General features: G+C 42.7%; 1 protein-coding gene across 1 annotated transcript; it reads left to right on the forward strand.

Moving 5' to 3' along the window:
• Positions 1 to 21,582: 21,582 nt before the first annotated feature.
• Positions 21,583 to 100,998, forward strand: NOL10 (nucleolar protein 10). Its single transcript, XM_019749090.3, has 21 exons — positions 21,583 to 21,737; positions 25,580 to 25,625; positions 27,576 to 27,674; positions 30,657 to 30,734; positions 31,907 to 31,944; positions 33,100 to 33,236; positions 33,978 to 34,043; positions 34,546 to 34,606; positions 37,320 to 37,405; positions 39,700 to 39,778; positions 40,956 to 41,105; positions 45,711 to 45,777; positions 52,868 to 52,920; positions 79,791 to 79,917; positions 82,006 to 82,085; positions 82,245 to 82,343; positions 83,481 to 83,570; positions 91,854 to 92,027; positions 92,289 to 92,536; positions 97,269 to 97,371; positions 100,189 to 100,998. Exons 1-21 carry the CDS (start codon positions 21,672 to 21,674, stop codon positions 100,306 to 100,308), a joined length of 2,067 nt encoding a protein of 688 aa, XP_019604649.1. The 5' UTR covers positions 21,583 to 21,671; the 3' UTR covers positions 100,309 to 100,998.
• The last annotated feature ends 43,181 nt before the right edge of the window (positions 100,999 to 144,179 follow it).

Consider the following 144,179-nt stretch of genomic DNA (forward strand, 5'->3'; position numbering starts at 1 on the left):
AAAACACAGAAAAGTATAAAGAAGAAAGTAAAAATATTGCTTGTGTTTCCATGATCCGAAAATAACCACTGTTAACATTCAAATTCTCTTTGTTACTTTTTAATGAATATTCATATAAACAGATATGGCCTTTTTGGCGTGATTGAGATTACGGATGTATTATACATAAAGTTTGGCATCCTGCTGTTGATTGCTTTTTAAAGATCAAAAAATTTATCAAATATATCTTATCAGTAGAGTTTAACCCAATGTCATCAGCAATTTACCACAGCTCAGAACAGAGTCAGAGACATTTGATTTCAAAGGCAAATAAGAGATCTTGCTGTACAACTTACATCTTGAAGAAAGAGAGAGAGAGATGAAAACTGCACTAACTTGCCCAAGGGTTATTTGATTTGCAATTTTCAAAGTCAGCCACATAGGTACTTAACAGTTTTGAGGTGACGTGTTAGTCTCTCAAGTTTCCCTATAAAGTGAGATCAGCCTCCAACATAGAGAAATAGGGAGAAATCAGCAAAAGTTTGTGAAGCCTCATCCTTTGGTGTAAGGAGAATATCAAATAGTATTCCCACTCATGTATCAGCCTGAAGCAGCATTTTATCAACCCGTTTTCAACCCCTCCCAACTCCTTTTACACTCCCAAAGTCTCTAAACTCTGCAACTAAATGACTGCAAGGTTATGTGTCTTGACCACTGCTTTTAAAATACCCCCAGGTAATGAAAAGTGCTTCATATACACAGCCCAAAAGTATCCATGTCATAAAGAATACTACATGTTCCTGAAAATAAAGGCTGAGGAGGAAATGCCAGCATCCTTGAGTCATCACTAGCTTATTATGAATTTCGTTTTGGCTGGATAGGCTTGAAATGTCTCCACAGTTGGCACTGGTTACACATTGAGCCAGCTGACATCTGTGCAAGATCCAACAGTCCTGTCAGGTTTGGGAACCAGAAGAACAAGGCTGGCCTCGTTGGTCGGCTGTTTTGTGGCCTCTCCCAGGTGGCGCCCTTTTGGAGCTCTGTAACCATTTTTCATGGAGACAGCCCTCAGAGGACGCTCTGTCCAAATTAGTACAGACACGTAATTCCTCCTACAATTGGCTCAGGTGAATTTTTCTAGGCTTTGCTGAGAAAAACCCAGGGAAATTTTTAGGGACAGCTCTCTAGAGGAGAAAAGTGTAAGCGGAATTGTCCCCCGAGAGTCACTATGGTGCTAGAAACAGATGAGGCTTTGGAATCAGATCCTCAGTAGGAGCTGCAGATTCCCCATCCAAAAATAAGGAGGGCAATTGTACCCACCTTTCAGGCTTGTTCTGAGGATGAGAGCGAATAGCATTAGAGGCAACTAAGACAGGGCTGGGGCTGGGTTACACAGCATAAATGTTTCCTTCACTTCTCTCTCCCTCTCCTTTCTTAGATGGGCTTTAAGGTTTTTACCCAGTAAGTGTGGCACATTATAACAATGCCTTGAAAGCATCAGGATTTTTCTTCAAGGGCCCAAAGTACTTTGATTTGTGTTTTCTCATTCAGCCAATGCCATGTGACTTAAGGCTAGCCATGGTGATGGTTTTCACTTTTTTCTTGGAGAAACTAAGGCCGGAGAAGTCTCATGATTTATTTGCCTGGGTGAATACTGGTAAGGAGAAGGCTCCTCTGTTTACATTTGCTCATTTAACAAGTTTTTGTTGGTAGGGTTGTTTTTTGTGTTTGTTTTTTTTTCAGTATCTGCAAGGTAGTGTGGGGTATGCAAAAATCAATCAGGGTTCAGACTAGTGGTAGAGCAAAGCCATTATGGTAAACAGAAATTGGAGCAATCTCAACTCACTAAGGTAGGACTACAAAATACCGAGCAAGGTGTGATGCAGGCATAAAAGGAGGCCTGGGCATTCAAGAAATACCATGATCCTCATTTCACAGGTGAGGAAACAGGCCCAGGGAGATTACGTGATCTGATCAAGAGCACAGTTAATGGTAGACCTGGGACTTGAACTTCATCCTTCTACGTCTGAGTGCATATTGCACAATAAGATCTAAACTCCTCCTCTGCAGCCCTGTCTAAAGGACTAGTTACTAGTACTCTGTGTTAGTTAAATTCCTGACTCATTCACTCATCAGCTGAGGGAACTTGCACAAGTTACACGATACAGCACAGCGACCAGGCCATGCTAAGTAGTCAGTCAAGGTGTGCTATGAGTATTAGCTACCTCAAAATCTCCACTTTCCCTCCTTGTTTCTTGTTTCCAAGTTCCTTTTCCCTCTCAAAGGGTTCTTTTGGAAGACACTGGTTCTATCCTGTTGTGAACATATGACCCATTTGTCATGCATGCATTCACTCATTTCAAACATGTCTTTGATGTAGTTGACCTGCTAGGAAGTAGAATGGAGCGAGGGCTTCAGGAAAAGTCTTTGGGGTACAGCAAATAGTTCTGGCTTTGGAGTTGAGAGGAGCTGACCTCAAGTTGCAGTTCTGTCATTTATTAACTGTGCCCTTCAAAGTACCCAATCTCTCTGTTCCCCAGTTTCCTCACCTATAAAATAAGGATGTCAAGATCTAGTTAGAGGGTTATGCTGAAAATGGAATGAGGTTACATATGCTAAATGTCTAAACGTGCCTGATCCTGGTATGCTCGTCCTTTCACTCTAGATTACAGGCATCAGGAAGGCAGAGACCACATCTGCTTCATTCACTGTCAAATTCTTAATGCTGAGTAGATGCTCAGTGAATATTTTTTGGATCACCTAAAGCAAGGGCCTTAAATGCTGGAGAATCAGGGGAAGCTGAGTGAGAATTATTTTTGCTCCTCCTAAATCTATTCTGTTTTAAAAGATTTAAATGATTTGAAAAGGTCATGAAGACATAACACTGTATATATAAGTGTTGGGTATCTATGTTAAACATGAGTGACATCCATTGTCATTCAGTTATGTTTATAAGACTGAAAATTGGAGACAACATATATGCCCAGCAAAAGGGGATTGGACAAATTAATAATGATGTAATCATGGTCTGGGCATTTCTTTGGGTCTTCACTCTCTTGTGAAAGCTCCCATGTAATGTAAAAATTTGATACAATCTTTATGCTTTTTTTAAATTAATCTGTCTCATATCAGTTTAATTCTTAGGCCCAGCCAGAGACCCAAATAGGGTGGAGGAGAATTTTTCCTCCCCTACAGTTCCATTTTGAATTTATAACCAAGAACTTAAGTTGAGCCCTTGATATGGTCCAGTAACTTACTATATTTCTCTGATCCGTTCTCTCCCCCACTCACTGAGATCACTATTTCGAACTCTTCTCTCTTCATAGATCCAATTTCCCTTCTCCCCTCTCTGCTCTCAGCAAAGGATTTTGCTAATTCTCTGAGAAAACTAAAACAACCAAAAGAGAACTTCCACAAGCCCATATCACCATGTACAAAAATTGACTAGAAATAGATCATAAGCCTAAATGAAAGACCTGAAATTGAAATTCTTAGAAGAAAACATAGGAATAAATCTTTGTGATCTTGGGTTAGGGAAAATGTTCTTGGATATGACACCAAAATCACAGACAACAAAATGGAAATAGATAAATAGAACTTCATTGAAATGAAAAACTTTTGTGTTTCAAAGGACATCATTAAGAAAGTGTAGAGACAACCCACATAATGGGAGAAAATATTTGCAAATCATATATCTGTTAAAGGACTTGTATCCAGAATTTATAAAGAACTCTTACAACTCAATAATAAAAAGACAACTAACCAATTAAAAATTGAGTAATGGATCTAAATAGACAATCTCCAAAGGAGACATGCATATGGCCAATCGGCAGGTGTTCAATATCATTAGTCAGTAGAGAAATACACATAAAAATAATTAGCACTTCATATTCACTAAAATGACTATAATTTAAATAAAAAAGGAAAACAAGGTTGACAAAGATGTAGGCAAACCGAAACCCTCATACATTGCCTGTGGGAGTGTAAAATGATGCAGCCACTTTGGAAAGCAGTGTGGCAAATCTTTATATGTTAAACAGCGTTACCAGTTGACCCAGCGATTCCATTCCTATGTACACATCATAAGAAATGAACCACAAAAACTTGGACACAAATGTTAACAACGAAACGATTCATAATAGCCAAATGTTCCCAAATGTTCATCAGCTGATGAATAGGTAAATAAAATGTGGCACAGCCATACAATGGAATATTATTTGGCAACAAAAAGGAATGGGGTACTGATACGTGCTTCAATATAAGTGAATCTTGAAAACATTCTGCTAAGTGAAGAAAGCCAGTCACTAAACACCATTCATTGTATGATTCTCTTTATATGAAATAGCCAGAATAGGCCAATTAATCCATCGAAGCAGAAAGCAGATTAGTAATTGCCTAAAGTTGGGGGGAGAGCAGAGAATGGGGTGGGAAGAGCTAGAAAAAAATGGAAAGTGACAACTAATGGACGTAGAGTTTCTTTTTGGGGTGATGAAAATGTGAAATTGATTGTGGTGATGATTGTACAACTCTACGAATATACTAAAGAAAACAATGAATGGTACAGTTTAATTGGTGAATTGTATGGTATGTGAATTATATCTCAATAAAGCTATTAAAAAAAAAAGAAAGCTACGACCAATACCACCTACTAAAAAAAGAAACATAATAATAATAATAATAATAATAATAATAATAATAATGTCAGCTCAAGCATGACCTGCCTGGGAAACCTTTCCAGATCTTTGAATTTCTGTGCCACCCGGCGTCTCCCATCCCTCCATTACAGCCCTCAGTGCACGACGCTGGAACTCTGGGTTACTGGTCTGAGCCCATCACTAGACTGTGGGCGTTACTTAGAGAACAGGAATCACACCTCAGTCTTCTCTGAGTCACCAATACCCAGCACAGTGCCTGGCACAGGGTAGGTTGCCAGTAAATATTTGTGTAACAAGTGAATTCTCTAACTTTATCGTGATAACTGTTATGATATTGAATACATATATCAATCAGACATTTATTTGATAACTATATATTGCTCACTGCCATGAATAATATATCCTTGCTATATACATAGCTGATAAACTGCTGAAACTAAGATTCTGAGACCCATGCTGTGCTCCATGACATCAGAGGTCAAGAATGTCAGATTCTCTGACTACTTGACCTCTATTTTGATCGCAACACTGCGCAGAGCAAGCCACTGTGCAGGTGGCTGGAGGGGCTGGGCCTTGCCCTCAACCTCCACTAATGATCCAGGTCATGCTGCCTGTTTCTGAATCATAGCCGTGCCCCTGGTGTGGGCACAGTGTCCCCCATACCGTGGGTCCTTAGGAAAGGCTTGGGCTAGGGGCTGTTCCACCTGGCCTGAGAGAGGAGACGTGAGCTTAGCCAGCAGGCCAGAGCGGGGAGGTTTGCAGGCAGAGGCAGGAGGCACAAGGGACAATGGTGGAGGAAGTGCCTGGTCCTGTCATCCTCTTCCTCTCACTTCACTGAGAGCTGAGGGGAGAGTCCACACTCCTTTGCCCCAGCACCTTGAGAGGATAGTGTAGGTGGGTCCCTAGGGTGCAAATGAGGCTCCTGTTCGTTGAAGAGGTTTGACAGATGCCTTTAAGAATGGCTGGCGGCACCTATGAACATTTATACTGATCTGTATGACCTCCTTCTCCCTCCCTGTGGGTTTATTTGGCAGGAGTGACACACTGAGAGATGAAATGAAACAGAATGGACTAACACGGCATCTTTTTCTAGCACACCATTATTTTTAAGGTGTGTCCATTTGGAAAATGAGCACTTCGCTCCTAGGGAGTTTTGAATAGGAACACTATAAAGGAACAATGTTTCCCAACACACACAAAAGCCGTGAAGAGCAGCATGAATTTTCTGCGAGTCTCTGCTTATGAAAGCCTGTGGAACCGTCAGCAGAGAGAAGCAGTTCTTACACAACAACATACCAAGTGGGGCTTGCGAGGTGTTAGGGAATCTCAGAGCTCAAATCTCTTGGGGAGTGCTTGCAGGTCCGGCTTGGGTATGACCCTGAGCCATGGTCCAGGAGTTTGGAGAGGCCGTTGGGGTGTTTCATTTCTTCCACAGCCCATCCCACCCTGGGCACTTCCTGGTCATCCCTGCTTTTCCCCATCCTGCTGTCCTCACTCTGGTTCTTCCCAGAGTGGTCTGTGTCCTCTCCCTGATCCCAGAGCCTCAGGGCTCACTTCTAGGGCAAGCAGACGTGCCGCAGGTCAGCTTTCTCTTGCTTCTTGCTGCGGCCCTCCCCCAAGGACACCCGTGGGAAACAGCTGGTACAAGACCAGATGCCTCCATTTCTGAGGAGAAGCCCTGCCCCGGAGGCTTCTGCCACCTAGCCGACTGGTCACCCTCTGCCCCTCCTGGGAAGGGACAGAAAAGCAGAGAAGTGTGTCCTCGATGACAGGTCCTCAAAAATGACAAGACCCATCAGGGAAAGATCCGTGTCTGCCTGGTTCACCGTGGAGTCACGCTAATCAACAATAAGTATTTCCTGAATGAATGATGAATGAGTGGAATGGCGTCAACCGGTCACTTCCCCTTCCTCAGTGAAGACTCGGCCATCTGACGTTGGTGCAGCATTTCTCTCCAGCCCCACAAGGGGTGGCTTGAAAGTCCCCGCGGACAACAACCACCCCTGCTTCTAGGCTCCTGGACCTCCTCCACTCCAAGGACCTTCCCTTTCTTGTCCTTTCAGCTGCCCACTGCTGTGGCCACACCCTGGACCTTGTCATCACCTGAAACTGCCCCACCTCTGAAAGCTGAAATACCAATATCCCACTCTCTTACCACAGGCTGCCAGCCTTCCCACTCTCGTGCTTAACTCCCACTGCACTTCCCTCAGCGGGTATGTGTGCAAACACACACACTCACTCCTTTGCTTTCTCGCCCTCTTCTGCCTCCTCCTGATCTGGCTTCCTTTCCTGCCAGGCCTGACTGTCTGACCTTCCCTCTCATCAGCACCTTGGCTGTCTCATGCCCGACTCTTTCCACAAACCACACCCACCATGTTTCAGCAAATCCCCAACCTAGATTAACTTAATCATGTCTTCTCCGTCAACTTCTTGGCAGCTAAGCAGTGCCAGAAAGGGCCCCACAAGTGCTAACCGGCACCGGCCTTGGCGTTCAACTTCCTTTCTCTAGCTAGAGGTTCCTTTCCCTCACTTGCCAGTCGATACATTCAACAAATATGCATTGAGCACCCACCATGGGCCAGGACTGTGAAGGAGCTAGGGACTGAGTCATCAACAAGAAAAGGCAGGCCCCTGCTCTCAGGGAACCTACCTGCTGGTGGGAAACGGTACACAGATCAACACTGTCAAGGAGATGTGTCGGCGTAGCCTTGCTCTTTTGCTGGAGTTCCTTCCTTGGTCTTTGCAGTCTTCATTCTGCAGATGAGCTTGCCTCCTATTTCAGGAAAAGTGATGTCCTCATGTTCCTTCTAACTCCGCCAATCTATGAACTCACCACCCTTCACACCCCTTATCCCCACTGCCGCCTTTTTCTTCTTGCCTCAGGGCATGTGACGGCTCCTCCCCTCTGAGGCCAGCATCACCTCCTGTGTTCCCACTGGATTCTCCCATCTTCCCCATCAGTGATCCCTCACTTTCCTTTAGCTTCACGCTGTCATGCAAACAAGCTCAGTCTTCTGTCCTAAAACCACCCTCCTTGGGCCCTAACGCCTACTCCAGTCTCCACCCAACCTCTCTCCTTCCCTCTAAACTTTTCAAAAGGAGGCCTCCGGCACAGTCTTCGCGTCCTTACTGCCTTGCACACTGTGCTCTCCTGAGAGTGGAGGACCTACTGTGTGCTTGTGTCTACACTCATTGCTGCGGTAGCGATGGGGGGCGGGGGCACAGCAGGCAAGGTCACCAACCTCAGGAAGCTTACTTTCTGATGTGGAAGGCAGGTCATATGCAAACATGGGGTTCAAATGGGTCACCCCAAGATGTGCCTCAGTGGTATGCGGATTATTTTGAGCTTAAGGCAAGTAAGACCCTATGGGCTCAAGAGAAACTTTTATCCCTGCCCCCTTAACTATTAAATTGGTGCAAAAGTAATTGGGGTTTTTGCAATTATTTTTAATCTTTTAAACTGCAGTTACTTTTGTTCCAACCTACTATCTAGAAAAATTTGAATAAGGAGCCTATTATAAGACATTATCAGAGATGACTTTTTTTGACCTATCCATAGCACAGGGCAAACTGCTAATTACTAACCATCTGCTTTTTATCATCTTGCAATGATCCTTTGAAGCCCCCAAGGCACCTTACCTCATTCCTAGCTCAGAATGTCACACATACCCCATTTTCCTTTCTTTCTTGGATGTGGTTATCCCTACTCTCTGATGTCTGTGGGGTTCCCATGTGCACAAAATTAAGTTTGATTTTCTCTTGTCAATCTCTCTCTTGTCGATTTGATTATTCAGACAGCCAAAAGAACCAGAAGAGAAAAAGGGGAACTTTCCCCCTTCCCCACACAAGTAAACAGGTAAATAAACATGAGAAATTCACATATTTTTTATAGTTCTATGAAGAAAGGGGAAATGAGACTGAGAGCAACTGGGGAAATCCACTTTAAATAGGGTTCTCTCTGAAGAACTGACAGGCCTCATAGTTTAGAATGACCCAGATACCTGCCAAGCAGAGAGAGGAACATGTGGGACATGGGAACAGGAAGTGCCAAGCCTGGTGGCAGGAAACTACATGGCTTAGGCGGAGAGGTGTGTGCAGGTGGGACGTCCCCTTCTCAGTCCACCGTGACCTGGCTCTGCCCTCACCTCCTCCTAGGAATCCATCCTCTCTCACTTTTAAGCCCCATGAACAGGTACAGTCAGTATATATCAGTGCTCCCTGCTCCCTGTGACCTCGTTTATCATTCTCTTCCGGAACCAGCCCTTCTTGGGGCGTTCAGCCTCCAGATTCTCCTGTAATCATTCATTTCCTGCCTCCTTCCTACATGCCCTTTCTCTGACCTCCCTCTATTTTTGCTGTCCCCAAGACCATTCTTTGCCCACATCTCTCTCACTTTATACCAAAGGTTCATGACTTTTGGGGGGGGGGGGAACAGTCACAGATCCCTTCGATTCTCTGCTGGTCTCTCTTCCCAGAGAAAAAAACTGCGCACATTATACATACATATGATTTTTTTTTGCATGTACTATAATCAAGGGCTTTGTGGGTCCCCCCTAGTGCCATGAACTCCAGATTAAGAAGCCTTGTCTATACACTTTCCCAGAGTTTTCATCCACTCTCACAGTACTATGTGTTCTTTGTAACTTTAAAAAATTGAAGTATAGTGAGGATGGAGGGGTGAATAAGCAGAGCACAGAGGATTTTTAGGGCAATAAAACTACTCTGTATGATACTATGATGGTAGATACATGGCATTACACGTTTGTCCAACACCACAGAATGTACACCACCAAGAGTGACTCTAATGTCAGTTGGTGGTAACGCGTGGCAATGTAGAGCCATCAATTACAACAAACGCACCGCGGTGCTGGGGATGCTAATAGAGAAAGAGGCTGTGTGGGAACAGGGGGTGTATGACAATCCTGTCCTTTCTGCTCAATTATGCTGTGGACCTCAAACTTAACTCTAAAAGTTAACATCTTAACTCTAAATAATTAACATTAGTTTTAAAAATGAACTGTAACATGTATACAAGAAAGAGAACAAGGTACAGGTATCCGGCTCGATGAATCACAGCTGGGAACGACCACGGGCTCTTCACCCAGATCAAGAAATAGAGCATGAATAATGCATCGGAATCTCCCTTTGCCCTCTCACAGCAGTATCCCCTCCTCACTCCCGATAATGAAATGACCATCCTGAGCTCAAATACCACTGGTTAGTTTTGCCAATTATAAATAGAAACAGACGTACACTATCTGCTCTTTGGTGTCTGGCTTCTTGAGTCCTACATCATGCTCGGGAGACTCTGTGTCCTTTGCTGCAGCAATGGTTCATTTACTTAAATTGGCAAACAGTATTGTCGGGTGTCATACAGTGTATTTTGATGGACACCTGTTTCAAGTTTGGGATTATTATGAATAACGCTGCTGTGGACTTCCTTGTACATGTCTTTTGTGAACACATTGCTGTTGAATATGTATCTACGTAGGAGAAAAATTGCTGGGTCCTAGGGTTTTTGCATGTTCAACTTTTGTAGATAATTGTAAATGGTTTTCCAAAGTGGTCGCACTGATTCACACCCCACCAGCAATGTGTGAAAGTTCCTGTCACTGCACACCCTCACTAACCCTTGGCATTTTTAATTTTAGCCATTCAGATATGTGCATAATGACAGCTCATTTTAGTGTTAATTTGCATTTCCCTGATGACTAATTATGTAGAGGACACTTTGATGTGCTTATTGGTCATTAACGTACTAATATAGTTTTAGTGGTTTGTCTTTTCATGATTGAGATGTAAGAGTTCTTTATATATCCTGGATACCAGTCCTTTGTCCTATGTTTTGTGAATATTTTCTCCCAGTTTGCATCTTGTTTCTTCATTTTCTTAGCTGTGTCTTTTGATGATCAGAGGTTTCTAATTTTGATGAAATCTAATTTACCAATTTTTTTTTATAATTATGGCTTTTTGTGACCTAAGAAAAATTTGCCTGTCTCCGAAGTCACAAGACAGTCTCCTGTTTCTTTTTAAAAGCTTTACAGTTTTAACTTTGATGTTTAGGTCTCTGATCCATTTTGAATGCATAATTTTTGTGCGGTGTAAAGTAGGACTCAAGGTCCATTTTTTTTCTCCATATGGATATCCGCTAATTCCAGCATCATTTGTTGGAAAGAATTTCCTTTCCTCATTGGATTGCTTTGGTGCCTTTGTTGAAAATCGGATGATTACATTAATTGAAGTCTATTTTGGGCTTTTTATTCTCTTCCTTGATCTGTGTATTGATTCTTACTCCAGAATCACACTGTCCTAATTACTGTAGCTTTATAGTATATCTTGAAATCAGGTAGTATAAGTCTTCTATGTTTTTTGTTTTCAAAAACACTTTGCAGTTTTACACACTTTAGAATCAGCTTGTCAATGTCTACCAACAAATAAAAATTAAAAAGCCTGCTGGGATTTTTATTGACATTACGTTCAATCTATTGATTATGTAGTAAAAATGGACATCTTAACAATAAATCTCATTTTGAATTATCCAGTTATTTCCTCCATTCCTCCTGCTCTGACACTACTCTCTTGCCTGCCTCTGAAACTGGGAGGAATCCTTAACTTTGCTCTCTCCCTTAGCCCTAATAGCAATGATCGAGGCCTGCCGAGGTTTCTCCCTAAATATTTCCTGGATCCAGTCTCACCTCTTTGTTCCTACTAGTACTGTGCTAAAGCCGGCCTTCCTCTTCACTTACCTAGATAATCGCAGTCACTGCTTAACTAGCTGGACCCCGCAAATCCAGCTGCCCATCAGCCTCCAAGAGACTCGTTGTGCAGATCTGACCCCCACCGTGGCCGGAAGCCCATTGGCTCCAGGATGAAGTCTAACTGCCTTAACTTGAACTGCACCATGTTCACCATCTGGCCCTTTCTTACCTTTTCAGCTGCATTTCCTGATATCCCTTGTACCTTCTTCTTTCTGAAAGCCGTCCCATCCCCCCAGATGAGTTAGGGGGCCACTCGTTGGTGAGCCTTTTATGCTCTGTACACAGGACTGGCTACACAGTGCATGGCCCCCTTGCTCAAAAATGAAGAACTTTCAGGTGGTGACAGAAGAGTGTGGAACCAGGTGTGAGGCCTGCTGACAGGAGGCCCTGTGCGACTGCGCGGGTCCTTTGCACATCCCACACTCGGCATTGTCTCTGTTTCTATGGAGCAGGCAGCCCTAGAGCTCTGAAGGGCCCAGGCAAGTCACACACAAAGTGAGTTGCTTTCTTCCAAAGTCAATGTCTTTGTTTTTTGTTATAATGCGGTTGTTTTAAATGTTCTCAGAAGGTAGAGCATTCACAAGTATTATAGTGTAGTTACTCAGTTCTGAAAACAGTCAACAAATGAGTATGGGTAGACCCTCCGTGATCAGGGCAGGGGGAGCTCTGAGGCTTCTGGTGGAACTGTCAGCCGGGAATTCCATCACAATGGAAGAGGCTGTGACAAGCTTTCAAGCACAGAAGTCACCTTGCAGCCCATTTGTGTTCTGTATAGTATAATGAACCTGAGCTCACTCTTAGTAAACATCTGCTCTTATTCAAAGCATTCTATGCATCAAACACTCCAAAACATCTTTTTCCAAACAGACTGGAAATGCATGCATATTTGTATTTGGTATTATGTATACAGAGCGTAAGTGTATGATTACAGGAGGAAATGTGCAGGAGGCAGCACACCGCTGTCAGGGGTGTTTCAGGCCCTCTGGTTTGGGCTCAGGCCCTAGGCATGGTCTACAAGGTCAAGTCTATGAGTCTTTCAGTCTGTTTTCCTTCCAGCTGCCCTGGCTTGATTTCTCCCCCTCCAGAACTCCTTGGCAGTGTGGACTACGTCCTAAGCAGCCTCTTATTCCTAACATGCACTAGGCCTGGCAACAGATCCAATACATATTTGGCTGATTAATGAAAGAGAAAGGGGGGAAAAGAGGGAAGGAGACAGAGGGGAGATTACAGTTGGGTTTTATCTTGTGGAAATAAGGTAACTAACATTACTTCCTTTCATCACCACCTAAAGCAGACAAGCAAACAATGAACAACTTTACTTCATCTAAATTTAGTCCAGCTTAACTTTGTCCATAATGTAGATAACAACTCATTCTGGTTCATTTAAGACAGTTAAATTCCCATATGAATAATACTGACGAAAATAATAATAAACTTATAGCAATAACATTTATGAAATGTTATTTTCTTATAACATGCATATAACTTCAACCATTTTTAAATTTAGTTATTCATTCATTGATTCATTCAACAGACATTCAGTGCCTACTATGTGTCATAACTAGGGAATAAATTTCTATGATCAAACATTTTATAGTTTATTTCACTATTGACCATTTGTGGATTTAAACACAATTTTTAAAAAATCAGTCTTTTTAACGGTAAAAGTATTAACTGTATGTTCCTTTCTCTTTTCTGCTCAAGACACACAAAATGGACAGAAGGCATAATATAAGGTCATGTAAAAGTAAAGAGTAGCACCTATGTGCAAATTGTATATGCATCCCTGAAAATTTTAACATTACCTAATATACGCTCTGGAAACTGTGTGCTATACCAGCACACAGAGAAAGACTTATACAGCAATGTCTTACTTTTATATAACAATGTCATCTACAAGGCATTTCCACATGTGTAATTTCACTTGAATCCTACCTTCTAGAAGCCTACAACCTAAAGCAGACATACTGACCATGTTTGACATACAGTAGTAACTCAATAAATATTTGTTGAATGAATGTATAGATAAGTATGGTTATAGTACATGGGATCAAGAGTAAAGAAGTATTAAAATAACACAAACAATTAAAAAAATGTACAGGAAGTCCTACAGATATTTCAATTCAATGTAAACATGGTGTTTACACGTAGTAGCAGCTGCATATATGAGTGTTTGCCTGAATATAATTTCTCAAATCCTTGCTGTATGCCAGGAGTCTATTGCATAAAGGGAGGGGAGTGATTTTCTTTTTCCCTCAGTGGGAAAGATAACTTATGAGTATGCTGCACCATGATGGTAATAATGACTATATAAATTGTTGGAGTAAGCAGAATTCTATGATGACCCAATGACCTGCCCTTGTATACTTCCCTCTTCTGTGACTACGACAGGATATTATATTACATTTCATGGCAAAAGAGATTTTGCTGATGTAATTAAGGCTACTAATCAGTTGATCTTGAGATAGGTCCTCACCTACTCACAGGAGCCCTTTCGAAGAGTTTTTCCTGCTAGATGCCAAAGAGGAAATCAGAGAGACCCACTCTGGCTGGCCGGAAAGGAAGTGAGCATCCATATTGTGAAAATCTACGGGGAACATGTGGCAAGGACCTGAGAAGGGCCCCTGAGAGCTGAGAGTGGCCCCAGCTGACAGCCAGCGAGGAAAACAAGGGATCTCAGTCTTACAACTGCAGAAGGCTGAATTCTGTTGACAACGAGAATGAACTTAGAAGTTGATTTTCCCCAGAGCCTCCAGACCAGAACTCAGCCTAGCTGACAACTTTTTCTACTTGTTGTACCCTGAGCCAGAGAGCTATGGCAGGCCAGACTTCCAAGCTATAGCACTGTGAGCCAACATTTATCTTGTTCTTAGCCTCCAAGTTTGTGGTGATCTGTTATACAGCAATAGAAAATTAATCTAGCTGTTAATGGTGTTTTGAAGAGATGAAAAATTCCTCCACAGGTTATAGGCAATGATTATAGGTGATGATTGAGAAAAGCAGGGAGATGGGTGGCTGGGTAAACTGGGCTGGGAAGGGCTTGGCTAGCTATCAGGCATTTCAGCCCTTCAGGAAAACTCTGATACAACAGACAAACATATAAGAGTCTGGCAGGCAAGAAGACCACGGGATTAGCAAGAGTCTGAAGGACAGAAGCATAATATCTGGTGATCACTTAGACTAGCAGCTTCCTCTTTCATTCATTCAACAAATATGTATATTTGTTTTCTCCTGTGTTGCATATAATTTCATATACAGCAGTCAGATGAATAAGGTCCCTGTTTTTGTGGGGCTTACATTCTAGAGAGCATGGAAGAATCAGAGTCATAAAAAAGCCAATGTGCCGAAGAGCAAAATCATTTCAAATAATAAACACAATAAAGACAATATACGTAGCACATGGATGTGATGGAGGTTGCTCGAGTGGGAGAGGGTCCACTGTGGCTCAGAGAAGGCATCTTGGTGGGGGTGACATTCAACTGAGATGTAGATGGTGCAATGTAGCCAGTCATGAAAAATCTGAGGTCAGAGCATTTCAGGCAGAGAGAACAGCTAGTGCGAAGACACAGGCCAGAAAAGCAAGAAAAATAGTATGGATCGAGTCACTGAAAAGCATTCTCAGATAAGGTCAGAGATAGACTGAAGACAGGTTGTATAGGCTCTTGTTGGCATCAGGAAAGAGTCTGGATTTAAATGTGAGTGCCTAGATACTAAGCAGGGGAGTGATATCATCTAAGGCACTATTTTTAAGATTGCTCTGAGGGCTGAAAAGAGGTGGCAGTGATTTGGACCAGAGGGTGGTGGTGGCAATGCAGAAATCCAGAAAACCTTCTTTGAGATAAAGCAGATAACGTTTGCAGGTGGATTTGATTTCGAGGGTGAACAACCTGGTGGATGGTGACCCCATTTATTGAGATGGGGAAGGCCAGGGTCGAGGAAAATCAAAGGTTCCGGTTTTCTAGGTGAAGTTGGGAAATCTAGCCACAGCCTATCATAATGCTTCATGGAGAGAAAATGAGGAAGCAAATTCTAGAAGAAACAGAGAAGCTCCAAGGGTTTGGCAGTAGGGACATAGGGAACCTAACTGCTTCAGAGTGGATAGCGTTGCCTGGTCGGTGCGTAGCTCTGGAAAAGTTGGGTGGGGCTTATTCCCAAGGCCCAATCCAGGCAGCTGTTCCTAAACTTATTCAGGCCTCAATCCCTTTAGGAACCTGATGGCAACTCCTTCTGTCCCGTAGGGAAATGCACATGTATAGATATTTTGCATCAGTTTGGGGGGTTTTAGAACTCCCTGAAGCCCACCTATGGAATCCTAGCCTATGGCCCCCAGATCAGTATGCTGAACTAGGAGGGTCTACAACAGAATCACCATGGAGAAAGGCATCAAGAGAATTCACATTGACCAGAGACTGTGATGCATGTGGAATGGAGGTTGGCCAGCTTTGCCTGCCCAGCATTTGAACCCTCCTCCAAGGTTTCGAGAACGAGTCTTGGTGCAGAAGCTGAGAACACCAGCTATCTCCTCTCAGTCTCCCATGGAACCTGGGCATGGGCCAGTTGCCTAGGTTTGGCCCTTCTAATCTAGGATGTGTTCGGAGATGCGTTAAGTCACGTGAAGAAGAAAGAGTGGGAGCACCGCCCCCTGGAGGAGGTGGCTGCAATGGCAGCAGGAATGTTCAGTTTTCAGGGGCAGCAGGCTGCGGAGTCTGTGTTCAGTGGGTCCTCACTGGGTAGATTTAGGCACGGTCCAGCCTCTGTTGTTCCTGCTTGGTTTCTGAGCTGATTTCTTTGCTTTCCTGAAGATTCGTAAGCCTCTCAAAAGCCTTTCTATAAATTCCTTTTCCTTTTAGTTTGGCCAGAATCTGTGACTGTTGTTTGCAACTAAAAACGCTGACAGATATGGGATATAACCACAGAACCGGGAAAAGGGCAAAGAGGATGAGGGGCGGGGCGGAAGGGAGGGGCAGAGGAAGGAGGAGTAGGAAGATGTGATCTGCATTCACACAGGTGGGATTTGCCTCCTGCCTCTCTCCTGCAACCTGGGGCAAATTTGTTTGTTTGTTTTTTAAACCCTCAAACCTACAGAAAAGTTGAGAAAACAGTATTGTCAACAACTCATATATCCCTTACACAGATTGAACAATTAACATCTTAGGGCAAGTGTCATGCAGGATGGCATGCAGAGTCTCTGGCCCCGCTCCCCACGTAAGAACACAGGATATGGTGAGGCCAAAAAGGAACACCCACGTAGCCATAGATAGGGGAGTCATACCACTATAGTCTCACTGGAGGCTGGGTTGGAGACACAGGAAGCAGGAGCCACACTATCTGCAACCTGCCATCCACTTGTCTATGCCAAACAATCTCACTTGCTAGCAACCCGCTTCTCTGTAATCTGCAATCCACACTCCGCCGCTTGCTAGCTCGGCCACCATCTTCTTGCTAGCCCCCATTTTTCTGCTAGCGTAGCCACAGCAGTTATATTAGTGACCCATGGCTCACTGGTTACAGCTGATGGCCAACTAGCCACAGCTGATGGCCATCCAATCACAGTTAATGGCCATTTACTACCTGAGCCATCACCTTTCCATGTGAGGCTGAGAGCCTGGAAACTGCTCTCTGGGGCTCTGTTCCCCACAGCAAGGGTTTTTTGTTTGTTTGTTTGTTTGTTTTTGTAAACCTGTGCATAAGTCTCCTTTTCCTCACTAATACTGCCTTCCTCATAAAGCTTTGGTGAAGATTAAAAGAGGTAACTTGTGTAAAACATTTAACTCAGAATACCTACTGTGCATACAATAGTGATACTATAGTGATTTTATTATTATTAATTCTCTCAACATAACTTACAGAGCATCTGTATGGGGTGAGACTTTGGAGGCATCAGAGATCTGATGATAAATTTTGCAGTTTAAAAATCCAGGGGCGGCCAGATGGCTCAGTTGGTTAGAGCACGAGCTCTCAACAACAAGGTTGCCAGTTCAATTCCCACACAGGGCTGTGCCCCCTGCAACTAAGATTGAAAACGGAGACTGGACTTGAAGGTGAGCTGTGCCCTCCACAACTAGATTGAAGGACAACAACTTGGAACTAATGGGCCCTGGAAAAACACACTGTTCCCCAATATTCCCCCCCCCCAAAAAAAAATCCATGAGGACATGGATAAGTAAATAAAAACTTATGATATAAGACAGTATTCTTTGAAAGTAGATAAACACAATGCCTGCTTCCTTCTGTGAACACATAAAAATTACTACTAAACTATAGAACAATCAACCTGAAAAACCATCTGAAGTCTGGCTGAACAGAAGTTTTATAACTAAGGATATAGAGAGAAGCCACGTTGAGACTGGTAAGAGGGGTGGAGACGGGAAATGGGCTGGCCCCAAACCTTTGTGTGGCGGTTGAGAATCAGGAGGGATATCTAGGGCACACAGGTTCCCCCATGGAGGATTGAGGGACCCCATCCCCATACCAGGCTCCCCAGCCTGGGGCACTGGTGACAGGAAGAGGAGCCACCACAACATCTGGCTGTGAAAAACAGTGGGGATTCTGACAGTCCGGGAGGGATGGAAGGCTGCGAGAAAACCAGACGTCGTCTTAAGGGGCCCCCACACAAATTCTCTCACTCACAGGCACTCCCCCTGGACTCCAGCAGAGGGACAGTGATTCAGGGGGGTGTCAGAGGCATACGAGGGCAGACTAAGATGTGTGGCTCTGTGGCAAGGGCTGGAAGGTAGTTGCAGTGTTCCCTGTGTGGGGTCCTTCTCCCGTGCAGCCAGCAGGTGGGTGCTATTTTTTCTGTGTTGAGCCCTCTCCCACAGGCCAAATCTGAATCTGATTGGCCTAGTGAGCCCCAATGGAACCATGTCCCACCCAACTCTCCCAATGCCAGTGGCACTTTCTCAGTGAGCAGTCCGCATTGCACTCTTTCTTGGAAAACTATCAGTCTGTAGGCCCCAGGTGGGCGGCAACAGGACATGGTGTGCTCTGAGACCTTGCTGAGTAGCTCCAGGCTCAGCACTGGCACCAAACCAGAGTCTACATTAACCTGGCAACTGCAATTCTTCCCACTCTAGTGACTCCCTGCGACCCTGCCTCACCCAACTTGCATACTGCATGAGGCCTTATCAGTGGCTGAAACAAGTGAGCTGGCAAGTGGCAGCAGGCCTCGGTGTGTCCTGGCTTTATGCAGAGCTACCCCAGGTCCCGTATTGGTGTTCGCAGTGTGTCTCTCCCATATGCCTTCAGGGTTAGCACAGGCAGCAAACAACTGTGGATCACTTTGTAGCTCCAATCAGGTAGTCCCCAGGTGGTCACAGGCAGTGGATAACCTGGGCTTGCACTGGAGCCCCTAGAGGTTCCAGAACGAACATACTTGGAGGTTGGCTTCAGACCACAGCAGACCACCACCCACTTAGCCCCACAAGTGGCACACACAAAAGGTGGTCTCAACAGGCAGCAGAGTCCACTGGGGTGAATCCCACTCAGTGGGGTAAGTGCCCCACACAGGGATGTTATGAATAGATGTCCTGGACTCAGTGATTTATGGCATATACTTATTTATCTTTACAACGGCCCTTTGAGGTAGGTACTAATATTATCTTCATTTTATAAATGAGGAAACAGAGGCAGAGAGAGATTAACTTGCTCTATCCGGGTGCTATCGGGTAGCCTGAATTTGAACCCAGGCGGTATGGCTCTGGACCCTATGCTCTTAGCTCCAAGCATAATCATCTAATACAGCACTATCTTCAAGTTCATCACAGCCTACGGACTGAATATGTCACAGGTGATCCTAGTAACACCAGAGAAACTGCACCAAACTCAGTTGAAAGGAAACCTGGTGTTCAGTAGGTTAAGCCCTCAGGCCAGTGACTGCAGGAGGGAGCTGTCCTGGCACTGAGGACCAAGAACACGTTGTCTTATCTCACAAAATACACTGTGTTCCCTTGTGTGTGGGTCCTGACTCTAAGCTATGACATTTCTTATTGGAGAGACAAGATGTATAAATGGACATGTTTGAAACAATAATCACCCAGCACAGAGCTATGCTGTTTTCAATATTACCAAAGGCCAAAATATGTGGAACAATGAATTAGGACTTTGGGTCAGGATGAGGAGTGATCAACAAATTTGTTCATTTTTACCGAGAAATATTTACTGAAAGTGTGCTATATACCAGGCACTGAGTCAGGCCCAGGGAACGCAGGAATGAAGTAAGGTCCAGTCTTATCATCAAGTCTAGATGGAGCGAATGGTCAGAAAAGTCCATTACAACCCACAAAGACCATTGCCATAGATTTGCTTCTAAATAACCCAAGGATGAGGGAGTAGTGAGGGTATACGTGAAATACGATCGGCCGTGTGTGAATGGATGAAGCTAGGTGATATGTACATGAGTTCAATACACTATTAAACTTTTAAATGTTAAACTATTTTTTCCTATAGTAATGAAAATGAGGGAGAAAGAAAGTAATGAGTGAAAAACATTGTTCAAAAGGAGCCCATCCGAAGCTTAATAAAGGACAAAGCTTTATGGGCTCTTTAAAAAATGACATTTTAATTAATCTTGAGAGGTTGTGGTGACTTAAGGAAACCAGACTGCCTGAAGGAAACTTCCAAGCGTAGGTATTTGGTATAGCATTATAGCCAAGTTCATTATTTTGTGTTTGTAGGATGTTACTATGTATTTTGATAATAAAAAAATCTACCAATAAAGATTTAAATGCTGTACATATACAGTACAGTGAAAGCACAGGAAAATGTGAAAAATATTCAAAAGGTGAGTTTTGAGGAGCTGGTGGTATTTGGCTATAAGGAAGACGGAGCATTCCAGAATCCAGATTAGCATAGGCAAAGATTCAAAACCAGAATAATGAAACTGATGCTAATGAAACAGAAGGGAAATCTAAGGGTTGGTGGGAAATAGGGTTGAACAAACTGAAATGGTCTAGGGCCCTTAATTATCCAAGTTAGAAGTAGGATATATCCTGTATCTAATACATAGCACTTAATAAGTGACAGATACTAGTGTTTGTTACAATCAATGGACTTTTACATTACATTCTTGAAAATTATAAAAGGAATATTTTTGCGTAAAATTCAAGATTTCTTGAAAGGCATCCTGCATCTTTTGGAAAATAAGCGTTTTCTATTTTTATGACTTGCTTAAAAGGCCTATTTTATTATCACTATGAAGCCACGATCTTTCCAGGGAGCTACACTGCCTCCCCAAGGAGGATGGCAAACCTGCACATTTCCTCAAAGAACGTGCCAGGCAGACGGTAGCAGAATTTGGACTGGGACTTTCAGGACAGGTATAATAGAAACGAATTGCTAACCCCAGAAGTCCTTACCCTGCTGTGAACTAATATAATACAACGTGTGCTCAAAATAACCCACCTCAGTTACACTTTAAGGGAAGTGAGGACGTACTACGTTCCAATTTCAAAAGGACCCGACCCGTTTGACTGCAGTTAACCTACACTTTCCCCTCAGGTCTTCATTCAAGCCGAGAATTGTCAAGTCCTCAGATCTAAGTCACAGTAAAGCGGTTCCCTATGAAATGGGAAGATCAACAGAGAAAGTTAGTGAACTTCCTGAAAAGATGCGAACCCGAGGGGGCTGTGTCTGTCGTTACTGCCACGTACCCGTCTCAAAAAGCATCAGATTCAAACCCATTTCTTCCCTGATTTCCACCCTTTCTTTTACTTTTTTTCTTTTTTAGTATGCTTTTTCTTTTATATCGTTCCTTAGTGGATGAATGTTAGACCAAAATAACATTTTTAGTACACCAACTGTTAAAGAGTATTTATTTGTAATGTAGTATTACCCAACAGCGGAGAAAAAAAACATAGACTTCTACTCTGAATTCGTCCGCTGGGTCCCCTCCCCCGAACGCACAAAGCTTCGGCTCAGCGCAGCCAACACCGCCAGCCCCCCACCCCACCCCACCCCCCCGGGACTGCGACACTTCGGCCTCAGTGCGACCCTAAGGGCTTCCTGACACCGGGACAGCAAGAGGAGGGAGCGCGGTTCCTGGCCCGCCCCGAATCGCGGTCTTCGCCAGCCCCGCCGCCTCGCCAGACACCCACACCTGCCCCACCTGGCCGCTCCCTCCCCTCAGTCTGCCACTTTCCCTCTTCCGGGAACCGGCGCGGTCCCGGCCCGGAAGTGCGTCATCAGCCCGCGCCCGCGCCGCGGAGGCCTGGGAAGCTGAGGCTCGCGTGCGCCGCGGGGAGAGGGACTGGGACGCAGGTCGCCCTGCCTCCGCGCCGCCATGCAGGTCTCCAGCCTCAACGAGGTGAAGATTTACAGCCTCAGCTGCGGCAAGTCCCTTCCTGAGGTGAGTCATCCCGGAGCCCTCCTTGCGGGGCAGCCGCCCCTCTGCTCGGCGCTGTCCCTGGTCTGTGTTCGCGGGGCCCAGATCGGCTCCGGTCTCGGGCAGGTGCAGAGGGGAGTAATGGTGCCCGGGGTGCTGGTCGCGGCTGGCAGACGAGGACGCTGCTGTCACCGCTCCAGAAGATGGACAGAGGGTGGGTCGGGGTCGAGGAGTTCTGCTTGGACTTTTGTGAAGTTCTCTAGGACAGAGGACGTGTCCCTTTGGGCTTCTGTGGGTGTTCACAGCCGCTGCCACACCGAGGAAAACGTGGGCAGATTGGTTGACAGACGTTTCTCCCTCATTTTAATGACCGTTCATCACCTGTTTGTTGAGTACCTACTATATGCCAAGTTCTTAGCAATACAGCGGTAGCAAGAGAAATGCACACTTTGCCTCTGCAGAATGTATGATGTAGAGGGCAGGAGTTTTGAAACTTGCTGAATTTGATTTTGTTCAGTCTTAGGACATGAGAGTTAAAAGGGGCCGGGAAAACCAATGATTCTCTGCCAGTCTTCTCATGTTTAAAATATGCAACAGATGCATGAGGGGAAGGCTGACTTAGCCAGGGTCACACACCCAGGCTCTGAAATTTGGTTTTTTATTTCTTATAAGTGATGGTCAAGCCTCTGTCCGAGCACTTCCAGTGAGAGGAAACTTTTGGCAGATGACTTGTTAGGTAGTGGTTTATTTTATTTTATTTTTTATTAAAAAAAATTTTTTTTTTTCATTAGGGAACAAACAGTGTGTTTCTCCAGGGCCCATCAGGTCCAAATCGTTGTCCTTCAATCTAGTTGTGGAGGCCGCAGCTCAGCTCCAAGTCCAGTTGCCGTTTTCAATCTTAGTTTCAGGGGGCGCAGCCCACCATCCCATGCGGGGAATTGAACCGGCAGCCTGGTTGTTGAGAACTCACACTCTAACCAGCTGAGCCTCCCGCTGCCCCAGTAGTGGTTTTGAAACATGCCACTTTATCGCATGCCGCTGTTGGTCTGTGTTCCGCCTTTGGAAATCAGGATAAATAGAGCTCTTCTTCCATGTATCCACCCCTGAAAGATTTGGAGTCAATGGGTAAATTCTTCCTTTCTTCTCAGAATTCTGGTTTAATAATTCCTCATCTTCCAGCTCGTCTTCACATAATATGATCCTTCTCCTTTTGTTCATTCTACACATTTGTTGAGAAGTGACGACATGCCGGCAGCCCTGTTTTGAGATGGGGATACATGGTGAACGTGACAGATAAGGTTCCCTGTTGGGAAAAAGGTTAATAAGTGAGCATACAAGAAGAAAACTTCAGATAATGATAAGTGCTTTGAGTGATGAATAAACTAGAAGAGAGCTGTTATGGGTGAAGTGTTTTACAAGAGGTGACATTTGAGCAGAAACTTGGATGAAAAAAGGAGCCAATCGTGAAGATATGGGGAAAAGAGTTTTCAGTACTGAGAGAACTGAAAGTGTGAATGTCCCATAGTGAGAATGCACTTGGCACGTTGGAGAAACAGGAGGCGCAGGTGTGAGGGGTATGCTCCGTGAGGGAGAGTGGGGGCAGCTGAGTCTGGAGAGGTGAGCCTCGTAGGGCAAGGGAAGACGTTAGGGTTCTCTTCTTAGTGCTGTTGGAAGTCACTTTGGGTTTTAGACTGGGCGGCTGTGTGGCAAATCACCGTAGCTGGGGAGGGTACGAGTGGGGACGACTTAGGTAGTCCAGCTGAGAGACTGGAGGCTTGGGCTAGCGTGGCAGCCACGGAGGTGCTCAGACGTGGTGGACTCGGGAGCTATTTTGGAGGTAGGTAATGGGACTTGCTAAGGGATGGGATGGTGGTGAGACGTTAAGCCGAAGCAAGGGAAGGAATCAAGAGACAACTCTTGGGTTTTGGATCTGAACAACTGGGTACGTGGTGGGGAGGGGGAAGTTAGCAAAAAGAATCAAAAGGTTTCTTTTTCATCCTTAAGGTTTGAAGTTCTAATAAGCACCAGGTGAAAATGTTGAGTAAACAATTGTGTGTATACTAGTGCGGTGATCTCTCTGAGTCTCTTTTAAAGTAATTCTAACTTATGAACAAATTGCCTATTTTACTTTACCTACTTCAAATGTGAGATCAAGTAGCGTCTTTTTTTTTCTGTTCAACAACAGTGAGGCACCTGTTTAGTGCAAGAATAAGGTCATCAGCATCTCCAGGGCTCTTTTGCTAGGTTTCTCATTAAATTATCTGGCAATGGTAAAGTGCCGTTCTTTATTAGCTATGATTTTATAGACTACGGAGAGGATGGCAGAAATCAGTGACAACTTTCAGTTCTTTGGTGAACATTTTTTAAACTTTAGACTTACTTGTTTCTGCCCTATGCTGGATCTTTGTCTTGTGTGCTCTCCTGGAATGCTGTCAGTTCATACAGAGACTCTTGAATGAACTTTTCTTTCTTCCCATCATCACTGTATTAGAGATTTCTAGCCCTTTAGGTTCCCAGGCTCCAATTTAGAAGGAAATCTCAGTCCCCTCCCCTTTGCCCAAAGCTCGTTTGCTGAGGTTATATGAAACCAGTTATTGTATGAACTGCCCCCTTCTTGAGCAAAACTTGCTGAGAAGAGGAAATTGAACCCCCTATTAGAGGAGGAGCCTTGGTAATAAGCTTTTATTCTGCTTGTATTAGATTAATGTAAAAAAATGTATTGAGTGCCCAGAAATACACTTCAGTATCACTGTTAATTGAAACAACACTACTCAAAACAAAATCAGAGCAATATAATCAGACCAGCATAAACCTATAAATCAATGCACTAAATACGAAGAAAGGCAGAAAGCCCTGGGACAGACTCAGGCCCCTCAAAGTATTGGACCTCCGCAAATGTACACACTGCCTCAGGCGTTATACTCAAGGTCTTGAGTGTGAGTCTGCATGGCCAGAGTCCTAAGATAATAATGGCTTGTGTCAAACACGGGCTCTACATTGGGTTTGTGCCTTTAGAAGTGACATCTGTTGTCACTTCTTTTTCTCTTGCTTTTCTTTCATTTCTTTAGGGTAGGGTTTCTTAACCTCATCATTACTGATACTTTGGGCTGGACAGTTCTTTGATGTGGGGGCTGTCTTGTGCATTGTAGGGTGTTTGGCAGCCTCCCTGGCTTCTACCCACTGGATGCCAAGAGCACACCTCCCAGTTGTGACAAACAAATGTGTCTTTAGGAATTGCCATATGCCCTTTGAGGGGGCACCATATTGCTCCTGGTTGAGAACCACTGCTTTAGGGTAATCATAATCGATTAGTACTTCCTCCTGTTCATGCAGTGGAATTGTGCACCCTGCTAAACTGGGGTATGTTAATTACAGAACAAAATCTGGTAATTTAGTAAATATGACTTTTAAAAGTATCATTTTTTAATTAGCAAGTGTCAGCTTTTTGGTCAGTTACTTACAGTTTTATTTTTCATAAAAATCCATATTTTAAAGAAACTTTCTCCTTTTAATGGTTTGCTTTTTAAAATTTCACTTAAATGGGTAAAGTTGCTCCATATGGTAGTTACAACCCATAATTTTGAGGTTTGTATTTTCCCTTAGATTGATTAGATGAATTAGTTTTCTCTTGTGTAAAACATGGTAGTTTTAAAAATGTATTCTCTAATATATGTAAATATATACAAGAAAAAAAATCCAGAGGGTATGTTAACAGTGGGGTTAGGATTACAGGATATTTTCACTTTCTGTGTTATATATCCCTATAAGGTTTTAACGTTTTTTAATGTAAGCGTGTGTTATTTTTGCCAACAGAAAAACAATTCAAGTAAATATGTTTTAAAATAAAGTCTCTTCATTTGCTTTAGTGGCTTTCTGACAGGAAGAAGAGAGCACTACAGAAGAAAGATGTTGGTGAGTATTATTTTTTCCCACTTGAGCTACATTCATGATCCATGTTATAAAGCTTTCACTCATTTATTATTATCATACTTATGTGAAGCTCACAAAAATGCAGTGGAAAATAAACTTTTTGCCCTTTTCCTTCTTAAATCTTTTCGTGTGGTCAGTATGTTCCTAGTAGGTGTGGCATTTGATTTTACCCACTTAACATACTAATAAGTTAGCCTGTTACTGTTTTATGGATAATAGCGGAAGACGTAAGACTCCTGGGTCAGAGACAAAAGCTCTGTTACTCACAGGGCACAACATATAGTATGAGCATCAGCATATCTTGGTCAATTCCCCTTGCTCTTAAGTCCCATGAGGGCACTCAGCGTGACCCAGATGGATGCGCTGCGTGCAGTGGGTTTGTCGCAGCTGAGGAACACCAGGCTTAGGAATCCACTGCTTTTATAGCAAGCAGTGAGCAGCCTGTTCTTTGTCCAGAGGAGACATGTTACCTCTTCTGTCAAGGCTGCCAGCTGCTTAAAGAACACTGAGAAATGGCTCAGGAAATGGAATGGCCAGAACCTTACCGTCCTGCCATACCCAGCAAGATGGGTAGGAATGCCAGAGACCCAAGGGGACTGTCTCCTAAGCATTCCATGTGCTTTGTTCTCCAGTGTATCAGAATCCTTTTCCATTTGGTAAATCCATTTGTCAGTTTTTGCAATATAGAGACAGTGAACATTTTCTTTCTAAACAAAGTAATTTTACATATGGGACATATGAACATGAACAATAAAAGATCATTGCAGAAGATTTTGATTCTTTAAGTTACGGTAGTAGAGAAGATAGGCATGTAAAATCAGCTGTTAACTTAAATCATTTTGCATAATTTTTTTATTACGTTTTCTCCATTACAACTTGTCATATATGAAAGTGACTTATCTTCCCATATGTTTTATTTATTCTCTAAAAATCAGAGACCGAAGATACTGAAGGGGTTTCTGGATGTCAGAGCAATACCCCAAGGCAAGAGTCTTGGAAGAGTAGGCTTTGTGTAGTACTAAAGTTAGAAAATTAAACTTTAAATCAAAGGAAAACAAAAATTGCTGCTTTAGTAATGTTTACTGATTCTGATTTCTTCTGTTCTCTCATTCCACTCCAGAATTCTAATATGTAAGAAAACAGATACAGATTATTTAGAGGAAAAACTGGTTCACTGACTTTCTCCCAACCCAGCTCAAAACTATTATGTGTGTTCCATACTGAGTGGGCCGCCCCTACTCAGTTGGTCCGAGCCTTATATGTATGTTTAATAAACAAGGCAGCAGTGTGCCATAGAGTTATAAACAGTCCTTGTAATAGGCACATTGTTATGATAGCAACCAGCACGAACTCACACTTCTTGGTTCCCTTCTGGTAGGAGGGAACCAGTTTTTGTGAGAATCCATGTTAGAGTTTTGATCCAGAGAGACCTAGAAAGTCTCCTCTAGCCTGGATCCTTTTGGCTACAGATCAGCGGTGCTAACAGAGGCAGCGTGGTCACCGTTTCTTCTATAAACTTAAGATTTCAGAAGGTTTATTTAGGTTTGTTATTATTTAGGAGAAAGAAATGGTAAGATTTTTGTCTTAGCCATAATTGAATCATGATAGCAGTTTAATGTTTATTCTGTTCCCCTTTTATCCAGATCTTAAAACTGGATGCTTGATGCACTATTGTGGACTTTTTTTTTTCAATTAGTGGTGCTACTTTTTCCTTTTTGAAAAGTAAAAATAAGGTATTTAGCTTAGAAGAATAGTGTATGAGCTCAGAAACCGACTGTGTGGTGAGTAGGGCTGTATCGGTGTGCTTTCCCAAGGCCTGGAAACTCGGGGACGTCGTGGACCTGTTTGTAGCAAAGCTCTATGTGCTTTGCTTCCTGTGACACAGAATAAGACATGACCATTAAATGAGCTGTTTATTTTCACTCTTTGCAGATGTCCGTAGGAGAATTGAACTTATTCAGGACTTTGAAATGCCTACTGTTTGTACCACTATTAAGGTATCAAAAGATGGACAATATATTTTAGCAACCGGTAAGCATCTCTTTGGTTATGATTTATGTACATTTCATAGCACAAAATGCTGTGGTGGGGAAGGTCACTTTTTTTTATTACCCTAACATTTTACTACAAAAATTTCAAATATACAGAAAAATTGAACCATTTTCCCACCACCTAGATTCTGCAATAGTTTGCTATATTTGCTTTATCACATGTCTGTCTATGTAGCTCTCTGTTTGTCCATCCATCCATCCATCCATCCATCCATCCATCCATCCTGGTTCTGAATGTATTTCAGAGCAACTTGCAGATATCAGAATACCCCATCCCTAAATACCTCAGCATGTATATCACTAACTACAGTTTAATATTTATTTATGGCTTTTTAAAAGGAAAATTTACAAATAGAGAAATGCACAGATCTTAACTGTACCGTTTTAACAAATGCGTAAAACTGTCTAGGTCAAACCCCAATCCAGGTACAGAATATTCTTTTTACCAGAACCGTCCTATATGCCCCTCAGTCAATCCCATGCCCACCCCCACCCAGGCACCACTGCTCATTTACTGTAGACGAGTTCAGCCTGTTTTAGAACTTTGTATAAATGCAGTCATATACTGTGTATTCTTTTTGTGTGAGACATATTTCACCTAGGACTTCGTATTATATTTGAGATTCACACATTGTTGTATGTGTCAGTAGTTCGTTCTTTTTAAATTGCCAAATAGTATTTCCTTATAGGAATACACAGTTTATTTATCCACTCTCCATTTGATGGACACCTGGCCTATTTGCACTTTTTGGCTGTTAATTGGAAAAGCATTGTGTACCAGTCTGTTTTGAGGATACTGCAGGTCGTAGGATGGGTGTGTGCTGAGTTGCTAAGAAGCTGTCAGACTTTTTCCCAGAGTGGTCAGATCATGTTACACTCCCACCAACAATGAATGAGAGTTCCAGGGAAAGTCACTTTTAACATAATAATTTTCTGTGTCATCTAATGTTTTGTATATCGCTAAGATTTTATCACTAATGTTTTGTATATCACTAAGATTTTATATTAGCAGTATCCAAAAAACATGAAATGGGAATATTGAATGCATTACAATTTAGAACATCACCCAAACATTTTTGGTTGTGATTTTGGTACATACATCCTATGAATTGTCCACATATACTTTTTTGCTGGTCTAACATTATCCATCTATCCCTTTTTCAGCCGCTTTCTTATTTGTCAGATAAGACATCTGCACGTCGGTCTCTTGTTCTGTGTTAATGGTTGTCTCAGTATTAACACTAGCCACATTTCTTAACCTCCAGTTTTAGGTTCAGAATCTATATATATAATACAGTTTTGTGTGAATAATTACATATTACATAATATACATACTATGTATATTATATATTATATATCCAATATATCATATACGTAACGTACATATATACATGTATACTATACATAGTCTTGTGCCACATCACGTTGTTTTGTTCACCAACAGACCACATATACATTGATGATCCCATAAGATTTTTTTTTTTTTGTAAATTTTATCGGGGAATATTGGGGAACTGTGTTTCTCCAGGGCCCACCGGTTCCAAGTTGTTGTCTTCAATCTAGTTGTGGAGGGCGCAGCTCACCATCCCATGTGGGAATCGAACCGGCAACCCTGTTGTTCAGAGCTCGCACTCTAACCAACTGGGCCATCTGGCCGCCTGCTCTCCCCTCACCCATAAGATTATAATGGAGCTGACAAATTCCTATCACCTAATGATGTCCTAGCTGTTATAATGTCACAACACAACATATTACAGGTTTGTGCTGAGGCTGGTGTGAGAACAAACCAACTGTGCTGTCAGTTATATAAAAGTACAGCACATACAATTACAGTTGTAGGCTGTGCCACCTGGGTTTACCTAAGTGTCCGCTATGGATGTTCGCACGATGATAGAATCACCCAACGCGTGTCTCGGAACGCGTCCCCATCGTTAAGCTACACGTGGCTTATAGTATGTGTGTATGTACGTATCTGTATACTATACTATTTAAAACAAGACTTAGGCTTTGATCCATGCCGGTAAACATAGGACTATCCCATTCCTTTTCTTTTAAAAATATCTTTATTGGTTTTAAAAATTAGTCTTTTCCTTATTGCAAACATGATAAACTTATATAAAATGCAAACATCACAGAAATACATAAGATAAAATGTGAAAGGCCCTAAAATTGCACTTCATAGAGATAAACAATCACTGCTTATTCCTCCAACTTTTTTTCTGTGCAAACATTATCATTGTTGAGTTTTACAAAAGTGGGATCCTATTGTGCACACCAGTCTGCAGCTCTCACCGTGCCCGCTGTTGCCTTTCACTTGGCAGTCCGTTTGGCAGCTTTCCATATCTAGTCGCAGGCCTGTGTCATCCTCTTTATGAGCTATACGATGATTTACCATTGTTCATGTAACTATTTCCTAGCAGTGGACATTATATTTGCTTTCAGTTTTGGGCCGTTTATAAACAATGCTGCATGTCTGTGGTAGACTTGTGGGTATGTTCCCTTAGGACAAATTTGTATAATTTGAAATACAGATTTAGGGTATATAAACATCACATAGTTTAGAGATATTGCCAGATTGTCCTCCAAAGAAGTTGTAACAATTTATACTAATCACCAACAGTGTATGAGCATTTTTAACACTCACCAACACCCTATTAACCATCTTTTCATCTTTGTTATTCTGATGGACAAAAACCATTTCATTGTTTTAATCTACTTTGTTAGATTAGTTGTGAGGTGTATTAGTTATTTGTATTTCATTTTCTATAACTTGCTTGTTTATGTCCTTTGCCCATTTTCCTCTTGGAATGTTGGGGAGGGCTGCTTCTAAATTCTTTTCCTTTGATGTGGTTATAATGAATCCTACTTACCTCTGAATAAAAAGTATACTCAACATATCTGCAGGATGTTGACAGTGAAAAGTATATTCTTTAGGTTTTACATCGCACTAATTTTTTTATAGGAACATATAAACCTCGGGTTCGATGCTATGACACCTATCAATTATCCTTGAAGTTTGAAAGGTGTTTAGATTCAGAAGGTAAGTAAGAGGTGAAATTTGAATTCATGAAAATAGCCTTTTATATTTGGCTGCTTTTCTGCTTGTTAAAACAGGAATGGGTTGTGTATTAGTTTTCTTTGCTATATAACAAATAACCATAAACATCTATGTATTAGTTCACAGTTCTGTAGATGAAGTCTGCCCAAGCTCTGCGTTGTTCTGTGCTCAGGGCTGAACTCAAGGCGTGAGCCAGGTGGGACTCTTATCCAGAGGCTCTGGGCAAGAATCCACTTCCAGACTTTCAGGTTTTTGGCAGGATGCAGTTTGTTGCTAATGGAGGACTCAGGGTCCTGTTTCCTGCTGGTTGTCAGCCTGTGGCCACTCTCAGCTTCGAAGGGGCCTGCATTCCTTGTTACCTGGTTCCCTCCACCTTCAAACCAGCAACAGCTCTTTCTTGTTCCCCTTCTCATTTCCCCTTCTCCTGCTAGCCGGAGAAAACTCTGCTTTTAAAGGGCTCATGTGATTAAGTCTCCCCTTTGCCGTATACTGAGACATAATCATGGGAGCCGTGGTGTCTCATTACATTAACAGGTTCCACGCACGTGCTCCAGAGAAGGGGACTATACAAGGGGGAAGTCAGTGGGATTGTTCTTAGAATTCCGCCTAGCACAGAGGGCAGGGTGAAACGGGAAAGTTCAGGTATTTTTATCCGGTTGCCTCGAGATTGAGGGGAAAGAAGTAATCGGATATGTATTCTCTTGTTTTACCCTTAAAAAAAAATTCCATGTGCTGCTAATAACAACTATTTTCACTATTTTTGTTTAGCAGGTGTACTATGAATGAGTAAAAAGTTACTGTTATCATTTTAAAGCAACAATTTTTGAATGTCTATTTTGAACATCTCAGAAAAACTGGCAAAATTTAGAGGTCATGTTTTGTGAATTTATTTTTAATTCACTTCAGTTCTGCAGAAATCAAGTTGATCGGTATTGAGAAATTAATTATAAAGCCTTTAATTTTCCATTTGGTGTTTTTGGGGCAATATAATATAGCAATTTTGTTCTTCTTTTATGTAGAGGCAAAATGGAAGAAAAACCTAGTATAGGTGTATAATTTTTGTGTTGCATTAGAATCTTTGTATCAAGTGTGCATTTTTATTAAAAATGTGGATTAATAATTGTATTTTTTTGCTACTATTTTTTATTCTTCAGTTGTCACCTTTGAAACGTTGTCTGATGACTATTCAAAGGTATGCTTGATTGGTTTGTACTGGCTGTCCTTAAAACATGAATGAGTGGAATTTATTTTTATGCTAAATATTTTTATGATGGTCTCATTGTTAAATTAAAAATGGGTGTGTAGTAAAGTAAAACCTATCATTTTCTATTAATATATTTTTAAGTTGTCTCATTGTGATACATAGTGTCTTTTAAAACAACAGTGATAGAGATAGCCTTTGGCCAGTCTAATATCAAAATAAATTTTCCATATCACATAGGAAAACTTATTGTATTTTTAAGAATTGTAGTAGTCATCTTTTTAAGACCATCTTAGATTCTAGATGTGTGATTTTCATTATTGCATTTAAACTATTTTGCCAGGTTGCTTTTATATTTATGTGAGAAGTAAAATAGCAGTGTCGTACACATATGTTTAATTTTCTTAACCCTGCAAATAAATAGTTGTGACATATTCTGAAACAGTTCAGAATACAGCCAAATACATACTTTTTTTCTTCCATTTCTTTCTTTGCCTTATTCAATTTAAAGGAAAAATTTTTAGTGATGTCAGATGTCATCTCGAAGGAAAATTGAATTTTCTAAGCTGACATGGCTTTATATATTGTCCTCGGTTCTGGAAACTATGGAGTACGTTCTATCCTTTTGATTATGGTAGCCATTTGTCACGTGTTTTGGGACATGTAATTTTACAACATATTTGATCTAGATAGTGACAAATTTGCTTTTAAATACCACCTGCACATTTTAAAGATACCTTCGTAGTACATTAAAGTTTATACAAGTATATCAAGCCCTGTGTGATAATTATGAGATGATTAAAATGTGTTCTTAAGTAAAATAGGAAATTACTCAGTGAGGTTACTGAGCAGTGCTCTATGTTATGCAGTAGCGGTGCCAGAAAAATGAAGGGTGTTTGTTTTTCAGTTAGAAGGTAACGTTTGCAGAAAAACTATCTAGAATGCAGGAAGGCATTAAGTAACCACTGGAGAGGTTTGATTCTTAATTGTGATGGAGAGTTGTGTGTATACACATTTGTGTTTACGGAGAGAAAGAAGGAGGGTGAGAGAGATCAGAGTTTTTCTTATTCTACCAGTTTTAGTGATGATGAAATAAATACTTTACCTAGAAACCTAAGCAAACTCACTTTCTTGTTTCATTTTCAGATTGTCTTCTTACATAATGATAGATACATTGAATTCCATTCACAATCAGGCTTTTACTACAAAACCAGAATACCAAAGTTTGGAAGAGATTTCTCTTACCATTATCCGTCATGTGACTTGTACTTTGTTGGCGCAAGGTATTGGGCCTGATCACCCTTCCTTTTCTCCTTTCCACCTCCCCAGGCAGCTTCTGTTCTTAACATTGAGGAGAGGAATTTAAAAAAGACGTGATCCCTGCCTTTCGCTTGCTCAAAGGGTGTAGGTCCAAAGTGATTGGCTCATTTAGGAATTACATCCTTGGCTCTTATTAGCACTGGTGCTCTAAATCTAGAGAGAGAGACATGGGTAACCTAACAGGGTCACACTGGTAAAGTCAGTTTCTTAGCCTCATTGCATGGCATTTAAAAATTTCTTATTCTTAAATCCTACTTCTTTATGATTGTAAAAATAATTCATATCTCTTTTAGAAAATTGGGAAAATGTAAAAAAGAGTAAAGAAAAAAAAAATCACCTATAATTATGCCACTCAGAAGAAACCTTTAGTATTAGTATTTTATTGTGTTTCTCCTTGTATTTTCTTATAAACACATAGAGATACATTTTGTATCTTGTGTTCCTTCCATGTTACTTATAAATAGCAGTCTACCTAATGACTTGATAATATTTCCTTGGCACATGGGTGGTTTAAATCACTTTTATACATGAACGAACTCTTGCATACGGTGATGATTTTTTAAGTGTACATTTTTGTATTAGTTTTACAAAGGAAAGTGATACCTCCCTTCTGAGCGATTTATTTATTTCTAAAAAATTCTATTTGCTTGAAGAAAAGTTCATTGCAGTCTACCAGATTTTTAACATTATGCATTACTTTTCAGCTCTGAAGTTTATAGATTAAACTTAGAACAAGGACGGTACCTAAATCCTCTACAAACTGATGCGGCGTGAGTATTTTAAGAATACTGCTGTATTTGTTTTGGCCAGGAGATGGAGCCAGATGCTCAAGTTACCAAATAATATGTGTTACGTTTAAGCAGTGCTCTCTGCGCAAATTAATCAAAAAGTGTACTGGTTTTCTAAACAAAAATTCACGAAAATACCTTGTGCTTTCTTAGCCTGTGTTCTTGCCTTGGGAGAAAATGTATTGAGACAATAGAATGAACCTTTATTCTCGTGGCCATGGAATAATATTTCAGAAGGAAATCCTTCCTTGTCTTATCCCCTGGCAGATAGAATATCGCCCTGGGGATCAGAAACTCTGGTGACTAAGTGCGAAGCACTTAACCCTTTCATGCCTCAGTGTTTGTCAAACGCAGTTGAGTGAGAGAATCTGCTTGTCTTCTTCCTTCACAGAACTGGGTTGACTGCTTATGTAGAAAGTTTAGAGCAGTCCTTCCCAGGTCAAGTGGATGCTAACGCTGTCTCCCTTATTGCTTTGCTTTTTAGGGAGAATAATGTTTGTGACATAAATTCAGCACATGGCTTGTTTGCCACAGGAACAGTAGAGGTAAGCCTACGTTGACTGTATTTTTTTAAATATTTGTTTTCCATTTGGTAGTGAATGGAGTTTTATTTAAAGACAGTTGCTTGGTTCCTAAGAGCAGGGTGCTAATGAAGCGACAAACCACTGGTTTGCTTTTTTTATGGAACATTGGTGATAGTCCCCACAGACACAGCTTAGCACTTCTGCTGCTGCAGACTGTGCCCCGAGAGCACCTGATGTGGCATGCTTTGACACTGACGCAGGTCACTGCTGGCTCCTGGCTCCTGGGGAGCAGTGTGACAGCCATTCTCATTAACAGGAGGCGATGTGTCATGGAGTCTCAGCTCTCTGCTGCTTGTTACTTGGATGACTGTGAATTACTTTCCCTGCGTCTGTTTCCTCCTTGGTGAAGTGGAGATAATGCTTACCTTGCTAACTTTATGGAGGTGCTGGTGAGAATCACATGAAACAACCTTATATGGAAACATTATAAACTGTAAAGGCTTGTAGGATCATGATGTCTACACCCTGTACAGTAGCATTCAGTAAATACATATTTTCCTTTTAAACTGCAATACGTTTGAATCAGTGTCCTTCATAATTGGCAAGTATTTTTCTAGATTTCCATTTTTAATTGCAGTAATGTTAAATACTAATAGTAAAAAAGAAGCAAATATGTCAAACATACATATTTAAAGTGTCTTTTGTGCCTTCCAGTAACCAAATCTTACACCCCAGAGGTAATTCTAATGGTTTGCAGTTTTATCCTTTCAGGTTTTTTTCCTATGTATATGTAGAAATACATATGTGTTAGTAATATATTTTTTAAAGATTTTTATAAAAATGAAATTATACCATGGTTCCCACTTGCTTTTTTTTTTTTTTTTAACATAACAGTATATAAATGTGCATCTTTATACATTGGTACTTATAATTGCTTTTAATGCTAAGCTAATTATTTTAAGCACTTGGAAAGGATTTCATTGTTTGAATGTTCTGTAGTTTATTGAGCCAATCACACATGGATGAAATTTAGATCTCTTTATTCAAATTATTTTTACGTTAAGAGATTAAGATTTGAAATGGGACACATGATGCTGATTCAACTGAAATATGTAAAACTATGTTGAATGTCTTATAATACTATTATGCTTAAGTCAGGCCAATGAAGCATTCTCTTGGTAATTACTTTTCTTGAGATTACTAAGGGGAAGGTTTAAAATAGTTTTCTTGAAAAAATAGATTTTAAATAGAGGCCTTACAGAGCAATCTAGGCTAGCTATCAGGAAATGTGCTCTGAAAGAGAAGTTATGTATTAGAGCCGGCTGCTCTTCCACCAGCTGTTTTAAGACCAGCTCTGCCACATGTTGAGGGGGGGAGCAGACACCCCCAGGCCCAAAGACTGGGGTTCCTGAAGTTCCTTGATTACTGGGGGCTTGAAATTTGGTACACATAGTCAGACCAGACTTTAAAAATTCATTTTTACATCAATTTTGATACTATGTTGAATTTTGATTTCTTCTGTGACAGTTACTGTAATATTGTTGTCAAAATCAGTAAGGGCTTGCTTTTTTGTGCTTTTTGAAGTAAGTTAGAATGTAGGCTTTAGCAACAGCAATATTCACATGTAGGTCACAGAAAATCAAAATGGTTTGGGCTACAGAACCATTTTGTATTCACTCTGGGATTTATCTGTATACCCATTTTTTATTTTTGAAATGTGACTTTTTTATGTCCCTAAAGTGATCGAATATTAGACCATTTGGAATTTTGAAGACAATATTAGACCATTTGGAATTATTTGCTATGTGATTTATGAGAAGTCTCTTCCTTTATTCATCTTTCTGACAGACACATTTGTATTATAGTAAGCGATTAATGAGATCAAGCCTTCCAGTGTATTCAAGGTCTTGATTTTAAGATTATTAACATAGTAAACAGTTATTTTTAATCTTTGTCTGTGTTTTTAACGGATTGTGGACATATTTCCAGTACATGTATAGCTACGCCATTCTTTTTAATGACTATAGTGTTCAGTTAAATGGATCACGCCATTGCTCCATTGCTCTATTGTTTGCAGTTCTCTTTTTCATTATTTTTGCTTTATTTTCCCCCAGATTTTTATTTTTAAAAAATTCACACCTTCTGAAAAGTTGAAAACATAGTTCACTAATCACATTCATTTTGTACATTTGCTTTCTTTTCTATAAAAATATGTGTATATGTATATAAAATACGTTTTTTTGAACCATTTGAAAATGCATTGCAGACATTATGACATTTTAGTTTTAAACACTTCTAAAATATTTCTCTTAAAAACAAGGACTTTCTCCTATTAAATCATAATACTGTTATCATCCCTAAGAACTTTAACATGTTAAATATTTAACATTGATATGGTAACATAACTATTTTAAATTTTCCTGGTTATACCAAAATGTCTCTCGCAGCTCCTTCCCCCTCCACCTGACCAACCAAACCAATGTCCAATCAAAGATCATACATCACATTTTGGACCTTTTTTTTAAAACCAATAATTTTTTTCCTTTTTTTTTTTTAATTGTAAAAGAAATTCAACTCATGGTAAAACATTTAACATTTAAAAAATATATAAGGTAAAAAGTTATATTCTTATTTCCCATGAGATAACCAATGTTAATAAGGCTCTTTTTGGTATTTGTCTAAAAATTTTCTGGCGACAGCCATTATTTTAAATTACTGGTTTTTGTTTGCTTAGGGTCGAGTGGAATGCTGGGACCCGAGAATTCGAAGTAGAGTTGGCCTGTTAGACTGTGCATTAAGCAGTGTCACAGCAGATTCAGAGTAAGTAGAAATTAACTTGCAGTTTAAATATTCATCAGCTTCTGATATAAACATATATCAATACTAAATTAAAACCAATTGCTAAAGGATGCAGTTCTTTAGACTTGTATCTGAGGTTGTAGTTTTTGTGATAGTTTTACATAAAAATCCTTTCCTGTAAAAGATCACTAAGTTAGTAAGCCAGATCGAATTCCTTTCTAAACTGCTACATATAAGTAGAATGCATTGTTTATTTAGTTGCTGTGGAATTTTATTAAAACATATACACTGCAGGAATTTATATTTCCAATTCTGTGGTATCTAGTGATAGAACCAGGAGTCCACCACTGCGATTAACAAGCAAAACAAGGTGGTTTGCATTCTAAGGTGGAGGGAAGCAAGTGTTTTTGATATCCTCTTGCTCTTATATATTGCCACTTTCTACATTTAAAGCAATTAGAAAAGCAGTACGTGCTGGGGGTTGAAAACCTCTAGAAGCTTGAATTAGTAAGAAGTATAAGCTCCCTGTCTTCTCCCACTCACCAGAGTGGTTCCTGTTGCACTGTCTGGTACATATGTCATCAGACATTTTCCTATGCGCACATTAGCACATATTAATGTCTATGCAGACGTGTCACTCTCTAGGTCAGATCCTTGACCTGGGGTTATTTGCTGTAACAGAAAGAGCCCAAGGATATTGATTAAATACAGCTTGGTAGAAATAATAGCTAACAGATAGTACTTTCTACTTGCCAGGTAGTGTTCTAAGTTCTTACATATGTTAACTTACTTAACGCTCACAACAGTCTTTGCATTGGGTACTGTGTATTTATTTTACAGTTGAGGGAATATTGCATAATGGCATATGTAAGTCATTAAGAGTTATGTTGCAAAACCATATTTATTTCTAGAGAAAGACGTTCCAAATATACCATTAAGTGGAAAAGCAAATCATGCAATTTGCCTATATGGTTTTATCACATTTTCATAAGAAAAACATGTACTTATAGGGAAAAATATCTGGATGTGTACCAAAATTTTAAAAGCAGTTTTGCTTGCTGTTTCAGTTTCAGGTGATTTTATTTTTTTATGCTTAGCTTAATTTTTTCTACACAAACATTATAAGCTGTCAACCTCTGTATTTGGCAGAAGTAGAGTTCTAGAAGGTGGAGCCAATACAATAAGAGAAAGAAATAAGTGTAAATATTGGATAGAGAAGGACAGTCTGTCGTTATTTGCAGATGACATGATTATCTGCCTGAGAAACACAGTAGAATCAATTGGAAAACTGTAGGAACTAATATGAGAAGTAAATCGGTTACAAAATAAATGTACAAAATCAGTGGCTTTGATATTTATCAGCAATGTCCAATTAGATACAATGGAAAACAGTTCTCATTTATAACAACAAAAATTGTAAAACACTAACAGGTGAACAAACTTAGTACTTATATGAAGAAAATGACAAAATTTTATTAAGAAAAAAAAGTTTGAGTAAGCGAAGAAAAATAACATTTTACTACACTGAAAACAGATTCGAAAGTTCATTTTGAAGAGTAAATGACACAAATGATGTGGATGAGAGACCTCAAGATTTCAAACTGATGCTTCATCGTAGCTATGGGATGAGGCTTTAGGTGGTATGAGAAACGTGAGGATGCCAGCAATCAGCGGCCTGGGCTCTAGGTCCTGTTCCAAGGCCACGAAGACAGTAGTTTTGAAATCAGGACTATTGTCCGCTTCTGACTTGTCTAGCGTCCTTTCCACCTCACGCATTGCTTTGGGTGCTGGTACTCTCGGTTGTTGAGTGAGAAGCATATTTCAGATTCATGGCCAAACCATTCATCTTTTTCTGTCACTTTTAGAGATTCTGGGGTCCCCATTTGGACCCTAGTCTGTTATTTTAGTTTGACATAGCTAAATTTAAAAAGGGAAATGGGTATACCCATGCCTGAATATAAAATTGTTTCCTCTTAAGCAAAAAGGGAATGTTTCTGTAAATACCTTATCCTGGCTTAATTTAAATGAAAGATATTATCATACTGATTCTTTTTCATTGGTTTTATATATTCAGAGGCTTTTTCTTGGTTGTTGTAGCTACTTTGAGAATATTTCTTACAGTTTTTAAAGATAGATTGCATTTATATATAAAGCTTATTTTTTATTTTGATTAAGAAAGTTTGGCTACAATCCTTTTAAACAGAAGGCTAGAAATGCAATTTTTCCCATTAGAATTGAAGTGAAGATTAATAATGAATTTGTTATTTGGAAGGTTTGGCCTTATATACCTGGCACTTGAATATCTTGCCTTTCAGGATAAACAGTTTACCAACAATCTCTGCTTTGAAATTTAATGGTGCATTGACCATGGCAGTTGGAACATCCACAGGGCAGGTAAATATGTTTAAGTTGGAAACTTCACACATAAGTGAGCATTTCAGAGGCACGTATATGTACCGTGGGAAACATCCACATATCTATTCACCGTGGGAACAAAATGAGGCGGCGTCATTTTGGCCAGAGCACTCCAGAATGCTGCACTCTTAGTACCTAGAGAAATTCTGGTTCTGGCCTTAACGGTTGGACCAAGAGGCTCTCGAGCTGAAGCTACAGCAGAGGATGCCTCCGACATTCTTTTGACTGTGGTTTAGAACAGCGTTTTCCACAGTGTGTGGAACAGAATTCTGTGGTCAAAATATTTGGAATTCTGCCCAGTTCTTTCTGCTGGAGAGTCACAGTGCATTTAGATATATGGAAGGCTTTGAGAATTCCCGTAGACAAGAAATGTGTTTAATAAATATTTCCAAACTGTATTTGTCCAAGGCATCTGGTTTTCACTCAGCACCATGAGCAAATCCCATGCAGTGAGTCGTCAGGGGAACACACCCTGAGGAGTACGAGTGAAATAACCAGAGGTTTAACGCCATCTTTTCCTTCTTTCCTTCAAGGCAGAGCCCACACACTTACACGTTTGCTCTCCCCCCAGAACAGGTCTCAGACTCTGCTTCTAGTAGAGTTACTACCTCTGTCATCAAGGTCTAGCGAGGACCTGTGACCTGGGCCGAAGATCTAACTGCCCCAGGCCCCTTGCCTCCTCTGACGGCTCGGAACCCTGCCTCCCTACCCCCCGTGATAGCCTTGCCACCACCTCTGTCTTGAATCTCCCAGAACTTTCTTCTTTATGCCTTTTATTCTTGTTGCTCTCCCTTGTTGTGACTGTGCTTGTGACATAGTTGGCTCTCAATGTATATATTTGTGCAATGCACACAAATTTGTACGGACTTTCCTTTTTGTTCCTTTCTTAGTATAGCTCGGTGGTTCTCAATCTTAGTGTGCCTAAAGGTGACTCTCAGGGTTGAATTCATAAAACCATGTACTCCAAGGGTAAGTTAGATTTTTCTAGAGCATGTTTGCTGGCTGACTTTAGAATCTTTGTACCCTGGGTAAGGGTGTTCATGTGTTCACAGAAAAGTAATAAAACAAATGGCAGCCACTTTTCTAAGTTTTAAAAGTTACTTTTTAAGAGAAAGTAATTTTGTTTAAGCAGAAATGCCTTGTGTTTTTCTTTCAGGTTTTACTATATGATCTTCGATCTGATAAGCCGTTGCTAGTGAAGGATCACCACTATGGGCTACCCATTAAGTCCATTCATTTCCAGGACTCATTAGATTTGATTTTGTCTGCGGACTCTCGAATTATCAAAATGTGGAATAAGAACTCAGTACGTATTCTTGTTGTGGAAATTACTTATTTGCATACTTTCCTAATATTCCTTTTCTTTCTGCTTTTTTGAATAATACGAGTTCTTAAGAAAGAGCTACTAGGTATTCATTGGGAAGCTTAGTTGGAAGTTGTTACTTCAGGATAGATAATATTCATATTTAGATAAAGCAGTCAAGATTGCTCAGTTCGTATTAAAGTTTTCCTGGTTTGCTAGAACTGGCAAGCATGTTTACATGTACAGTTAGGTGGAGAGTAAATCATTGTTTAAAAACTTTGATCCATGAGAAGCCCCCTAGACCATGAGGCTCTCTCCCAACCTTAGGAAAGTTTTAATGAACTACTAATTATCTTTCCATGTCAGTATTATCATACATCTCAGTTTCATACCTTTTCCCTATCTTGGATTTTAGAAATGACACCTGTACAATTTCTTACAGTATTTTTCTTTAAAACTATTTTCTTAAGAATATTTGATGTTCTCTCCCCTCAGCTCCAAGTATTTGAAAAGTAACAAAATCCTATATTGCTGGTTTTAATCTGCCTTCTGCTTTTTATGTTAAAACCTAAGTCTGAGAGAAGTAAAGGTTAGTTCATTAACTGCCGTATTTCCCCGAAAATAAGACCGGGTCTTACATTAACTTTTGCTCCAAAAGATGCAATTAGGGCTTATTTTCAGGGGATGCCTTATTTTTTCACGTACAACAATCTATATTTATTCATGTACAACAATCTACATTTATTAATTTATTCATGTACAAAAATCTACATTTATTCAAATACAGTCATGTCATTTTCTTCTGGAACATCGTCATAACTCTCCAAACCCCAAATTCCGCCTTGAATTTCTTGCACCTCCACTTCCTGTAGAACCATTGGCCCCAATCTCTCATGTCCAGCAACAGAGCTCTCCTTAAATGAGCACTTCTTGTCCATGTAGCCTGCTCGTAGTGCATTGGCAACACAGCTGTCAGTGATTTTATCCCATGGATTCTTCACCCAAGTCACGGCCTCTTGCAGGTGAGGCTTCGCAAACTTTCCACGCTGATTTCTCTCCATTCTATTTTCAATGTAGTCATTGATTTCCATGCGCAAATGGTCCTAGAGTGGCTTGTTTATTGCAATATCAAGAGTCTGGAGATAGGCAGTCATTCCTGCGGGAATCATTATTTGATCTATTCTTTTCTCTGCAAGGAAGTTCTTCATGTCTTTAGCGCAATGAGTGCTGGCTGAATCCCAGGTTAGCAGACTTCTTTGGCCACCTCTCAAAACAAGTGGCAGCATTAAATCGACCCACTTCCTTATAACTGCTTGTGTGCACCGGGCTTTTTCGGTTTCAAGAACATAAATGCCTGAAACACGTTCAACCTTATTTTTCTTGCCCTTAGTGATGATGAGAGGTGGGGCTTTCTTTCCATCCAGACGAATTGCTAAAATACAGTAACACGTGCACTTTGTAACCAGTGGAGGGATTGTAGATTGACGAGGCCCCCCTCTGATCAACTGTCGTTTGAGATCCTTGGCCCATAAACACTGCAGTTTCATCCATGGCAATCATGTTGGAGAGTGGTGTTTAGAAAAGTCGATGCCGTCAACAAAGGACTTGAGTGCAAGTGCACGTTTAATAACTTCAGTATCTTCCAGCTTGAACAGTGTTGTCGATCTTAGAGACAGTTCATATCGCTGAAGGAAGCCATCCAGCCAGCGTTGTGATGCTTTGAATTCTTCTGGGGGTATTTCTAACTGGTGCCATTGCAAGGGCAAATGCTTGACTATCAGCTCTGTACACAACCAAAGCCTTTGCTCTCCTGTCAGCAATCCATTCACAGATGATGTCTTCCAGCTCAGGAAATAATGGTTGCTGACCTGATCCACACTTGCGCTTCTTAGCATTTCCCTCGTCCACCTGTTGACTGAGGTTATTGGACTCTGCTCGCCATTTTCTGACCATTCGGAGATCCAACTTCTCTTTACAGACAGCCATAAGATTCTTGCCCCGGGAGTCCTCCAAGATTCCTTTCTTTACTTGACGGAATAGCTCTTTCTTTTTGCACTCATTTTGTCTGGGAGTCAAAATGTTATTCCCTTTAAATCTATCATTAAATCAAGTGTTAATTGAAGACTTACGAGACAACAGTGGCAGCAAAAATGATGCCAGTTAAGAATGATGGTCCACACAAAAGCGACAAAAAATTGCAGGCACCAAAATTCACAAAACATTTGTTTCACTTGAGTACATTAAGTACGTCCATTACAACACACAACGTATTGAATTATGAAGATTCATATTAGACACAACCACGTCTGTTCACTATCAAGTGCGCACGTTATTCGTGCATTGTACTCCGATTGGTCATTTGGCAATAAGTCTCGAGTGTGTCTGGTTACATAGGTGTTTACCTCTTGTCCAAAGGCGCCCGCTTGGGTATTTACAAATACTTAATTATAGTTTATATTATTTATTTTAAGTATTAATATCGATAATGTTATTTACTTATATTTAATTATATATTAATATTATTTTATAATTAAATACATCCGTCGTGTGTTGCAACGGATGTACTAAATGCGTCCGTCTGGCTGACTACCTTAACTGGGGCTTATTTTTGGGGTAGGGCTTATATTACGAGCATCCTGAAAAATCATGCTAGGGCTTATTTTCCAGTTAGGGCTTATTTTGGGGGAAATACGATAAATGGGGACAAAAATCATTTAGTATAGCAATTGCTTTGGAGAGTTCTTTGCATTTAATTAATTACAAACTTAGCATCTTTAGTCAAAAAGTGTCACTTTTGTTTTTCCTTTTCATCTTTGAGATGAATGGGGTGGAAAGCCCAGCAGCCTCAGCATTAGTTGCCAGAGGCCAAGCATCAGTCTTACCCGTGGTGGGGGGGGGGGGCTGCCTGTGCTCAGGGCCCCATCACAGTTCAGCTGCTTGTCAGAGTCCCTGGCTGCTTGGACCATTACTTTCGTTTTTAATTTTCATTTGTTAACTCCCAAAGTATAGAGTTTGCTTAGCTTACTTTCTTTTTCCCTCTGGATCTTTGTGGAGCTTCAGAGTTATCCTGGGGATGGGTTCTGCCTGCAAGCCGTGGTCCCGCATAGCCCCCTCCTGTGACTGTTTTCATGAGTGAAGAAGGGGGAGGCTCCCAGCTTCTCTTAGTTCTCAGAAGAACTACCCTGCTGATCACTAGGGGACTGACTGTGCTACGTGCTGCTGTTAGCTTTGGGTTGGGAAGGTTCTGAGGGCTTTCTGAGGAAGAGTCATGGTGTCTCAGGCAGGAATTTTCTCTGCTCCTTCTCTGATAATCCAAACTAATTTACTTTAAAACAATATTTATTTATAATACTACAAATGCAGACGTTTTATTTTTAAAAATTCTTAAGATACTGGTAAAGTGGAAGTTATCCTTGCCCTGGCTTGTGTCCTACCTAAAGGTCATGACTGTTCACCAGTCTGGATGTAGCCTCCCAGACTGTACCTACTGCATAGTTTTCCGTAATGTGGGTTTCTCTTAACTGTGGCACCTTTTCTGTTCCATACTATTATAGTTCTCTTCTCCCCTACCTTTTTTCTTCCCTCTTTCCTGCCTGTTTCAATGGGAATTTGAGAAGAAAGGGAGGTAGCTGTGTGAATTTCATTGTCTTGAATTAGAACCTAGCTGCTGTTTTTCACTGAGCATGAAATAACCTTCTTCCTCGTACTTTGACTATACCTCCCCCCCCCGCCCCGCCATGGGAGTCCCTAATAAGGGGTTAATATATGCAAGAACTGGCAGACATTTTCGGCGTCAGTTCTCGAAATAATCTTGCTGCAGTTGCTACAGTAAGTTTTATTTTGCCATTGTTGTTATGACTAAATACTCCCTCTGACCCACACCCAAATTTCTTGGTTTTGCTTGACTTGCTTTTCTTGTTCATCTTTTTCATCACCTTTTCCATTCCCATTTTCTTATCTCCTGTTTTTTTTTTTTCTCTTCTCTTAATTTTTTAAAAAAGTATACTTCCCCTCACATTTAAAATAAAAATGTCTTAGGCTTCACGATATAATAACTAACACTTTACGTATGTGTAGGGTTGCATTTTGTAAGTTATTATTTATCCGTTGTTTTATTTGATCCCCCTCAACCCCCTGTAACATGGGTCTGGCAGATACTGTCATCCTTTTGCCATGTTGACCGTCTCTTCTGCATTGGTTTCTTTGAGTACAAGTTTAACTAGGAGCTGTTCTCCAGATTATGAGAATTTTTTTTTAAGTTGTACAACTTTATTTTAAACTTTACCCTTTCCTGTTGTGTGGACATTATCTTTAAAATTTTGTATTTATTTTCTTTGGTAAGTCATCGCTCCCCCTGGGTCTCAGTTTCTTCATCTCTAAAATGAGAGCATTTTATAAATTGATAAAATGAAATGTCTAAGCTTTTTGAAAAAAATCATTCAGTATAGCAATTGCTTTTGAATTCTATGAGTTCAATTAGGTGATTTTATTTCTTTACATACCAGTATGTGGTTGAGTTATGTCTTCAGTGTGTTTTCTTTATATGACATTGCCGAAAATTGTCTTCCTTTAACTATTTTAATAATGCCCTTTTGCTTACTCTTTTAGGGAAAAATATTTACTTCCTTGGAGCCAGAACATGACATTAATGATGTCTGCCTCTATCCCAACTCAGGTATGCAGGTTGTAGCCCTGGGGCATTCAGTGAGACAGATCTAGGCCATGCTTCGTTGGGGTGTAAACTCATAAGACAGGGTTTGGCTTAGTCGGGACAATTCTTGGATACTGTATCTATTGGAAGAATCGAGCAGGAAGTGGTGTGGATGATTCAGAAAATGGCTCTTTCAGTGCCTCAGTTCTCAGCCAGCCTGGCTGTTAGAAACTGATCTGCGTATATAGGCAGGTGGCAGGTGAGGTGCTGCTTTGGTGAGCTTGTTGGCACTTTTATGTGATTAGTAATGGTGTGTGGAAATCGAGGTTAGGGGTTTAAAGAAGGCCGGGCTTGCCTGATAACCACAGGCTCGTGAAGCCATGGGTTTTGGTATAGTCTGTGTTGTATGCTGTTCAGAAAATTACATGGCAGGTTTCGAGTTTAACAGTACCTTTAAAGTAAATCTGTGAAGAATTGGGGTGTGAGAGAAAATGAGAACAGTTCCTACTCTCAAGCAGTGCTATAGTCTGACGACAGACAAGCACAGATAATTTTGCTAGCGGGATCCAGGCAGAGCAGGAAGAGTTGTATTATGTATGTACAGACAGCACTTTGACAGCATGTTAGAGAGGTTTCGGCCAGAGCAACTGGAGATCATACAGAGATTTCTGTATTGGGTGTGGAGTGATGAGTGAGATTTGATGGATAGAGTTGTGAGATAAGGTGATCCATGTGAAGGGACAGTGTGAGAAGAGCAAAAAGGATAGGATAAGATAGGGTAGGGTAGGGTAGGGTAGGGTAGGGTAGGGCCGGGTAGGGTAGGGTAGGGTAGGGTCGGGTAGGGTAGGATGCCATACGATATGATACGTGAGGCTTGTTTGGGGAAGGGGAGCACCTCACGTGCTAGAGCTGTGGTGGCCCTAGGAAGAATGAAGTGGGAAGGCAAGTGGAGGTCCAGGAATGACACGCAGAGTGGTTTGGGCTCTGTCTGTAGTGTAGACCTGTTCGGACTGCTTTCAGAAGGCAGTTCTGTCCATCATGTAAAGGGCAGATCTGTTTTGCACTAAAACGAGTAGGAAGTGATATTCTGAGCTGAGAATGGGAGCACTTGAGAGAGCAAGTTTGGAAGAGAAAGATTATTCTTTATTGAGCATTTGAATGTTAGGAGGGGACGGGGCAGTGTCCAGCAGAGGGTCTCAAACCTGACTTGGGGAACTTTCTAAAATGTACACATTTTGGGCCCCATCCCAGGTGTACTGACTCAGAGCGTCCAGGGGGCAGGCCCAGAAATGTGTATCTTTAAAGTGCTTCCCAAGTGGTTGTGAAGCTCTGCCTGCACCGCATTGTATCGCACAGTAGAAAGTGTAGTTTCGAGATGAGCAGGGCTGCAGATACAAAATGTTAAGACTTGTAAATAGAGGTTATGCTAGAAGTGGGAGTGAATGAGATTGCCGCTGGGGAACATGTGGAGACAGGAGAGAGCCGGACCTGGGGCCATTTACAGGGAGAGTGAGGAGGAGGAGAAGGAGCCAGCTGATAAGTTTAACAGGAAGGGACAAAGATGGTAAAAGAGCCAGCAGTTTTTGATGTAGAGTAGAAGCTAAGACAGGAGCGATTCAGTGAGCACTGTTCAGCATGTCACAAGTGTTGCGGAAGTTGAGACAGGAAGGAAAGAACTAAGATTTATTAAATGCACCTGTGCTGCCAACCTAAGTGATGATGCTATAATATTTACTTATTATTTAGTCTTTTGATAACCCAGTGGAGTTAATGGTGCATAGGTTTTTTCTTTTTTCTCTTCTTTCTGTCCATCTGACTTTCTTTCTTACATCTCAGGAGGTAAGGACAATTGGGGCGTTTGCCCAGGGTTGGTCACCCAGCTGGTGTGTGGCAGAGCCCTGTTCAAGCCAGCCTTTCCAGATTCCGGAGCCCACTGTTCCATGCTACTCTCCCCAGAAAGATGCGAAACTCGACGTCTTTGTAAAGAGCTCTTCATCTGTAATAGTTGAGAGGATTTCATTATAATACCGGTGGAAAGTCAAATTCTGACAAGTTCAGGAATAAATTGCAGATGAGCATGCTGGGGTCCTAGTTAGTACTGAGTGGTCTAAAGTGGGGCCTGGGCTAAGTCTGAAGGTGAGTAAAGCCAGGTGGAATTGAAGTTGGACAGAGGTGATGCCCAGGTTCCCCTGGATTGCGGGAGAGTTTGAGGGGCTGCAGATAGTGATGAGACACAGTTCTTGACCTGTGCTGTCCCATTTGGTAGCCACCAGCCACAGGTGACCATTGAGAACACATAGTGTGGCTACTCGGAATTGAGATGTGCTCTACGTATAAAAGACACACCAGATTTCACAGACACGGTATGAAAAAAATGCAAAGTAGATCATTAATTTTTTATATTGATTATATATTAAAATGGAAATATTTCGGACTAACTGGATTAATGCAGTATATTAAACTTAATTTTATCTGTTTTTTTTAAATGTGTCCACTAGAAAATTTTAAATCCAGCATGTGCCTTACGTGGTATTTCTATAGGACAGTGCTGGTCTAGATATGGAGATCTTTTAACAGTTTAGGATGCTGGTACGGTGCAAGGAATTAAACGTCAGCCATGGTGGGCAAGGTGGTGCTTTTCCACCGAGTTCCGCGTTGATCTCATCAGAGTGGAGGTGTTTTGTTCTTGTAGTAGTCACAATAGCATTTACCCACCTAATAAGAGGAACAGTCATTCCTAATACTACTCTATATCCAGTCCATTTTCAGATGTCCCTAATTGTCCCCCAAAAGCCTTTTTGAGCCCATTTTTTAAAACTAGGATATAATCAAGGTGTGCATTACATTTAGTTATGTGTATGTAGTTCCTTTCAATCCAGAATAGTTCCCTTATCTCATCTTTTTTTTTTCCCCCTTCTCTGTGACACTGACTTTTCCAAGATCAGGTCAGCAATCTCGTGGAATGTCTGTCAGCCTGGATTGATGTGATTGTTTTTCATGGTCTAAAATGTTGTTTAACTCATTGCTGCATCCCCTGTACTTTTTCTAAAATAGAAGTTAAATCTAATGGCTTGATGCACTCTAGGTCCAACATTTTGGACAAGAACAATACCCAGGGCTGCTGGGTCCTCCTGTCAGCTCTCATCCCACTGATTCAGCCCCGTGCGTGTGAGGACATGTGGTCACGCTGTGAGGTGACCACTAGGTCTCTTCACTGCCAAGTTTGATTTTCTGAAAGGTAAAAATGTTAGGAGTGCTGTTTGGGACAGAGGCCACGACTTTGCTGTCCCATGACCGAGAAGAGGTTAATCAAACACAAAACTAGCCAAATAATTTATTTCATGCAATAGCAAGCGCCGTAGGCAAATGCCTCAGCTGCTTCTCTGGGGTTTGGATCCAGCGAGGTTGATTCCTGCCTGTGCTTTGGGTCTTTCCTTTGCTTCACCGCTCCTCCCTCTAACGCTGTTCTGTGTGCTTTGTGCTTGATATTTTAAAAAAGCTAAAACGTTCCTCCTCCTTTGTCTTCTCACTCGTTTTGGAGTGATTAAAGCCAAATCACGATGACTCTTTTGTAATGTTTTCTAATACTGAGACTGCTCAGCTACTGGGAAATGGTTCCGCCCTCCTGGCCTCCCTTGGCTCCTGCTCTTCCTGCTCATTCAGCCGTGTCAGTGTCAGGCAGTGTCTGCAGGTCAGGGCGCCCCAGCAGCAGCGCTGCCCTGCGACTTAGGTGCACGCAAGGTGGTGCTTGCTGAGCGCACACGTGGCCAAGCCCCGCCCCAGCCCTGTGCGATCAGGCTCACTGGCTCCAGAGCCCCAGGTAGAGAGGAAGACCTCATTCAGGCCTTCACACTTGTGCAGATTCCCAACTTCCGTTTTCTCACCTGCCTCTCCTGTTAAGTGTGCGGCAGCCTTTCATTCTCTGTCAGCGTCCTCTCCATACAGAGAAAAGAGCTGCTCGGGTCGCCTGTCAGTATCCTTGGTGCTCTGGGTAGTAGAGTCACAGCTCCCGCCTTGTTATCACGCGGTATTGATCCCACGGCCAGGAGCGTCCCTGCCGGTCCCCGGCGCGGTTAGCTCTCACCGATCGTCCGCGCTCAGCTCTTCCGCCCCAACGATGCCGTGCGTTTTAGTGCAGCGCTTCTCAGATGCAGCCGGTGAAGGACCAGGGTTTTATTTTTCCTTTGTTTTCAAATGTCCAGTCCATTGCAGATTGATACGATACTTTTGTAAAATATAATAAAAATGAACTACTGGAAAAAGGACCACACATTTGGATCTCACTGCAATGTCGAATTGCTCATACAGGTTTCTGAATTTTGCCTTTCCATTTCTGTACTTCCCTGCCAGCCCTGCACCAGTTTTCAGATTGGCCCTGGGAGCACGCTGAGGAGTTCTGGCAGAGGGTTCGCTTTCTGGTTTCCAACTGTGGGATTCAGTGCATCCTTTAGCACCTGCAGACGAGTAAGGATATGTGCGTGTGTCTGGGAGGGCACCGTTCTATCAGAGTCTGCTGTCACACCTGGCTGTACCTTGCACACTGTACTGTGTCTTCCTGGAGGTCTGTGCTTTTGATTCTAGGTGCTGATGTCTTTCCTTGCCCTTTAAAATTCATGTTTTTATTGTTGGAACCATAATAAACATCAATATAAAGGAATATAATAAAGGAAATTTAATGGGAAAGCCATATATAATTTCACATTACTCTTTTCATTAGAGGAATTCTTGTATTAATTGTGTGTTTGTACGTTTTAAATTGTCCTCACACTAGATATATAATTGTGTTTTGCTTTTCAGACTGACATTATATTAGAAAGTTTCCGTGTTGCTATATGGAGTTTATATTTGTGCTTTTTAATGGTTTATTACTTGATTGTGCAAGGAGTCTTTTCAGTTGATCTTAGTTATTGGAGTTTTAGAGTCCGTGTTACACGGGCTTTGAAGTCAGAATATCAGCTGCTCTGCTTACGAGCTGTGTGGTGACCTTGGCCAATGCCCTTTTTGAGGCTGCTGCCTGTCTGTGGGTGTAAAGCGCTGGTGCAGTGCTTCACTCTCCTCATCTTAATTTCTGCCCAACTGCCTCTTTATTTCAGTGCTTTGATTTGCTGCTTCTTTCTTGTTAGGAAATTGCAAGATGCGCTGGCTCTGTGTGGTTGGTTTATTTTCTCATCCATAATTGGTTTCAGTCCTGACCTTCCCCACTCAGTTTGGTCAGAGGTCAGCTTGTATCATTGTCCATATATGGCCAAGTGAGATCCTCCTCCATTGTAGCAAACAATCCGCTGAGTCCACTCTGCATTCTTTTGTGTAATCAGGTTAGAGATTTTTCTGTGGTTTGGTGGCTAGATGCGGCTGTGTTTCCTTGGGAATGTTTAGCGATCAGGTTGAGCCAGTGAGGCCGGGCCTAGGGGATATCTTCAGCGAGAGCCTCCTTCTTGGTCGTAACATGTCTCTTCAGTCCTCAGAAGGGCGTCTTTAATCACGTCTCCAGGGTCCGGAAGTGGAGGCAGTGCTGCCGGTGAGACGAGGGCAGCGCCTCTGGAAAGCTTGTGTCCTCCCGTCCTCACCTCAGGGAACATGTTTCCAGAGCCAGAGAAAGTGTCCCGATGGAAAACCATGGGGCTACGGGCTGGGAAAATGTCTCTGATTGTTGTTTTGCTCTAATGTAGAAACATTTTCTCCACTTCTCTATCTGGGATGTTTTCATGGTGCGTACGTGTAGTTTCGTAAGCGTTGGTTCAGCGTGGTCTCCCACTTCGGAGTCCCATGCAGGCTGTGGGTCTGCCGAGGCCGCTTCCTGATCCGTGGGTGACCTCATCTAGCTCAGCATTGCGTTTCTGTAACAACGTAAATATCCTTTTTACAAGCTTTTGTATTAACAAAAGAACAAAAAACACTTGAAAACAGAATCAAATCGTTGTCCTTAACAGTTGGTGTATTTAATTATGATTGTGTGGTCTGACAATCCAAACGTCTTCCCGCTGTGGATTTCTGTATTGTATTTTACAAATAGATTTTAAAAATGAGTATAATTTGGTTGATTTGTAAAAATGTTTAAAAACAAGAGCTCTTGGCTTTGAATTTTAGCTCTAAAATTTTCTAGCTTGTGACAGGACATCAGTCCCTTTGAGCTTTGTTTTTTGATTTATGAAAAAGGGATGATGTTAGTTCTCATTTCAGAGAGTTGCTGCATGTTCACTAAGATAATATATGTGAAAGTGCTTAGTAAATTTTAAAGGACTCCCCAAATGGGTCTGATTTCAGTTTTATTTAAAGTGCATCGTTCTAGAAGGGGGCCATGAGAATTGGAGCTGCTTCAAGAGACTTTGGGGGAAGAGTAGGTTGCAAATGTGGCAACGAAGAGAACAGAACTGAGACATCTAAATCCTTTGCTTCTGTACCAAAGAGTAAGGGATTCGTAGGTCACTGTGGTTACTAGGGTTACAGAGAAGCCTTTGATGAATGCCAGAAAGTTGTCCCTTACTTCAATTTTGCTTTCTTAAAATGGTGACCCGAGAAGACTGCATTATTAAGCACTCTATTAAAATTCCTTCGAGAGTTAAATATTTGGTGTAGTAAAGGCTGTTAGATTCTTTGCTGGTGTAGCTCCAGATATGGCAGCATTTCCCTGAAGTCGTTTTGTTTTCAACTCAGGTGTGAAGTTTAATTCAAATATTAGGAGCTATTATATGTTGCTGTGACATTTTTTGGGAAATACTTTACGTTGGTTGGTTGATTCCTAATTGAGAGAAGGAAGCCTTTCTTCTTATCTTCCTTGTTAGTATTATGATAAATAGTACATCAAAACTGCATTTTATTTGTGTATCTGAAGCTTAAAACTCCCCCCCCTTAAAACTGATGCCAAACTATGTAGACCTGAGCACTTTCTGGTGGGAACTGCTCCTTTACTTGGTTATTTAGTACAGGTCATCTCAGAAACCCAAGGTGCCCCAGCTGGCGGGGGAGGGGCTGAAGCCCAAGACCTGACTCCCGGGGTGTCCGGCTGCCAAACACTGTGTTCTGAGCACCTCGGGCATTTCAGAATGTGAAACAAATAGGAAAGGGTACTTTTCTTTTCCTCATGTGTTTACCTTTTCTTTGTGTTTATTTTTAGGAATGCTTCTTACCGCCAATGAAACCCCCAAGATGGGCATCTATTACATTCCGGTAAGAATACAAATGGGAGTTCAATAAAAATAGCACAAGCAAAGATACTTTATTTTTAAACTGGATCTATTGAGGGACTTTGGGTCTGCATGTGGTGGTGTAAATTATACACTGTGGACTCACTTGTAGCTTCACTTTGCTTCCTGGAGCCCGTAAAACAATACTTAACCATTCTTTCATGGGAAAGAAACTACTTAATATGAGATTAGAATAGACATGAGAAATTAGTCTTTATTCTTCAGATTTACATGTGTTTTTCTGTTTCCAAGTATTTCAGAATCTTAAACGTTCAACTATTACTGATCAAGAAGTCAAATTGTAAAATAAAAGTCCTGGACTCTTCTCGTCATCTCACTGTACTTTGTCTCTTTTAAAAATGAGTGACATGTAAAACAAATTATCTTAGATTGACATGAGCAATGATGACATGCAGTTTACAATCCTCTCCTTCTGTTGTTAATTCTTTTTTTTTTTTTTTTTTTTTTTTTTTTTTTTAAAGATTTTATTGGGGGAAGGGGAACAGGACTTTTTATTGGGGAACAATGGTCAAATTGTTGTCCTTTCAGTCTTAGTTGTGGGGGGTTCTGTTCAGCTTCAAGTTGTTGTTCTTTCAGTCTTAGTTGTGGAGGGCGCAGCTCAGCTCCAGGTCCAGTTGCCGTTGCTAGTTGCAGGGGGCGCAGCCCACCATCCCTTGCGGGAGTCGAACCGGCAACCTTGTGGTTGAGAGGACAGGCTCCAACCAACTGAGCCATCCGGGAGCTCAGCGGCAGCTCAGCTCAAGGTGCCGTGTTCAATTTTAGTTGCAGGGGGCGCTGCCCACCATCCCTTGGGACTCAAGGAATTGAACTGGCAACCTTGTGGTTGAGAGCCCGCGCTCCAACCAACAACTGAGCCATCCGGGAGGCAGCTCAGCTCAAGGTGCCGTGTTCAATCTTAGTTGCAGGGGGCAGAGCCCACCATCCCTTGCGGGACTCGAGGAATTGAACTGGCAACCTTGTGGTTGAGAGCCCACTGGCCCATGTGGGAATCGAACCGGCAGCCTTCGGAGTTAGGAGCACGGAGCTCTAACCGCCTGAGCCACCGGGCCGGCCCCTGTTGTTAATTCTTAAAGAATTCTTCCCTTACGTATGCTGGAAGCTTCCCCACCTTCACCTTTTAGTTTATAGTAGGAAGGAAACCTAGTGAAATACAGTCTCCTGAACAGCAAACCACATAGTACAAAGTTGGCATTAGATTGCTTTCCCGTCCGCAAACATCTCCCTTTTCTGAGATTTGGGGAGAAGAGAGTGAGGGGTGCTGAGGATCAGAACTTGAGTGGTGAGCTCTTTATAACCACTGTCGGCCTCTAGTTATGAAAATTCTTCATACTTACGATGGCTCTTTTATAATAGCTCAACCACGTGTGTATCCCCACCCTCCACTCCCCCCAAAAAGTATTCTGGCCGATGTTAACTTTCTGTGGTTTCAGGAAACTGGTGTGTTGTTGAAAGCACTTCGAGGTTCCTTTTGGTTGATAGCAGAATGAAGGTCATTCAAACAGCAGCTTTTCCGAAGGTGTCATTTGCTCCTTTTCCCTGCACTGTCACAGATGCGGCTTCCATATTCCTATCAGTTTATCCATTTTTCCTTGTCTTCATCTGTTCAATAAGTATTTCTGGATGGCCTCACTGCGTGTCAGGCACAGTGCCATGTGCTGGCTACATGATAGTGTCTAGGGCCCAGCCCCTGTCCTCAAGGAGTTTGCCCTTAGGGAATAAAACAAGAAAGCAGGCGGTTTCAATTCAGTGTGATGAGTGCTGAACAGAAGTAAGGACTTGAGAGTACTTAGGAGGTGAGGCACTTAACCCCGTGTGGGGCCGGGAACTGGTGGGAAGAGTGGAGGGTACCCAGAGAGACCTTCCAGAGGAATTGGTTTCTAAGGAGAGACGGGAAGGTTGGTGAGGTGTACCGGATGCAGAGGGTGGGGTGCAGAATGGGAGAAGGATCTGGGAAGTAGAGGGAACAGTGTGTGCGGATATCAGGGAGAAAGTCATTTACATGGCTGAGCATTTGCGCGAGAGGTTTGGGGTGAGATCTGAGGCTGAAGAGACGCTCAGCAGCCAGAGCGCAAACTCATCTAAGCCAGGGTGGGACTACAGGGCAGGCAGTCCTGGAAGGTTCCTAGGGGGAGTGGTATGACCAGATTTGCATTTTTGGAAGGATTATTTTGGCTGTGCCACAAGGAGAATGGATTAGATTGGATCTCATCCAGAGGCAACAAGAACAGGCTGTAGCAATCTATTGGAGAAGTAATGGTACCTGCGTTACCTGGACCAGGCCTCCCATTTTAGTGGTTGGAGCCTTTGGGGTTCTGGGCTAATTTGAGAGAAGCCTGATCTGGCAGGCAGTAATTTCAGAGGTTTATTATCCTTGAGTTGCCAAATGGCACACCTCAGAGGTGTTCATTGATGAGACTTGTATAGTTCCCCAGAAATGCCTTCCCTCATGCAGCATTGGTCTTCCCAGTGTCAGCCCCCGTGGGGAATATTGTCAGGAGAGGCAGAATAAGTCAGCTTGCCCCCAACCTTTACCTCTCATTCTGGGAGAGGTCTCTTCTCATCTTCTTCCTAGGAGTGCTTACATGTTTTGCTCTTTAGTAACTGCCTGTAAGATGCTAATGTCTTGAATCATAGAGCCTTCGTCCATGTCAAAACTGTCGAATCAGCCAGTGGGAAGGTGAAAGCACTTTAAGACAGAGCATGAAGGGCTGCATTGGGAGGTCTGCTTCATAAACGAGGACCCGTAGGTTGGAGAGCCCCTTGGTGTGGAGGTGGGGGGTCTTGAATTCTTTTGCAGCAAGGCCATCTTACTGGCTTGTGCTAAGATGGAGGCGATGGGGTGGAATTGGCAGGGTTGTGAAGGTTGTAAGATAGGCTTGGTAATCGATTAGGTGTGGGTAGTAAGGAAGAGGAAAGAACCAAGATGATGGTCCAGTTTCTCTTGGGTATATGTGTGGATGAGGAGATCAGTCCCTGAGTCCAGGAAGAGAAAGGGAGTATTAAAAATTTTCCCTTTGGTATCACGTTCTGCATTTTGTAAAATGACCTTTACAAGGAACAAACACACAGCTTTTTTGATTATGCAAACTATGCATAGTTCTATTTATTCCAAGTGTTAACAAAATATAAAAAAATAAAGACCACCATTTTCCAGTTGATATTAGTAAGTATGACTAATATTTGGATGTACTGTCTTTCAGTTATGCTTACAGTGTTAGGTGTGCAAAGTCATATTTTATATACAAATTTGTATCCTGGTTTCTTCAGTTAGCCATAGAAATGTTATTTCTAAGGCATTAAAGGTCCTTAAAATATTTTTAGTTATCTCCATGATAGAGTCTTAGAACTGGAGGAAACCCATTATTTACTTCCGACTCTAAGTCTATTTCTCAGGGCGGGTTTTACGTGCCAAGTAGTAGGGACTCTAATTAGCCTGCATGACAGGGGCTGGATGCTGGCCAGGTGGTAAGAAGCTGCTGCCATGACAAATGTTAGCTTATCTTATAAGACTTTAATTTCAGCTTTCTAACTCAGATTTAACAGAAAACTGAAAAAAACCCACAGCGACAACTCCCAGGTGACCATATGTGTGGGGACAGTGAGCGCATACATTATTCTTGTTCAGTCTTGTGCTGAAAGTTGCACTTAGTTGTCCCTCCCTGACCTGCCTTTTTGCCTGCCGCCTTGCACGGAGTGAGGTTTTTAGAGCCACTGTCTTTACATGGAACCTGCTCTGTGTGATACTCCTTCAAAGCATGGAGAGCCCAGGCCTCTGAAAGCCTGTCATTTTTCATAAGATTTGATCAAACTTACCAAGCTGATGTTTAGCACAAAGGTTGACTTGAGGCGTGCGGAATCAGCGAAGTGAGTATTTAATATGTGATTCATGCCAAATATAGGCAGTTTGGGCTGTGATTTATGTTGACATCTTATAAATCACGTATGAAAACTCTTTTTTTCCCCTCTTTGGGGCTGTGCTAAAAATGAAGACAACCAAATGTTCTTTTAGCTTGTTAATTTTTGCCTTTCTTTCTTGTACACTTGAACTCTTTATCAATTAAATGTAATTCCTGATTTACACACTCTCTGCCACTTACATATCCCCATAGCTAACGAGTCTTCTGTGACCAGATGGGTCTTCTCCAGCCCTTTTCCCATTTTCCCAGTGCTCTCCTATTTTCCCTCCTCAGAGACCAGGATCTGTTATTTTGTTTGTTTGCTTTTTAAATTCCAGGACCTAATTCAACTGCAGTTCCCGAGAATAATGCCAGAAATTGTTTTTCAAGTTTGGTTTTCCTCTGGAACGTAATTTAATCTTAGGCTGGTTCTTTATAATTAACACCGTTCGAAACTATGTGGACTCCAGAGGGACGCCAAGTCCCGTTTGGCACAACCCCAAACCCAGCCAGCGTGGTTAGTACTGTTTCTGCAGGAAATGTTCTGAGTTCCGAACCCTCAGGGTATCAGCGAGCTCCTGAAACTTCTCGCTACGGGATAATTGATTGCTTGCATACTTGATAATACATATGCCAGAATATAATCTTTATGTGTAAGATAAGATCAGTTCCTCTGCTCTGATAATACATTCTAATCAGCCAGATCAGAAAATCTTGGTGTGATGCAATCGTTGTGTTTGGGAGTGTTGATAGATTTCCAAAAATACTGCCTGTCCAAGAGATTTAATGGAGATTCTGTTAAGAGGCTAAACTCTTTCCTGGAAAAATACAAAAGGAGAATGTGAAAGAAGGGCATTTGGCTTTTGTTGGACCATTTTTGAAACTTGTCCAAAAGTTGGCTTTGCATCTAGGGTAGGATGGACTTATCTGTTTTAAAGACTGGAAACAATACCTGTGTTTTTCTTCCTGTGCTTTTAAGTGCAGTTGCTGGAAGTGCTCTGTATGTTCTTCCCTAAGATTTGGGTTTGAGTCTAGGCCGTGATTGGTCCAATTGATCCATTTCCATACAAAGCCGAAATGAAGACTCATTTATGTTGCCTAATTTGCTATTCAGAGAATTCCCCGGATACTACGAGAGCTCTTTGGCCCACTCGTGTGTGTTGAAATGGCCCTGAATATATTAGTGTCCGTGTAGAATCCTAAACATGATCATCATGTTTTTATCTAAAATGCTCATTTCAGCAGAGAGCTATCAGACGTAGTGACAAAAGTAATTTTGTTAGAAATTCCTATTTTATAGTGCCAGTAGCAACATATTCTCTTGGCTTAGAGAGGTGATGCCAGATGCAAAGAAAACCACCCCCCGGGGAATTTGCCAGCATGCAAAAGATACACGGAAAGGAACATAAACTGGACAAGTATGGTAGTTGCTGAAATGTCTTCACATGAAAGGATTTTTCAACATAATACAAAGAACGAGAAGCTTTTGAAACACAGATCATTAGAGCAGGAAGGGGAATTTGAGGTCATCTCCTTAATTTACAGGTGAGGAATCAAGTTATTTGTTCAAGGTCAAATGACAAGTTGGTGGCAGAGCTGGGTCTAGAAGGCATTCACTTCATTCCACATTGCATAGTGTGGATTTTGGAATTAGTCTGACCTGAATTTGGTATCAGCTTTGCCACTTACACATTTTGTGACCTTGAATGAGTTACTTACCTTGTCTGTGCTTTAGCCTCTTGAACTACAAAAGAGAAATGACGTTGTAAGGCAGTTGTGTGAGATAGATGCACTTTTCAATCATTGATCATGGTTCCTGGTCCATGACAGCTGTTCATCTGATTATTGCTGTCCTACTTTTTTGCAGTGAGCAAAATTCAAGGGGTTCAGTAGCAAAGAGGATTTATGTTTAGCATTATGGAGACATGGACCTATATGTAGCATTTAGAAGAATGTGATGCTAAGCAAAATAAAGATATACTGAAAATGCTGTGACAATATTGTAAGTGTGAGCAAGCAGAAAGATTTCAGGGACCATATGGGGTTGTTTAGTCTGTTACAGATCGTGTGCAATGTAGGTTGAGAAATAATTATTGAATGCCATTGGTTTTGCTGTTAATTATTGAATCAGAAAGCAGTGATGAAATCTGATTGCTAACATAAGAAATCTGACTTTTGAAAGTGAAATCCCTTTCCCTCCGTTATATCAACTAAGCACACTTTTTATAGAAAATGGCGAATAGAATGAGAGACTGCGTGAGCACTCTCGCTCAAGCGTTCATTTCCAATTCTGTAACCACCCAGCCATTCTGCTTGGTGGGCATATGTCCCCCAACGAAACTGGAGGTGGGGAGAGCCTTTCTCAGTGAAGAGAGCTCAGCCGTACTCCCAAAAGCGTCCACTGCATATTACCAGTTACCTTCTCTTCTTTGTATTTAGGAAGGTCTAGTTATGTGTCATTCCTGGGAGAATTGAAAAAGCAGTCATTTAATTATTCTTTTTGCGTGATGTGATTGAGGTGAGGAAGGCCATTTGGAAAAGGCTGCTTGAACGTGTTGTTTTCTCCAAGAGGTGTTTGTCCCCACTACCTCTCAGAGCATTACCACATTAAGTGTGATTCCGATCATTTAAGATTCAGGGTTTGGGGGTGTGACAAGGCCACTAAATGCAAGTCACTCACTGTATCTGGTCCTGTTCCAACAAATGAGGAAAATGCGCTCTTTTAGACTTACTGAAGGAGGCCCTGAAGGGATTTAAGTTTAATTCAACTATACTCTGTTTAGTGTTATCTGCTTGACTTTAGAGCCTGATCTCTATGTAAGAGGTTAAACCAATGAAATGAAACTTCAGAAATATTAAGCTCAATGCATAGAGTAGGAAAAGGGAAAATATTTTTAAAATACAGTGAGCAAGTTCAGAATGGGTGAGCTAGAGCTTAGCAGCATCTATGAAAAAAAGATCTGGGAGTTTTATTCAGCTGTAAGTCAAAGGAATAAATATTACGCAAAATGTTGGCAGTGATTCTACATGTGAATGGAGGTGGAGAAGAACCAGGTGGTTTGATGAAGGCTGATGGTTGGAGAAAGCTGAGAAAAGAGTTCAGGCATTTATCACGCATCATCTGGAGAAAGCATGTCTTTAGGATGTAGGAAAAGATTAAGGTCATGACAGAAAGGCACCTTATGTGAGGGGTAAAGAAAATGATGGGGCATTGGACTGAAGAAGAAAATTCTCTTTGTTGAGAGTGCAGGAAGAGCTATCAGACTATGGGAAGGAGAGAAAGGCTGACCTTTCAGAAGGTCTAAAAAGACAAATTTGAATGAAAAACACTTCATTTTAAATTGAGTTCAACTTTGAGTTCAAAGATGCATATTTTTAGATGTCTTGATTCATAATAATGCAAATGGGACATAGGCTTAGTCTTGTCCTCCAAGAAAAGCATTTTAAAGGTCAATCCAAGCCTATAAGAACAATCTGGAAAGATAGGACATCTCAGGAAAGGTGAAAGACCTAATTTTATGGAGAAAAGAATGTAAGGCACATACAGGCAGAACCTAGCAGGTAGTGGAAGAGTTAGATTCCACACTTCGTGTATTTTCATCACCTTTTTCTGATTAACAAAAAGGGAGAGGAATGCAAAGCAGATGTATTTCTTTTTAGTGAGTTTCTTTTCTAACCCAAGCTCACAGCATAGCTGTCATAATAGAATTTTATCTTATGCATGAAATTGCTTTATAAGTCCTGGTGTTCTGTTATAATTTTTCAACTATATATTCATAACTATCAAATGGGAAGTAAGGCACAAAAGTCAGGTGGCTAATAAAGTATTTTGTTCTGATACAAACAAGTTGTTTGTGTCTTTACAGAGGGGAAACGTGGGCTTCCTATTGTGATCTAAACATTTTCAGGCAGCAACATAGTATCTGTGGCATTTTTCTCAGCAAAGGAAATCCTCTCCATTTCCCATCACAATTTATTGGGTCACAAGAATAGCAGACACACAGAAAGCATGACTGTGTGACACTCAGGAAGTAATTTTCTGAGCATCCTGTCACATTTTCAGAAGTTAATTTCAGTTCTGCCTGGGTAAAAATACTTGTAATTTCCATATGGAAATATCTGATGCACGTATGACATTTTATTATGTTAATGTTTCAAATGGTACTTGTTTTTGTTTCAACAGTTACACATCTGGCATGCCCATCTTCTTGAAAATAAATGATGACTTCCTATTCAGGTGCTAGTTAGTTTGAATCAGTTATTTACCAAAAGTCTTATCTCCCAGCTCTGGCTGGTACCTTCATCTTGGAGCTGACCGCGTTGCTCTCTTTGCCATTCTTGTTTTGGACAAGATAGAGTTAGAAGTAAATCTAGTATTCCAGTGTCCTCTTGGTGTGGTCACATAGATGGTGGTGATAGATACGAGTTTTCACAGCCAAGGATAGGTTTTAGTTGTTGAGTGTGCCAGACTGCTCAAATCACATGGCAACTCCATTGATTAATATGTCCCTTACCTGCTCTGGTCTTTTTTGTTGTATTTTGATTTTTTTCCTTAAAAATAGAAGGCAAGTTATGCAGATACCCAAGAAATTAAAAGGCCCTGCTTATACAGGAAATAGAAAGTTCTAAGACTTGCGCTGTCTTTCCTTGATTCAGAGTTCTTAGATCCCAAGAAGTTTTTTGTCTTCTGAGGCCCACGTACTCAGGTGAAAGCTCCATGGAGACCAGACCTTTGTTTCACTTTTGTTCTGTCCCATGTGCCAGAACAGAGTCTGGTACTTCGTAGGCTCTTATTGAATACATGCTGATTTGAAGGAATGATTATTGATACTTCATTTTTTAAAACTTACAGAAAAATTTCAAATATCCATAAAAGTGGAGAGAAATATAATGACCCTCCCATCTACCCATCCTTCGCTTCAGTAGTATCAGCTTTCCCCCTGTGCTTTTTGGAGGGAGGGAGGTGGGACTAGCTTGCATTACTAGCACTTTAAATTGCTCTAGAAGGTAGTTGTTGAAAGTTGTTACATGGGAATGAGTACTTGATCTTCACATTGACACTAATCATTTAATATTTACCTTTTTGAGGAACAGAACATTATTCTTGGTTGAAACAAAAATAATGTATAAATGATAGTGGTGAGGCACATTGAAAGAAAGATGAGATCTGCGTATCTATATTTCTTGCATATTGCATGTATCATGCGTTCATTCATTCATATAATTGACTTTATTTTTTAGAGCAGTTTTAGGTTCACAGAAGAATTGAGTGGAACAAACAGAGAGTTCCTGTATCCGTCACACACGCACACTCACTCACGGTGTACACCCCCCACTCCCCCCGTCCACCATCAGCATTCTGCACCGGAGTGGTACATTTGTTATAATCAGTGAACCTACACTGGCACGTCATTATCACCCAAAGTCATTAGGATTCGCTGTAGGTGTATATTCTGTGGGTTTGGACAAGTGTACCAAGTGTGATAAAAAAAAAAAATATGGTGAGTGTTTAAATTTAAAAAAAAAATTATTACAATAGAAGACACATTGCCATTAATCCCCCTCAAAATACTCCCCCTTGCTTTGAACACACTTATCCCATCGTTCTTGCCACTTTCTGAAGCAGTTCTGGAAGTCTTCTTTCGTGAGTGTCTTTAGTTGTGCTGTTGTGGCTGCCTCGATGTCCTGAATCATTTTGACTTTGGGGAAGAGCCAGAAGTTGCACGGGCCAGATCCAGTGAATAAGGTGGATGAGGACACACCATAATGTTTTATTTGACAGAAATTGCCATATGCCAGAAGCGATGTGTGACACGGAGCATTGTCATGATGGAGGATGATTTACAGCACGCTTTAAAACACACCTTCTCTCAACCATAGCTCACACCCAACTGACTGTACCAAACAAGTTGAAACTTGTACACACTGTTATTAAGGCTGCACATGCCACTTCCCGTATTGAAGATCCTTGCCTTTCCGTTGGATGGCACTCGGCAGCAGCATTCACCATATTTTGTGATCACACCTGGTCATACAATGACATGTATCCACCATTGTGTATCAGACGGAGTAGTTTCACTGCCCTAAAACTCCTCGTGTGCTCCACTGTTCATCTCTTCCTCCCTCTCCCCCCAAGCCCCTGGTAACCACTGACCTTTTTACTGTCTCCATAGTTTTGCCTTTTCCAGAATGTCATAGAGTTAGAATCATACAGTATGTTGCTTTTTCAGGTTGGCTTCTTTCACTTCGTAATGTGCCTTTAAGTTTCCTCCGTGCCTTTTTGTGGCTTGAGAGCTCATTTCCTTTTATTGCTGAAGGCTAGCTAGTCTGCTGTCTGAGTGGACCACAGTTTATTCAGTCACCTACTGAAGGACATCTGCTGCTTCGAGCTTGGCAGTTAAACATTCACCTGCAGGTTCTCGCATGGACATAGTTTTCAACTCCTTTGGGTAGATAGCAAGGAGCGTGCTTGCTGGCTCATATAACAAGAGCACGTTTAGTTTTGTAAGAAACCACCAAACTGCCGTCCACAGTGGCTGTGCTATTTTGCATTCCTGCCAGCAGTGAATGAGAGTTCCTGTTGTTCCACATCCTCGCCAGCATTTGGTGGTGTTAGTATTTTGGATTTTAGCTCTTTAATAGGTGTATAGTGGTATCGCATTGTTTTGATTTGAAAACATTTTTATATTGGTAACTGAAGAAAATACCACCCTATGATTTTTCTCTGTGTGTGTTTGACTAGACGTGTTGACTGGTTTTTAGTTTGAATTTTTGTAAGGCTGTGTCATTCATTCGTTAAACAAATACTTAGCAGCACCTTGCAGATGCCTGCACTAAGGCCTGGGATACCAAAGACGTTTTAAGATGTGGGCTTCCTGCCTGGGAGCGTCTAGTTTTGTAAAGGAACAGACAATACAATTGATAAGGGAGTGGGATAGGAGCACATTGTGGGGACAGTCCCAGAGAGCAGTTTCCAGGCTCTCGGCCTTGCGTGGGGAGGTGCTGGCTCGACCGGTTGGCCAGTTGGCTACTGATATAGCTGCGGGGCTGAGTTGATGGGTTGGTTGGTTGGCAGGCAGAGAAGTGAATGGCGGACTGCGGATCGTGTGGCTACTACTGCGTGTGTCTTGCCCAGCCGCCAGAGAGAATATAGTGGTCTGACTCACCTACCTGTGGCTCCATGGGTGTTCCTTTTTGGCCTCACCATGTCCTGTGTTCTTACATGGGGAGCGGGACCAGAGACCCCGCAGGCCGCCCCGCACGACAGCATAGAAAAGTCACCTTCCCATGAGTAGGAGAGTGAGAGGGAATGCGGATGCCTGAGTTGAATTTTGAAGGGCATTCTGGAAGAATGAGACAAGGAAGAGGTGAGAAGGGCAGCGGAATCCGGGAGGTCATTCTACACACAGGGAATGGGAACAGACACTAAGCCTCAGCTCTGTGCAGTCTGTTCAGGAAGAGCTCGGGAGGGGCAGGAGATAGTAAACCTGGAGAGGTGTCAGGACCTAACCCCGACCCTTTTGTACCATATTAAAGTTTTGCTTTTTATGATTTTAGGTAGTGTGGCCCCCTTTGAAGTCTTTTATTCAGGGGCGTGAGATCAGATATGTGTGTCAGAAGGCAGTGGGTGATGGAGGGGACAGATGTAAGCGACAGTAAGAAGGTACATTCTTAGAGCTTGGTGACCCCTGGGACTGGAATCTAAGGGGGAGGTGGGGAGCTGAATGAACCGTGGGACCACTCGCAAAGACAAAAGCTACCGATGGAGGAGTAGATGCTAAATTCAGTTTGGAAATGTTCAGTTGTCCTGAATTCTCTCTCCCATGTGTATGTGTTAAAACTCTGGAGCTTCAGATAATATTATTAGGTTTTTGAAATTCCCAGAGGGGAAAAAATTCATCTTTCTTAGGCGCACTCGGAAAGTCTCTTCCAGTACCGATCCAGGTGTCAGTAAGGGCCTCAATCCCGAATTACGGGCTGGGCATTGCTTCTTTATAAAGATTACCTGAAATAATTGATGTTTCAGTTCAATTTTGTAAATGGCTTGTTAACCCTTGGTAACTATGTACGTATTATCTGTATCTGTGCCTCTGTCTTTTTGGGAATATTATTTGTTTGCTTTAAAAAAAAATACTTTAAAAAAATAATCATTGTAAAAATACATAACCTAGAAATGAGAAGTCCTTCATAACCACCCCTCCCACCACCATTATTAACAGGATGGTACACATTCTTTGCAGAATGAACTCAGTTCTCCCTCCGCCCCCCACACATAAATGTATACACACTCTGACGTGTATTTTAGCAGAACTGAGATCTCTTTATGGAGAGTTGTTTTTGTCACTTACTAATATAGCAATGTGATCAGCACATATAAATCAAACCCATTGTTTGCGTAGTATTTTATTATACAGATATGTCCTAATGTATTTACCTAGTTTCCTAGTCATGGATATTTACCACCCGTTTCTTTGAATTCTCTAAACCAGTGCTGCTCAGTAGACGTTTCTGTGATGATGGAAACGTTCTAGGTGTGCTCTGGCCAGTACAACATTCACTGGCCACGTGTGGCTGTGGAGCACTTGGAATGTGGGTAGTGCACCTAAAGAACGGCATTTTACATCTTGTTTCATTTTAATGAATTTAAATTGAAATAGCCACATGTGGCCAGCGGCTACTGTACTGGTCAACGCAGCTGTAATTCTGCCAGAGCCGAGTTACGGCATCAAGCTGCTTGCTTGCACCACGTTACTTTGGTTTTTGAATGAAAGTTTAATGGTGTGTCATTGATGTTTAACGGTCATAGGAAATTTCTTTTGTAAATGTCTTTTAAAGAAATACTGTTCAGTGTTGGAGTCCCTTAAAGAAAGATCAACGATATGCTTGTTGAGTTTAGTTCCAAGAGAGAGTTTCTCTTCCAGACATGTCAGTATACCTGCCTTTATCTAGTAAAGGATATCTTTCTACCTTGTTGTACATCTCTTTTTACATTGGTTGCCAGGGAGCCTAAGGTTAAGTTTTGGTTCAGCTATATGTGGTCTTTTACTTTTCGTCACTCCCCCCCCCCCCACCAAACTACATAACTTTCCTTTAATTCTGAATTTAAAGATTTCATTATGTGTATGGCTTTTGTTGTAAAGCTCTTTTTCTGAAAATGGTTCGATTTTACATGAAGTGTTTGAAATGTATTCTGTTAACATTCAGAGATCTAACATTAAGTCAAGGTCCCTGAGACCTAACATTCAGAGACCTAACATATTCTAAGACTTCACTAAGAATAGACTAAGGCGGTGTCTACACTACTTCCCTCTCACACCCCTGCATACACGTATCACATATCTTAATAGGACAATATGTTGTCACATGCGAGAATCCTTTTCATCATTTCAATGGGAAATATACATATTTAAAACTCTAAAATAGACATTCTACTTAGGGTTGTAGAAAGTTACTTAAGCAATTAGTGGTTGGCCATATTTTACTCAATTATGAGTCAAAATTGGGTTCTTTTACCCTCTTCTTTTGCTCTGCCAGTATAATGCTCTCCTTGGCTTTCTTTAGAGATATATGGGAAATCTTATTTTGCTTGAATTTAAGTTTTATTCTTCAGGATTTCCTAGTTCCATGCATGGCAACCTGTAGATAAACAGTAACTGCTAAAAGGAGAAAAAAACTTATGGAAAATGCTAAACGGTAGCCAAATATCTTTTGACCTTCCTGGAATAGCACTGTTAAGGTATAGAACCTTGAGGAAAAGTGGACGTAAATTTCAAAACATTTTACTCTTCCTTTGTTTCTGCAAAGTTTCCATCCCTAGATATTTTTAAATATTAAAATACCCTTAGTTTTTGCATAGACGTCAGAATTAAGAATCGGAAGGCATAGGTTATGCTGAAAAATTATTAATAAATTTCTTTGCCTTCAAGGAAGTAGGATAGAACCAGGAAACTACTGATGTGGTAACCAGGATGACACGCTAAAGCCATCTGTGTAACTCTTGGCAGGAATAAAATGACAAAACAAGATCTTAGAGAGTATGCATTACCAGGTGTGTGATCAAAAAGCTAAATGCATTCTCATATGATAAAATTGGCCTAGTGCCTTCAGCACCCACAGGGCGGTTGTGTGTGTGCGTGTGTGCAGACGTAGCCGTCAGGGCTGAGTATTTTTAGCATAATTAGGAAATTGGGAGAGGAAAGGCTGGAAGTAGAGGACTTGAACGTTGCTTGGAGTTCTTGTAACTACAAACCCTGGATGTGAACTCTAGGAAACCGAGTGGGATTTCAAGTGTGATGGTAAACATCAAATGCTGATTTGTGGCAGAGGTGCTGGGCCAGGCTCTTCAGGAAAGAATGAATGGGAGACCTTCAAAGAAACATGTTTTTCCTATTTAACAGTGGCCTACGAAGAAGATTGGGACCATCTTAAGATGTTTTTACTGTTTTCTTGAGAATTGAAGGAAGATGGAAGCTGAGGATCTTTTCATGCTTTTTATGGCATTGTAACTTTCAGGGAAGCAGACAAATACAAAGCTTTTCTTTCTACCTAGAATTACTTAGATTAAGTATAATGCAGTTTGAATACTTAAAGAACTTTAAGAGATTTGTTTTATGAAGCAATTTCATGGTCTTGATTAAAATTTTTGCTCTCCTAAATTGCAGTTTTTCATTTGAGAGTAATTCTGTTTTTCCTATTCCTAAGTTTAGCAGGACTGTTTGGTGTTCTAAATGTCGCTAAGCTCAAAACCAGTCCATCTCCAGTGGGTATATATGGTTAGTTTTCAGTAAATTGCTAGTTTGGTTTCCCAGAGGTTTTCTTGCATCCTAGCACTTCAAATAAATTGTAAAGTTTTAAAAAGGAAAGGAGTGGTATGATTTTGTAGGTCTTTTCATTTGGTGAAATAATGAAATGGGACAGTGTATCTGTAGGTTTGTTCTTTTCAGATGTTGGCTAAAAGGTAATTTCATATTAGCTCCTTTAGTAAAGAACTGAGGTGTGACCTACCCCCAGTCCTACCCATCTTTCCTGTGTGTGTGTGGTGTGTGTGTGTGTGTGTGTGTGTGTGTGTGTGTGTGTGGTGGGGGCGGAGTGGTGGGGAGTGTGATAAGTACTTCTTGCATCTTTCTGGCCTCTCCTACAGCCCAGGGTAGCTTCATCAGGAGTTATGGCCTTGTTGGTTCCTGGGATATGGTCCCCAGACAAACCTTTATTGGACCCTCTTTCCTTGAAACTCATGTTATACCAGGAATTCAAAAACACCAATGAAAAAATACAAAAGTATGAACATAAAATACTATAAGCATGTGCGTTCACAAACATTAATCATGCAAAGCCAAATGCTTAATGTGGGAACAGTTTTAAGTGTTCTTTTGGCACACACCACCTGTGCATTCTTGCCAGATATGTTTAACTGAATCGAATTCTGAGGAATAGTCAGCAGATGAAGATTGTGGGGCTTCTACAAATCAGCTGGCCTGAACTCTTAGACAATGTCAACATCCTGAAAGGCAGCAAAGGTGAGGGACTCTTCTAGATTAAAGGAAACTCAAGAGACATAATAACTTAATGCCGTGTGTGATCCTTAATTAGATTTTTTTCAAAATCACCACTTTATCAAGGTGTAATTCCCGTGTCATCAAGTTAATCCTTGTACAGTATATACTTCAGTGGGTTTAGTATATTCAGTGTTGTGTGGTGATCACCACCATCAATTTCACAATGTTTCATCGCACCAAAAGTAAGCTCCAGACCAGTCACTCCCCATCTCCCTCCTCCAACCCCCTGGTAACCACTAATCTACTTTCCATTTCTGTGGATTTGCCTGTTCTAGACATTCCACATAAATAGAGTCATACCATGTGTGGCCTTTTGTGTTTGACTTCTTTCACTGAGCATGTTTTCAAGGTCTATCCGTGTTGTACTATGTATCCATACCTCATTCCTTTTTATTGTCGAATAATATTCCATTGTATACATACACCACATCTTGTTAATCCACTCATTAGTTGATGTACCTTTGGGTTGTTTCTACTATGGGCTCCTATAAATAATGTTGCTAAGCCTTCATACAAGTTTTTGTGTAGACATGTGTTTTCAGTTCTTGGGTGTATACTTAGGAGTACAATTGCTGGATTATATGGTAACTGTGCTTGACTTTTGGAAGACCTGCCAAACTGTTTTCCACAGCGGCTGAACTATTTTACATTCCCACCAGCAGTGTATGAGGGTTCCAGTTTCTCTTCATTGTCATCAACTTGTTGCCTTCCTTTGCTTTTGGTAGACAGCCTGGTGGGTACAGCCGGATACCTTATTGTGGTTCTGATCTGCATTTCCCTAATGACTAATGATGTTGAGCATCTTTTCATGTACTCAATAGTCATTTTTATAACTTCTTTGGAGAAATGTCTTTTCAAATCTTTGCCCATTTGTAAATTAGGCTATTCGTCTTTTTATTGTTGAGTCTTTATATATTCTAGATGATACTGGACCTTTATCACATAGATGATCTGCAAATATTTTCTCCCACTCTGTAGGTTGTCGTTTCACTTTCCTTCTCGTGTCATATCTCAAACCATTGTCTCATCCAGGTTTTGGAAGAGTGGAATTTTATAATCCAAATACAAGAAGGTTTACACTTAAGTTCTCTTCAAAGAGTTTATAGTTTTTGCTCTTACATTTAGGTTCTTGATCCATTTTGAGTATTGCAGTCTTAACAACATTAAATTTTCCAGTTCATGAACTGGAAAGTCTTTTTATTTAAGTCTTTAATTTCTTTCAACAAGGTTTTATAGTTGTCAGTGTACAGTGTAGTTTTAATCTTACATGTTGAGGTTAAATTTATTCCAAAGTATTGTAAATGGAACTGCTTTCTTAATTCATTTTTGCCTAGTTCATTGCTACCGTACAGCAGTGAGTACACTACCAATAGAGATAGTTTTACTTCTTTTCCAATCTCTGGATGGCTTTTATTTCATATTCTTGGCTAATTGTCCTGGCTAGACCTTCCAGTATGATGGCATGGTATATCTTTTTCCATGCCATATAACTTTACTTTCAACCTGAATAGAAGTGGGGAAGCAGACACCTTTGTCTTGTTTCTAATCTTCAGGAAAAAGCATTCAGTCTTTCACCATTAAGTACGATGTTAGCTGTGGGTTTTTCATAGATGTTTTTTAGAAGTTAAGTTCCTTTGTCTTTCTGATTTGTTGAATGTTTTTATCGCGAATTGGGGTTGGATTTTGTCAAATGTGTTTTCTGTGTCTTTTGAAATGATACAGCTTTTGTCCTTTTTTCTTTTGATTTTCATATGTCGAACCAGCCTTGCATTCTTTGGACAAATCCCACTTGGTAATTGAGTCTAATCCTTTTTATATGCTATGGGTTCGATTTTCTATGAGATATATAAAGGATATTTGTGAATTTCCCAGGTTTCCTTCTGTAACTAGTTTCTAATTTCATTCCATTGTGGTCAGAGGACATGCTTTGTTTGACCTCAGTCTTTTTAAATTTGTTGAGACTGGTTTCGTAGCCTGGCGTAGAGTCTGTCCTGGAGAATTCCATGTGCACTTAAAAATGTGTATTCTGCTCTTACTGTGTGTGGAGGCTGCTTTAGATGTCTGTTATTAGAACTAGTTAGTTGCATTGTATTGTTGTTCAGGTATTCTGTGTCTTTGCTGTCCTCTGTCTAGCTGTTCTATTCATTATTGAAAGTGGGATATTGAAATCTCCAGGTATTATTATTGAATGGTGTATTTCTCACTTTCAGTTTTTGCTTCATGTATTTTGGGACTCTTAGGTACATACATATATGTTTGTAATTGTTATATCTTCTTGATGGAATGGCCCTTTTATTGTCATCAAACCTTTTTTTCTCTCTCTCTGGTAACAATTTTTATCTAATCTTAGTATAGACACTCCTGCTCTCTTGGCTACTGTTTGCATGGTTTATCTTTTTCCATGCCATATAACTTTACTTTCAACCTTTTTGCGTTTTTTAATCTAAAATGTGTCTCTTATAAACAGTATGTAGTTGGATCATGTTTTTTTCAATCCATTTACATTTATTGTCATTACTGGTAAAGTAGGATTTATGTCTGCTTTTTTGCTGTTTGATTTATAGATGTCTTATGTCATCTGTGTGCCCTAATTTCTTCATTACTGGCTTTTGTGTTACATAGATATTTTCTAGTATACTACTAATTCCCTTTTTGTTTGTTTTACTGTATATTTTTGAGTTATTTTCTTAGTGGTTGCCCTGAAGTTTACCAATAACATCTTAATTTATAGCAATTTAGTTCAGATTAATACCAATTAAATTTCCGTAGTATACAAAAATTTTATTCCTATGTAGCCCCCATTTCCTTCCTCTTGTGTGCATTTATTGCTTCAAATTATATCTTTAAACATTGTGTGCCTATCAACTTCGATTTATAATTATTGCATTATGGAGTTATCTTTTACATGACGAGAGAAATCCCCTGCTAGTCTTACTGAGAATACCTTTTACATGATGCGTCATTTTCTCCTGATGCTTTCAGGGTTCTCTCTTTGTCTTTTCACAATTTGACTGTCGGTGTCTAGGTCTGGCTCTCTTTGAATTTGTTTTACTTGGAGTCGAACTTCTTGGATGTGCGTATTATTATTATTTTACCAAATTTGAGACATTTTTGGTCATTATTTCTTCAGATATTCTTTCACTCCCTTTGTTTCTCTTCTCCTCGGGCTCCCATTATGTGTTTGATGACACCCCACGGATCTCTGAGGCTCTGTTCAGTTTTCTTTCTGTCTCTCAGTTTGGATAATCTCAATTGACCCACCTTCAAGTCTGCTGATCTTTCTTCTGCCAATTTTTATCTGTTGTTGAGCCCTCTGCTGAATTTTTTAATTTCAATTATTGTATTTTTCCATTCCAGAACTTTTATTTAGTTATTTTTTTATAGTTTCAATCTCTTTATTAGTATTCTCTATTTCATGAGACATTTGTTCTTGTACTTTAGTTCTTTAGACATGGTTTCTTTTTAGTTCTTTACGCCCATCTATAATAGCTGTTTTAAAGTCTGTGTCTGGTAAGTCCAATGCTTGAACTGCTTCAAAAGGTAGGTTCTCTTGACTGCTTCTCTCCCTCCTCTTCTTCCCTCCCCACCCCCCATGTATGGGCCTTGCTTTTCTTTCATGTCTTGTAATTTTTTGTTGAAAACTAGATGTTTTAGATAATGTAATTTGGCCGTTTTGGGAACTCAGACTCTCCCCTCCACCCAAGTTCATTGTTGTCGTTGCTGTTTGTTTGATGACTCTTCTGGATTCAGTCTGTAAAATATGATTTCTTTATTACATGTGGCCACCAAAGTCTGCTTGGTTCACTTAATTGTCAGCTAATGATTGAACAGAAATTTCCTTAAATGCCTAGAACCAATAAGTCTCCCCAGCTTTTGCAGAGTGATCCTTGTAAATGCAAGTCAGATCATGTCACTTCTCTGCTTGGAACCTTCCAGTGACTTCCATCTCACTGAGAGGAAAAGGTCCAGTCCTGCAGTGGCCTATAAGGCCCTACTCATATAGCCCTCTACCTCCCCGTCGCTCCCTCTGTTTAAGCCATACTAGGTTGTGCTTTTGCTGATCCCCAAATAATGCCGAGCAATTCTGACCTCAGGGCCTTTGCACTTGCCAGATGCTCTCCTAGTTCATTCCCTCCTCTCCTCCGGGTCTGTATGTAGTTGTCACCTCAGCTTCCTGTCCATCCCTCCTCCCCTTCCCTGTGTCCTCCATCATCTTTCCCTGCTTCATTTTCTCCATAAATCAAAAATTTTCACTCTGTCATGCTCTATCCTGTCTTTCCTTTGTTTATTTATGGGATATAAGCTCTTTAAAGGTAGAGATTCTTATTTGTTTTGTTCCCTGCTCTCTACAGTGAAGAGAAAACTGCTTGATAATAACTAAATATTTGTTGACTAAATGAGTGGCAATCTTTGGCAGTCTATTCTTATTTAAGAATAAGGCACTGAAATGCTGATTAGAAGCTCCTATTGTATGTGATTGTCTTGTCTACGTGTGTTTTCATGCTGACTCTTCAGCTAATGACTGTTAGAGGATTCCCAGATATCAACATCAGTAAGTATATCTTCAGGGATCTCTCCTTATCTATGAAGAAGAACCCCCCCCCGCCCCCAATTTCTTGTTGGGAATGTTGGGCATTTAGGCTGGCAGGAGTGGAAGCACAGCAACCTGTGCTTGGCTGCTGGGAGCTGAAAAAAGGAGCTGAGGGTCACACAGTTTGATATGTAAACTGCCATTTAATTCTGCTCATTTCAGCCCCACAGCTCAAGTCACCTGTGCCTGGTATCCACTTATGTGGGGCAGCTTTCCTCAGTTTCTCCAGAGTTATCCTCTGATCCCCCAAGGGGCAGTGGGGCTTAAGTATTCATCCGCTCCATCACCTCCCCTCCGTTCAGGCCCATGTTCCCAGATACATGGGCCCTCGAAGTGCTGGGTCTCAGAGACTAAGGGAAGAATCACATCTCCTTTCTGTTTGTTATTTGCCTCTGTGAGCACCCAGCATTTACCATGTTAACTCCCTTACCCACTGTATTTTCTTCTTTCTTCCTTGAAGATTAATGCCTTTTTTATACTGATTTACTGTCATTTTAACTAGGCTTCGGACAGAGATAAAAATGTGTAGTTAGTGTGCCATTATTAACTGCAAGTTCTCTGTAGTTCTTACTGTCGATTTTAATTTTGTACTTAGACGTTTGCATCCAGTGTCCTGTCTCCCCTAACCCTTGAGTACAGGCCCTCCACTGTATGCCTTTTTGTACTCACAGAGCCTCACATAGATTGACTATTGGTTTGATCCGCTGCATAGTGAGACAATGGCGTAAGCAATCGTACATTTTTTTTCACTTGCCTTATTTTTCTTATCATTTTGTTTCAGTGCCTAAACTATTTTTCAAAAATGAAATCAAAATTCAAAATTGAAATCCTGGCAAATTTTTCTCCTTTTTAAATAAATCTTTTAAAGTGTTGAAATCAAATTGCTTCTTTGCTAATCCGATTTTTAGGAATAAGAGAACAAAGCAGCACACTAGAGTACCTTTAAATGACTCATAATTGCTCACGCTAATGCATATAAACTTGGGTATACAATTAGGCAGCTCGTTATGTTGCAAATGCAATTACATGCTTAAATGCATGGACACTCCCTCGGCTCACCCAGCTGTCTCTCTCGTCTTAGGCTGGTGATCAGTTATTACTCAGCCCTCACTGTCAGAATTTGAAAATACTTGCTGTTGCTAGTGGTGCCTTGGAACCAAGAATGGAGGAAAAGTTTGGAAAGGGAATTTTCCTTTGAGTGTATGTATTGCAGAGTTGGTCTTCTTAGTTGGCAAAATCCTACTGGAGATTGCAAGCTATGCAATTAGCAAAATTATCATTAATCATAATGGTGGTTAATGATATTTGCAGTATAGTATATACCTCCATTGTCTCTGATCTGCAATCCTGAAATCCGGAAAGCCCTGAAATTTGGTTATAACTCGTTGATTGCAAAACCTGACCTGACCTGCTTCATTAAAGCTCAAACGTGACATGTAATGATGAGGCTTTTTCTAGTCTTTATTTATCCCAAATCACTGGTGTGAAAACATATGGAGTTTGCTCCAGAGATAGTGTGTTTGATTACGGACCGACCCTCACCCCGACCCCACTGAAGCTTTTATGTAATATATAGTATACATACTGTATTACCTTTCTAAAATGCAAAAAAATCTGGGTTTCAACCCCTTTTGGCCCCAGTAGTTTCTGATAAAGAGTTACGGCTTATAGTAAAAGTGACAGATTTCTGGTTAGATGTAGTTTAAAATTTTAATAAGGGATAAAATCTCCATGCCTCTTAACAGTGCGAGTTGCTATTACTACTTCTTTTTGCTATTCGTAATTGTTCTTATCATTGCTCTAGTTTCAGAACTGATATTTATATCTACTTTTAGAATGTCCTGAAAACAGTTCTATAACAAATTACTTAGATCATTTACATGGTTGCTAGGTGGTAAAATATTTTATATTCAAATTCTTTGTTACTTGTCAGTAAGTGTAGTTCTTATCTGTTCAATGATATTATAACATAATGTTTAAATTGAGTCTCCAGGATTGTGGTAATAGAAGATCATGTAAAACTGACAATTCTTCTAACCAGGCATCTTCTGTATAATTGAGTAAAATGTACATTAATTTTATATAGCATTAAATTCTAACTATTTAGTATCACAATTACGTTTTACTGAGTATAAAATCATAATCTCTTAATGTTTTTCAAGATAGCGTTTTCTCCTTCAACACTGTCTTGATCTCTTGTCTCAGCAGATAAAGGGCTCCCTAGAACCATTTTAAGATTTCTCTTCTGTGGCATTAATCACAATATATTGTTCTTGATTGTTTTCCAAACTTTGTTTTACTTATATTTGAAAGCCAGCACTTACCTTTTAGTAAACGGTCAGTTAACCTGTTGAGTGAATGAATGAATGAAGTTGAGGAAATTAAGAATCTAGTCCTTCCACACACGTATTGCTGTGTGTGAAACAACTCTTTTCCTATTGGATTTCATTCTACTGCCTAATTTTATAGGGTATACTGTGCCTGGAACATACTAACTGGGGAAGTCAATACATGTGTGATAAATGACAACCTACCTCCTTATATTTCATGAGTTTAGTTTTATTGTCTGAACTTAACAGAATATGCTTAAGTCCTCCTTCCATGTGACATTATTCCCTCCTATTATCATCATTCTCTTTCCAGTTATCATTCAAATATGTGTCCCACTGCACATTGTATGCTGCAGTGCATTTTGAAATTTTTTTTAAAGAATATTCTAAAAAATCAACTGCATATACTTAGATATATTATATACTTCCACATGTTCTGATGTAATTATATATCAGTTAAAGTTTCCCATGCATAAACCCATTTTGTTCCAAAGTTATTTATTGTTTGTTGACACAGTTCTACCAAATGGACTAGTGGAGAATTTTCTTTTAAAAAAAAAGAGAGGTTTCTTAGTTGCCAAAATTTTTTAAAGTGTTTCTTAAATTATTAGTTAAAAACTCCAGATAATAATTTCAAATTTAATTGTTCTGTTATCAATTATTTTCTTTCATATTAATAGTAGGAAAATAATAAAATTCTAATTTTAGCATTATAAGTAAATGTAAAAAATGGTGGCATTTATACTGAATTAGTACAGTTTGGTTTTTTGTCTCCAATAATATTAATAATACTTTGTTGTTATTTTAATCACCTTTGGTCGGTGGAAACCATCCATCTAGTAATCCTCAATCTTTTATTTCTGCCTTAACACAGCTTCAGCATATGGCACAGTAGTTTTTCAAAAGTAGAATTGGGAGTGGGGGTACCCTTCTCTGTCAACTCCCTAAGAATTTTAATATTCATCCTCTTTCCTCCCCATGCTTAGTCATTTTTGTCCATTACCAGAATATATGAGAATTTTGAGTTTTGCAATTAAGCACATACAAGTAACATTTTAAAGGCCGACTGTAATTGTAGAGTAGATAATCCTGTGCACGTGGCATGTGTCTTCATGTATTTTTTAATTAGTTCATCTACTCGAAGGGGTTAGAGCAAGCAGATACGTGGCGACATTTGAGGCAAGGCCTTTCCACCACATGTTAATAAAGATTCTTTCCTATTTTGGAGGACCAAGTATTTCCTTCGAGATTGGTTGGCAATAAAGTTGCTAAGGGACCCACAGTACCCCTTTATAGCAGTTTGATGAATCAGTTTCCAGTTCTCTACTGTTACTGACCTGTGACGTTAGGAAATTTTTATAAATAAAAAGTGGAATGTCATTAACGGATAATAGAAGTTTAAAATAGAACAGTTGTCACCAATTTTCTGAAACAATCAAAACTCTTAAGGTGCATAAAATATAGATAAACAAGCAATAATCGGTTTTGACTAAAGTATGTAATACAGCACTATAAGGACTATACAGAAAACCTAGAAACTTTTGATGAAGTAGTAATAGCATACCAGTGGTTAAAAAGGATGTTTTCTTCAAGTTGTAAAGCCTGAAATTTAGGAAGTAAATTAATACATTTTCAAGGATTAGTTGAAGGTTTAACATATTTTATGAAAGAAGACAGCAAGGAATTGTTATACATTAATTAGTTAATATTGTGGTCATTTTAGGTATATCAGAGGGCAGTGCGTGTGGTTAAGCCCTCCATACTGGGAAGCTAGCCGCTGTTTTTGCAGCTTAATGGTAGACCTCGGAGGAAAGTTCTACTGTAGATAAAATGTGAGGTGAATGCAAGTTAAATCAGTAATTTCAACTTTGTTATGATTGTTCTGATGTTTTTTTTCTCTCTCTCTCTCTCTGAAAAAGAACTACGGAAACGTGGTTAATAAAGTCAACCCATTAGATTTAATTTTGTTTTTGATGGAAATATTTCCTCCTGTAAAATTTAATGGCCATGAATTTGATGGCAGAGATTATTTACCATAACCAGACCTGTCCCTGAGAGGCAATTTAAAACATTTCCATTACAACCTAGGTAACTAATCAAGAGGAATGTTGTTGGGACATTATAAAAAAGGACTACGTGAAAGTAAATTTAGATCTGCTCTGATATTTTGATGTTTCTACCCCTCCCTCCTCCCCCTAAGAAAAGTCAGTAAACACAGTGTAATGTTTTTATTGTCTTTGAAGCCCATGTTTCTGACTGATTTCAGTTTTAAAGATGATACTACTTTATCATGAGGTCCTTTGGTAGCCCCCTTGCATAAGCAAAGTAGGTCTGCCTTTTCCAAAAAGTATTCTTAATATCCAGTAGTTTTATAGTGAGGTATTTTGAGTGTTTTTATCAGAATAAGGACGGTTAGACAATTTTAAAAAATACTTTTGCCAAACAGGATCCTTTAAGTCTTAGTACCTTATGCACAAGAAATTCATGAATGGATTCATATGTGTTGTATGTTTGAGTAGATTTATTTATGAAATATTTATTGGACACCTGCTAGTTGACAGGCAATGTTCTAGGTACTGGAAATTCAGCATTTAAAACAGATGAAGTACCTACCCTCCCAAGAGGACAGTATCTTGGATCTTATATTCTAGAAAAGTGATAACAGTCAGTGTACTTTCTTCCTATGTAAAAGAGAAGATTGCAGTTGTAGGTCGGACACCAATACATGGTAGAGCTTAGCATTGAATGATTTATGACTGATGGGAGGCAGATACCCCTGTAGTTGCAAGTGCCTAACCTCTCGTTCTCAGAAGGTGCCCCATGATTTTCCTAGCTTGCTCACGTGATCATTCCAACCCGAAGTTCTTTCAAATGTACTTACTCAGTGTCGCAACCTGCCCTTTTCTCCAGCCCTCCCGTCTTCCTCATGACAGTCTCAATGCATCGCTTTAAACAACGGTGTGTGCTGTGTGTGCTCACGCACACGCACACGTCTCTCTGCTCCAGCTGGATTCTAAATTCCAGGAAGACTGCGGTCAGGGACGTGGCTTTAGCACAGTGCTTTATGTGTAGTCGCATTTAATATCGATATTTGTTAACTTCAACTACTGTCCTAAAATTGCTTAAAATCTTAGCAATTTCTTTTAAAAGTGTTCTACCTTGAATTTTTAGAAAATCACTTGCATTTCTTGAAGGTTTGTCTTTTAGGTTAGGGTTAAACCACTTAGTGTGTAAAACCTTTCCTTCTGTTTTCAAAAATTGTACAGATTACGCTAATATGAGAAACTTCTGATAGGACTCCAGCTATGCTCGTTAAGAGTTGTTTTTCATCTTCATGAGCCCCACAGCCTGTGGTGGTATGGGTGGGGTCACCCTTTCTAATCAGGCAAAATAATATAACTAAATTAGTATGGCTGTATCTAACATCTACTTTTTATTTTGATTGAAGAGGGACGAGGGGCCATTTTTCTTTGTTGTAACTCTTCCTCCCACCTTCTTTCTCCAAAAAGTGTAAGCTAGATTTAATAATTTCCATTATGGTTTCTGTTGTTTTTGTGTGTGTTATTTTTCCTGTATAATTGGTTACTATCAAAATTCACAGGCAGGTAGTCAGTGGAAGTTCCATTTTGTCAGAGCCCAGTGGTCTCGCTTCTGAAAGCCTCCACTTTGGAGAGGTTTTCAGTAGGATCGGTCTCCCACTGAGTGAGCAGTGTTTCCTCTGGGGTAAGCATGGACCTCAGTGGGTGAGGCCTCTGCTTCGAAAGAGCTGTGCCAAGAGCAAAACAGTAAAAAGCAATCAGTGTTTTATGGAAGTTATTGGATTACAAACTGATGCATTCGTGTATTATTTGTTGGTTATAAATTATGTTCAGTCCTTTGTTCCTCAACCTTTCATTTGGGACTAACTCATGGATCCTGGCGACCCTTTTTAGATTAAATCTGAAGAATTTTTATATAGAATTTTAATTTTTAATGAATTAAGTGAAGTGGACCATAGAGGAGCGAATGTAATTATCAAGTAATTAGTTGAAAACCCTTAAAAAAATACAATTCTCCTTTCAGACTTCTGTTTGTCATGAGTGGCAAACGTAAAAACTCTGATATACCAAGTATCCTTTTTTAGATTCTAGTATTGCTTTGAATAAGAGAGGTGATAGATAAATGGGTGTGTTATTGTAAGTACCTGAATTATTTGTATTTTCATAGTTCTAATGTAAGACTAGTCATTGATATCTTTGTATCCCAGACTAAGTGAGATTGTTCCCTTTCAAGCCTAAATTCTTCCTATTGTTTATTCTCTTCCATTAAATACTTGTTGATTATGCATATTGTCATTATTTTCACTACTTTTGATAGAATGAAGGATTTAAAAATTATGTTTAAGGAGATCTGATCTAAACTAACTCTTAGTTGACCTGGTCAGAACATGCCTGTGCTAACCTTTCCATGGACTCCCGCAGGTTTTGGGTCCTGCACCCAGGTGGTGCTCCTTCTTAGACAACTTGACAGAAGAATTGGAAGAGAATCCGGAAAGCACAGTTTACGATGATTACAAATTTGTCACCAAGAAGGACCTTGAAAATTTAGGTAAAAAGTATTATGATGAAACGATTATAAGATTATTTTATTTCTACTTGTTTTTTTAATTTTGTACGTTTTAGAACTGGTATTTATCTTCTAAATTTATCTTCTAAATACCACTGTTTATCTGATTTTTCCAAATCTTCTCTTTCTGCCAAATCAGATATTAAACATAATATATATTGTCAAGTTTGTAATCTCTGCTTAGAGAAAGATTCAGATAAATTCAACTTACTGAAGCTTTTTTGTATCTTAAATGAGGGCTAATTTTTTTTTAGCATATTACCTGTGGTAGAAAAAAATGTGTCGAGAAAGAAGTGATTTGTTTTTTCAAGTACTATTTGAATATAATAATGTTTTGAAAAATCTCAGAGATTACAAGTAAATGATTTCTGGCTGCCTTTTAGGTTTGCTTATAGAAAGACCTGGTCCAAAACCTAACGGCTTGGCCAACTTGTTTATGCCTTGGTTTCCTCGTCTATAAAACGGCAGTATAATGACACCCACACATAGGGTTGCTTGGAGAATGAATCTGATAATGCCTGGAAAGTACTCAGCATGGTGTCTAAACATAAGTGAATGTTAACTATTATTTTAAGAGATTTGTGGCAAATGAGTTGGAGAAATGCTAGGTTAAGCCAAGTTAAACCAGTTTCTTTGCTTACAGACTTCTTAGAGCCTTACTGTCTTCATGCGCTGTAAGTCTCCAGAAAGGGGAGGAAACGTTTCCCAAACTTACTGCTCACAGAGACTTCTTCCTCAGAAGACCTCTTGGGACTGGTGCTCTGTAGAGCCGACTGTGCTGCTGCTGTCAGATTCTCTGTTTAGAATTGTTTCAATCTGAAAAGCTTTCTGCGGGTTTTTATTTCTGACCTAACTTAGAATGGGAATAATACTGTGACATAAATGTTTTAAACACTTACTAGAGGAAACAAAAATGATAAAAACACACATGCAGGGACCTAAATGCAGATTGTTGTACATCGGTACATTTTATTAAGGTTCGGCCCTCATTTTTTTTTCCTTTTTTTGATTCCACTGTGAAAGTCCAGACCCTGTAGTTTTACTAACCTAGCGAATTCTAGGGAAGTATTTTTCTGACCAAGTCTTATAATTACTTTATGAGATTCTTCTAACTTTGCCTTCTGATGTTATCCTGTAATGTATACTATTTTGTATATCTGTGTGGTTTTGCCTAGTAACCTGATTTTCAGGTCTAGAGGGATGTTTACTTTTAAAATTTGGAAATCGGGATAAAGTTTTCCTTGGAAACATAGTCATTTAGTATCATGCTAACTAAAGCTGCTGTTTATGTGGGTATATCACACGTGGTCTTATTTTGAAGATTATTCTCCTAACCTTTCTCTCTGTAGATACTCGCAATGAATAAATAATTTCTGTGACATAAGCAGAGCACCCTTATTTGATTGCCAGCACCACTAATTCTAAATGTAATGTACTAAGACTAGGAAACCCTCTGAAAGACATTGTTCCAAGTAGGGCTGAAGCAGTGAACTTTTTGTTCATCGTGATGAAGTGTGTGCATAGAATATACATGTTAATGGGCATATGTATGGTTATATATGTTGGTGTAAATTTGTCAGCTGTTCTTTCTTGGGGAAAAAAACATTCCCTTTCTACATTATTGTTGTGACAGTGTCCTTTGTTTTTGGAAATTATGGGCGATGACAGTGATCTTGCCATCACCACTACCACTACTTCCTACTTGGCAGCGTAAAAGATGGCAACTTCGTGTGGACCCCAATTATTGTTTTTTAAATTGAACTGGTTTGTGGAATCTGAAAATCTGAGAACCCCTAGTATAAGGAGCCGTTCTTTACCAGCCTGTCATGGTTCATAAAGCCTTTTTCATCATTTTTATGCTTACTGTTACATTAAAAATAAGTAAGGATGATATGGCTGCAGTGGCTTAAAATGTTCTCCATACTTATTGAAGAAGATTAGTAATTCTAATCCTTAAATTTTTGCTCAAAAGTGAAATCTTATTATAATTAAATCATTGTCCAAGAAAAACTGTTAAATTTTAATCAAGATTTCATAAGAACCTGTCCTCTTCTGATTAACTTTCCCCAGGTCTCACACATCTCATTGGATCACCTTTTCTCCGGGCATACATGCATGGATTTTTCATGGATATAAGACTCTATCACAAGGTAAGTACAAAAATGCAGCTGTTTAGATGATTAATGAGCAAGCTATAGCCATTTCTTCTCTACTGACTTGCATCTTCATGTCTAATCTTGGACATAGTAGTCATGGTATATAAGAAACGTGCTGCTAAATATAGTTCTTTTTTTTTCCACTTTGAAAAGGTGAAATTGATGGTAAATCCATTTGCTTATGAAGAATATAGGAAAGATAAGATCCGACAGAAGATAGAAGAAACACGTGCACAGAGAGTCCAATTAAAGGTAAACATTGTACTCACTATTGAATTTACTGGAGAAAAGTCCTTAATTTTCGTTTTGTGTTATCATTCCAAAGAAATTTGCCATCCATTTCTGAGTTTTCCTATCCTTAGTTTCCATCTTTTCCTAATATTTAGGGTATTGGTTATTTGTCCCGAGGGTGGGCGCCCTACAGTTTCATCGTTGTGGACTCGGTGGTGATGGTGTTGTGGGAACTGATGCCAGGTGGGCATGGTCAGCCCTCCCGAGAACATCTGACAGTGTTTTCAAATGGGCATCCTATTCTGGGGTGTTGGGACTTTGCTAATCCCCATTTCTTGCTGATACTTGGCTGTGTCTTAGGTCAGCTACTTGGATTATGGGAAATAGGCATTAGACTATGTCAGGGTCCAGACAGCAATCAGACCATCCTCGTTATATTAATCGGGAAAATGTAATGTAAAGAATTATGCACCAGGTGGTAGAGAACTGAAAAGGCAAAAACACTAAGGTATCGATAAGAGAGGCAGTGGCTGCAGGAAGATTTACTTATGGAGCTAACACTCCAGGGCTGGAGAGCAGACCTCTAGGGGGTGCTGTGCTGGTGCTGAGGTCCCCGAGGTACAACAAGGCTGCTCCTGGGAGTTTCAGAAAGCCACAAACTAGAATTCCCCCCACTCTGCTGGGACCACTTGGTACTGCCAAGGTGAAGACGTGTTGGTGTGTGATGCCAACCCAACAACAAGCACACAGAGAAGAGCAAGTCCTGTCTCCCTCTCCTGCCTTCTAGTCTCTCGTAACCTTTCTGGATTGAGGTTAACCCTCAAATGCTGCAGTTAGTTCTAACTGAACATTGTACACACACACACACACACACACACACACACACACACACCCTCCCTCAAATGCTGCAGTTAGTTCTAACTGAACATTGTACACACACACACACACACACACACACTCACACTCTTTCAGTACAAAAGGCTAGTGACTGGTTTTTCCTTTTTCCAGACTGTTTATGAAGTTTTTAAGAGTGATGAATGTGTGTGCACGGCCAAGGGGACACTGGCATGTGAAGTACTTTTGCCCTGGCTCTTTGCTTTAACCTTTAAAGCTCAAATGCGGATATTGTAATACAGCTTTTTTTTTTTCCTTTACTAGAAATTGCCAAAAGTTAACAAAGAGCTGGCACTTAAATTAATTGAGGAGGAAGAAGAGAAGCAAAAATCTACATGGAAAAAGAAAGTAAAGGTAAGATTTTATAATGCAGAGAAAATATTAATAAATTGTTTCTACATTTTTTTGATGGTAACCTAAAGCTTTTTTATTTTTTGGTTTTTACTTTAAAAATACATTTAGTTTTTTCCTGCTTATAAGATAGTATATGCTCAATATGGGAAGCTTGTAAAATAGAAAAGAATATAAGGGAGTCACCCATATAATTCTACCCAGAGAAAGACAACATTAATATTTTAGTTGGTGCTCGCTTCGGCAGCACATATACTAATATTTTACTTAATTTCTTTCCTGTCTTATTTCTCTTAAAATTATGAACTATAATAGCAAGATACTATTGTATATACAAAATATCCTGGTTCTATAAAATAACACAAGCGGCTTCCCATTTTATTAAAAATTCTTGGTAAATGTCTTTGACAGCTGCATATTCCATCTTGTGGATATATTATAGTTAATCCTTTTATTATTAAATATTTAGATTGTTTGTTGTTTTTCTTTGTGCTAGCTAGATTTGTTTATAATTCCAGAAGTGACCGATTTTCATTTAGATGTGGCGCCATTGGGAGTATGCTCGCTTCCACGAAATCACTGCTTATCTCCCTTTACTAATGTGAAGACCAAGATGAGTCGTAAAATAAGTAAAGGTTAATGCTTCATGTAGCTGATATTGTCGCCACAGAGGTGGCTTGTCTCATTTTCCCAGCTACATGAAGACTTCCCAGTGCTGTTTTCTCGTCTGCTTAGCTCAGGCAGACAGGTGCCCAAGCTTGGCTGTTTACTAGAAAGATTTGTGAGGACCGGTTTCTCCTCGGAAGCCTGACCCTTGTAACCTTGGCCAGGTGTGCTGAGCTCTCGGGAGGTTTCTGTTTGCTTTATTCTTTCTGTTCTCTCTCGTTTTTAACCAGGTAAGTGTGAACGTGAGAAAGTGAGCTCATCAAGTTTATTGTGTTCCACTCTCTTCAGTGATGCCAAGAAACTGTAACTGAAGGGTCTTGTTCCTCTTGCTCACTAGTGTCATTGTGGGTGACCCTCAACTTCACTGGGTCTTAATTTCTCCTTCGTGATGTGCAAGGACAGGAGAGGGGCCTTCTTGGCGCTGTGAGTTCTAAACGGATTGACACTCCACTCGCTGCTCCCGCTCTTATCCGCTACTTCCTCACCCTTCCTGCACCCTCTTGCTAGGCCTATTACGTTCTTTTAGTACACTGTTTCAGTCTTAGTTTTTAGAAGACTTCCTTAAGTACATACGTATGTGGCTTTTATGTTTCCATTTTCATTACATGAAATGTATATCTTGAAGTGCTCCCTGCAGTGTTGACTTTTTCCTCAGATTTTCTTTTTTTCACCCCCCTTCTTTTGTCTCCTCCCCTCCCCACTCCGGTTCAAGCCGTTGTTTCTCAGTCTAGTGTGTAGGACACAGCTCCCTGGCCCATGCTGGTATGAGCCTTGTGCTCCCCCTGCTGAGGCAGTCGGTCGCCGGTCGTCGGTCGGCCACTTACAGCAGCTCACGGCAGCTCTCACCGGCTGCGAGCCACTCACGATGGCTGCTGGCCACTCAGGCTGGCCGCCGGCCGCTCATGGCAACACATGGCAGCCCACAGCAGCCCAGCTCCTGGGAGAGCCGTTGTTCACAATCTTAGCTGTAGAGGGTGACCTCGGCATTAGGAGCGTGGCGCTCCAACCACCTGAGCCACCGGGCTGGCCCTCACATTGATTTTCTGTTAGCCCAGCCTGAGGATGACTAGGGAGGTGACTTCAGCTGCATAATGTCATTTTACAAGCCAAATGTCAGTGATCTCTGGATTTACATGCCCTGAAAGCTTCAGGAGGAAGAGAGTAGAGCCAACCTAGGCTGCAGATGGATGCATTCCTATCTGTGTTTTGCCCTTATGAGGACCTAGTGTTCCATTGAATGTTATGGAGGGTAGGGCACTTCAATTAAAATATAATTTTGCTACTTTCTGCAGCAGGGTCTCACAGTTCAGACGCCTTTTTAAGAAGCCCTTATGTTTATGAAGATGTGGGGAAGTCCCCTTTCCTCGTCCCCCCACCTTTCTGTCACAGACTTCCCTTGAAGTTGGAGCAACCAGAGGACTTATAACACAGCTCGTCGCCACCGTGCACGGTGGTGCAGGACGGGAGCTGGCAACGTCAGAGCGATCTTATCAGTCGAGGGGAAAATCATGATCTCCTGTGCCTTCTAAACTTTTTGTCAAAACATTAACAGGATGATCCTGTAAAGAATCGTCAGACTGTGTACCGTTTCTACTGCAAGGGCAAGGAGGAAGAACTGTAGAAATTCTTACCTTCCTTCCTCAGACAGCTGCTTCTCTCCCGCTGCTGGAAGCTGGAAGTGCTATCATAGTAGCTATGTTACCTAAACAAATTCTGCTAGAAAGTGGAACTTGTAAAATATGCCCCTAGTTTGCTTTTTGGTGGCTTGCTGACCCAAATCAGGCCCTACTGTCAGAGCTCAGTTTCTTTTCAGAAATCCTTAAATATTTAAAGATAGTCTTCTAAAAATCTGAGGCTGCTTATTAGACAAAGCTTGTATGATTTGTTGTGTAACAGTGTTATCTAATTAAAATTGAAGACCTTAAAAACCATTCATAAATTAAGGAAAGAATCCTTCATTAGAATTGTAAAAAATACTTGAAAGAATTGTTAAATCCATCAGCAGTTCATTAGTCTTGCCTTTGAACTCAGCCCTTCAAACCCTCAAGAGCTTTAATAGCTCTGATAACTCCTGATTTGAAAGTCAGTGTAGTGCAGTTTCTGCTTTGGCTCCAACTGAAATTTCACGGAGGCAGACAGTGAAATCTATTCCCAAATATTGCTACTACTGCTAACATAATTAAGGTCTAATAAGATGTTTACCTTTCAGTTGATGTCGGACCTACTGTGGAAAGTGACCCACCACATAATGTCAAGAAGCATTATCTGGACCTGAGCCAAACTTAGAAATTTGGGGGTATTCTAGTTAAAAATTAATTCATTTATTCTTTCAACAAATATGTATTGAGCTCCCAGTGTACACAAGCAGCTTGGAGAGGCATGGCTCCCATGGTCCATTTGATTTGTAAGGGTTTGAGTTATGCTTAGAGCCATTTTTCTTACAAGCGTCATTTCCTGCCTGTTGGCTGTTTCTGCCAATTTTTCACCATTGTCTTAAAGTCTTGTGTGAATTTATTTCTCTTGGATTCTGCAGCAGCTCAGTCAGGTATTGTCATGCGTGACATCTCCAGGCCAAGTTCTATGGCCTGGAAACCCTGGGAGAGATGTCTCAACAGCCTTGGGGATTAGTGGATACAATTAAGAGTCTATAGTAAAGCAGTCATTCATCTCTCTGGGGGAAAAATGCAATCAGGCATAGACACTGGGTTGCATCAGATCGATTCTAACATCCAAAATATTATTTTAAAACGCTTTTTTTATTGCCAATTAAAAATTGTTTGTTTTTTATTACAGTTGTACACACATAGTTTTTAAAACTCTGTATTTCTCCAGGGTTTGTTGGGAACGTTGGCTGTCCCTTTGTCCTCTTCCTCCCACTCCCCCATTTTCAGCTCTCCTGAGACAAATATTTCTGCCTTTTTAGCTGATGATTTTGGTGTAAATCTCTGTGTGCCTTAATATTGCCCAGTGTCACTTCTTGACTGTAAAATGTCAGGCATTGTCTTTTGATGACCTTCCTTCCCAGTAACGTTCTGTTGTAACTCTGGTAGGTCAGTAGTCAGCATTTACGTTGTTCTCTCACTGTGCGAATGTTCTTGTATAGCCAGTCGGAATCTGTGATTACACTTCCTGCACAACCCTTGTCTTCTCTGGAGTTTATCGACTTTTTGTTTGTTTTCTCTGTAGTTATCACTACTTAGCCCTCAATTCTTTGCCTGTTGTCTAAATCTCTTAAGATATTTATGTGAAGACCAGTTACATTGATTTTACTTCCTGAAGAAGTCTTCTCCTACGCCTTTCTGCCCTGCTCTTTCTGGACTGGTCACCTGGGCGTCCTGGTCTGCAGCCATCATCCCCAGGTGGACTCACTCCGCCTCAGCCCGGTGTTGGATACAGAATTCTGGGGACCTTTGGTTTTCTGAAGGATGCTGTTTCCAACCCAGACAAGTGTAAGGTTATAGGGAAGAGATTTTCAAGCATGCACATTCTGAACAACAAGTCACTCTCACGTGCTTCTTTTCCTTAGGAAGGTCCTTAGGATTTTCTCCTCCAAAATGAGACTCAGGCAAGAAAGAGGAAGAGCCCACGGAAGTTCCCCATGGGCGGCTCTGCGCCACGCGGAGGCTCTCTTCCACCCACACGTCCAGCCCTCAGCGCTGCCCACTTGGTGGGCCCTTGCAATCCAGAAACACATTTTTCAGCTGGGAAATTTACTTGGGGAAAAGAAAAACATTATAGCCTTTCCCTGTTGTGATCCATGGTCATTTGTTCATATTTAAGAGGGAAGGATTTTAAAAGCTGAATGGAAACTTTTGGGTGGTGACAGGGCTCATCAGTGACTGTGGTGACCTGGTCAAACTGTTGATTTGGAAAAGCTCCAAAGAGCATCCTTTTGGCCTTTGTCTTGGCTGTGCAGATTCTCCTGCTTGGAGAAGGACGCCCCGACCAGCAGCATTCAGAGAACGAGAACTTAGAGGGCTGGGGAGTACGAGGGCAGGTCGCTTGCTCTCGGGTGCTGCTGCCCCAGTCGGACACCCCGCCCCTTTTACCCCAAAGGAAAAGCCCCTGTTGGAGAGGCCAGATGCTGGGACTTCCTTTCTCGCTTCCAAACTGCGTTGCTCCTGTTTCCTTTCCTATCCTCCTCATCCTTATGGATTTGCGTCTTTTTAAAGCTACTTTTCTATTGTTTCGGTGGGGTTTTAGCAGAGCCTAGGATGAGAAGCTTGTGTTCAAACCACCATCTTTACTCGGAAGTCTGTATCGCCTTAATTTCATAGATACCATAGCATTGGAAGAATTCATTTGTTTAAATGTCAAGCATTCCTGATACATGTTACTGTGTTGGGACAAAATATTAATGAGCATCCTACTCAGATCTATAGATAAACTTCTTTGAGTTATGGCTGTGGTATAAACAGTACTTTAAGATGTTTTCCCAATTTGAATGGCAAGTGTTTGGCGTATGTACATGAGTATTTATAGGGCAGATCGCTAGCCAGACACTTGTAAACTGCTGTAGAGCATCACTAACTATGCCTTATTTTACTTTTTTTGGAAGACAGCTGTGAAAGCAATTAGACTGGAAAAAATCTCTAGGGGAAATATTTTTACAGCTGTTCAGAAGAGTTTTTATTTTATAATTGTTCATCCAACACATCTTTAGGCAAAGCAATTTATTTGTTTTAAAATAAGAAAAAAAACTTAGAGTACTAGCAACATATTCTTTTAAACATGTTTCTCTGTTATTTATTAAATACGATTGTTTAATAAATACAGTAAGATTAAAGGAAAAAATTTCCCTGGGGTTCTGTTTATTTTTTACCTGAAAATATGTACCAGGTTAATAGCTATTCATTTGAAATATTTGGATCTTTAGCAGTATCACCTGTCCTATATTTCCAGATAACTCCAAAGTGTATCTGTTTTAGGCCCCTCCCCTCACCTGAGACCCGGTGCCTTGTTTCCGGGCACCTCATGGTGTCCATTGGGATCTAGGTGACGTTCTCCTTGTTCCACAGACTTGACCAGTCTAAAGTGAGACATCATTTCTTTTTTCTTTGTTAATTTTTCTCATTCACTGGACTTTTTTAAAGACTTAAATTTTTTTAGAAGAGTTTGCTGTTTTTTAGAATAGCAAAATTGAGGGGAAGGTACAGAGATTTCCCATGTACTCCTGCCCCCCACACGTGCATCGCCTGCCCAGTATCCGCAGCCCCCTCCAGAGGGTGTATTTGTTACAATTGGTGAATCTACACTGACATCATTGTCACCCAAAATCTGTACGTTACATTAGGGTTCACTGTTGGTGGTGTACTTTCTGCAGGTTTGGACAAATGTATAATGACATGTATCCACCATGACAGTACCATACAGAGTATTTTCACTGCTGTAAACGTCCTCTGTGCTCCACTTACTCATCTCTTCCCCTAACCCCTGGCAACCACTGATCTTTTTACTGTCTCCATTTTTTACGTTTTCCTTAGTGTCATAGTTGGAATCATACAGTGTGTAGCCTTTTCACATTGGCTTCTTTCACTTAGTAATACGCGTTTAAGGTTCTTCCATGTCTTTTCATGGCTTGCTAGCTTATTTCTTTCTAGCACTGAGTAATATTCCATTGTCTCTATGTATGACAGTTTATTTATCCAGTAACCTACTGGAGGACATCTTGGTTTTTTGGAACATAATTTCTTGCCCTTTACCCTACGCCTCTTTTTCTGAAGATCTCCAATGATGGACCTTAATTCATGGCATCATCAGCTTTCTAGTCACTTAAGCTAGACACTTGAGAAATGTTTAACTCTGTTTTTCACTCATCTTACCAGCTTCTTCATAGCTGTACCTATTAATTCTGACTTAGAAACATACCTCACAGTAATCCTTTCCTAAAACAGTATATGCTCCCACCCTTATATTCCCATTGCACTAATTCTTCTCCTGGTTTCCTGAAGTAGCCTCTGAGTCTTCCTCTTGACCTGGCTTTTCCCTCAGTAGTCCATCATCTGCCATGGCTGCTCCATCATCTGCCATGCTGCTGAAGACTCAAAGCAGAGTTCTCTTTGCCATCTGAGATTCTGTCATCTTTTTCCTCCTCCTCGTCCTCTTCTTCCCTAGTACATCCCCTTACCTGCAGGTCACGGTATTTAAAATCTCTTACAGTCTGGCCTGATCAAAAAATGCTTTTTCAAGTTTCGTCATTATTTTTGCATCATCAAACTATTCACCACTCTTCAGTGGGCTGGAATTTTCTATCTACTGAAATCTACTTACCTCTCAGGCCGTCCCCCAGACGCCACATCCCCCTGAGCCTGTCTGAGATGTCTCTTGTTGGAATTCCTTTTTGCCTCGGCCCCTAGAGCACTTTCAACTCTGTTTACCATCACTCATAAGGTGCCTTATGGCCTACTTTTTTTCCCCTATCTTATTAGATTGTGAGCGGTGCCTTAGGATCAGGAACTAGATCTTATCTATCTTCGGTTCTTCCTTGAACCTAAATCTGTCTTGGAAACGATATTCAATCATTTTTGATATGTTGATATGTATACAATATATCATAGAATTTTAGCTGAGGGTTTATCAGATTTTAAGTACATACTAGTGGTAAGCAGCCCAAGTTCCTTAACATCTCGTGATTTGCCAAATGTTTGTGTAACTCTTGTTATACAACATTCAGAACTCAACTGCTTACAGCCTTATTTACTTTCAATAATAGAGAAATAATAAAATAAGTCCGTTCAGTAGAGCTCGAGTCCACCACAAACAGGTTCGCTTACCCAGCCCACGTTCAGGCTGCTTGCTCTACAAACCACACTAAGGAGGTTGATTTATCTGGTTTCCAAGCCCATAGCAGATTGCCATCTGTTTACGTGAACATGTAAGTTTAAAATATAGTCTAGAAAACTTTCTGTTCAAAAATGATACCAATAAAAAGGAATTTAGTGTCAGTCCTGAGCTATTTACATGGTTCTCAATAACAAAGTTTTATTATGTCAGAATAACAGAGTTTTACACTCTATCTGTTGAGAACAATTAAATGGCCTAGGGGAAAAATTGGCGAGGCTGTCCTATATGGGATAGAAATATCCCTTCTGTTCCCAAGTTGTGCAGTTGGAGTCAGTCAGCTCTCACCACCAGCTCCCCACCAGGCTAATTCCTCCCTCATTATCCGTGTGTCCTTCCTCCCCCAGCTTGGGAGTATGAAGTAGAAAGACTCACTAATTTTAATTCCATATAGTAGCTATGCTTTAAAAACCATGTTTCAAAAACATATTTCCTTGAAAAAGTAGTTTTGCATTAAAAATGTTAATTGAAGAAAATTCTTTCTGATATATTAAGCATAAAGTTAGCCAAAAAGGCTCGTTCTTGGCTTATTATATGTAATGGCCAAGTAATACATATCATCTATGAAATAAATTAATAGAATTTGTTTCTGGGTAGGAGATAGCACCCAGGGGCAATTAGAAACTTCTGGAAACTAAGTCTATAGAAATCTCATCATAATTTAATAAGTTATACCTTATGCAGCTTATTAATTTATAATTGAGTGAAATATTTGAAAGCCGCCTTTCTGATCAGATTTTATTCATATATTAACTTAAAATTTTTATATTCTTCTTACAGAGCCTTCCTAATATTCTCACCGATGATCGATTTAAAGTTATGTTTGAGAACCCTGACTTCCAAGTAGACGAAGAGAGTGAAGAATTTAGGCTTTTGAATCCACTTGTTTCAAAACTTAGCGATAAAAGGAAGAAGAAACTAAGACTCTTAGAGCAACAAGAACAACGTGAAAAAGTAATGTACTGTGTATTATGTAGAATTTACTACTGTTTCTTTAATGTAAGGTTTTCTGTGCAAGTTAGAAGAATCTTCGAGTATACTTGAGATGTTACTCCTTGACTTTCAGCTTAGGAGTATATCTTATTTCATTGAGGGCATATTTTTCCTATGCATGCGATGTCACGTACTCTGAAGGGGCAATGCTATTTAAAAGAAAATAACGGGTCAGTGTTTGGTTGGGGGAAAGGAGCTGCTTCTAACTATTTTTATTTTCAGGAAGAGGAGGAAGAACCGGAAGGAAAACCAAGTGATGCAGAAAGTTCTGAGAGTTCAGATGATGACAAAGGCTGGGTCGAAGAGGTCAGGAAACAGCGCAGACTTCTCCAGCGGGAGGAAAGAGAGAAGCGGCAGGCGCAGCTCAGGGAGGACCAGCAGACCGTCCTCAAGCCCCAGTTTTATGAGATCAAAGCCGGCGAAGAGTTCAGAAGCTTCAAAGATTCTGCCACAAAGCAGAAGCTGATGAAGTGAGTCACGCAGCTCTTGCGTTGTCAGAGCCTGGCTTTTCTTCGGTGGCACGTTGCCCCAAGGATGACATTTTGGTCTTTGGAGTTTTGTGAGGGAAGCATTACAGGCCTGAGGGGAAGCACACTGGTCTTTATTGTGACTATTTTTAACAACTTGTTGACGTATAGTTTGCATGCGGTGAGATACAGGGTGTAGCCCTGTGAGTGTTGGTAAATATTTATGAGAAGATTTTCCCGCTGCAAAAGCCACACTCTTGTTGCCCTTCTTTTTTTTCCCATCCGGTTCCCTAACCTACAGGTATCTATTGTATTCTGTACCCTACAGATGAGTAGTATTTTGTGCAGTGGTAATTGAGGTAACATTCTTTGCCTCTTAACAACAAATTAGTTTTAAAAATTAGAATTCCAGTTATGTTTACCCCCATCTCAGTTTACCTGATCATTGAAAAGGTCAGTTGGAAAATCTGCCAGAAATGTTAAGCCTTTTGCAGGAAAATCGAGAGACCAGAAAGACTGGTATTCTAGAATAGTCACATACGTGGAGACATAGGTAGATTGGAGTGGAATTGCTGGTCATGTGGTAACGTTTTATTTAACCTTTGAAGAGAGTGCCCAGCTGCTCCCGGAAGAGGCTGCCCGTGGTACATTCCCACCAGCAGCGTGTGCGGCCTCACATTTCACACACACAGCTGTTGTTCTCACGTACTTTATTTAGAGGCCTCCTCAGAAGCAGAGGGAAGAGTGCTTGTTCCAGTATTCTGATCCTGTGGCGTGAACGTCTTTGTTAGACTATGTGCTGTTCTTGTCTTACTTTATTTACTTCATCCCTGGCTCCTGAATCAGCACCTAGCCTGGAGCAGACACTAAATCAATCCCCAGGAAAGTGTGAATCTTCTATGCCATGTCAGGCAACTCAGGAAGTTACCCTTTCAAGATCTGCTGAAAAAGAAGTCATTTACCCCCCACCCATCGACCAGGGAGACCTGGGAGCAGTTGTTTTTAGTGTAATCATGGTAATAGGAGGCCATGATTGGGGGTGGGAGGCATGACTAATCTCCCTGACGTTCTTTTTCTGCCTGTGGGTTGAAGCAGGATATAATGTAAAAAACAAAAGGAATGAAAATTTGGTATTTAGTGAAGAAATAATATCTAAGTTAATACACTGCACTCAAACATTCTTACTAAGTTAAACATTTTTTTTGAGAAGAGGAGCTATATAAGTGCTAATACTTACATGAGCTTAAAAGAAAAATCCTGTCCTTTAATAACCCTTTGATAAGAATGTCCTGCAGTTTGCTGGCATTTTGGTACAGGCGGCTTATAATTCTAGTTATGATTGGATTATCTTGGCGAGTCCTGAACATGCAGTATCTTAATATTATTTGATGAAGCTTTGAACCATCATCCTTCAGGGAACTAAAGTGACTCCTTATGTTTGTTCTGGGAGTTGCCACAAGGCACACAATACAACACCTCAAAACTGCGTGTATTATATTTAGATGGTCACTTGGACTTGCCCAGCTTTAAAACTGTTTCTACAAAGGAAACAGTGAATCATGTGAGTATTTGTCAAAGTTATTATACCTTATTTAAAACAAAGGAGGTAAAATTCTAAAATACTTAAACTTCACCCTTTATCTGTGGATTCCGTTTCTCTGTCCCCTTCTCCATTTCCCCATTCCCTGTAATGTAGATTCTGGAGGGGTGATTGCTTTATGTTGAGTTAATTTAACCTTTCTAAATGCTGTACTAAAGCACATGCCTTTATGTAGACCTTCCAATCCCCTGCTTCCGTCTTCATGCAGAGTGACTGAAAGAACTCTCAGTTGAGAAGCATTATTTTGAATCAAATAGTTTTGAAGAACTATTAGTGCGTTTGCATTTTAAAGCCTCAAAGAAGTAAATCATTCAGCTGACCTGGGGCCTCTAATAAATGTCTAATTTGAGTTCTCCCATTGTAGTTTATGCCCATTTTTAGGTTCTTCCCTTATGCCCTCTCCATCCTGTACTAAGTAATTCTTATCACTTTCAAACTTCTGGAGCCCATATCTATTTTTTTAGCAATCCTCACGAATTTGGGGTTTTTTATTCATCTTGTGACAGTGACAGTTTTTTCCTTATAATTCTTCACTATCAGTTGCAAGGCAGCCAGAAACTGCCAGAGCTGAAGGCTGGGTGGGAAAAGAAGCAGGATAGGGGCAGGTGAGAAGGGCTGGCTGGGAGGGAATGCCAGCCCTCCCCAGCACTGGCTCACCAAGCCTGGACCGGACGCCGAGAAGGTTGTGCAGTGTGGGTTTCTGCATTTGTTCTGTTACGATCATGCCTGTCTACTTCTTAAACCATCGCTGAGTGAATTCATACTCAAGTAGCGAGTAGGCTGTGGAACTCCTGGTTAGCAGCCACATTCTGTAAACTGACTTTCAAAGGGAGAGAAGTGGAACTGGCTTTAATGTAGAAATCTCCACACTCACTCCCTGTGTCTGATCCTCTGCCATGGCTCGTTCTACAATGCGGCTTGTCTCTCCACGTAGCCGAGACAGAACAAGTTTTTACAAGTGCACGTCCAAAGTACATGGAGAGAAAACCAGAATTTATATACCCATCATGGAGGAAACAGGTCATTCTTCAAAGAATAGTAATTTCCCACAATTTACTTGAAAAGTCTTTTTCTTCCCAAATTAGTGTTTTCCGTGTACCACCTTGTCTCAGTGGCTCCATAGTTATTCAGAATTCCTGTTAACTTTGAAACCTCAGAGTTTATAGCTCTGTAAGGAACAGAAAAGAAATGAACCGCTTGAGGAATTTGCTTAGGCTAACATAATTCACACGCAACGTTAGAGTCAGTTTATACTTCACTTTTGAAATGTTAAAAAAAGAAGCCTAAACTAGGTCTTAATTTAATTCAGTTTGTCATGTGGAAGCTTGTCATTTAGAATACTTAATGGACACATTTCCTGAACAAAACTTTATAAATCAAGTGTGGTCTGACACATGCCTGGAAACCAGAAATTCTTAAATTGGAATCCTGGTTTTAAACTTGAATCCTTACATGGCCTGGGGCAAGTCATTTAATATCTTACCTCCCTTTTTGCCATCTATAAAGGATAAATACTTCTGTCTCAGGGATGTTGAAAGGATTAATTAGTTAGTCTGTAAAGAACTTTGAAGATGAAAAGTACTTTAAAAGTGCTTCTTAATAACATTATTGCTTAGAAAAGAGTGTCACTTTTATGCTAACCACTTTATGTCTCAAATTATAGAAAGAAGGTATGTTTAGTACATTATAGTCATCGTAAACTAGAGATAGATCTGTCATGGTGTGAACATCAAACACGAGCTTCAGACATTGAAAGGACATCACCTGGTCTCACTGATCATTTAGGAGCTGTGTTCTACTCAGTAATTAGTTACAGAGATTGCATTTCAGGAGAAAGAAGACACTGTCACACACATCACTCCCTTTGTGGGTTTTTTTTGTTTTTTGTTTTTTTATTCAACTAACTTTTTGAGTGTTAACTTTAAAGGGGTATATTCAATTTTAAGTTTGTACAAGGAGGGTTGGAAAGGGAAGTGTATTTCTTTATTTTGAGGAGGGAACAGAATAGAAGAGAGAACCATACTCTCTTTTTTTCTTCCCTTTCTTCTCCCCTCCCAGTTTCATTACGATGATGTCAGGGTGTTACATTAGCCTTTTCTAGAAGCATTAGAGCTGCCATTAAAATTTATTGAAAGTATCTATCTTTAGTCTTAATTCCTTTTTTTCCCCTCTAAACCAAGTTAACAAAAAGGGCCAATGTTTTGATTTTACAATAGAACATTATTATAACAACATGCAGTGAAGTGTTTTATAACTGGTACGAAATTCAAATTTAATGTCTCGCTTGGAGAGGCAGTGGGATGGTGTTAATTACGCAGCTGACAGTGACTTGCAGGGCACAGCACCTGTAACAGGGACACAGGTTGTATAAGGAGACCCTAGAGAAGTTTGGGAAACATGATCAGGAAATAAAATGAAATTTAAATTGGGGGTAAAATGTGTCAGCCTCATTCTCGTAAGAAGTTGAAAGGAAAGACACCTGGAAAAATCCAGTGACTAGCACTGAATCAGATGGAATTTACCCTCAGCAGAATTGCTTCTGTTCTCTCTGTACAGTCAGACGGACTCACATTTCAAGTTGCTCATGTTGTGAGTGATGAGTGTGGTCTGGGAAGCTAAGACCAAGTGAAGGAAAAGTCAGAATTCTCCTAGTACATCTCTGTGGCTTGACCCGGAGGACTCCGTGTGTGTTCACTCCTTTATAGAGGGTGAACGAGTTGCCAAAATCCTTACCTACTCCTGCGGGGTTTAGATATAAAATGCTCCAGGGGCATAAGGGTCCCTGACCATTACAGTCAATTACAGACTTCAGAAATATTGCTTCTTGCATTTTGGCTTCAGAAATATAAGGTAAGTAGTAACCACTGAAATATTTGGAACCACCACTTAAAACGTTAAATTAGTGGGTGTTTTTGACAGCCATTGTTTTTACTATGTTTCTGCTGAGTATAAGTAATGAGTGTTTGAGTGTTCCTAATTCTTTCCATTGATTGTGTTAAATGAATGCTATTTTCTGTCTTTACCACGTGTATAAAAGGTTTTTCTTCATGCCATCAATCCTAATTAAAACTTGTTTCAAATGGTAAATCAAAACATAGTGCTAATTAATGTGTCATTCTCTTAAATTTCCTACAGTAAAACCCTGGAAGATCGGTTGAAACTTGAAGCCAAAAACGGAACGTTGAGTGTATCAGACACAACAGTTGGCAGCAAGCAATTGACATTCACATTGAAGAGGGTATGTTGTTTTTTAATGTTATTTTAAAATTCGCTGAAAATGAAAAATTGGCTTCCAGTCGTTCTGTGTATGTGTCTAAGTTCAGACCTGTGTTCAGACCTTCTGAGGACACTGTGCTGGTCGAGCATTTCCCCTGCAGCAACGGCCCCTCCTGGTTGAGGGCACCAGGCTTGACTTTGGCAGGGCCGTACGTTTTCCTGGTGTCCTGAGGGAGGCAGGGCCTTGGTGACACGAGAGCTGGCCCTGTTGGTGAGCAAGCAGCAGTGCGCTTTTGGGGTCCCTGCACCACCTGAGGTGTGGCCTTGTAAAGCTTAGAAGTCTTGACCTTCTAAGGCTGTCAAAAAATACTTGAAACTTACACGGACTTTGCAGAAGAGCAGGAATTGGTGAGTTCTGATACATTTATGACAGTGATATTCAGCTTGCCCAGGAATCTATAGTTTCAGAAGGCAGATTACTCTGTCAGTAGTAGGTCCTGTTCTAAGTGGTTTATAAGACTCATCTCTTCAGGCAGCTTTGCTAATGCCTGGCACACATTACAGGAGAAATAGGCTGCTTCAGTGTTTGCTATTAGCTGATGAGTAAAACTATGTGGTTTTATTTTTGAAATATTTTTTTCTCATTCAGTAGATCTCCCTTAATATATATTGTTACCAAGTGGGAAAGAATGACAAAGACTCTACTTCTGATTCTTTTTTAAAATTGAGGTATAGTTCACATACCATAAAATTCACCCTTTTAAAGTATACAATTCGAGGTGTTTGGTATATTCACTAACTTGTGTAGTCATCACCAGTATCTAATTCTAGAACATCCTCACCACCCCAAAAGGAAACTCCACAGCCTTTAGCAATTACCCCACACTCCCATTTCCCCAGCCCTAGGCAACCACTAATCTACTTTCTGTCCCTCTGGATTTGCCTATTTGGACATTGCATATAAATGGAATCATGCAGTATTTTCTTTTGTGACTAGCGTCTTTCACTTACCATGTTTTCAAGGTTACTCCATGTTACAGCATGTGTCAGAATTTGATTCCTTTTTATGACTGAGTAATACATCATTGTGTGGATAATGCCACGTTTTGCTTATTCATCCATCTATTGATGGGCATTTGGGTTGTTTCTGCCTTTTTTGCTATTATAAATAATGCTGCTAGGAAAATGCAGATACATGTTTTTGCATGGACATATGTTTTCATTTCTCTGGAGCTTATGCCTAGGAGTGGGATTGCTGAATCATCTGGTAAATGTTTAATTTTTTGAGGAACTGCCAGACTGTTTTCCAAAGCGACTGCACCATTTGACATTCCCGCCAGCAGTATACGAAAGTTCCTTTTTTTCCACATCCTCACCAACACTAGTTACTGTCTGCTTTACTGTAGTCGTCCTAGTGGGGGTGAGTGGTACCTCATTGTGGTTTGGGTTTGCATTTCCCTGATGACTAATGATGTCGAGCATCCTTTTATGTGCTTATTGCCATTTGTATGTCTTCTTTGGAGAAATGTCTGCTTTTTTTTTTTTAAGTTAGCATCCATCATCTCACGTAGATAAAATAAAAAGGAAAAAATCAAAAATGAAGAAAAATTTTTTTCTCTGATAAGAGCTCTTAGGATTTGCTCTCTTAACAGCTGTCCTATATGCACAGCAGTGTTAACGAGTCACCATGCTGTACATTACGTCCCTTGTACTCACTTATCCTGTAACCGGAAGTTTGTAGTTTTGACCACCTTTCTCCGATTCCCCTCCCCCTGCCCCCCTGAGAAGTTTTTTATTCCAAGTGTAAGAAGCTATTCAGTTAAAGCTGTCTCTGTTTAGACCAAATTCAGATCACAGTCAAGTAGGCTTCATAGGTGTCTGTAAGGCAGTCGTTTTCAACGTTTAAAACTTATGACACCCCTGACAGTCTTTTCTCAGTTTGCTCTCTGTGCACTTCCAGTAGCTGAGAACAAGTTTTGAGCTTTACATTCAGGAGTTTACATTATCAAGATTATCAAATGTCTTTGTAAAACTACTCAGCTCTTATCTTCAGCGTGGATTCGTGTTGATATTCTCTTTTAAGAATTTCTGCTGAAAGTAGTGAAACTTTAGGGTGGGGAGGAGTCCGGCTCCTTCCTGAGCAAAGGCGTGTTGAGAACAATTCCTTTTAGCGGTCAGTCAGAGAACCTCATGCCAGCCAGGAATTTGTGACTTGTCCGAGCCTTCATCGGTGTTTAATGGTAGCAGCCCTCTGATTTTCGAGGAGCGTTTCATTTTGTGGAAACAGCCAGAAATTCTTTGGACCTAGTTCCGGCGACTGCTTAATCGTGGGTGGGTTATAATGCACTTTGAGTACACGTCAGTATTTTTTTGTTTTGTTTTTAACACAGTGTGAATAAACTAATGGTTCTGGCTCACAAATAAAAGACATTTCTGTAAGAGAAGTTGATGACGTTTTGTGAGCAATAGCGTCTTCTGAAGTTGGCTCTTTTGTAAGGGACCATTCCCTTTTGAAACGACCCGGCAGTATTGTGTGTTGGTAGAAAAGCCAGTCTCATCCTTTGTAGTTCACTCTGGTCTGGCGGGGCACCTCTCTGGCCCAGGGGTTTAGAATGTCGTGTTTTACGGTGACAATGAAAGTGGGCCCTCGTCCAGCCACTCCTGCCAGGCAGTGTTTGCAGAGCAGAGTCTAGTCGCCAAACCGTGTGCCTGGGGCCTCTGGGCTGCGTTTCTCTGGCAGGGCTGGGATTGGTGGTCGTGCTGTTGGCCTTCAGTGGGTCACCCAAAAAGGGTGTTGGAATTTTCTTTTCTTTCCCTCTCATTTAATTTTCTTTTTTAGTCTGAACAGCAGAAGAAGCAACAGGAGGCTGAGAAACTGCACCGGCAGGAAAGGAAAGCACTCCGTCGCTCAGCCAGTCATCTAAGGTCCAGACACAAGAGAGGACGGCCGTTTCACTGAGCCTAGAGTGAGCTGACGCGTGATTGGGAAGGAGCGCGTCTCCCCCAAACGGATCATTGTTAGAGCACATCAAACAGACGGGACCACACATTTTAAAAGTTCCATGTCAATTCTTGGTACATCAGCGGTAAAGATTTGGCAGCTTGTCCCAGTGACTTCTGGGTCAGACTTGGAAACTGCCCCCAACCTGCTACTGGTCAGCGCGTCGTTGCCAGGGCGCCCTTTGCAAGTTGCTGTTCCGCATAAACTTCATCCTGTTCCCCTGGTTTGAATCAAGTAAACCAGGTAGTTGTTTTCTCATACTGGGAAACGAGTGCCGTGAGCTGAGAGGTTGTCCTGTGCTAAACATGAGGATTGTCGTGTTCTCGGAGCTTTTTTCTTACGGTGCCTGCTGCCGGTCACAGTTAAACCACCCAGAAATATCACTTCTGTCCTACCTAAAGTGCAGTATTGGGCGTGTTTGTGTTTATAACTATATGTTGGTAGGTTTGTTGCTTGTTTGTGTGTTTGGGATTTTTAAAAAAAATATTTTAAATAGGTAATAACCTAAAATAAGAAATGGAAGCTACTAGGTATTCTTTTATACTTGACACGAGATCAAATACAGATTTGTTTCTGTTTCTTAAGTGCAATTAGAGATAAACTGGCTGGAGAAAACATTTATAAAAATAAACACTTTTATTCAAACAGCTTCTTTGAGAAAGATCCATTCCTTGAGTTAATTTGAAAATTAACTTCGGTTTCCCTAGTTTCTTAGATAGTAATGTGATTTTGGAGGTGCTTTTCTTTATGTACAGCTAGAATAGTAACTCTTCAGATTGTAAATAATATAATCTAACTTGAAATGCCGTAAGCAGAAAGGAGAAACGTTAATTAACACAGCCAGGGCCTGTACCTGCCTCAGGGACACCTGAATTCAGGGCTCCCCATTTAGTCCGTGTCGAGTCCTCTCCTTTCTTTCCTTCCTGTTTCAACATTGTTCCTTATCCCTTCAGGTCTCCTTTTTTCCGTGACACCTCATCCTTCCCCATCCTTGCTCTGCTGCTGCTGTGCTGACTGGCTGGGTCCAGCAGGCAGGGCTGAGCGCGGTCACAGGTCCACTTCTGTGGTCTGAGAGGTGGATTCTGTGTCCACAAAAAGTGTCTGTGCGGACACACATGGTCATCAGAAAGAGACTCTTGTTACCTGTGCAGCCAACCCAACTTGTGTTGTGGCACAGAAGCGTCCTCCACCGGTTTCCATCCCTGGCGCCGGCTGCTTTCCTTTTTCAGCTTCTTGTCCCCTAAACTTCTCGTCATGAACCTCCTCTTCCCAAAGGAAGGGGCTTCAGCTCTCCTGTGGCTCCTTTTCTACGTCCCACATTGCTTTCTTCAGAGGCGAGTTTAGAAGAAGGAGGCTGTTGGCTGGACGTTTTCCCTGGGGTTGAGTGATTGTGTTCCAGACCTATTTCCTGGGGTCATTGGAAGCCATTGCTATACCTGGCCTTCCCAGGCCCCTCTTTTCCTTCCTCTGGAGGGGATGTCCCTGTGGTATAAGGAACCAGTCTGCCATGGCGTTAATTCCAGAAGCAGAGCCACAGGCTAGCAGAGGAGCGCATGTGCTCTGACACAAGGGCTCTTCCGAGACTGGGAGTCAGAGCATTGCCAGGTCGAGGACAGTTCTGACCCACCTGGGCTGGGCGCTGGCAGGGGAGCCAGCCCGACTCAGGGCTGAATGCCTGCTGGTTCTGTACGCTTTGACGACTTGTTTGACCCCTTTGAGTATCGTTTCCTCCTATGAAATGAGGGCAGTGCTTCGTTTTGGAGAGGGTTCAGTGAGACACTTCCCTTAGGTCGTCAGCATGTAGCCCAGAGTGCGGCTCCTGAGTGCTGACAAAACTCATCCCGCGTCAGCCATCCTCCCTCACCTCTGCACGCAAACCTCTGTGAACTCAACATTCTTGAATATCGAGGTCTTTCTGGGGCAGAGGTGCCAAGCTTTTGTTTTGGCAGACAGAGGGCCTGTGCTGAATCTGTGACAGACATTCAAGAAAAACCAGGCCCCACTGTTCCCCTACTGAGCCCTTAGAATAGCCCCATCTCTTGAGAATATGGAGATGGCGTTTCATAAAAATGTTTTAAGTATAAAAAATAAAAACCAGCCCCGTCTCTTCAGGATTGAGATTCCTGGCGTATCTGCTTGCTACAACCTCATATTTTTCTGAAGTTTACTATTTTAAAGATGTTATAAAGTTACAGTGCATAATTTTTCTGTTTGTGACAGATGTCCCACTCACCCCAGGACGCGGCCATGCTTCTCCTGGGCTTCGCCAGGGAAGTGCACACTGGGTGTTCACGAGCCAGCAGGAGAGGCACAGCCTAAAATGGGGGTTGGGTTTTACACCAGGACCATGTGGGGTTACTGAGTGGCACCCTCTCCCCCAATCCTACTCTAGATACCCCTCGTTCTCTGATCCCCTGACCTGGTGCCTAAATATTTTTTTCCAATTATTAAGAAAAAGTTTTCAGCAGTTGGGACAGTGGATGCTTTTGGAGAGAGGGGAAAGTAATGGGGCGGGGCAGGCGGCGGGTGCACATGATGGGACATCGAGGATCTGGTTGATTCTGTTCCTTAACCTGGGTGGTTTGCTCCTCTTGTGACTTGTACACCTTTCTGAGTGCGTGTTATACTTCAACTCAGTGGTCTCATTGAAAAAGAATTGGCCGGCCTGGTGGCTCAGGTGGTTGCAGTGCCGTGCTCCTAATGCCGAGGTCGCTGGTTCGATTCCCATATGGGCGGCCGGTGTGAGTGGCCGGCAATCATCGAGCGCAAGGCTCGTAACACCAGCACGGGCCAGGGAGCTTGAACCGGAGTTGTGGGGGGAGGGGAGGCAGCAGAAGGAAGGGGGGGTGAGAAAAAGAATTGTTTTGTCCAAGTCACATGGACTCCATTATAATAAACTTTTCCCATCTAATCCCCCTGATATAACTTCTAACAGTATATTTTTTCAAATATTTTTCCGTTTTATAAACAACTATGTACATATTTTTTTTTTTTTGGTAACCAAATGGCATCATACTGTTTTCGATGTTCTTCATACTATAATGAGCTGGTCCTCAACTTGATTTTTATAGCTAATAATATATAATAGACACGTTTCCAAGTCTGCACATACTTAGAGAGGCCTGTCTCATTCATCTGTATAAACGTCGAAGTATGTTATTATATGGCTGACCCATAATTTATGTTAACTCTTTCCCTATGATGGTTCTGCCTAAAACTCTAAAGAAAGAACCTTAAAAAATTATTTCTGTAATAACTGCACTCCATTGTTTCTTAAATGATCGTAGTAACTTTATGAAATATCTATATGTAGTAAAGCAACCTCTATGTCATTTCAGTTTTTTGTTTCTAATGGGATTTGAGAGAGAATTTCAATCCTATTAGTTAGGATATAGTTTTAGTTCATTTTTTTAATCCATAGGAACCCCCATTTGTCGTAAGAGCAAAAACAAATATTTTGTAACATAATTGGGCAAATCTTAACATTCTCCTATATACCGTTTATGACGTGCTTTATTATGCTTGCAACTGAAGTTATTAAAGTTTCTTAGACAATTATACGGGTTTTCTGTCTCTCATGAATGATCCACATACCTCGTTTAATCTCCAGCTGCCACGACAAGAACGTCTTGAGGGGGTGAGGGCAGAAGCACCACGGCCCTTCAGCCTGGCCCCAGGCCAGGGCAGGGGTAGAACCTGATATATTCTGAAGGTGGGTTAGCAGGATTTGTGGAGGGGAAGAGAGGAGTCAGGCCTGGCTCCAGCGTGCTTAGCCTTAGCAAAGGCAAGGGTGGGGTGGTCCCTAAACAGTATGGGAAGCCCCAGCAGAACAGGTGGGGCTGAGGAGGTCATGAGGGAGTCCGTCTAGGGATTCTAAGCTGATTTAAAACCTGATCCTCTCCAACAAACCCTCGGTGCCTTGTTCTCAGAGTAAAGCCCAAGTCCTCCCAGCCTGCAAGGCATGTGTAATCTGGCCCTTCTGCTCGCCCCTTCATTCACTCGTCATCACCACACAGGCTGCTATTTCTAGAACATTCTGCCATTCTGTTAGGCCAGGGCCTGTGCAGTTGCCATTTCCTCTACCTGGAATGCTCTCTCCTCGGTCGTGGGCATGTCTCTCTCACCCCCTTCAGGTCATGACCACCCAATTTAAAATTGTCACCTCCTGCTCCCAGCACTCCCTATGCCTTTATTGTACCTCATCCCCAACATAAAGTGCTTTGAAAAATCTTTTTATTATGAAAAATTTCAAACATACACCAAAGTAGAGGACAGTTTAATGAGCTCCTATGTACTACTCATCACCCAACTTCAATAATTAACAACAGCTCATCTTGTTTCATCTTTACTCCTACCCATTGGCCCTGTTATTTTGAAATATTTTGATCCCAGACATATCATTTTATCCATAAATATTCATAGTGCTTTACTTGTTTGTTTATTGTTTCCTCACCCCCACCCCCCACCAGAATGTAAGCTCATGAGGGTAGGGATTTTTTTTTCGTCTGTTTTGTTCAGTGCTATGTATCCAGCATCTAGTAGAATACCTAACACATAGTCGCTACTTAATAAATATTAAATGAATAAGACGAGGACTGAAATTGAACTTTGGGTTGAAGACCAGAATGGTGGGTCTCACTTGACAAGAGTTGTTTCAGAGGGGCAGGGAGTTGAGAGGCCCAGTTGGAGGAGTCAGGACAAACTAGGGGAAAGGAAACTGGAAACAGTGAGGGTGGACAGCAGTTGGGAGGCGTTTTTGGATATAGGGAGCAGAAAATACGACATGTGCAGTCAAGAGAGGGTTTCCTTTAAATGGGAGAAATTCCAGCGTGTCTGCAGGCTGCTAGGAATAATCCAGGGCAAGGAAGAAGTGGCGATGTCAGAAAGACAGAGGGTGATCACTGGCGTGACATCCGTAAGTACGTGTGGTGGTTGTCCATCGCTGCAGAACAAATTACGCCCAAAACTTAGCGGCTTAAAATAACAGTTTCAGGGGGTCAGGAATTCAAGAGCAGCTTAGCTGGGTAGTTCTGACCCAGAGTCTCTCATGAGGGTACAGTCAAGGTGTCAGCCAAGTCTACAGTCATCTAAAGGCTTGACTGGAGCAGGAGGTTCCCCGTTCCAAGCTCAGATACACGGCTGTTGGCTGAAGGCCTCAGTTCCCTGCTGCATGGACCTCTCCGTAGGGCTGCTGGAGCGTCCTCACCACGTGGTAGCTGACTTCTGCCAGAGAAGGGACCCAAGAGAACGAGAGACTAAGCGAAGCCACATGCTTTTTATCACCTAGTATCAGCGGTCGTACATCATCACTTAACCTTGCTTCGATTTGTCAGAAGTGAGTCACTAAGTACAGCCCACGCTCAGTGGAAGAGGAATTAGGTGCCATCTTCTGACTGGAGGGAGTATCGAGTAGGGTTGTCAAACTAAATACAGGACAGCCCGTTAAATTTGAATTTCAGATGAACAGATAACTTTACTAGTATAGTAAGACATTTTGCTGGAGCTTCCATGAGAACTTTTTTTTTGATTGAATGCATGAGTATTTTCCCTTTCTTTCGAGGCTCTATATCTTCAGCATAAATACAAAATAGATTTTATAGAAGAAAAGTTTTAGTGTTTTTATAAGAAAAGTTAAAAGATTTTGTGGTTCTTAGGTAAACTTTCCATGCATTAAAAATCTGGGTTTCTTATTTGATGAAGCTGAAACAAAATCCTAGAGTTCATGCTGTCGTATTTTTAAGCAAATAATAGACAGTGGCAGTTGCATAACTTCATTTTAGTCTTGTTAAACTCAGTCTCCATGTTTCATAGCCACTAGAAAAGTTGTCTTTTGCATTTGAGAATACTAAAAGTAATGTATTTTAGTTCAAGAAAATTCCAAAGTAAATGAATGTGTTGGGTCTTGGAGTAACTGAATTGTACTCAAAACTTTGAAAAAGGAGAGCAAAGTTTTAGGAAAAGTGATTTTATAAGTGTAGGTATTAATAAATACTATAAATAGATACTAGATTATTCGACGGCCCTAAAAAGTTTATATATCCAAGTTGGCGTGAATTATTTTTTTCTCCTTAGGAAAATACAGAATTGCCTTATATTTGGAGTATCCTTATATTTAGGCGTGTACAGTAGCTCAGTTTAGGGTACGACACATCTTTTTGAACATGTAGGGGAAATTCCAGTCCTAATCATTTTATTCTGAAAATTCATTTTTTTAGCCACTTGTAAATTTTCCAGAATTTAGTGCCACAAAAAAGGCTAACGGTTATATTTGGATGAACTATTTTGGGAATTGGGATGCTGCCTTCTACTGAAAACATGTCACCATCATCATGAGCATGTGCTGGGTGAATGGAAATGTATTGGAAAATGTTCTGCTGTCCTTGCCCTTAAAGTAATGATGGCCTAGAGCCAAGTTGCGGGGGTCGGTGGGGCGGGGGTCAGCGCACCAGCACTGTGAGATGTCCTGCTGCGCAGCTCTCCTGCAGGGGCTGAAGCCAGACATTCGCTCCGGGTCTTCCTGCCCAGTGCGTGTCCTATACACATGCTTTAATTGAGGAGGAAGTTGCTATTCTCTGACAGTGGTGGATTCCAGAGTCTATGCCTATTTTGTAAACCCAGATGGAACTTCAAAGTTGTAGGGCCAAACGCTTTCCTGTTGGGTGGGAGAGAGGCCAACTGTTTTTCTAGTAGCCTTGAGTTTCTCTCACATCAGAACAGGATCACGAGCCCTAGCCTCCCAGGACGTGAAGGGGTCCTCAAGTTCAGCTGGCCCAGACATCTACCTGATTGGACTTCCCCTGTTATATCCCTGTGAACGCACAGGCCAGTTTCCGTTTACACTCCCAGTGATGAGAGGCCTTCTCATCCCAGTTTCAGATGCTCCAACTGGAAGCTAAAATGTGGGAGTTGCAGCCTCGCTTCCCACTGCTCCCCTCTCCTCCACCCTTGCCCATTCTGCCTCCCAGGATTCTACAGAGCAGGGTGAGTGTCGCCCCCTGGTGGCCCGGCTCATTCTCACGTCCCCCTACACAGTCCCTCCCCCACTGTGCACCCACCTTCGGTCCCTCCACTCCCTCCTACACCGTGGCTCTTGGGGATCAAGCTCAGCTCTCGGCATTGCCAGATCTAAGCACAGACCTCCCCACCCTGCTGGACTCCGTGGTCCGCTCACACGGGCCTGCCCATGGCCTCCTTGGTCTCCCTGCCAGCTCCTCACCGGCGCCTACCCACACAAGTGTTTTCACGCACCAGGATTTTTCTTCAAACCTTCATCCCTCTTCCTTACCCAGTGTCACCTACCAGACAGCCTCTGTACCTTTCATCTGTGAGGCCCACTGGCACAAGTTCCATGTGCCGCAAACTCAGGAGCCCATGCCCCCACCCACCCAAATACTTGGTCCTTCATCCGGTCACCTGAGTCCGAAATGGTGGTTCATATCCAGGTTTAGTGATCACTGTACAGGTGACTAAGCAAAGGGCCCTGTTCTCGTGGAGACTCCGTCTCCGTGGGGGAGCCAGACAGCATCCCACAGGCTGTGTGGTTACACGGGAGTCAGCAGGGCTGGAGGGGCCCCATTCCGGAAGGAGCTAGGCTGTGTCAGGCTCGGCCCTGCTGAGACGGGATCTGAGAAAAGGCTTGAAGGAGGGAAAGGAAGTTGGCCAGGGTATCTGGGGGAGGAACATTCGAGACAGATGCTGGAGAAGCCCCCACAGGGCTTGTAAGACAGTCTGATTCAGTGGGTCTGAGCTGGGGCCCAAGACTGTTGTCTACATCACAGTTGCTGCTGCTGATCTGGCCGCGCTGTGAGAACCACGGAGCTGGAGCACAGGCCCTGGGGCAGGGTTTTCCCTGGATGGCCGGGCAGCATCCTGTTGGCCACCATGGCCGTGGCCGACACAGGAGTGTTAGATGCTTGTGACTGAGGCAGGAGCGGGCTTAGTGTCAGCTGTGTGCCGCTGCTGGTCCCGCCGCTCCCGGAAACATCCGGTCGAGGGTGCAGGCACAAGGCCCATGGATATGGCTGAGTCCATGAGGAGGGCGCGTCCTGACTCCTCCCTTCCCTCCGCTGGCCCCTGCGGTGTCCTGGCCTAGTAGCCTTTTCTGCACACGGATAGCAGCAGAATCTAGGGTCCCCAGGCCACACTGTGGGAAACTCTGAGCCTTTCATGATGAAGGGCTTTCAGAACCCAGAATGGAGTCTGATGCGTGGAGACAACAGAAGGAACAAGAGGAGACCTGGGTCTGGCCCAGGCTTGCTCACGGCTGAGCTGCCAGTCGGTTAGTGGCCAAGTCATTTAACCCGTCCGTGCCTTGGTGTCTACGTCTGTAAAATGGGTTTAATAAAATCTGTCCCCTGAAGACTTCAGAGGCTGTTTATGGAGCTTAATGAGTGAGGTCCATTAAACTCCTCAGAAGAAAGGTATAACTAAGTATAAAGTACTATTGTAATTAGTTCTCAGGTTCTGTAAACCAGGTTGCATCTTGTTTTAAGAGGGTTTCCATGACAACAGATTTGTTTGAAAAACATGTTAAAAAGGCGTGGCTATAAATTTCACAATAATAAGTAAACTGTATTTTGCAGGTTTCTGTTGTAATTAAGAACCTTTACCAATAGCCTTACACTGACTCTTTACAGCTGCTATTGCATTATTGTTTCTCTTGAGCACATAGCAGGCACTGAATAAATGATTTTCAATTAATGCTCACAGTGCCTGGTCCTCCACAGGGCGCTCAGTGGTTGTTGGCTGCATAAAGTGGAGATGTAGTCATAATACAGCCGTACCCCTTACCTGTTTCACTTTCCACAGTTGCGGTTACCGGCAGTCAGCTGCGGTCTGAAAATATTAAATGGAAAATTCCAGAAATTACAAGTTTTAAATTGTGTACCATTCTGAGTAACTTGATGAAATCTCATGCCACCGCGCTCCATCCCTGCCGGCATGTGAATCTTCTTTTGTCCAGCGTGTCGATGCTCTATCTGCTCCCACCCATTAGTCACTTAGTGTCAGATAGCCTGTCACGTACCGCCATGCTTGTGTTCAAGTCACCCTTATTTTATGTAATTATGGCCCCAAAGTATAAGAGTAGTGATGTTGGCAGTTCAGATATGCCACAGAGAAGTCTTATTAAAGTGCTTCCTTTAAGTGATTAGATGTGTATGTATAGGAAAAATATAGTATATACAGGGCTTGGTACTATCCACGGTTTCAAGCATCCACTGGGGGACTTGGAACATATTCCCTGTGGACAAGAGGGGACGACTATATTAATAACGCTGATTGTATTAGTCAGGGTTCTCCAGAGAACAGAACCAATAGGAGGTTTGAGAGATAGAGAGAGAGAGAGATTTTCACTAAGGAGTCAGCCCACGTGATGACGGTTCTAGAGGCTGACGAGTCCCCACATCTGTAGTCAGGAGACCAGGACAGCGACGGCGTCCATTGCACTCAAGGCCAGCAGGGTCCACACCCGAGAAGAGCCAGCTTTGCAGTCAGTCAGAAGGACAGAGGTCCCTCTTACTCAGCCTTTTTTGTTCAGGTCTCCAACTGACTGGACGAGACCCACCCGCACTGGGGAAACGGGCATCTGCTTACCTCAGTCTACCGATGGAAATGTGACTCTCACCCAGGGACACTCCCAGACACAGCTCAAATGATATTTGAGCAAATGGCTGGGAATTAACCATCACACTGGTATTTCCCCCCCTCTTACTATGGACCAGGTTTGGAATCCACACACATGGAGTTCTTGGTCCGGCCTTGAATGAGTCAATGGATCAGTGAACAGACAGACATGGGAAAACCCGCTGGATACACCCAAATGCTTCACAGATACTAGGTGTCATTTCAGGCTATCAGCAAAGGTTTGGGCCCAGCTGTGAGACCGGGGAGTAGATGACAATCAAATACTAAAATTTCTGATCGGAGGATGAGATGAGGCTACAAAGATTAAGGGGAATGGCAGAGGACACCCTCTTCACAACAAGGAACATCGTAAGGTTTGGGTTCGAGGTGAGCAGACAGCCAGGGCACATTCCAGCTCTAAGAATCTGTTCACGGGTTTTCTTCCCTCCTTGAACAAGAAATGAGCTGTCTGTCCATAACTTTACATGAGAAAGCAGATCCCCTCCAAGCCTGGAAGGCCCCCGTGGCAGCCCAGCAGGGCTCCATGCTTCCCAAACTATTCCCACCCAAAGCACCCAGGTGGACACAGACCGTGGTCACAGCAGACGTGAGGAGAGGGAGAGACAGACAATGGAGGGGAGACCCTGGTTCGTAGGGTCTGGCTGCCATGACAGCTCTAGTTCATTAGATTGTTTCTGTGTGCTTTCGTCACCCGTCAGAGGTCTGCCTCTTGCCAGAGGTGGGTGGGGTGGAAATGAACCGTCTGCTGGAAAATCATTTTCCCTCAAGGGTTGGCCTAGCAAGTAAGGTCATTCCTTTCATGTAGTCAAGTACAGCACAGCACGCAGAGAGACCAGCGTGTTCTCCTTTCTTCATGAGTGGCTGGCACTACCCGCAGTTAGATGGAAAAAACTCGGGTGTCAGGACCAAAATCCACCAACTCATACTTAGCCTGGGGAGTCTTCGGGCAACACCATACAGGGTTCTGGCCACGTCTCCTCATTCTCTGCTCTTCAGCTTTTATTATTTTCTAAATCTTAGCTATTCAGCTCACAAGGCCATCCATCGTCTGTACCTTTAACCCTCAAATTAACCACTTCCCACCCTTGCAGTTCCCAGGAGATCAGGTGTTTCAGGCAGTGCAGCCCTGTCTCAACCAAAGCAGACAGAGGGTGGGACAGAGTATCCTGTGTGACTCTGCCCTGTTCCGGCTCCTACCACACCCTCTGGTGACAGAAGTGACATGGACAAGGCCGGGGACAGATCTTATTCTCGGGCTGAGAGTGCCCTTAAAAAGCCATCAGACTGGCCTGCACCTTCGTGAACTTTATGAGACATGTGGATTGAGGGTTCCATCCTGGTTACAGGTAACCATAGCAACATCCTGGTGGCCAAGGACCACACCCATCTTCAGCCTTCAGGTACCAAATGGCATCTCCAGGAATTGGCCAGGTTACGTATCTGAAAACTTGGAGACATTACTGAAACTTACAGGATTTCTTCATCTAAAATGGGCATATTTATTTCTACCTCGCACAGCTGTGTGTAAAGAACCGGACAGGGCCTAGAAAATGCGAGTTTCCTAGGTGTTCCACATCAGGCCCCTCGCCCCAGTCTCACCTACACATTTGGCCCCGCAGGGACCCACCCCAGCCATAGGTGTGGCACCACTCTGGGGGGTTCTGCCCACACGACAGTCACCTGACTGTGTGACAAGGTAGCGCCACGGTGGAGATTCTGTTCCAATGAGATCCCAAGCAGGGCCTTGCAGGTGCCAGGTGAACACCTGAGCACCCGAGAGAGCTAATGTGTCTGTTTCTAGATTGCAATAGAAGAGTGCCAGTAGGAGACGCCCAGCTGTCTTTCAGTGTGCGTGAAGCCTTGATACGCTGTAAGTCCTCTCGATTCACACTCCATTTTACTATTTTTTTAATTGCTGGAGGGCGAATCCAGAAACAGCTCCGAGAGCCGCCCCAGGCCCCGTCCCATGGTTGGCTTCCACTACCGTTTTCCGGTTAAAACCCTTGAGGAGTTGGGACCAAGGGACTCAGCCAGCAGACGCGGAGAAGCCCATTCCTTCTGGTTCCTTCCCCTGGACGTGTGTTTATGAAGTTCCCTGCAAGCACAACTGTTTGGAAAAGTCTTGAAATAGGAAACAGAGTCCCAGCTGAGTGTCCAGGTTACATGAGAGTCTAAAAAAAAACTAAAATCATTTCCTTCGCGGTTGCCAAGTTTGGAGGTCCTACCCGGTTGTACATCCTGCAGATGACTCAACTTGAATTTCCCTCCCCGACCTCCTTTTGCACGATGTGCACACATGAAGGAGCGGCAAGTGGGGGCCCCGGGCCAGCCTCATGCTCCATCATAAAACCGGCCCATCCCCAGGCCAGGCTCTGGGTGCTGCGCTAAGAAAGCTTCACTCTGCAAACTGGGGAATTTGCTGAACTGAAAATGCCATTCATTAGAAAACTGAAAATGACCTGACTCTTTCATGGGGGGGATTCCTCTGCTATTTTAACCATTTTTAAATGCTTGGTTCAATGGCAGTGCGTGCATTCACATTGTTGTGGCAATGTGACTCAGCTCCGACCCGACCGTGCACAGGAGGAGATGGCAGAGCCACTGGATGGAAGTAATCTGGGCCCCTAAGGGACTTCTTGCAGCTGGGCCATGCCACCAGCTGAGGCTACCTCCTTACAGACCGTTATGTGAGAGAAAGAAAGAAAGACTCTTTCCTTAGGTCACTGGCGTTTGCAGTGTTCTCATTACTGCAGCTCTGCCCACAGCCTCAATGACAAGTGTAAATGCTACGCTGACACCCTGGCAGCCTGGCAGTCAGGACCGCACCTCGCCCGTGTCATGCCAGCTCCATGCTCCATCTGGATGGGTTAGCAGAAGACTCCGAGGTGGGGCCCGTTCCTGCAGCAGAATCTCATGGCTGTGCAAGTTAAATCCATTCTCGAGCCCGCTAAGGGGAAGGTTACCCCTTCTAGAAATACTGTGAAAATTTGTGAGTTCCTTTGCTTTCCATGGTAAGTACTGTCGTGGAATAAAAATGCCCTGGGTGTGGCTGGTCTGTGGGTTCTCGATCTGAACCTCAGGTGTCACTGGACGAAACTCCAAGTGGATAATGAGGATAGTGGCCCCCTCAGTGCCCAGAACTGCCCTCCCCTGGTCACCGAGGCTGTACCCTGTGTATCCCCACGGGAGAACACACAAAGTCCTCAGGGCCAAGACCTAGTCTTGTTCAGCAGTGAACACCCGGCGGGGGCCCGCTGATTTGGCGACAGGTAGGAGACCTCTGATGAATGCTGCAGCCAGGACACATCCTGCAAAGACGCTGCTTTGACTACAGGCGGTTGCCTGTTTGAACGGGAGCTTTCCTGGTTGTCCTAGGCCTTTTTCTCCTGAGAACTGAGTGCAAAGGCTGAGGTCCTAGTCGCTGGGCGTTCTGCACCCCTGTGGTCTGCTTTGAGTACTGCTGACCGGAAGTCGATCTTACTGTGTTTGCATGACACAAGTCCTCATTTGCAGCTTAGAAAAAGCGTAGAAACAAAACTAACAAAAGCAGCCTCTGAAGATGTCCCTCTTCCTTTCATCCCTGAGAGGACGTTCCAGACGACGAACCCAATCTGTCTTAATTTCTTAGTCTGTTCTTTATCGAATGGGCGCTTGGCCACACCCTCACTGTTCTCTTCCAACCATATTTTTTCATTTTTCACAATACGGACAGGCTGAGAAATTTTCAAATCCTTAAGTTCTGGTTCTTTTCTGCTTAACGATTCCATGTTCAAATCATTTCTCTCTTCTTGCCTTTTACAATAAGCAGTCCAGAGGAGCCAGGCCATTCCTTCAATGCTTTGCTGAGAGATTTCCTCGGTTGCCGTGGCTCACAAGATCCACCTTCCACAAAACACTAGACCATGAGCACAATTCAGCCAAGTTCTCTGCCCCTGCATAGCAAGGACCTTCTTTTCTCCTCGTTTCCCTCAGAGACGCCTCAGAATGGCCTTTACCATCCGTATTTCTAGCGCTGTGTTCGCGGTTGTTTAGGAATTCTCTAAAAGGATGGCGACGTCTTCGCCAGCTCTTCAATTTTTCCTTTCTGAGCTTTTCCCAGCATCATCCTTGGCGTTCATGGCTCCCTGTGCCCGTCAGCACCCATCAGCTCACAGGCCTCTGTGGGTACGGTTTCGTCATTCAGGGAAGCAGTGAGTGTGGATGCTAAATACTTGTTAGGAAAAAGGAAACACAGCCCAGGCCAGTGTTAGGACACAAGGTGTGACGCGGTGGAAGGAGATGGTCGGCTTCCCCGTCTGAGTCACACCCAATTTATTTGTCAGGTTTCTCAAATTGTGCAAACATCCCAGTTCCTCCTCTAATGGGTGTTTGCCACCCACAGTCGGGCTGCAGAGATTCGGGCCTCTGTTGTCACTGTTTGCATTTGAGTTTCTCTGGGAGTGTGAACACCTTACACTCCAGCAGGAGTGGCGAGCGACAGCTAGTGAGCAGCACGTCAGAGGGAGGATGCAAGCCAAGCGTGATGGGCCCAGCGCCTGGGCTGGAAGGTGCTGCCTAGTGCAGCTCAAGGGTACGGTGGGGCATCTGTGGCTTCCAGAAGCGTCATCCCTCTGCTCAGCCCTGCTGCGCTAGCAGGACCCTGCTCTCCCAAAGCTTCTGCTTATCCTGCTAATTGCGCCTTGTCTGATTGCTGGTGAGTCACGTTGCGTGATGCTCCTTAGAGCAACACTACAAGTTAATGGCACCTCAGCTCTGGTGGAGCTCAGCTTCTTGCATAAAAGAACTTTGGGTGCATTCTAACCACATCTGATACCATCTGTGTGAAACACTTTCCTGTCTTGTCTCTGGTGGGCTGCTCAGAACAATAGAAAGTCTGGATTTCAGGAACACTGAATAAAGTCACAGGTGTGCTTCACCCTCCCTCAGGCCACCTCTCAGTAGGGAATGCTCAGAACGCAGGGGGCCAGGCCAGACCAGCCCATCTTCGCCACTGTGCGCAGTGGCCATGTGGGGCACCCCAGGCGGCCCCCAGATGGGGCCAGAATTCTCAGATGCTCCAGTGGAAGGGAATCTCCAGCCAGCCAGCCTTACCTCAGGTGGGCTCAGGTTCTCAGCCTGTGCCCTTAGGAAGGAGGTGTTCACTTCCCCGAGGGGACCCCGACCCCGGCTGAATGCGGGGCCTCCTTCAGCCCCTGCCCTGAACATCCCTCACTTGCTTACCTGCCTCTCTGTGTCCCTTCAGGCTCTCTGTCACCTTGCCACGGAGTTTGGCAGGTTTGTTCTCCCTCTTGCTGTAACTGGAGAACATGAAACGTCCAGCTGCCTAATGCTCAGGACAGAAGTTGCCGCCCTGCTCCCTGCAGTGGGCCTGCGTGGGTATCATGGGGCGCTGCCAACAGGACCGTGAAGACCGGCAGGCAACAGACCCAGGCTGCAGGAGAGGGACCCAGGCTCAGAGTAGGTGACGGGGACTGGGGCTCGCTCGCCAGTGACACCCTCACACACCTGGGACCGCACCTCCACACTGGTTCCAGCATCTCTCCTCCCCAGACGGACCCCCCAACCCCAGCCCTAGATGTAGAACCAACATGGCCTTTCCAGCCTTGTATGCGCAGGAAGTGTCCTTACTCTGATCGCCTTAATGCCTCCAGAGGGATTGGCTGGTTAAAGCCATGCTGTGATGGATCTTTTCATAAAGCAAAGAATTATTCCGGTTTTCTGCGGGGAATATCTGAGTTTTTGTAGGTGGGGTTTGCTTAAATTAGGTTTGCCAGTTTAAAAAAAAAAAGGTGAAAGTACAGGGTGCCTAGTTAAATCTGAATTTCAGATAAACAAATGATTTTTTTTTTTATTGTAAGTCTGTCCCAACTCCTGCGTGGCACATTCACGTCACATGAGCCTGTAGTTACTCTGCTATTATGGGTTGAGTTGTGTCCCCCCAAATCCACATGTTGAAGGCCTAACCTCTGCTCTCTGTGAGTGGGACCTTATTTGGACATACGGTCCTTGCAGGTGATCAAATTAAAATGAGGTCACTAAAGATGGGCTCTAATCCAATGTGACTGAGTCCTTATAAAAGGGATATTTGGGCACAGACACGTACACAGGGAAACGCCATATGACAATGAAGGCAGAGATTGGGGTGATGCATCTGGGATTTCCAAAGATAGCCAGCAAACCAGCAAGCTGGGGAGAGGCCAGGAGCAGGTTCTCTGTCACAGCCTCGGAAGGAACCAACCCTGCCAACACCTTGATCTTGGACTTCCAGCCCCCAGACTGTGAGAAATGAATTTCTGTTGTTGAGGCACCCAGTTTGTGGTGCTTTGTTCTGGCAGCCTAGCCAACCAACACAGCTGGCAGCCCTAATTAGAGACCCACGGGCCACAGCAGTGATGGCCCCCAGGGTCAGGTGTTATGACTTTTCCTGTGGCCCTCAGGGGTAGTGGAAGGAAAGATCATGCCTGATCGAGGCTTGTGTTACAGATCAGGCTGGAAAGGAGAGCTGCCGGGGCCTAGGGGGAGTCTGAAGCCCCCAAAGGTGGAAGTCAAGACCTGGAAGCCATGCAGCTGGCGTGCAGCTATCTGCTGGATCTTGTTTGCTGGTGGATGGAGCAGGATGGCAGCCGCGGGGACCACTGCAAAGCCGATGTGAGAGGAAGGATGCGTGCAATGCCTCTTTCACAGCCCGAAGAACGCAGCGGCCATGAAATCAGTGATGCCAATTATTGCTTCCTGCTGGTGGGGGTTGGGCTTCCTTCCTGTGGGCAGCAGCCCCCAGAGCAGCAGCTCCCTCCCTGGAAAAAGGCTGCAGACACGTGTATCCTGGACAGCTGGGGTTGAGAGTATTTCCTCTTAATTGTTTGAAGGAACTCTCAGGAGTAAATATGGAAAAAGCCAGCTGGCTGCACGCAGGCCGCCTGACCCTGGGACGTGTGGCCAGGCCTTGGGGAACGTGGCCTGCTGAATGCCCAGGACCCCTCCTCTCAGCAGCAATATCTGGGGTATCCTGCCCCCCTGCACCTTTTTTTCAAGATGGCCTGACAGGAGAAGGGCAGCTTCATTTCAGGGAGCTTGGGGGCTCCCTCCTGCTATGTGGGCACCAGGGAAGCGGAGCAGGGACGTGCTATCTGTCCTCCGTCCCTCACCGGAGAGCTGCCACGTTGGGCTTTCGCTCAGGTTGACTCTGGGGCTGAGGAAAGGTTCTGTTACTAAGGGCGTTTGGAAACCAGTGGCCCTGGGGACAAAGCCTCAGTCCCTTAGCCTGTCTCCCACCCTCACCCTGCTCTGTTCCCTGGGGGACACACCCCCGTGACCTCGAGCCCAAAGCACACGTCGTGGAGTCCAGTCTTCATGGTCACCGGCACAGAACCCACACTCAGTTCACGTCACTGCATTTAATTATTCCTGGGTAGAAGGCTTAAGTCCAAGCTAAAGAAGGACCCCCTGTCAAGGAAATGAAAACGGCCTTGCAAGGTAATGGCTGCCTGTCTGAGGATCTGTTCAAGCAGAAGAGGGGCAACCCCAGTAGCGACCGACATCACTACTGGGGTGGAAGGTATGGGAACACGTGGTCCTGAAGGCCTTCAGACCTGGGGCTCTGGGAATCACACAGGCCCAGAGGTGGTGGTGCCGAAGGCCCTGTCACAGCCCAGCTCCCTCACGCCTCTGCCTCAAAAACACCAGTGTTGCCCTGATTGTATGGTCCAGGTGCTGCCTCAAAATGCCTGGGATGTCCCAGTACCTCTTCTCCCCTTCTTCTGATAGGAATACCAAGTGTCACCTCATGGCCCCCTGGAATGAAAACTACTCTTCCCAGCATTCCTGGAGCTGGTGTGACCACATCACTAAGTTCTGCACAAGCACGTGTGATGGAAAGTGCTAAGTGCCACTTCTGGGAGCCAGTGTTCCTGAAGGAGAACGTCCCTTCCACCTTCTCCCTGATGGCTGCAATTTCAGCCCAGTGGCCGAGTTCCAGCAGCCATCTTGAGCCACGAGGACGAGGATGCACCCCAGGGATGCCAAACTGTGACTGGCATATTCAAGTAACAGCAGCTCCCATGACGTGACATTTCCTTGAGGGAGAGACCATGTTTTAGGCCTCTTCTTAGTCTCTGAATTCAGCATCTACCATATAGTAAACGTTTTGATTTGATTTGCTCCAACCTTTAAAAATCCTGTTACCCAGGCAGTAACAAAACCTATACAATGACACTGCTGTGTCCAGTAACACTTCCCTTTTCTCATTCTCAAAACCACCTCTCCTAGGCCCATCCTCCTCTGTGAGGAATGCCGAGCTCACTTTTGACCCAATTTATGCTGAGACAGGTCTGGATTGTCACTTCTTACATCCAGTCTTTCCAGATGGGAAGTTCCCTCCGTGGCTGCCTTCGCCTGAGGCCACATGTGGGTCAGAGTCCAGGAGAGGAAAGGCCTCCAGGAAGGAAGGGCTGGGGTCAGGCGTCCCAGGCTGGGCCAGTGGAGGTGGGCATGTCTTCTGGGGCAGGGTCTGTGCGTGTCCTGTGGACGGGAGCCAGACCAGCCAGAAACCACCCTTGTCGGGGGACATACATAGTGACAGGCCTGAGAGAGAGCAGAGTGACAGGGTCCACAAGGCCAACTTCCTTTGGGTGGAAGAGCAGCGTTTTTTCTAACAGCAACAATTTCTTACTGGCCTGAGTTTCTTCTCCAGGGAAATGGTGGGGAGAGAGAACATTTCTATTTTATTTTCTACACATGTATATTGTTTCTAGTTTTTCAAACCTATTTGCCTACTTCTGTCATTTAAAACATTTGAAATCGATTCTCAAAAAAGAAGCCATTACCAAGTAAAGATAAAAACCCAGGACCTTCTACCCACAGCTTTCCATGATACTGGGACTTGTTTTCAACTGTGGGGTCAGCCAGACAAGGGGTCACTGGTGAGAAAAGCTTTGGGAATTCCAGTTGCTCTGAGGACTTGGCTTTGGGGGGAAGTGTCAGAATGGAAGCAGGCAGCCACAGGTTCTGACTGGAAGGGCATGGGACATCCCTGTCCTCTGGGCACCAGGTGGGTCCCAGGCCCCCACCCCTCATTGTCCTGCGACCAGGAACCCAGCCCCACATTCGGTTTTGGTACCAATTATTTTCTTGAGAAGTCAAGAGCCAGGCAGCAGTGGTGGGCCATGTGGTTTGGGGTTGACAGGAAGCCAGATAGTCATGACACGGGAAGGACTCTGTGGACGTCTAATAGTTAAAAGACTCAGGAGAATAAATTTGTCTGTTTCCTTCTGCATTCAGTTTATTCCTGTAGCCACCTAGTTGGGCTCCCGTCCTAAAAGGCTAATGACGCACCTTTGGGGTGAGCTTCATGGTGAGGACCCCAGGTTAGGGTCAGGGGAAGGATGCCTCCACCTTTGGACAGTAGCCGAGCGCCTCACCCACCTTTAAGAGCTAGAATGTGTGAGACCCTTCACACGTGGTGTCACACTGACCCTAGAAATCCCATAGTCTGCCCATTTCATAGATGAAGAAACTGAGGCTGACCACGGTCCCACAGCCACTGAGTGGCTCACTGGAGTTGAACCTGGTGCTTCTATGGCTTCAAGCTGAGCTGTGTCCCCCACCCCTCACCCTGGGCAGTCCTGATACCACTGGGCTGGCGGGCATGGTGAGTGCCAACTGAGGTAACCCAGTGTGCAGAGGGTACTCAGGATAAATCTATTATTGGTCCTGCACTTTGCTTTACTTCTCAGGCACCTGCTGTGTGCCTGGTCTGCTGTGGAGCCTGGCAGAGGTACCAGAGAAACACAATGCCCAGTCTTCCTTGAGGAGCGGCTGGGTGGCTGGGACGCACAGGGTATTGCCCATGTGCTGGGCAGATTGTGAGAGCTGTGGGGCCCCCAGCGACAGAAACCCCTCCCAGGGAAAACGTGCCATTCAGGAACACTTCCTGAAGAAAGTCGGGTTTGAGCTGAGCTCCAAGGCATGAGCAGGACTTGAGCAGGTAAAAACAAAGAAATCCATTCCAGAAGGGACACATGGAAAGGGCAACGCGTCAGAGGCATGCACGTGTAAGGCATATTTGGGAGAAAATAGATCAGCCTGGGTGGAACAGCAACGGTTGCTGTGGGGTCCAAAGGGACATAAGTTTGGGAGGTACAGGTCTGACGTAGGCTGCAACATGGAGGAACCTGAAAGACATTTTGCTGAGTGAAATAAATAAATAATAATAAAGGACAGATCAATCCATCAATAATAAGGGCCCCATGGTCTGCTCAGATGAAATCACGTTTCTCTTTTAAATCTACCAAATACGCAAAGATTTGTTGTTAAAATCTGGTTACTAACTTTCCATCTTCCCTGATGTCCATTGCTTGTTTTTGCTAACAAAGGAGGTTTTTCAAGTTTTAATAAATGTGTTCAAAATCTACCAACACTCTTCAGTGGGATAATTTTGAACAAATTAGAGAATTATGTTCCCCAATTTTTTTGTCGTTATTCCCAGGTTTTTAAAGTGAGCAGAAATGAAAGTGTTTTCGTTCACACGTTATCAGCTGTCCCCCTACAAAATCACGCAACAGTAACATTTTCAAATATGTTTTTTCAATTGCTCAGTTGCACAAGATAAAGCAATTACTTTCTTAGAATGATCCGAATGTCACTTTCTTCCTGAAAAGACAGTGTGTGTGTGTGTGTGTGTGTGTGTGTGTGTGTGTGTGTGTGAGTGTGTGTGTGTGTGTGTTTTAAATATTTGCTAGGTGATAGAGAAAGGATCACAATTTGGAACACTTGTTCTTTGTTTTCAGCTCACTGGGTCTTTTAAGTGTTTTTTCACAAGATCACCTCTGGATCTCTGTGAGACAAAAGATTTTCTTCACTCCTATCTCATTGCAAAGCAGTGAAAAGATCCTACTATGTTTAAAGGTCTTTGTTTTATAAAATCAGAGACTTCTGGTTTATTGCACTTCTGGCATCATTCTCTTTTACCTTTCTCAACAATGAAAGGAATGACTTCTCTGCTTCACTATCTTTGTAACCTGATCCTGAATTCTTTCTTTTTTAGAAAATTCCAAGTAAAATGCAGCTTCAGTAGCTTACAGAGCTTTTCAATAACACATTGTTTTAAAGAGGTCATTTACAGTTGAGAAAATACCTCTCTGGGGGAGTCCTTCCCTTAGTGACTCAAAAAAAAAAGTAGTTTTTCACGTACTTCATTATTGAAACATAATCTTTTCCAGATACAGTAACAATATCCCTAGTTTTATCCAATTGTATAGCAATGTTCCCACTGAATAATTTGTTCTAATGGTTGTTCAAATTTTCGCTAGTGTTTTCTAGGCATATTCCAACAGTACTTGAAAAAGGAATATACTCTGGTGTATTACCATATTGTATTCCATTATCTAATCCATTTATGCATTTGCCCAATGGTGATTCCTCCTGAAAATTTTATATTAAAAAATAAACCTGAAAAGAAGCCGCTAAACACTTTTCATTAAATTTCCAAGAGTTTGTAAAGAACTGGATTGAATAGGATTGTAAACATCATGAAAATTGTTACGGTTTGCCTTGGGTTCCAGATGTTTAGTTTTAAATGTGTTGCTAATTGGAGAGGCGTCGTGCAACACAATGCAGAATGTATAATTAGGGGAGGCGTCTGTTAGTAATAGATAGAAATCCACATTTCAAGCATTGGTGATAGTTTTCTCTATATTTAAAAACTTACTTTTCAATTACCGTTAACATTCTTGATAGTTTGTTTTCAAATGGCTGACGTTTCTTATCCCATTAGATCTGCATTGTTCTTACTGGATCTTGATCAGCTCTGTTCCCTATTGGGTCGTGCGTTCTGACCTCACTGGCGACACCAAATGCAGTTGTATTTCCACCAATAACCAATTATCTCGTTCTCTGACACCAATTGAGTGACAAACAATTCAGTTCAAATCTGACACTATCTATGGGAGTTAGCGTCAGACCACACAAGTGAAAGGCTCAGTCCTGTAAGACTGCCCCCACTTCTGACACCCACCATAAGGGGGCTCCCCAGGTGGCCCCCACTTCTCCCCGCAGCCTACAAAGTCAAGGTGCTCACAACACCACCGCTTGCCCCCATTTGATAATTCACTAGAATGACTCAGAACTCAGGCAAGTGCTTTCCTTGCTGTCACCGTTTGTTGAACAACATGGGGCCAGGTCTGAAATTGTGCCGCCCTCCCTCTCGGCAGGTGGATGTGTTTGCCAAACCCTTAAAGAGGTGCCATTACATCGGTGTGATTGATTGGATAGTTGGCATTTGGTGACTGAATTCAATGTCCAGCCCCTCTCATCCATGGAGGTCAGGGGTGGAGCTGAAATAGCCCACCCCCTAATCATGGCTGGATCTTTTCAGCGACCAGCCCCTGTCCTGAAACTATCCAGCTCCCTAACCCCAGTGAGCCATCTCATTAGCACACAAAAGACACTCTTACCACTCAGGAGATTCCAAAGGATTTTTTTTGCCTGTGCCAGGAACTGGGACAAAGACCAAATCTTTATTTTTTATTATCTTATCAATTGTTCACTTGGGCTTGTTTGTACATTAGGATTATTTTCAATTTTAGGATGTATATATATATTTTTTTTTTTTTTTTTTACTAGATTATTTCAAATTCACTTTTCCATTTGAAGACAGTTACTTTAGTGAAAATCAGGCAATATAATCCATTATATCCATAATGAATCCTCTGGGTAAAAGTGATCTTCTGCTAATGTCATGTACTGCTTGCTACAAAGGAACAAAATGTGGGCGACAGCTCCCCGTATCTTGTGTGTAAAAGTTACCTTCTGACATAGAGGCCAAGTGGGGGACCAGTGTCTACTTAAGTAATAAATATTTGTAAATCTTATTTCATAGAATAACCTAGTCAGTGAAGATTCTTAAGTTTGAGTGATTCACACATATGTATTGGGACCTTACTGGGTTCCAGATGCTGAGGGCAGGGCTGAAGCCACAAGGTTGAATATGTGGTCCTTGCCTTTGAGCAACACACAGTCGGTCCTCAATCCAGAAGGGCAAACAGACAATTGCACTGTTGGGTGTGTTAAGGGGTGATGGGGGACGCTGGGAGCAGTGCAAGGGCACCTACTTCAGTCGTGAGTGATAGAACAAGAGTCAAAAATAAACTTCCAGGAGGAGGCTGTGTTGAAGGCCAAAGTTATGACCTATTTAATAAGAACAAAATCTAGAAAAATACAAGGAGCATGAGGAGGCAAGAAGGAAATCTTTTGACGTTGAGTTGGGTGGGAGAGAGGTCAACAAGAGACCACATCACAGAGGGGAGGGGGCGGGGGTGGGGCAAGAAGTTTCAACTTTACCCAGAGGCTAACGCAGGGCTGAAGCAGGGAGGTGTCAGGTAATATTGAGTTTTAGGAAGATTTCTCCGGCAACAGGTTGGAAGGTGATACAGAGAGAAGAGACGGGAGGCAGGGAGCCAGTTAGAAAGGCAGTGCGATTGTGGGGTGGGGTGGAGAGGGTGGAGCCTTGGAAAGGGGAGCCAGACTCAAGGTTAAGGGCCTCCACAAGATGGGCCTCATTTTAGACACCAACAGGGGGTCCCTACCTTCAGTTTAGACCAGCTGGCCAGAAATTCGGGAGTCCCCATAGACTCCTTCAGGTTTGATAACTCCTTAGAACGACTCACCATTTTATTACAGCAGAAGATACATATTAGCACCAGCCAAAGGAAGAGAGCCCCCTAGATTGAGTCAGGTGGCTTCCGCACGGGCAGCTTCTATCACCCTCCGGTCATGGCATTCTCTGGCACTGAAGGGTGGCAGTACTCAAAGGCCGTTGCCAACCCAGAACACTCACCCGAGCTCTGGTGTCCAGCCCTTAACTGGGACCCCATTACGTAGCACAATTGGTTGAATCACGGGCAGTCTCCAGTCCTTCACCCTACCTAGGGTGAGTCTGACGTCACGTGGCTCAAGCTCTAAAGCCCCAGTTGCACAGTTGGTCTTTCTAGTGTGGCCAGCTCCCCATCCTGTCACTTGACACCATAAAAGACAGGGATTCCACCATGAGTCATCTCATTAGCAAAACTCTCAGGGGAAGCCAGAGGGTCCCACCACAAATAGCAAGATACTCCTGTCACTCAGGAAATCCCAAAGGTTTAGAGGTTCGTCCCAGGAGGTGGACACAGGTCACACAGGTGGACACAGGACACAGGTCATTGTGGGAATGAGTGGCAGGTGTGTGGAGCCTGGAGCTGGGATATGCTGGCAAGGGCAGGTTTCTGAGTGGGTGGATGGACCGTTGGAGGGAAGGGAGAGGGACTTGGGAAGCAGAATCTACTATTTTATTTTTCTTTATGGCTTGTGCTTTGAGGGTCTCGTCGAAGACCATTTTCCAATCTCTAGGTCTCACAGATTCTCGATTACATTTCCTTAAGTTTGTAATTTTACCTTTCACATTTAAGTCATTAGTTCATCTGTAGTCTACCTTCCACATGTGCTATACAGTAGAGGAATCCAGTTTACTGTTGTACATACAAGGAGCCAGTTTTCTTAACCCCCTTTACTAAAGACGCTTGCCTTCTCCCTTGTTTTTGTAGGGCCATCTTTACTGAGTAGCAGTTACCCAAATACACATGGAACCATTAATGAGTTACCTATTCTGTTCCACTCGTTTACTTATCTATTCCTAAGCTAGTACCATACTGTTTCTCTTTCTATGACTTTGTACTAGCAGAGTCTGTGGTTCTTAACTCCCGTTGGCTGTGGGGCTGGTGCGTCTGAGCCAGCTTTGCCCAGGAGGACCTGAAGTGCTGCCGGGTGGGAGGAGGACCAGGGGAGAATGCTGAGCCCTGTCCTCGGACAACCCCACTCACCTCCTCTGGGGTCCCTGAGCCCCTCTCTCCAGGCCATGGGCCTGGTGTGACTCTGGGTTCGTCGGCATCCACTCAATCCTGAGAAATGAAGAAATGATACCACTCTCACTCTGAAAATCACTCCCCCCCAAGCTTCGGCGTGCCTATGTGGCCTCCTGCTCCCAATACCCTGCTGGAGCTAGAATAACTGCCACCGGTTCAAGAAATAAAGGTTTTCCAGACACAAGATCAAAGCTAAGGGTGAGGAATTTCCAACAGGCTGGATCAGTTTTGTGATAGGAAAAGCCCTTTTCTTTCTGGACTGCCGTTCATGAAGGAGCTAAGCATAATGACAGCAAGAAGCAGCCAGCAAGCATTGATCTGTTAAGGAGCCATGGCTGGGGCTTGATTGGGGAGGTGAGGGGGTAGCCGGCTCGTCTTTTATAGTGAGAAGTAGACAGACAGGAGGCGCCTCTCTATCTACGGCCCAGGGCGTAGCGGTGCCAAATATGAAATGCCAGCCCAGACAGCTGACGACAGGACGGAGGGCATGTTCTGAGCCTGGCTGCTGCAGCCCAGCTCAGCTCGCAAGTGCCTGGCCTGGGAGCATGCCAGTTTCCCACGTGGGGAAGAAACCGTGGGAAAGATGGCAGTCGTAAAGAAAGTCCGCGTGATCAAGCCTGCTGTTTATGAACCTGGGCAAGAGACAGATGGCTCTGTGTGCGCTCAGGAGACCTAGCATGTCATTGCTCCCTCTGGGGGCTTGGATGGTGGTCTCTCACGGCACTCACCAGATGGCTCATGTCCCTCAACTGAGGTTCAAGGTGCCAGGAAGGATGGTCTAGGTATCACATACAGGACCTGTGTCTGTCTACCAGGTGTCTGCAGCCTGAAGTGCATCTCCAACGCCGGGGAGTGAAGCCTGTTGCACTTGGAGCTGCTCTGATGATGTCCCTTGTCCTCCCTCCAGTCCCCAGCCACTGGCCTTAGTTCCACCCTCTGGAGTTGCACTGAGACTTCTATGTAACACACCTGGCCCTGCTGAAAGTTCCAGGTGTGAGGAAGTCCCTCACCATACTGATCAGGACCAACTTTAAAATTTGCAGAAAACTTTAATAATTTAGGAAAACCTCTCTCTTTCTCCTGTGTTTCTCCTTTGCTCTCACACTGCTGTCACACTCACAGCACTTCTGACACCAGATGCGTGGTTCTTCTATTCCCACACCGGGCTATTCCCAGCACCAGCTGCAGAATAGGGTCAATTCTGACACTATCTACCTGGAGACTATGTCAGATCCCACAGGTCAGTCCCACAAAACTATTCCCCAACCCCAACTTCAGAGGCTAATCTCAAGTCCAGATTGTCATCTGTGCTTCTGACCAATTGGCTATAAATTGCAAGTTCCCACGACCCTTTTCTTCAATTCATTTGCTACAGCAGCTCAGAAATCTCAGGAAAACAGTTTGCTTACTGTTTACCATTAATTGTAAAAGGATTTGATAAAGGGTACAAACGAACAGAGGGAAGAGCTACGTAAGACAAGGTACATGGGGAGGGCAGAGCTTCCATGCCCTCTCTGGGCACCTCCACGTGTCCACCAACACGGAAGCTCTCCAAACCCCACACTTTTGGGATTTGTATGGAGTCTTCCTCAAGTAGATATGATCAATCATTATCTCCATTTTCGTCTTGGTGACCAGCCCCCAGTCAGGCGCACACCAAGGCTCACCTCATTAAAACAAAGACACTGCTATCACCCAGGAAATGCCAAAGGATCTGGTGACAAAGACCAAATATTAGAACAAAAGATGCTCCTAGTGCTATTATCACTAAGGAAATCACAAGGGCTGGTTCCTGGAAGAGAGCTAGCAGAGTCTGTTGTTCTTAACTCCCATTGGCTAAGACCCTTGTGATCTCCTTAGTGATTGGTATATATATATATATATATATATATATATATATATACACACACACACACACACACATTTTTTTTTCTATTACCTCACACAAGTGCAAAATAAAAATGGAGGGCACTTGTTCAGGGATTATTACAAATTTCAAGACGGCAGCGGCAGAGTGGTAAACCATCTCAGGGCCCTGTGTGACGGCTGAGTGATGGAACGGCAGAGAGATGCATTGAATGAGGTCTCCTACGGCCTCAGGCCTGTCCCTGGCCAACTCACATCCTGGTAGGCAATCCTGTGCTCAGATATGTTCCTTTCCTAGGGCCGCTGTCACAAGGTGCCACAAACTGGGCGACTCAAAACAGTTCTGAAAACCAGCAGTCTGACGTCAAGGGGCGGGCAGAGCCGAGCTCCCTCTGAAGCCTGTAGGCGGCGCTGTCCTGGCCACGCCAGCTCCTGGTTGGTCCTTGGCTTGGGACGCTCCAATCTGTGCCTCTGTTGTCACATGATAATGTCACTTTGTGTGTTTTTGTCTCTTCTCTTTGTGTAAGGACACCCGTCGTATTGGGATAGGGCCCACCTCATCCATTATGACCTCACTGGTACAGACCTGATTTCCAAATAGGGTCACGTTCTGAGGTGGGGGGGCGGGGGGGGGGGGAGGACTTCCGCATATCTTGGCGGGGGGGGGGGGGGGGCGGCACAATTCGGCCCACGACAAGTCGGTCGGAGCCTGGGTTAAGGATGGCACCGGCAGAGTAGAGTCCTGTAGCGTCACAGATCGCGCAGGTACAGCCCTGAAGGCAGTGGGGCAGGGAAACCCTGTCTGGGGAGGCGAGCAGCACCCTGCAGTCCTCAGCAGGAGTGAGATTGCACCCCTCAGGCTGCATCCCTCAACGAAGAACCCTGTGATACAGCAACTCCTTTTGTGATCAGGAAAAAAAAAGAAAAAAAAAGAGTATGCAAACAGAAAGCTTCCTAGGGGAAAAGGATGCAAGGAGGGAGGGGACTGCTGTGGGGGTAAAGGGCCAGAAGGGGCTGGATCTGGGGCCCCCAGGTCTCAGGGAGCCAGCCAGCCAGTGTGATTACAGACAAAATCATTCTGGCAGGAACACTGTGAGTAAATTAAAGGGAAAGAGATGCAGCAAGGCAGGGAGTCGGAGAGGGGTGGCTCCTGGCTGCACAGGGCGTGATGAGGGCATAATGCAGGCATTATGTACTGAGAAGGAGGCAGAGCCCGCAGTGGCCCCAGGATTCTAGGCTGGACAGAAGAAGGGAATTTGACCCCAGGGGACGTGTGGATCAGGGAATCTGTAGGAGAAGAGGGGACGGAAAGAGAATCTACCTGTAGAAATCACTCATCACATTTAGCTTGCTAAACATCTAATTTGCACTTTCAACTGGCTCACAGGAGCAAGGCCCAAGGGTCAGGCTCTCTTGAGAACCTGGCAGCAGGCGTCCTCCCTGCTCGTGGCCTCCCTTGACCCGGAGCTTCTGGCAGGAGGCTAGTTTGGTCCCCCAGTGTTTGTCCCAAACCTGAAAGTCAGCCCAGGGCAAAGAAGTGCAGGTCTCCTCTTTCTCTCCCTCACCTGGCCCACCTGGCCACCGCCTGCCTGCCTGTTACCTAAACGCTAATATGTGTTTGTAATTCAAATTCTTTTTATTGTTGTGGGAGTAATCTGGGCTTAGGAGAAACTCAGAAAATAGAGAACAGTAGATAAGGTAGACAGAAATCACTCATAATTACACATCTGAGCAATCATAGTAGATGTTTTGTGGTCTTTTTTCTTCTAGGCTTTTTCCAGTATGTAAATGTAAATTTAAAAAGTAGTCATAGCTAGGATCATAACGCCTGCTGTTTCCTACGCTGTTGTTTTTTTTTTAAACTGAATATGATATTCTGTGGATTTCCCTATATCAGTAAACATTATCCAAAAGCAAAAGTATTAATTCACTTTTTTTTTTCCCAAGTCAAGTTGTTGTCCTCAAGTTGTTGTCCTTTCAATCTTAGTTGTGGAGGGTGCCATTCAGCTTCAAGTTGTTGTCCTTTCAGTCTTAGTTGTGGAGGGCGCAGCTCAGCTCCAGGTCCAGTTGCCGTTGCTAGTTGCCGTTGCTAGTTGCAGGGGGCACAGCCCACCATACCTTGTGGGAGTCGAACCGGCATCCTTGTGGTTGAGAGCCCACTGGCCCATGTGGGAATCGAACCGGCAGCCTTCGGAGTTAGGAGCATGGAGCTCTAACCGCCTGAGCCACCGGGCCAGCCCATAATTCACTTTTTTTACGCCTAAATTCCTAGAGAGGTTAAGGGACCATGGTGCCTGATAAATGGTAGGTGCTCAGTGCCAAATAAATACCAGAATAAAAATGCCCTTGCCCTTGCATTCCACAGCTTCTTCCTCTGAGCTGGCTGGCCTCAGGGTCTGACTTGGACCAAGCAAGTCAGACACGAGGTTTGGAGGCCCCCCCACCCCGCGTGTAATGGGGAGAGACCTCCCAGAAGACAGGCTTGTCTTCCAGCGTAGAGGGGGGGTGAGAGCCTGGCTCTTACGGTCAGGCGCTGTTAGGAGTGTGTGTGCGTTATTCCCGTCAACATGGCAGCTGGTAGACCGGGGCAGACATGGCTTCCCACACTCCTCCTCCTTCTTCCTTAGCATAAGGACCCCAATTTTATATGGACACATGGCTGCTGGAATAAAGACTACATTCTTCAGAATTCCCTGTTGCCCAGTGTAGCCTGTGACAAATTCCGTCCAAAGGTCTGTAAGCCAAAGTTTTGCATGTGACTTCCATGAAGTGTCCTTGAAGGAGAGGCAGAGAAACCCCACTGTGTTCTTGACAACTTCCTGCTGGCTGGAAATTGGACATAGAGGCTGGAGCTTGGCAGCCATATTGTTTCCTGAGGAGAAAGCTTCCTGCTGAGGGTGACTGAACCATAAGAGAGAAGTGGCCTGGGTCTCTACAGATTGAGAAATCACCCGGCCAGCCTGGGACTGCTTACTTGTAGAATTTTGTATGAGACAGAAATAAATTTTTATCTTACTTAAGACCAAAAAGCCATGGCAGTCCTTTTAGGGCCCTGCGCTCTCTCCAGAGAGAGCTCCCTACTATTAGGGGAGGTTATTAACATTTAGTAAGTGCCTACCACTTGCCAAGTGTATTATATGCCTTCTTTAATTAAATGTTATATAAATTAGCTTAATTTAATTTCCCCACCAACCCTGCAGTGTTAGTATTATTATCCCCATGCTACAGATGAAGAAACTAAGTCTCAGAGAGGCCGCGGAACTTAAGTCACACAGTTTGTAAATGACAGCGTTCGACTCCCCAGTGTCTGACCTTCCCACTCTCCCAAATTCTTCTGGGTTCCTTTGATTTTGCGTCTGACAAGAAGACCTCCCACCTGAGAAAGTCAAGTCCCTAAAGTTGTCTTTGTCTTGTTTTCTGCCGCCCTTACATTTGAGATGAAGTTCCAGAAACCCAGCCGTTTCCCAGGGGTTTGAAGGCCAAGGTAAATGTTTTAATATCAGTAAATTATTTTTTCTCTACTTTGAAAAAAAAGCCCATCATCAGCTATAATACATCCAACTCAATTACCCTTATTATAATGATTGCTATCCATGCCACTCTAATTGGCTTCTCTAGGCGTTTTCATTAAGAACCCATGTCTTCAAAGGTTTAAAACTCAGACACATTTTTACTTGGAGCTGAAATTTGACTTGAATGGCCAGATTGGGAACCCAGGCGCAGGAGATGCTTCCACAAGCAGGAAGAAAGCCCAGTGCCAGAGCCAACCCTCTGTACCTCAGTCAGTGCTGGACAACTGGTCACTCTGCACAGCTGTCTCCACTTGATGGGACAGACCCTGGGGCTTGTCGATGGCAGTGTGGCCACGGCCTAGCTGAGGTGGTCTCCAGCCAGGGTTCTGGTGGCTGGTCTCACTGTGAAATAGCCCCCAGGAGACCCAGCCAGGGGTCAAGGGGTGTGGAGGAAGGAGGCCAGGATGAGGACGCAGAAGACGGGGTCGTAGTATTCCTCACTGTCCTGTGGTCTTGGCAAGGTGCTTGGCCTTTTCAGTGCCTCAGGTTCCCCATCTTCAAAGTGGACAGTCATCCTCATGAGGCTCAAATGTGGAAAGCACTTACGGAAAAGCTCTGGATAAACGTAAATCTCTATATGGGCTCCCAGGACGCCAGTGTCCCTCTCTCGCAAATGGGAAGCTTGGACAAGTGCGTGTTCTGGGCCCATGGAGATGTGAACTCAAATCAGCTCTGTCAACATGTGTTGGGCCATCAGGAGCGTCAGTGCCCCTCAAGTACATTGGCTCACAGGCCACGGGGGACGGGGGGTGGGCTCCTGCAGGGCTGAGGGGCAGGGTGCTGGGTTCGAATTCTGCCTACTCCTCTTATTCTCCATGTAACTCTTGGCAAGCCACTTGGCTTCTCGGAGCCCCAGCTTTTACTTGTATAAAATGCAGGTAATAAGTGTGCGAGGTGCAGGCCAGCGCAGGCTGGCCCTCGGCACAGCGGACGTACTGCTATCAGCAGTGGGTCACCTTGCAAGATTCAGAGAAACAGGTGAGTGGAGGGGAACGAGCTGGCAGCCTTATTGTGCAACATTTAGCTGGCCATTTGACTGCTCATGATGGAAGAATAAAAACTGTCCTGCAAGAGGTATCTCTGGCCTCTACAACTGTAAGAGCATAAATCGGGTTGTTATGAGCCAGTAAGCATGTGGTAATTTGTTAGAGCAGCAACAAGTAAACTAATCCAAAGGTGAGCTGACCACACGCAGTCTGGAAGGTGGGGACGCGACCCCATGTCAGTGGGACCCCTGGTTCTGGGGTCTTGACCTATGCCACCTACACCCCACGGCCAAAGAGCTGCAACAGACCCAGAAGTTGGGCACAGCTCCTGGGAGGGCTGAACTTGGCATGAGAAATTACCTGCGCCTGGCAGGATGGCCCACTGTGAAGTGGTTCTTACAACGTCCATGAGGGACCAGGCCCTTCCAACCTGGTGCTTTTGACCTTGGCCCTGGGCCCCACTCGCCACTCACCTCGGAGCTGGCCCCTCCTCCCTGAGGCCAGGTCAGACCCTCTGTGAAGTCATCCAGGAACCCCCAACTCTGCTCTCCCCTTTTCTCCTTCCCCTTTGCCAACTCCGCTGCTGGCCTTTGTGGCCAGGAAGCCCCCTTTCCTGGTTGATCTGTGGCCTCTGCCTGGTCTTCTTTCAGGCGGAGGCTGCCCGCCTCCCGGACCCCTTACTCCTCATTCCTGCTCAACCCTCAGCCACCTCCAGAGCTCTGACTCCCAACTGCTCCATGAGGTAGAGGCCCTGTTCATTCATCATCATTTATTCACTGGTTCTTCATTAAATAAATGTCAGTGGAGCGCCCACGGGTGCCAGGCAGCATCTAGGTACTAGGGCTACATCCATGAACAAAACAGAAAGGTCCCTACTTGGCAAATTCCATTCTAGCAGGGACAGACCCATGTAAAAATACTAAATAAGCACTACAGAAGGGGGGGGCAGAGCAGAGTGGGTCTGCCACTTCTCTTGGGGACTGCTGAGGAGGGTGGCAGGGGCAGCGCTAATAAATAGGGGTCCGGGCTGAGTGGAGCTGTGTGATGGAGAATTGAGTCAGGTGGGTATCTGGGGAGGGTGTCCCTGGCAGAGGGAACAGCGTGCGAAGGCCCAGAGGCTGCTAACAGACAAGAGTCCCCGTACCTGCTCTGGGTGCACGATGTGCCCCAAGATATGCCTGGGAGAGGTGTCCAGAGTGGATGCCCAGGGCTCTGGGACCTGCTGCATAGAAGCATGCCCCAGGTCTCTGTGCCCTGGAGACCACAGAGGTGACCACAGTCAGGGACCTTCCAGAGGCTTCTGTGCCCTTCACTGCAGCTGTCACGGGGGCTCCCAGCTCTCTTCCCACACCCCACTGGCCGGATGCTCCCCCTGCCCAGGGCAACTTTGTCCGGGAGCAAATGCTTCCAAGATTAACTCAAGTCTTCTAGTTTTCTGTCTATTGAAGGACTTAAAACATCTTTTTTTATTCTGAAGGTCAAAATGTACATTTCAGACAATTTGGAAATTATAGAAAGATACAAAAATATTAAAATCATTTGGAGTCACAAAATTCAGAATTCATGATGGTTAACATTTTAGGGTATTTCTTTCCATTTTGCTCCGACTATTTTCCTGTGGGCAAGCTCCCTGAAATGGTATCATGTGGTATATATGCTGTGGTGCCCCTTCATTTGTTTGTTTGTTTAGCTGAGCATTGTGTCATGAGCATTTTCACGTCTCATTAACTGTTCTTCCATTTGTGAATTTTGATTCTCCATGCCTTCCCATTCAACACGTGTACATTAGAGCCTAGCGCGTGCGTGCCAGGCACTACTCAATGCTGCAGCCATAACAAGGCAGACGTGGTCCAGCCCTTGGGCGGTTTCCCGATCACTGGAAAGTCGGGTAATAAAAAGTCATTTGAAGGGTGACAAGTGTGATGAAGGAGAAGTAAAGGTTGTGAAATGAAGGTTGGGCTCTGGGTGCACCTCCCTGGTCAGGAGTTTCCAAGAGGAACTGCTGTCAAAACTGAGATCAGAAGACTTTGGGAAAGTCTCTAAATCAGGTTGCTGCTGGCAGGTAACGTGTTAGGCAGAGCGGCATGTGCAAAATCCTATGTCTGGGAAGTACTGACACATTAGGGAAATGACATGAAAAGAAAACCATTATGGGTGGCACAGGAAAAGCCTGCCTCTTCCCCCTAGAGTATCCCCGTAGGGGTGGGCTTCTGCTCTTCCACACACACACCCCCACCCCCAACTCACCCACCCACAGAAGCCCTGCCTGTCACTCACCAGCACCCTAGAACTAAAGACCTGAGATGCTTTGCCGTATTGGGACTATGGAAACGGGGGGACATCGTTGTTCATTCGCCCACTGGGCTCCCAGATTTAGGTCTCCGAGGATGGCCCCAGCTATAAATCCTGTAAAAGACAGGCCCAGTACTTTGCCCAAAAGGGAAAGACAACCACCGACGCCCATCAGACTTTGTCTTCAAATCATGGCAGGCGTGTCCTCTTGGCCCTATCTGATGCCGGTGTTAAGGGAGAAAACGCTTGGGTGTAACTTGCTGAAGGGACCATGAATAGGAAGGGAACTCCTCTGGTTCTAGTATCACTGTCTACACCTCTTTTTGGCACTGAGCAAGCAATCCTAATGGGTTTCATCACTCAGAGGCCTGGCCTGGAAATGGCATGGTGTCTCCCATGACAATGTCAGGACTCCCCCACCTTCTCCTGCAGCCAAGCAGAAGCGTTTTCAAAGGCAATCATCTCTCCCAGGCATTTTGTGGATTCAAACAAACAAACAAGAAACAATTATTAGGAAAACTGCCCTGCAGCTTGGAAGCCCACTTCTGGAGGCTCCCCAACAAGGCAGGTTCTCAGCTCAGTTGATTGAATCTGTCTGTGTTGCTTTTCTGGAAAATGGGCAGCGGGCACAAAGAGCAGCAAGTGCAACAAGGACAGGATTGCTGCCCCCACCCCCCAACACACACACACACCCAGTCTCTTCTTCTTCCTCTCTAACAAAATCTTGTTTGTTTTCAGAGAGAGAGTGTGCTCAGTACCAAGTCTGGTCTAAGTAATCGTGACAGTCTTATTCTACTTGCTAGATACTTGGTTTCTCAAGGTTCCTCATATCTAGGGCTAGTTGAGTGACCCTGTTTTGGACAGTGAGATGCATCAGGGAGTCTTTTGGGGAAGCTTTGCTCTCCATGATAAAATAGACAGATGCTATCATGCTCCTTTTTCCCTTTTTTCCTGCCTTGAACATGGATACGATGCCTAGAGCCATGATGGCCACTTTATAAAAATGAGGTGATCAGCACGAGGAAAAGTCAACGCACAGGAGGGGAAACACAGAAAGGTCCTGGACCATCCTCCCACCCCAAAGTGAGTCCTGAGCAGATGACCCAGCCCCACCAACTGTCTACCTCTAGACTTCTTCTTATGTAAGAAAAATAAGCCCCTATGGGTCAGGTTTCTACTATATGTTATTGAAAGCATTCTTAACTGATTTATCTTGTATGCTTAAAACCCCTAAAATTCTCTAAAGTTGGTTGTGTATCTTTTATATTAATAGTCCCAGGGTGTTTAATCTGAGCAAGTACCATATCTGATGTGGCAGAAAGAATGCCATGTGATTCATTTCGAGGAGCATTGTCTTCTTTCACAATTTTCCAAGACTTAATGCACTACAGTAGATTCATCACTATGCTTGGAAGAAGAAAATCAACCTATCGGAATCCAAAGCCCAGGAGCCATGTAAGGTGGGGCATCTACTAGATGATCTTCAGCCCACTGTGCTATAACTCTAAAGGGCTACACACCCAGGATTGATGTGACCAGAAGCAAACCTTCCCCACTTTAAAGACTATAAGCAACAGTTTGTTGGCACTGAGAAGATCTAGGTGAAAGCTCATCTCTAGGAAGTTGTAAGCACACGCTAACCCTTGTGCGGACTGGTAGCCCAGACTCACATCACCTGAAGAGTCCAGAAAACAACAAGCAAGTGTGAGTTAGGATGATCCTGCAGTGGAAGTGCTTCTAGGTGCGTGGCAGAAGCAGTTGCAATACTTTCTGAAAAAAGTCACTTCCAGTCCTCAAAAAATTCCCAATAAGTAATTTTTCAAGAACAATAAGCAGCATTCAGTAAAATATATAAAAGTACACACAAAAATAAGGCAATAAGAGCAAGAATAAGCAGGAAAAAAATAGACAGCTATGCTGATACTTAATATAATGGAATGATAGGAAATGAATTATAAAACTGCTTATTATGTTAAAAGAAATAAAACGTAAGCTTTAAAATATCTACAGGAAACAGAGAACTATTAAAAAAAAAAAACTGACCTGAAAGATGTTGTTTAAAGAGAATCAGATAGATCTTTTTTTATGGAAATAAAAGATGCAATAACTGAAATTTAAAATTCAATAGATAGGTTTAATAGGAGACTAGACATAGACAAAGAGAGAATAAGTGAACTGGAAGATGGTTGAGAAGAAATCCAAATGACAGCACCGAGAGACAAAAAGATGAAAATCATGAAAAAGAGGTTCCAGGACAGGAAGGATAAAGTGAGAAGGTCCATATACACTTAATTGGAGTTCTAGGAGGAACATCAAGAGAGAAGGGGGCAAGGGTATTATTCGAAGAGATAATGTCTGATAATTTTTCAGAACTGATGAAAAATGCTAATCCATAGATTGAAGAAGCCTAACAAATGGAAGGATGAAAAAAAAGTGAAAAGGATGTTCATATTCTGAATGCCCCTCATAGCCACCTTTTACTGGCAGGGTTGTCCAATGATGTGTCCACAAGGCTGATCACGGGACATGGAGCTCCTGTCCGGGGATGAGCAAGGCAAATGCAAGGGCAATAACTGCCTCTGTGAAGCCCACTTCTTTCCTTGCCTAGTTCTGTTGAGGGCCATGAGCAAAGTGACAGCAGAGGTGCCAGTTTATTCAACCCTCTGTTTATTATTTACAAGAGAGAGATAGAGGAAATGATGGCAACCCCATTCCTCCAAGGCTATATTAATTAATTAATTTTTTTAAAATATTTTATTGGGGAAGGGGAACAGGACTTTAATGGGGAACAGTGTGTACTTCCAGGACTTTTTTCCAAGTCAAGTTGTTGTCCTTTCAATCTTAGTTGTGGAGGGTGCCATTCAGCTTCAAGTTGTTGTCTTTTCAGTCTTAGTTGTGGAGGGTGCAGCTCAGCTCCAGGTCCAGTTGCCATTGCTAGTTGCAGGGGGCACAGCCCACCATCCCTTGCAGGAGTCGAGGAATTGAACTGGCAACCTTGTGGTTGAGAGCCCACTGGCCCATGTGGGAATCGAACTGGCAGCCTTCAGAGTTAGGAGCACGGAGCTCTAACCGCCTGAGACACCGGGCCGGCCCTATTAATTTATTTTTTAAAAGCCTAGCATAAATTCATTATTTTCCCCCACCCCACCTAAAACAGTCACCATGTCCACTTTTGTAGTGCCATGCACTTAGGATTAGGTAGCATGCACTGTGGGAATGCTTGCCCAGCAAAAAAACTCATGGAGAAAAAATCCAATCTTCTAAGTTCTTTGAATATCAAAGCTTAGGTTTGATGTAGTCCTATATCTCATTTTAGAATGGAGAAACTGAAGCCAGAGAAGATAAGAAACACAGGAGGAATCTGTAGTAAGGCAAGCCTGACTCCCAGTCCAGCATGCAATCCACCATTTAGCGGCTCACTTCTTAGAGAACAAGGAAGCCGGTTATTTCACTCTCAGAGATTGCATTTCAACAATTGTTTGTTATAGCATGTACCAGGGTGTGTGAACAAGAAGATTCCTCAAAGTTTTCCAGGAGTGACATAGAAACAAGATAGAGACACCCCAACAGATCAAAACAGCCCCAGTTACATAACTGCGACAGTAAACGGTGAATCATTGTCATGTAATGGAAAAATCAGATTGGTCACTAGGAAAAGTAAAAGGATCACTGCGGTGAGTCACTGGGCCCACCCTCCTGTGGAGTCTCTGAAATGCTACACCTACCGGTTGATTCAGAGTCTGGGCTTTGTCTTCCTCTCTTCCACATCAATGTTTCGAAATTTCACAATGGAGCTTCGCAAGTGATGTAAATTTCCAAAGAAGGCTGGGCCAAAGCCCCATGCTCTGTCTCTAGACTCTTCTACGGGGTGGTCTCAGCACGTACCCCCAAGGGAGATGGCAGTTTCAAGTGTAATAATATTGTGCCTACTATGTTCCAAAAAGTAGATTGGACTCTTAAGATTTGTTATGCTGATTAAGCACCATAACAACTCTATGAGATAGGCATTATCCCATTTTGCAGATGACAGAACTGAGGCTAAGATGGATTCAGAACCTTCCCAGAGTCTCACAGTTAGTAGGAAATGACAGAGGCAGGATTCATCCCAGGCAAATCCACCCCAAGGCCTAACCTCTTTCTACCAGGGTAGAAGGCTTCCTCTAGCCTTCTGAGAGAAAGGCAGAGTCCCGGGCAGTGGTTATCATACGGAAGGGGAGAGAGTGACTGGAGGAAGCCTTGCTCTCCCAGTGTTCCCTCTGCAGGAGGTGTGGTTTTCCCCGTTTTGTAGATTGGAAGACTTGAGGCGGGCAAAGGAAACTAAGCAGAGCTCATGGAAGAGGACTTTTTGTTCAGTGAAGAGCAGGGCTTACATGTATCTGTTACTCCTTCGGTAGACCATGTGGAAAGTTCTGGAAGGCAACCTATTATTCAACACTGATGTAGAACGCTCTGGAGGAGGTCTCCCAACATTCCCCGGCTCTGGCCCGTACCACGTAGTGGAAACTCACCCTGAATAATATTTTCAAAACAGCTGTTCCCTTGGTGGGCCGGGTGGGGAGAATTACCTCTTCCTCAGGAAGTTCCTCCTAAGCCACACAAAAATGAACTATTTTGATGGCCTGAAAAGTAATTCACTTATTTATATACATTACTAATATCACCCACTTCCCCAGCCACATATTTTTTAAATATTCAAATTAGTCAAACTGAGCATGTATGTATCTAATTGTCTGAGAGCCTCAGGGACTCAGTCCAAAAGGGCCAGACCCTCACCTCCAGCTGTAGAGACGTGAGAGGCTGACCCGGTTTCCCTCCAGAAACCTCCACAGTGGTTCCCTCGTGATCTGGAAGGACTGTGGTCCAGCACAGGTCACCTGAAGTCCAGTGCTTTCCCAGGCCCCTGTCGTGAGGAGGCTGAAGCTGGCCTGGCAGGGCTGGAGAAGAGCAGGGGTCTCTGCCTGTGTCCGCTAGGCCATGACTCCCCTCCAACTCTCTGCTGACATGGGCCCCACAGTTCTGGGAGGATGAGCCCCTCCCTCCGCAGTGTGCCAGACCAAGGGTGCCCTGTGCCTGCGGGGCTCCTGGGGCCCAGCCCTTCATAGCCTCGATCCCACTGGGCAGCAGCCAGGTCAAGAGTGTGTTCCAGTCGGAGGCCCATGTAGAGCTGAACCAGCTCTCCCTGCCCGGCCACACTAGGCCAAGTGCCCTCCCTCCTGGTGGGGTCTTGTCTCTCCCACCCTCAGAGATTCCGATGATGTTGAACTTCACCTGCTTCACTCCATACACTCAAACCAATGCCAGATGGACTGAGACTAAACGGGAAGGGTGAAACAACAAAGCCTTCCGCAGGCAGAACAGAGCATCCTCATGGGCTGGGGATTAGAGGGAAAAGCACTAATAAATTGGACTTCGTTAAAATTAAGAGTCACCATTCATCAATGGCACCGTGAAGAAAGTGAAAAGGCCAGCACAGAGGAGGATTTACCTGCAATACATATTTCTGACAAAGGACGTGTATTCAAAGGATATATATATCCTTTGAATACACGTCCTTTGTCAGAAATATGTATTTATATATATATATATATATATATATATATATATATATATGATTCCCACAAACCAATAATAATCAGGAGAGCCAATAGAAGAACAGGCAAAGGACTTGAACAGGCCCTTCACAAAAGACTAAATCTGATGGCCAAGAAGCAAATGAAAATGTGCTTCACTTCATCAGCCATTCGAGACATGCAAATAAAACCACCGTGTGGCACTACTACACATGCACCATGATGGCAACAAGAAAGAAAGAGACGATACCTGGTGTTAGTGAAAACATAGGGCCACAGGAGCTGTCCCAGCCTGCGGTGCGAGGTGAAATGGGTACCACCACTTTAGGACAGAAACTGACCTCCAGTCGGGCAATTCCACTCCTAGGACCTGGCCAGCAACAGTGGAGACACATGTGCACAGACATGTGTGAAAGAATACTCAGAGTCAAACCTGAAAGGAACCCAATCCTCTGTCAATAAATTGATGTGTACGCACATCACAGAACAGGAGGACATAGAAATGAGATCAAACAGCTGACCCTGGAAACAGTGTGTGTGAGACTCACAGCATGACGCTGAGCAAAGGAAGAGACACAAAAGAGACTATGCTGTGTGCTTCGATATAAAGTACAAAAGCTGTCAAAAGGGGTCTGCAGGGTAAGCAGTCAGAAGAGAGCTGACCCTTGAGGGAGTGAGTGACTAGGAGGGGCCACAATGTGATTTCTGGAATATTCCGTGTCTTGCTCTGCTGCTAGTTTCACCTTGTGAACGTTCATTGAGTTGTTCCCTATAATTTGTGCACTTTTCTAATGTAGTTTATAGTCAATGAAATTTTATCTTAAAAATATAAAAGGCCAGGAGTCAAGGTCTTCATCCCTTTTCTTGCAGGTTTCTCCCACTGTTTATGAATTTGCTCACTGCCTCACCCCTGTGGTGACCTTTGAACTCTGTGTTTCAAAGGTCATTTCCAGGAGCAGCCTTTGTCAAGACAATGCATGCCTGTGACTCTGCCGCGTGGAGGCCGGCTCCAGGGCCTCTGCCCAGAATAGCTGGGATGTGCTTTGCTTTTCCTGCTAGAGAAGCAGCTTCTCTCACCAGAGCAAACAAACAGCAACAAGTTTGCCTCACATCCTGTCACTCACACACACACACACACACACACACACACACACACACACACACACACGCATACACGCACTCACGTACACACATGCACGCACGCACATGCACACATACGCGCGCGCACGTATTTGCTGTTTTTCTGATTACCCAAGAACTGCAGGCCTATTGTAGAATGTTCAGAAAACATAGAAAAGACTTTGTAAAAGGAGAAAGTAAAAATCATCCATGATCCTATTGCCCAAAGACAAAAGAAGTTATCATTTTGACACATTTTCTTCCAGTCTTTTTCTACACATATATTACAAGAATACATTTTTAACAGCTTTATTGAAGTATGACTTGCATACAATAAAAGTCATCTGTTTTAAGTGTATATTTCAATGACGTTTAGTAAATTTACAGAGTTATGCAACCATCGCCGCAATCCAGTATTAGGACATTTCCATCCCTCTTAAAGGATCTTTTGTGCTGGTTTGCTTTCAGTTCCCATGCCCACCCCTAACCCCAGGCAATCGCTGATATGCTAACTGTACATTTGTTCTTTCTGGACATTTCATATAAATAGAATTATACAACATGAAGTCTTCTGTATCTGGCTATTGCACTTACCATAGTGTTTATGAGGCTCACCCACGTTGTAGCATGTATCAGTGGTTTGTTTCTTTTACTGCTAAATATTGTTTCGATGTACAGACATACCACATTTTGATTACCCATTTATCAGTTGATGAACATTTGGATTTTTCTCTGTTTGGGTCTATTATGAAAAATGCTGCTATGCAAATTTGTGCACAACTTTTTGTATGGCCATATTTTTCATTTCTCTTGGGTAGGGTCCCACAGGGAATTTCCTGGGTTGTATGGTAAAATTGTTTAACTTTTTAAGAAACCAATAAACTGTTTTTTGAGGTGGCTGTACCATTTCACATTCCCACTATCCATGATGACACTTAGTATTGCAAATTTTTTAAATTATTGCCCTTGCAGTCAGTGTGAAGTGGTATCTCATTGTGAAGTGGTTTTAATTTGCATTTCCCTAACGATCAATGAGCCGTTTGTGTATATTTTTTGGTGAAATATCTATTCAAATATTTTGCCTATGTTTAAATTCGGTTGTTTGTCTTCTTATTAAGTTGTAAGAGTTTTTTATATGTTCTGGGTACAAGTCATTTATCAGCTATGATTGACAAATATTTTCTCCCAACCTGTAGTTTGTCTTTTCATTTTCCTAATAGTGTCTTTTAAAGCACCAAAGTTTTAATTTTGATGAAGTCCAATTTATCATTTTGTTTTCTTTTACTACTCATGTTTTTTTTTTTTTTTTTCTTTTTGATGTTGTAGCTAAGAACTCTGCCTAGCCCAAGGTCACAAAGATTTTATCCTATGTTTTTTCCTAAAAAGTTTACAATTTAAGCTCTAGATGTCTAGGATCTATTTTTAGTTAATTTTTGTGTAAAGTGTGAGTTAGGGTCTAAATTCCTCTTTTGGCACAGGGATGTATAATTATTCTAGCACCCTTTGTTGATAAACCATTCTTTTCCATCCCTGAATTTTCTTGGCAACTTTGTTGAAAATCAATTGACCATAACTGTAAGGGTTTATTTCTGGACTCCTGATTCTGATCTATCTATCTCTACATATCCTTATGCCAGTATTGTACTGTCTTAATTATTATAACTTTATAATAAGTTTTGTAATCAGGAAGCACAGTCCTCCAACGTTGTTCTTGTTTTTCAAATGGTTTTGACTAGTCATTCTTTGCATCTCCATATAAATTTTAAGATGAGCTTGTCAGTTTCCTTTTATTACTAATTTGTTGAGAGTTTTTGTCATGAATGGGTGTTAGATTTTGTCAAAAGCATTTTTCTGTGTCTATTGATCATGTGCTTTGGGGTTTTATTCTATTGATTTGATGTATTACATTAATAGTTTTTCTTGCATTCCTGGAATAAATCTCATTTGGTCATGTTACATTATTCTTTTTATGTGTTGTTGGAATTGGTTCACTAGTGTGTTTTTTTGAGAATTTTTGTGTCTATACTAATAAGAAATAAGAAATATTGGTCTGTAGTTTTATTTTCTTGTGACAGCCTTGTCAGGTTTTAGGATCAAGGTAATTCTTGCCTTACAGAATGAGTTTGTCACTGTTTCCTTCTCTCCTATTTTCTGGAAGTTTGTGAAGGATTGGTGTTATTTCTTCTTTAATGTTTGGTAGAATTCACCTGTGTAAATCCATCTGGGCCTGGGTTTTTCTTTGTGTGAAGTTTTAAAATTATTAATTCGGTTTCTTTACATGTTACAAGTCTACTTAGATTTTCTCTTTCTTCTTGAGTCAATTTTGGTCATTTGCATTTCTAGAACTTTGTCCTTTTCATCTCTGTTGTCTGTTTGTTGGCAGAAAGTTTCCCATCGTATTCCCTTAGAAGCCTTTAATTTTGGTAGAGTCAGTAGTGATATCCCGTCTTTCATTCCTGATTTTGGAAATTTGTGACATCTCTCTTTCTTGGTCATTCTAGCTAACGGTTGGTCTATGTTGTTGATCATTTCAAAGATCAAATGATGGTTTCATTGATTTCTTTTTTTTTTCTTTTTCTGTTTCATAGAGTTCACTTTTATAATTATTTGATGTATGTATTTTTAAATGTAACTTGATTCATACAGCTTTATATCTTGCTTTTTTCCTTAAAATTGTCATAAACATTTTCCATAGTTAAACATTCCTTAAAACCCAGTTTTTGTGGGAACTTTGTATTACATTGAATTACTTAGCCATTACCCGATTGTTAAATATTTGAATAGTTTCCTAGTTTCTCATTATCATGAATAACGCCTAAATGAACACCTTTCTACTTACATCTAATTATTTCTTTAGGGTTGTTTCTCAAAAGCAGATTTCCTGGTCAAAGCATGTGAATACTTAACAAGTTAGCTTCTCACTGGCTGATATGAGAGCATTTATTTGACATTGCGTTTGACATTACAGATGTTTAAGTAGAGGTCCAGCCTGGTTTTCTGGGGCTCTTTTGATGGTGGGACCCCTGAGGGCTACAGTGAGGCTGAATCTGAGCTTAGGAGTCTCAGCTGCCTTTGCTTGGGGGCAAGTCGGGAGAAGGTGAAAGATGCCTTCTGTGGGGCCTGGGGACCAGTGCCTGATGGCCTTGGTGATTCACCACTTTGAAGCTGGGATTGTCTGCCTCAGCGTCTGCCAGTGGGAACCTGGAGGCTGGTTCATGGGCCCCTGAGAGGCACGTGTTTCCCTCAGGGTAAAGGAACCTCCATCAACCATTCAGTTCAGTGCACACTTGTTAAGCACCACATATCAGCCACCAGAGTGTTCTTTCCAAAGCCTGAGGTTAGTTCACCTCATACTCAAAAACTCCCCATTGTCTGCAAGGAATGAAGTGCAAGCTCTTTAGTTTGGTGTTCCACAACCTTTTGTAACCTGGCCCCAACTTACCTTTCCAGTTTTATTCATTCTTTCATTCATTTATGCAACAAATAGGAGTACCTACTATGTGCCAGGCACTTTCCTAAGTACTGGGACACAGCAATGGTGAAAACAGAAGCCCTACCTCAGGGAGCTTCTGGTGCAGCCAGCCCCCAGCACCCTGCTCTCCCCCACACATCCCTGCTCATACAGAACACCAAGATGCCTTCTTTCTCGCTGAGGTTCTCGCCTCCTCACTAGAACGCCCACTGCCATCTGCTATAATGTTATGCCCACCCGACAAGGCTTTTCAGAGTTACCTGTTTTACAGCAGCCCTTCCTCCTGCATGGGACTGGTGCCCAGTCCCTTGCTTACACCAGGTCCTCAGTCATGTTAATGAATTTAAGTGTGTGGGCCAGTTCCCAGCAATGCCATGAGTCTCCTGAATGCAGGGCTGCTTTGATCCGTCCCCTGT

This window comes from Rhinolophus sinicus, chromosome 2 (assembly GCF_057876585.1).
Source record: "Rhinolophus sinicus isolate RSI-liver-muscle chromosome 2, RSI-T2T, whole genome shotgun sequence".
NCBI lineage: Eukaryota > Metazoa > Chordata > Mammalia > Chiroptera > Rhinolophidae > Rhinolophus > Rhinolophus sinicus.

Bases quoted from the DNA above. Each gene is read 5' to 3' on its own strand.
- NOL10 (XM_019749090.3), top strand. From the start codon at position 21,672: ATGCAGGTCTCCAGCCTCAACGAGGTGAAGATTTACAGCCTCAGCTGC. The intron at 39,779-40,955 runs GTAAATATGTTT...TTTTTCTTTCAG, and splicing joins TTGGAACATCCACAGGGCAG to GTTTTACTATATGATCTTCG. The intron at 52,921-79,790 runs GTAAGAATACAA...GGACTCCCGCAG, and splicing joins TGGGCATCTATTACATTCCG to GTTTTGGGTCCTGCACCCAG.